At 39.3% G+C, this 108381-nt stretch overlaps 2 protein-coding genes, 1 long non-coding RNA gene and 1 pseudogene across 12 annotated transcripts; 3 read left to right on the top strand and 1 right to left on the bottom strand.

Annotated features, from left to right (window-relative positions):
* The first annotated feature begins 29722 nt into the window (after window positions 1-29722).
* Dnm1l (dynamin 1 like) lies at window positions 29723-90836 on the top strand. Of its 8 annotated transcripts, XM_052739962.1 has the most exons (21): window positions 29723-29960; window positions 54173-54320; window positions 58142-58180; window positions 59424-59470; window positions 59828-59899; window positions 62076-62162; window positions 64023-64185; window positions 67909-68029; window positions 69902-70033; window positions 72241-72447; window positions 78185-78305; window positions 78485-78640; window positions 78852-78941; window positions 80810-80902; window positions 83315-83371; window positions 84138-84215; window positions 84507-84539; window positions 86126-86302; window positions 86463-86572; window positions 88709-88868; window positions 89092-90836. In XM_052739962.1, the coding sequence occupies exons 1-21, from the start codon at window positions 29859-29861 to the stop codon at window positions 89146-89148; spliced, it is 2250 nt and encodes a 749-aa protein (XP_052595922.1). In that variant the 5' UTR covers window positions 29723-29858; the 3' UTR covers window positions 89149-90836. The 8 variants fall into 8 exon arrangements, with proteins under 8 accessions (XP_052595922.1, XP_052595924.1, XP_052595914.1 ...); XM_052739964.1 differs by lacking the exon at window positions 84507-84539; XM_052739954.1 differs by lacking the exon at window positions 58142-58180 and having other exon boundaries at window positions 29738-29960.
* Window positions 47173-99965, bottom strand: Yars2 (tyrosyl-tRNA synthetase 2). 3 transcript variants are annotated; one of them, XM_052739966.1, is made up of 6 exons: window positions 99105-99965; window positions 98259-98426; window positions 96374-96529; window positions 95685-95855; window positions 92779-92824; window positions 47173-47220 (listed from the first exon to the last, which is right to left on the bottom strand). In XM_052739966.1, the coding sequence occupies exons 1-6, from the start codon at window positions 99938-99940 to the stop codon at window positions 47188-47190; spliced, it is 1410 nt and encodes a 469-aa protein (XP_052595926.1). In that variant the 5' UTR covers window positions 99941-99965; the 3' UTR covers window positions 47173-47187. The 3 variants fall into 3 exon arrangements, with proteins under 3 accessions (XP_052595926.1, XP_052595925.1, XP_052595927.1); XM_052739965.1 differs by lacking the exon at window positions 47173-47220 and having other exon boundaries at window positions 92524-92824; window positions 99105-99964; XM_052739967.1 differs by lacking the exons at window positions 47173-47220; window positions 98259-98426 and having other exon boundaries at window positions 92524-92824.
* Window positions 92831-95678, top strand: LOC128111723 (uncharacterized protein C3orf14 homolog; annotated as a pseudogene).
* On the top strand, window positions 99857-105259 carry LOC128111724 (uncharacterized). The gene is made up of 3 exons (XR_008218681.1): window positions 99857-99969; window positions 100580-100703; window positions 104841-105259. It is a non-coding gene; the product is annotated as an uncharacterized LOC128111724 (long non-coding RNA).
* The last annotated feature ends 3122 nt before the right edge of the window (window positions 105260-108381 follow it).

Raw genomic sequence — 108381 nt, 5'->3', positions numbered from 1 at the left:
GGAGACTTAAGCCTGTCATCTCTGACCTTCTAGAAAAAGAACTATTTCATCCCACATCTTCTCCTTTTAACACCCCCATACTTGCAATTTAAAAGTCCAATGGGAACTACTGCCTGGTTCAAGGCTCATTAACGGTAGCCACCCTCTACCCTGTGGTGCCTCACCCTTACAAACTTCTCTCCACTATCCCCTCAGGAAACTCCCATTTCTCAGCTCTGGATCTTAAGAATGCTTTCTTCTCTATCCCTCAATCAGTCTCAAAATAGCTTTGCTTTCACCTGGACTGACCCTGACACCCACCTCTCTACACAGCTCACTTGGACCATCCTACCCCAGGGGCTCCAGGACAGCCCACACCTATTTGGTCAGGCCCTGGCTTCTGATCTACTTTCTTTGTCTCTCCCCAAATCTAAACTCATACTCTATGTAGATGACCTTCTGCTCTGCAGCCCATCCCTACAAATTAGTCAAACTAACACCTCTGCTCTTCTAAATTTCTTGTTCACCTTCCAAGGTCCAACTGTCCACTCCTCAGGTCACCTACTTGGGACTAACCATCTCCCCAACCCACAAAGCCATTACCTTGGATAGAAAACACCTAATCCAGTCTCTTGCAGTCCCCTCTACTAAAGAGAAGATTTTATCATTTCTAGGAATAGCTGGCTTCTTATGTTCCTGGATCCCCTTTTTTTCCCTCCTTACCAACTGCTTATATGAGGCATCCCTTGGCCCCCATATTGACCCCTCTTCACTCCCATTACTAAGCCCTTTCAGAAGCTCCAACGGGCTCTCCTCCAGGCACCAGTGCTTCATCTCCCAGACCTAACTCATCTCTTCTCCCTCTATATAACAGAAAAAGAGAGATATGCCCTTGGGGTCCTAGGCCACCAACTTGGGACCTTTCTTTGAACCCATAGCATATCTGTCAAAAAAACCTAGACCTTTCCACCTAGGGATGGGCACCCTACATACACACTTTAGCAGATGCTGAGCTCCTTATTCGTGAGTCAAAAAAACTAAACTTTGGGTCACCCACCACTGTCTTCTCCTCCCATAAACTGTCCTGTCTCTTAACTTATAAAGGCTTACAAACTTTACCTCCCTCCTGGGTTCTTTCTCTCCAGGTGGCACTAGTAGAAGATGCAACATTTACTTTCCAATCTTGCCCACCCCTCAATATCTCAAATCTTCCTCAACCAAACACTAACCACTCCCCATCTCATTCTTACACTGAAACCCTAGAGGAAACACTGCCCCATCCCTCACACACAGAGGAGGGCACATTGCCTCAGGCCCTCTATACCTGGTACACAGATGGCAGTTCCTTTTTACATGAAGGGACCCAAAACACAGGCTATGGGGTGGTTGAGGCACAGGCACTCCCTGCCCACAACACTAACCAAAAGGCTGAACTAACAGCTCTCACCTGTGCCTTCCAGTTGGCACAAGGACACCCCTAAATGTTTAAACAGACTCCAAATATGCTTTTCATATCCTCCTGTCCCACACTGCCATCTGGAGGGAGCGTGGGCTTCTTACAACAAAAGGAGGATCCATATCTAACTCAGGTCAAATTGTGGCCATGCTAAAAGGCTCCCATCTCCCCAAAGCTATAGGGATTATTCACTGCTGGTCTCATCAAACTAAAAACTCCATCAGATCTAAGGGAAATAACCTACCTGATGAGGCAGCTAGAGCTGCAGCCCTCCAAGGCCCAGACTCACCTCACCCACCTCAGGGAATCATTGTACTACAACCCACATCCCCACTGTTACCCCCTGACACTCTATCTACACCAGCTCTTTCATCCTAATAGCCAAACTCTGTTTCACCTTGTCAAGGCCCACCTGCAGCCCACCCCTGAGGACTTACATTTCTTAAGAACTATTCCTCTTGCAAAATCTGTCAAATGTCAGGCCCCAACTCCAAATACCACAGCCCTCCTTTTTCTACTCACCAGGCCAGAAGCTCCCTTCCAGGGACTGACTAGCAGTTTGACTTTATCCACATACCCACAGTCAGACAAGTTAAGTACCTCCTGGTCCTAGTGGACACATTCTCAGGCTGGGTAGAGGCATTCCCAACCACTAACAAAAGGGCTCAGACAGTCTCTGAACTCCTTCTGCAGGAGATTATTTCCCGATTTGGAATACCCACCTCCCTCCAGTCAGACAATGGTCCTGAATTCACTTCCCAGATTTCCCAAACCTTATTTAAAATAATCAGCATTTCTTGACATTTTCATATTCCATATCACCCCCAGTCCTCAGGAAAGAGAATGAACTAACCACTCCTTTAAAAACACTCTTGTTAAAATGTCACAGGAATTCCACCTCAACTGAGTAAAGCTCTTGCTTCTGGCTCTTTTCAGGCTCCAGGCAATCCCTAAGTGACCCCTTTCAATCTCACCATTTGAACTCATGTATGGGAGGCTAGTTTTAATCCCTGGCCTCCCATCCAAACCCTCACCTCTCCCTGATCATCTACTCACTCCTTTACTCTATTGTCTCTGCTCTCCTCTGTGGAACTTTACAGACCACTTCCTACTCCAACCATGTGACAACCCCTGTCCATCCCCAATCAACATCAGGGATCAGATTCTTCTCTCTCCTCCAAACCAACACCCATCACCCCTTTCCCTTAAATGGCAGGGTCCCTTCAAGGTAATTCTTGTAACCTCCACAACCACTAAGCTTGAGGGCCTCCCTCGTTGGATTCATTTATCCCACTACAAAACCTTTACTCCCCCACCTCAAGGTAATTTTTCTTCATACACATCAACTCCAAGGGGACCCTGCTTCCTTAAGTTTCACGGGACATTGAGATCAACTGCCTTGTCCCCAGTTCCTGAAGAATGAGGCTTCACCAAGCAGCCATGCTCAACTCTACTGGATTGGGAACCCAATATGGAAGTAGATGCTTTCCTCTCTGACCCCTGTCCTCATTCTCCTGTCTACTAATTGCACCCTGCTTCATCAATTTCTTCTCTATATATCTCCAATGACACATTCAAAAGTCCCCAATCAAACAACTAATTAGCTGCTGGTACAGGACTACCAACTGTTAGCCACAGAGCTAGAGGCATACAGACTATTAAAAATTCTTGGGCAGTAAGAAACAACAACAGAAATATCCACACACACCCCAGACTCAAAAGAGGACACCCACAGAACAGATTTCAATGTAACATTTTACTATTGCCCTCAGCAATCAACCACCTGTGTCTCCTGGGTGTCAAGGTGATGCTGTGGTGATGGGAAAGGGACAGGTGCTTTAAGGTTTGTTTATGTTAAGACAGGAAAGCCTAAATGGTGATTAGGAGAAATTGATTTGAGTTGTATAAAAGAATGAAACATGTCCTAGATTCCTCTCCCTCTCTAAGTTACTATTCATAACTTTAACATTAACTAGTGGAATTCTGATTAATCTAGCTTTGGCAGGGTACTAAACACTATACCATAGCCACAAGCTCAGGATTTTAAATTCCCTTTGGTTGCTTTTGAATGTGTCTAAAACTTATCTCTTTTTATAAACTTAAAAATTCTTGTAAGCTCTAGGGAGTTGACTTGGATTCACCCTGAACAAGTCAGATGCACTCCAGGTAAGTACTATCCCACTTTTCCCTGGCCTTGGGACTCCCCTGATCAACCACTAAGACCTAAAAGAAAAAAATCTTTTTTTCCCTAAACTTAACTTTATCTTCTGCCCTGCCAGCATCTTGCCAGGTCCAAATGGTGCTGGATAATTCCACAGAGCTGGAAAGAAGTGAAACAACTAGCTACCCCAGGACATGGTCAGCACTCTGGCTTTCTCAGGTCCCCCAAAGATGACCAATGCCCCTCAGGTCAGCAGGAAGCAGTCTCAAGAACTCAGCACCCTCATTCCACCTCACCCGCTACAACTAACTCCTCACATTTTTATAATAAACAAAAGGGAAGATTGTTAGCATTTAGGCACTATGCTGGCCTGCACAGGGTCCTCACCTGCAGCCACTAAAAGCACCCCCTGCACAAATCCATTCGCTAATATTCAGGCAGATATGCTGGCCAGCCCAGGATCCTATTACTGCTACATCACTACATAGTATCTATGCACATGTGTTATGTTGCTATGTGGTCTCTGTGCACATGCACTAAGCCCCCTTTAAAAGCAAGCTACAACTGTTCCTCTCTCTCTTCCACCACTTCTCCCCAGAGGAGAGAAGGTTCTTTGCACCTTTCTCCTTCCCTTTTCCCAATAAACCTCCCACATGAGTTTGTTGTTTGGTGTAATTTCTTGCCACCACAAAACTACAACAGTGGGACCCTAGATAGAATTTATTCTTAAAAATAGGAAGTAACATCAGTAGTCACTTGCTATCCTTGTGCACTAAAAGGAATGCATGTCAAGGTGCCATCTGTGGACTAGGAAGTGGCCTCTCCAGCAATCAAGACTTTTGGCAACTTGATCTTGGACTATATGTCTGTAGACCTGTGGAAAAATTAATATACGTTGTTAAAGACACCTAGTGTAGGCCATCTTGCAAGATGAACCAACTAACAGATGTATAGAAAGTTTTGTATTCTTAATCTTTGATATTTGTGGAACCAGGTATATTTTTGAGAATATTTTTATTAGTCATTGACAATTTCATACGTGTATATAATGTATCTTGATCATATCCAACTCAACTTTCCACTCCCAAATTCCCTTGACTGCCTTCCCCAAAAATTCTTCCTCCTACCTTAATTTCCTCTTCTTTTAAAATTATTATTATAATTAATTTATTATTAGTATTTATTTAATATTAAAATAATTTAATAATATTATTAGAAGTAATAATAATAAATAACTCACTTGGGCTGGAAAGACAGATCTGTGGTTAAAAGCACTGGCTGCACTTCCAGAGGACCTAGGTTAATTCTTAGCACTCAAATGGCAGCTCAACCATCTGTAACTACAAGTTCAAGGTGTTCAAAACCTTCATATGGCCTCTGCAGACATCAGGCATGCATGTACTACACAGACGTAAATGCAGACAAAACACCCATGCATGTAAATAAAAATTAATAAAATGAAATAATCCATGATGTTGTTAGTGCTGCCTACATATATATAGGTGTAAGACCTTCCACCAGAATGTATGAAACCAACTAGTGTTCAAACCCCTGAAGAAAAATGACTCTCCTTTCCCCAGTAGCCATTAATTGCTAATAGCTCCTCAACTAAGGGAGGAGCCTCATGAGTTCCTCCCAAGTCCATAGAAGGATGTTGATTGTCTTGATCATGAGCCCTTCTCAGATAGGTAACCAAAATTTAAGTTCATGAGCATAACAGACATGCCATGCCCAGGAGGCAGCATTTCACAGCATTCCACCCCATCTTCCAGCTCTGATATTCTTCGAACCCCTCCTTCTGGGATGTTCTCTGAGCCCTAAAGACAGAGATAAAAATGTCACATTTATCTGACAGAGCACACAACATCACTTCTCAGCACATTCGCAAGTTATGAGGATCTGCATTACCAGCTGGCCACTGCAATAAGACGTTTCCTTGGCCAAGGCTGAGAGCAACACATATCTATGGATATAAACAAGTATTTTGGAGACAATTTTAACAAGACTATTTAACAAAATTGTCATAGGTGTCCCTTCCCCCAGACCCTGTGACCAGTCAACCATGGAATTTTGACCAAATTTATAGTACCTTAAGTCATGAATTCCCACCTGTAGAGCAGGCTTCCATTGTATTTCTTGATTTCATTCCTTTATTACCCTATATATGATTTCAAGCATTACTTTGAATAAGAGTGGGAAAGTGGACATTTTTGTCTTGTTCCTGACTTTATTGGAAAATCATTGAGTTTTTCCCCATTTAATATAATGTTGAGGTATATGTTTGTCATATGTAGCCTTTATCATGTTTGGATATATACATTTTAGCCTGTGTTACTTTAGGACTTTTAGCATGAAGGGATTTCTTTTTGTCAAAATCCTTTTCTAAGTCTATGAAAATGACTATGTGTTTTCTGTCCTATAATCTCTATGATGTATTATATTTCTTCATTTACATGCACTGAACCATTCCTGCATCTTTGGAATAAAGCGAGCTTAATCATAGTGGGTGTTGTCATATGATCTTGATTTGATTTGCAAATATTTTGTTGAGATTTTTTATGGTCATCAGGGAGATTAACCCACACTTTTATTTTTTGTTGCATCTTTGCATGCTTTGATTATCAGAGGAAAAAGCTTAGAAATGTTCCTTCCCTTTGCTATTTTATATAATACCTTGGAAACATTGGTGTTAGTTATTTTTCTGAAAGTCTGGTAAAATCCATCATGAATCCATCTTAGTCTAGACTTTACATTTTAGTTGGAGATATTTTCTTACTGTCTCAATCTAATTTAATGAAATAAATGTTTTAAGGAAAGACTTCATTGGTATTTTATTGGTGTCCTTCACAATGACTTTCTTTTCTATTCTAATTTTGTTAATTTGAGTCCTCTCTGCTTTTTCTGAGATTGGTTAATGCTTTATCAATCTCAGTTTTGATAGGTATAGTAGTCTAGGCTGCATCTGTGATCTCTTAAGAGTCTGCAAGACATCTGTCCTTCTGGCTTTTAGAGTCTCCGTTGAGAATTTGGGTATAATTCTAATAAGTCTGCCTTTATACTTGATCTTTTTCCTTTACAGGTTTTAATTTCATTTCTTTATGCTGTTTGTTTAGTGTTTTGATTATTATACAGTATGGGAACTTTTTTTGTGGGAGGGGGTCCAGTCTATTTGGTGTTCTGTGCCTTTATAGACTTGTCCTTCTTTAGGTTGGAGAATTTTCTTCTGTGACTTTTGTTGAATATATTTTCTGTGCCTTTGAGCTGGAATTCTCCTCGTTCTTCTATTCCTATTATTCTTAGGTTTGGTCTTCTTTCCATGGTGTCCCAGATTTCCTGGATGTTTTGTGTTAAGATTCTTTTAGATTTAACATTTTCTTTGACCAATGAATCTATTTCCTTGATCACATCTTCAACACCTAAGATTCTGTCTTCCAGCTCTTGTATTCTATTGATAATACTTGCATTTGTAGTTTTGTTCTCTTACCCAGATTTTCCATCTCCAGGATTCCCTCAGTTTATGTTTTTGTTATTGCTTCTATTTAAATTTTAAGGTCTTAAAACATTTCCTTCATCTGTGTGTTTTTTCTTGGCTTTCTTGGGATTTTTAAAGAGTTTATTGATTTCTTTCAATTTTTTGTTTTTTTCCCAAATTTCTTTAATGGTGTTTTTCATTTCCTCTTTAAGAGCCTCTATCATATTCATAAAATTATGTTTAAGATTGTTTTCTTGTGCTTCCACTGATTGGAATGTTCAGTTCTTGCTGTAGTAGGATCACTAGGTTCTGGTGATGTACTTTTTATTACTGATGTATTATTACACTGGGATTCAGGCATCTGGATTTGGGATAATTATAGGTCTAGGTGCTGATTCTTGCATTTGTCTTTGTTGGAAGTCTGTTTTTTTTTTCCTTTGTTTCTGTTTCCTCTCTTGTCTTCTGGACTAACTGGTTAAGGGTTCTAATGCCTGGCAAGTGTTCAGGTCCAGTAGGGTGACTCCACTGATGTTTGTGGGGCCTTGGGTGCCTAGAATCAGCCTGGCCTCCTATAAAGCTAAAATATTCTGAAGTTGTAGACCAGAACATGGAGCCCAGTGGAGCAAGTGCTGTTCTGATTGGTGTGGTCTGTACCTCGGCCCATGGAGCCTCCTGGAATTGTAGGGAATGTCTGGCCATGGGGAGGAGGATCAAATGGGTGAGATTAGATGGCAGAGTGGGTCTTAGGGGAACAGAATCCAGTGGGTGGTGGCAATCCAGCTTGCAGATGGGTCACTCAACTGTTCACTGACTAGTGAGCACTCAGTACCTTTTTATATACAAAAGATTGGGGGACTTAGAAAGAAAACAAAGAAACAATACTGTGGTGATATTTTGTTTGTGCTTTAACAAATAAATCTTGCCTGAAGATCAGAGTGCAGAGCTGGCCACTAGAGGCCAGGCAGTGGTGGCACATGCCTTTAATCCCAGCACTTGGGAGGAGGAAACATGAAGTGATGTGGCTAGGTGAAGAAAGGAAGTGATACGGCAGGATGGAGACAGGAGCTTGGCCCTTTCAGACTGAGAATTCAGTACAGGTGAGAAGTCTCTTTAGTGGCTGGCTCTTTTACTGATCATTCAGTAAATATCTGGCTCTGAGTTTTTATTATTGAGACCAATTAGGATTTGTGCTACATCTGGCACCTAACTTTGGGGGCACAAATTCACACACACAAAAAAAAGCCACTTGCCTGTGAATTTGCAGCCACAAGCACAGGCCAGAACTACATGTGACCAGAGTCACTACCCCTCAAGTGGGTTGTGGGCTTTCCCTTTCCCCCCTTCTTGGACTACTGCCAAACTAGGTAGCTGCCTTGAACACCAGCTCGGGCTTCTACTGTTCTTCACAGAAACAGTAAGCCTCACATCTTCACCATCATCTGATTCATCATCATCCGCAGATTTGGTGAGACAATTGGGAGTTCTTAAAGGAAGGAATTAGTTAAAAAAGAGAATTTTCCCCCACATTAAAAAAGGGGAAACACTATTACAATAAAGAGAGTTAGGTCTCTGTATGATAATATGCTGGACAGTTTGAAAATAGAGCAACTAAATGAGAGGATAATTCAGATGGAATTTGCATAATGTCAATTACAAATATTATGTTTCATCATTTTTGTTTTGTCATTTAAAAAGTTGGTTAATATGAGTGCCAAGATAAAAGTTTTAGAAAAACTTATTAAAACAGATCATAGAGATATCAGACCTAGACAGAGGAATTTAAAGGAGAGCCAATCTCAGCAGAGGAACAGCCTAAGGTTTTCAAACAGCCAACCTCAATTTATCTGGTAACCTTACAGGAACTGCCAAATGATACATATACTCCAGACTGTGTAAGAGCTGAATGGACTTCTGTGCAAATGTTAGATTGGAGGAGATTCAAGGGAGCAATAGTTTCATATGGCATGCATTCACCTTTTGTGAAGCAAATGTTAAACTTGTGGTCAACTTGTAATAGAATTATCCCTCAAGACTGGAGAGATTTGATTACAGGAGTCTTGGAGGCTGGTCCTCAATTACAGTGGAGGACCTGGTGTAAAGATGAGGCTAAGATCACTGAACAACTAAGTAGGGCTAGAGGTATGGAAAACTCCCAAGACCAACATCTTGAAGAGGTAGATTATGCTAATGTACAAAGGCAATCTCCATATGATGACTACACCCTAGCTTTATGCCATGCAGCAGCTTTGAATCTTGGGACAGAATTGAAGAAGTAGGAAAGAAAATTGAGTCAATTGCTAAAGTTATGCAGGGCCCCAAAAAAACCTTCACTGATTTTTTTTTTTTTTACAAAGACTGACTTTAGCAGTAAATGATACCAAATTCAGAAGCTAGACAAATAATAATTGAATCTTTGGCTTTTGAAAATGCTAATACAAAATGAAAATGGTAATTAGGCTGTTAAAGGCAAGATCAGCACCATTAGAGGAATGGATCTGAGATACAATCAATATTAAATCTCATAACCATGATGATGCTTGGATAGAAAGCAACTACTAGTTTTAAATATTTTACATTGGATTGGATTTTTGTATATTGTATACAAATTTTGTATATTGATACTAATTTGAGATTATTTTTGCTAGAACATACTATACATACATTTCTAATCTTGTTCAAGGTATTGTACCTATACAGCTCATTTAACAATGTAATGCAAATTGCTAGTCCTTAAAAATTATTATTACCAACTAATTATAACATGAAAGAAATGAAAGTTAGTAGTTATTACAATTGAACTTATAGTCAGACTAGGTATGTTTTCAAGGTCAAACTTTTTTTTAGAAAAACAGGTCATTGTCAAACATTTCAGAGATCTATAGAATATGGCATTTAAGATGTTTCAATAACATAGATTTTCTTTTTTATGATGAGACATGTCTGTTCCTGGTAGCACCAGTATACTTCAGAGAAGATGATGGGCATCGAAGAAATTCCATATGAACTTTATTTTCTTTGTGACAAGTTAGCCACTAGGCAAGAAAAGGACCTTTCCTCAACTGCTGACAATATGTTGTCCAAAATGGACAAGCAGAACACAAAAGAAAGGACTGTTGAACCTTGCCAAGACAAGGTAGGAAGGTCCTTTAGAAAATCCTGCTTCATAGATGAGTCTGTCAGATATGCTAAGACTGTAGGCCGAAGATGGATGCCCCAACATTGCAGATATCTTGGGTGACTGTCTAGGCAGCCAGCTGTTTCTGTCATTTCTCACATTTTTTGGAAGTCACTTATTTGCACTTCCTGCTTACATAGGTAATATCACTTCCTTCTCAGGTCTCTGAGGGAGTTGAAGATTATATAGTTATAGTTATAGTTTTCCTTGTTAACAAATTCAGAAAAGAAACTCACTACAGAGGTATAAAGTGTATAAGTTTGAAAGGCCATCAAAAGATAGTTTTCAGTTGGTAATACAAGTTAGGAAGAAAGTGAATTAGGCACAACATTTTGGACTCACCAAAATAGGATAAATAATGGAGTTTTTTCCCTGAATCTGTCAAATGTTAATAGACTGGACATTGTCAATGTAATTCTTGACTATATATATATATATATATATATTGTATATATTTATTGTACTTATTGTATATAACTTTTCTTTTTAGTTATAGCCTTCTTTTATTATTTCAGACAAAAAAGGGGAAATGTGGTGATATATTGTGTACCCTAGTAAACTTGCCTGAGGATCAGAGGACAGAGCTAGGCACTAGATTAGACATAGAGGTCAGGCAATGCTGGCACACACCTTTAATCCTAGCACTTGAGATCTCATACCTTTGCTTGGGAAGCACACAAGCCTTTAATCCCAGGAAGTAAGATGTCAGGGCAGAGAAAGGTATATAAGGCTTGAGGAAACAGGAACTCACTCTCTCTTAAGGATTTTGTAGAGGTAAGAACTAGTGGCTAGCTGTTCTGCTTCTCTGATATTTCAGCTTTTACCCTGATATCTAGCTCTGGCTTTTTTATTAAAACACCATCTAACATTTGAACAACATGGTCCCTTTTTTCTTTCCTGGTTTCTGTAGTTACTACAAGAAATCTAGCAACATATGAAGATTTGAAGCTAGGAGCCTCTGTTGAAAAAGAATATGCAAAATTTGTCTTTCTGGATCTGGATTAACTCACTCCATATGATCTTCTCTAGTTTCATCAATTTACCAAAAAATTCATGATTTCATTTTTCTTTATAGCTGAATAGTATTCCATAGTGTACATGTTAGGGTCCTGGAGAAGTCACACAAAAGCCTGTCACCCACATATGTAATAAGCAAGAGTGTTTATTATTTCAGGAAAGCGTCCAGCATGCTGGGGCTGACCATCCCACACAAAGGCAAAATGGTGACGACCCTGAGAGGAACTTGCAGGCTCCTTTTAAGCACAGCCCAGGGAAGGTCCTAGAACAGTTAAGTCATTTTAGATATGATTGGCCCAAGCAAGTGGCAATCATATTAGTACATTCTAATTGGCCAGGACTAGGAGGGGTTGGCTGTGGCTACAGTTTTTCCATTTTGAGGCAGACCTGGACAAATCCCAGGCTTTGTCCTTATTTAGTTATCACCTTGAGCTTTCTGACTGTGGCTCAGGCCTGGCCTGGCCTGGCGCTCCATGTCCCAGGCCTCCTTGTCCTTCCTGTCAGGGTTGTTGGAGATTGATTGTCCTTTGTTCGTGGCTCTTTCAGAAACTGCTTGTTCAGCCTTGGGAAACTGAAATTGAGGCCTGAACTCTGGCAGAAGACTGAGCAGACTGTTATAGTATTTGCTGGCCCTCTCATATGTACCACATTTTCGTTATCTATTCATTGGTTGAAAGACATTTAGGTTGTTTCCATTTAGAAGTTATTGTGAATACAGGAGCAATGAACTTGGCTGACCAAGTATTTGTGAAGTATATACCACAGAGTTGTATAGCTGGATCATATGGTAGATTTATTTTTAGCTTTTAGAGAACTCTCCACTCTAATTTCAATAGTGGCTGTACAAGTTGGTAATTCCAACAGTAAAGGGTTCTCCTTTCCCCACGTCCCCTCCAAGATTTGCTGTTAGTTGTGTTAATCCTTGCTATTCTGACTGGGTAAGTTATTTTAATTAATAATTCCATAATTGTTTGAGCCAATGAACCTTTTTTAAAGCTATTTCTTAGCCATTTATTTTTTTTCTTTTGAGACTATTTTTAATGTCCCTGGCCCATTTTTCAAATGAGTCATTTTTTTTATTCTTTGTTTTTTGAGTTCTTTATATATTCTGAATATTAATCCTCTGTCAGATGTAGAGCTGGCAAAGATTGTTTCCATTCTGTGGCCTTTCTCTTCACCCACTTGACTATTTCTTTAGCTGTACAGAAGCTTTTTGGTTTAATGAAATCCCACTTGTCAGTTTTTGGCCTTAATTCTTGGGCAAATGGAGACCTATTCAGAAAGCCTTTTCTACATTTATAGCATATAAGGTACTGCCTATATTTTCCTTAAGCACTTTCAGTGTTTCAGGTTTTCTTTTATTTAACACATAATTTCTTTATTGATTCTTTGGGAATTTCACATCGTGCACCCTAATTTCATTCACTTCTCAGTCCCCCATCCTCTCCTCCCCCTGCAGCACCCCTAAAAAAATAAAAACAAAACAAGCAAGCAAACAAACAAACAAAAATCTCTTCTCTCCATCTTTCCTGCCTCTCTAACACCTCTTCACTCATCCTGGTGGCATTGGGAGCTGCACTGTGCCACATAGTATACTCTTTTGTTCAATCAGCTTAACTTGCAAATGGTCATTGCAATGAGTCATTGGTCTGGTTCAAGGCCTCTGGTTTCTGGGACACCATCATCACTGGATCGTCACTGAAAATTTTCTTGGATATTCCACAGTTGACTGTAGTAGGTAGCCATTCCAGCTTTGATCTGGAAGTTCCAACCCCCATTGAGACTTTGGCAACTGTCACACCTACAAGGCGGGGCCAAGGGAGGCGCCTGGAAACCTGAGATCTGGATGGGCTGTGCTCTCACTCTGTTCCGGGACCCTGGACGGTGGAGGTGGGCCAAGCAGAGCTCCAGAGAACACCGCTGGACTGCGATACACCTTCCCCAGACCCCGCGACCTACCTATCCCTTAATTTGTGAGTTACGCCATTAAATAAATCTCCTTTTAACTACGTGGAGTGGCCTTAATAATTTCACCAATAGTTGACCTGAGTCATGAAGATCCTTTGGATATCGTTCCACAGGACTGGTCCTTTCACAAGCTCCAGCAGGTCCTACATGGGCGTAAATATTAGGGTGAGTGAACCCAAGGTCCAGCTGTGGGCCTGGGTGGTGGCTGAGCTTGTCAGTCCAGTGTTGTTACCAGTTTTTTATTATCTACAGTGGCTGCCCCTTAAGCAACTGCTATGCTGCAAGGGTTGCAGCCTGACGGGATTTTGTTCACTCAGGCACTGACTCTTTCAAAGCTACTGAGGGAACTTATCAAAAAGAACTCAGGATTCAGTGGTTGAGGTGGAATTCTGCTCAGTCAGAGAGGCTGAATAGCAAGGAGCTCACCTTGTCCCTCTGCTGGTGTCTTCCCAAAAAACTCAGCGTCCTTCTCTCTGCCCCCACTTAACAAACCCTTGCTTCACGTGGTTCCTCCCTACCACTTCCTGTCAGCTACTTGTTGCCTCAGCCTCCTGCTCACAGGTTAATTTTGTTTAATCAAATACATCTTTGAATTGTTAAAAAAGCAGTAGGAAAAAATGCAATACACTTTAAAATAATATTCCCCAACAGTGCAGGCCACTGAGGCGGCCCACCTCAGGCAAGAAGTGGAGCTAGCACCACTATGCCCATGCCATCAGGGTCAGTTCTCCCTTGCCCATGGTGAAGGGTGGGGCCATCTCTCCAGAGTATTGAGGGGGGCTCTCCCATGAAGATGATGAAAGTCAGGGCCAGCTCTCTTGCTGTAGTGTCCAGTGAGGGGCAGGGTCAGCTTTCCCAGGACCAGCGAAGGGCAGGGCTGGCCAGCATGGACCTCTGACTTCATCACACATGCAAGTAAATTTGTTGCAACTCTGTGGGTTTGGTCCCAGGTTTCAGCACCAAAACATGAGTTTTGCAACTCTAGGAAAAGGTGTCCTGACCACTTGGGAGTCAGGCGATGGCTGGAGCTTCGATGAGACAGCAGCCCTGGAGGGCAAGGTAGCTGACAGCTGGAGGGCAAGGTATCCTGGATGCCACGAGACAGCTCTGAAAGCTGGAGGATGAGGTATCTCAGATTCAGAGAGCCACTGAGGACAGCTCTGGTGGTTGGAAGGTGAGGTATCCCAGATACCTCAAGCAGCTTAGGGCAGCTCTGCCCAGGAGGGGAAGTTTTTCTGACTGCTCGGGAGAGTCAGGCCTGGAACTGCTTCAGCAGGGAAGGGTATCCTGGCTGTTTGGGAGAGTCAGGCTATATCTGCTCCTCTCCTGGAGAGCCTCTACAGCTGAGCTTTGCTCAGCCCCCACTTAAGGGGGCTTCGTAGCAGAGCTCTGCTTCTCTGGCCTAAGATGTTGCTTCCTTTGCTTCACTCTGCAAAAGGGGAAAACCCCTGCAGAAATGTAGCAATCTCCTCTGGCTCCAGAACAAAGTGTTACTTTTTTAGTTCTCCCTTGCTCTGTCCACCCAGGGACAACTCAGCAAAGATCTTCTGTTCAGCTTCCCCTTGTACTGTCCACTATGGAACGTCACAGCAAGGATCTTCTGTTTGCCAGTGAATGAAGATCTTCATACCCGAAACTTTTGAGAAAGAGATTTATTTGGGAAGGAGGGGTCCAGGAGAGTAGCTGCCTCTACTAGGGTGGAGAAAAAAGCCCACAACTGAACAGGCAGGGTGGTTTATATAGGATCTCTTGGGGACAGAGTCAACCGGTGATTGGTTAGTTGTTTCTTTTTTTTCTGCCAAGGCATTGGTCAGTTTTGTGGGCTAGGGCCAGACATGGCCCTGATTTCAGAGCCAAACTGTTTCTTTCACTGGCCTTTCTTGGCTTTTTGACACTACCTCTAAGGCCAGGGCACATTTCTTTCACTGACTCTGATTCTAGGGACCAAGAGTGTTACTTTGGTAGTAGTTTCAGAGGCAGGGCATGTTTCCTGGGTTCTGGGTTTGGAGATAAAGTGTTCATTCCTCTGGCTCAGGTCCCAACCCCAGGCTGTGTTTCTTTCCCTGATTCTGGGCCCCAGGGCCAGGGTGCTACCTTCCTGCTCTGTGATTGGTTGGTTTCACAAGTCACCAGGGGCAGAGATGGCTCTGATCTCACTGAGCCCAGGGGCAGGGTGCTAGTCTGTGTTTGGTTGGTTTCACAAGTCAGTTGGCCAGGGCCAGAGAGGACTCTGATCTGAGCCTAACTGTGTTTCTTTCTGCCCTGATCTGAGCCATCTTCCCTAGTTCTGGGCTCCAGGGTCAGAGTGGGTTTCTTTAGCCTGTTCCTTTTCCCTACAACACATGCACCTCCCAGGTGACACAGGCCACAGACATCAGCACAGACCCCAGCTGAAGCAGGGCCATGGACCCAGACATGGCCCTCAGCAGCAGCTCAGGCCCTGTCAACATCTTGGCTCTGGGTGGCAACACAGGCGACTCAGATCAGGATATCTCTAGTGACAGCATGGTCCCTGGACACCATCAAGACCACAGGTTGTGGCCATGACCCCAGGCTTCCATGTGACCTTTAGTAACAACACAGGCCTCAGACTTCAACACAGACCCTGACTGTAGGAGGGCCACAGACCCAGACATAGTTCACGGCAGCAGCCAGGTCTGGATGTCACCATTGCCCCCGGTAGCAGTGCAGGCCACTCAGATCAGATGGCTCCAGTAGTACCATGGACCTCAGACACTAATGTAGCCCCAGATCTTGGGCATTCACGTGGCCTTAAATGATAACAAGAGTCTTGGACATTAACACAGACCATGGCTGCAGTAGCACCACAGACCCAGACATGACCCTCAGCTGCAACTTTGGCCCAGACATCACCATGGAATCAGATAGAGTGGAGGCCACTCAGATCTATCTGTATGGCCCCAGCTGCAGCATGACCCTCAGATACCAACATGGATTCATGTGGCTGACCTGACCCTGGAATCCCTGTGGCCCTTGATAGTAACAGGAGACATGAATATCAACCCAGACCCTAGCTGCTATAAGGCCATGGACCCAGACATGGCCCTCACCTGCAGCCCAGGCCTGGACAACACCATGACCTTGGGAGGCAGCACAGGCCACCAAGACCAGCATGGCTACAGCAGTGGTACAGCCCTCGGATACCAACAAGGCATAATTCAGGTAAAACACACACATAAAATAAAAAATATTTTTTAAAAAGACTCTGATTTGTAATAATCAAAGAAGAAAAGGCTAACAATTTAAGATTTGGGGAAACATTGGAGGAGTTGGAAGGAGGGGACTAGGTGTCAGTTAAAGGGAGGAAAGAGATGAGAGAAAATTGATATAATCATATTTTAAATCTTAAATGTACAAAAAAGAAATGTCCCTGGGTAGATGACAATTTACTTGAAAAAATATTAGTTTATGAATCAAACATTTTAGTTTAGTTTTCTTTTCATCATGTATACTATTGTAATGAACGAATTTTACTTAATTAAATTGAAAAATTAGTGTATCAAAAAAAGACTCTGATCTAATGTTAAAAAAGATGGATCTCATTTTTTAAAAGACAGACAGAAGGAAGGAAAGAAGGAGAGAAGGAAGGAAGGAAGGAGGGAAATGAGAGAAGGAAGGAAAGAAATCCAAAAACAAATAACAGTAAATGCTAACAAGGATTTTAAAAAGGGGACTGCTGGTAGGAGTGCCCACTGGTGTAGCCACTACAGAAATCAATCAACATTCCTCAAACAGCTAGAAATAAATATGATCCAGTTATACCTATCTTGGCCATGTACCCAAATGACTCTAACTACAGAGACACCTGTTAATCCACATTCATTGTTACTTTATAACCAGGAAATGGATACATCTTAGATGTCCACCAACTAAGGGATGGAAAAATGAAACATTTACATAATGGAATAGTATTGGGTGGTAGGATAGAAGAGGGAATATGAGGCAAAAAGGCAAGTTGAAAAAGCCATATGGAAACCTAGTACTGTAGAATCTTTCTAAAAGATATACACATATAAAGGTAGTTTAAATGGAGTGACCCTCTAAGTGGCGGACAATACCCCAACTAGACACTGTGTGCTATCACATAAAATCTCCAATACCAGGCAGGAATGAGTTAGCTTTTTGATCTATTGTCTCATAGGGTCTCAGAGACCCCAAAACATTACAGGCTATTGCCAATGCTTACCTTCCAGAACATGACAGTCCACATACTTGAGACATAAAACATTTGGAAGCTTGGTCCCTATTGGCCAGTGTTTCTAGTACTGGGAGATGCTATCCTTGCCATTGAAGGAGAAAAGTAATCATTACTGCCACCCAGCTGTGAACCTTGTGAGCTATAATAATGACCTACTTGGCAAGAAGTACTCATCAGTGCTATAGTGTCACAAACGTGGGAATAACCTACCACTCCAGGAGATGGAATCCCTACCTGATACTGTCAATTAGGCCAAGAACTTGTGGTTAGTTAGGTCTTGGACCCTTTCAGGAAAACCTACTGTTATTATCCGGCTAATAATATGACATTGCTATATCCTCAGGTTGGTCAACCTCCATCAATGTCCTTCTTGCAGTTGATGGCAATTAACATGAAACACCCAGTTTGTCAACATGCAGAGATTTGGGGTGCCCAGCTCTAAATGGGACATTTATATCACAGCCATCCCTGCAAGGAGGCTCAAGGATCTGTGTGGAAGAGGGGCAGAAAGATTATATGAGCCAGAGGTAGTAGATGACTTTAAGAAAACAGTGTTTTCCAGACACAGCTCATCAGATAAACACATGAACTAACAGAGATTGTGACAGTATGTCACCCCTAGCTGAGGAGCATATGGTTGCTGGGGGGAGAGGAAGAGTTAGGCAACTTCAATGATGTGATGCCTAATATATTGATGATACTCTGGGGAGGGGTGTTAATATTAGTAGTAGACTGAGGATTAGTTGGCAACACTTTTTTTCAGTTGCATACCTATTTAAAAGTATTTTTTATTTGCTTCCTATCCTCCATTATGATCTCTCCAGACTTACTCTTAGCTCTCAAGCAGCCTCCTTGCAGGAGTGGAGCCCCTGCTCCCACCATCTGGGGATTCTACCTCTTGGTGAGGACCCAGGATGCCCCTAGGCCTTTTATTCCTGTGTCTCCAGACTTATTCTTCACCCTCTTGCAGCCTGCCTGCAGGAGCCCTTCCTCCCACCCTATCTCCATTTCCTGGGATCTTCACCTCTGGGTACAGACCCATCTTAGCTCTTTCCAACAAACCCTCAGCCACCTCTTTTCAGCCATATCCATTCCTTTGTGTCAGCTGTCAAGTCACAGAAACACATTCTATCAGAGACCTCCAGTTGCCACACTGGACTAGAACTAAGTTAAGTAAATTTCACTACTCTTCTTGTCTTCTATTTTGATCTCTCCAAATTTACTTTCAGTTCTATAGCAGCCTGCTTGGAGGAGCCCCTCCTCGTACCTCATCTCCATTCCCTGAGGATTTTGCTTCTTAGTGTGGACACTCACCCCCCTAGCTCATTCCCAAGGCCCCTTCCTTCCCTAGTAGTCGGTCACCATTTCTTTCTATCAGTGGCCAGCCTCCAGAAGCACTTTCTACCAAGGACCCCAAAGCCACCTCACTTGTCCAGCATTCTAGGGAGGACAATGACAACCAAAGAACAGAAAACCCACACGACAAAGACAATATCAGATATACACCAAGAAAAATCTTAAACACCATGACTTCAGATGCCTACATTCTAGCACAAAAACACAAAAATCAACAACCAAGACAATATAGCTGAAACAGTAGACAAGGACTTCAAAATAGCAATTAGGAACATATTCAAGAACCTTAAAGAGGGCAAAAATAAATCCTTTAATGAAGCCCATGAGAACAAAACAGTTGAATGAAATAATAAAAAGAATTATGACAGGAAAGTAAAATTTGACAAAGAAATAGAATCACCCAAACTAAGTAGAAAACCCATACTGAATTAAGACTTGAAATGAAATATTTAGGATGTCAAGCAAAGAAAAAAACCTCAGCGGTAAGCATTACCAACTAGACATGAGAGCAAGAATCTCAGGTGTTGAAGGCAATGCAGAAAAAAAAAGGATATGTCAGTCAAAGAAAACGTTAAATCCTAAAAATAATCCAGTAAATCTGTGAAACTACAAAAAGCCCAATTCTATGAAGACTAGGGACAGAGGAAGGAGAAACCAAGGTCAAAACACAGAAAATATTTTAACAAAATCATAGAAGAAAATTTCCTTAACCTAAAGAAGGAAGTGGCTATTAAGGTACAAGAAGCATACAGCATACCAAATAGACAGGACCAGAAAAGAAATTACCCATGACACATAATAACCAAAACACTAAATGTACAGCAACAAAAGGAAAAAAAATGAGTGACATATAAAGAATACTTAGAAAAACATCTGACTTCTCACTGAAGACCCTGGAAGAATGTTCTACAAACACTGAGAGATGCCAGCCCAGACTACTATATCCAGCAAAACTATCAATTAAAATTGATGGGTAAAGAAAACAATTAAATGATAAAATCAAATTTAAGCAATTTCTAGCTACCAACCCAGCTTGACAGAAAGCAACAGAAGAAAAATGTCATTCTGAAGAGGTTAACCACACCCAAGAAAACACAAGAAATAAATTATCCAAGAGCAGTAAATCAAAGTGTGTGTGTGTGTGTGTGTGTGTGTGTGTGTGTGTGGCGGGGGAACCCACACTATAACAACAGAATACCAGGAATAAATAAACACTGTTCATCAATAACTCAATATTAATGGTCTCAATTACTCAACAGGAAGAAAGTACACACTATCAAGAATGGATTAGAAAAGAGGATCCATCTTCCTGCTGTATCCAAACCACCAAGGACAGAAGTATGGAAAAAGGTATTCAAAGCAAATGGACTCAAGAAGCAAGAAGGTGTAGCCATTTTACTATTTGACAAAATAGATTTCAAGCCAAAAGTGTTTAGAGGATATTGGGAGGGACACAGCATACTCATCAAAGGAAAAATTCTCTGTAGTTGGAATTTTCTTTGGGCCACCAACCAGCTCCCAAATAAAGACAAAGAGACTTATTATTAATTGTGAATGCTTGACTTTAGCTTAGGTTTGTCCCACTAGCTCTTTTAATTAAATGTAACCTGTTTCTATTCATCTATGTTTTGCCTCAGAGCTTTTTACCTTTCTTTCATTCTGTATGTCCTACTTTCCTGCTTCTTCCTTGGCTGGCTGTACCCCCACACCTCCACACACCCACCCCCAACTCATGTCTCCCTGGTGTCTTCTTCTCTATTTTCCTCAAGACTAAATTCCTCTTCCTACTTACTCTCCCTGCCTGGAGGTCCCACCCATACCTCCTCCCATGCTATTGGCCATTCAACTTTTTTATTAGACCAATCAGGTGCCTTAGGCAGGCAAGGTAAAACAGCAACACATCTTTACATACGTGATTGAATGAATGCAACACATCTTTACATAGTTAAACAAATGCAACACATCTTTGCTTAGTTAAACAAAATCATAGAAGAAAATTTCCTTAACCTAAAGAAGGAAGTGGCTATTAAACAATCTAAACAAACCCATAAGCCCCAGTGAAATAGAAACAATAAATAAAAGTTTCCTAACCAAAAAAGCCCGGGCCCAGATATATTCAGGACAGAATTCTACCAGACTTTCAAAAAATTAATGACAATACTTCTCAAATTATTCCACAAAATAGAAACTTAAGGAACATTGACTAATTCTTTATATAAGACATGATTACCATGATACCAAAACTACACAAAGACCCAACAAATAAAATTATAGATAAATGTTTCTTATGAACATAGATGCACAATTTATCAAAAAAAGCACTTGTAAACAGAATCCAAGAACATATGAAAAAGATTATTCACCATGATCAAGTTGGCATCATCCCAGAGATACAGAATGGTTCAACATATGTAAACAAATAGAGCTAATTTGCCGTGTAAACAGATCGAAAAAGAAAACACATGATCTCATTAGATGTAGAAATATCTAATGATTTTTAACAAAATCCCACATGATAAAATCTGTTCACAATAGAAGTTCTGGATAGGCTAAGGATTCAAGGGACATACCTCAACATAATAAAGGTGTTATACAGCAAGCCTACATCCAGACATCAACTGAAACAGAAAGAAACTCAAAACATTTCCACTAAAACCATGAAAAACACAATGTTTAAAATTGCAGAATTTAGGAAAATATCCTGGACTTTTTTTGGTTGAGAGACTTTTAATTATTGTTTCTATTCCACTAGGGCTTATGGATTTGTTTAAATTGTTTGTTTGATCTTGATTTAACTTTGGTAGGTTAGATATATCAAGAAATGCATCCATTTCTTTCAGGATGGTATCTTTCAGGATTTTCCAGTATGGTAGAGTCCAATCTCTATATACCTATCAATATAGTACTTAAAGTTTTATCTAGAGCAATAAGAAGACTAAAAGTGATCAAGGGGATGTGTAGCCTGATGGTTTCTCCAGTGCTGCCTGGCCCTGCAGCCCACAGCCGCTTATAAAATAATCATTCAGAGGCTTATATTAATTACCAATTGCATGGCCTAAGGCAGGCTTCTTGCTAGCTAGCTCTTATATCTTAAATTAACCCATTTCTATTAATCTGTAACTTGCCACATGGCCGTGGCTTACCTGTATTTTCACATCTTGCTTCTCCTCATAGAACTGGCATCTCCCACCACCCCTACCCCCACCCCCGCCGCCTTTCTTCTTCCTGTCTCTCTCTTCAATTTCCCACCTAGCTATAAGCTGACTTGCCATAGGTCAAATGGATTTATTTATCAACCAATCAGAGCAGCACATATTCACAGCATACAGAAAGACATCCCACAGCACTTCCCCTTTTCTGTCTAATCAAAAAGAAAGGTTTTAATTTTAACATAGCAAAATTACATATAATAGAACAGTTATCAAGCAAGAATTACAGTTACAATATCTAGTCTATTTTTATTTGGCAAAATTAAAGAAAATATTTTATCTATCTTATATTTGTGATCTAAAGTTTTATATCTCATTTATCTTTTATCATGACTAAGGAAAACGTATAGTTATAACTATCTAGTCTTCGACTACATCAAAGACCCAGAAGGATATAATATTACCTGAGTAAACAGGAAGTGCATTGTAAGCAACTTCCAAAATTCTGGAAATGTCAGAGACAACTGCCTGCCTGAACAGTCATCCAAAGTTCCTCTGTAACATTGGGGCATCCAAACTCGTACTGCCTGGAGTTTTTTACTTGTTTCTCCCTGTGTCCTATAGAATATTTGGTAATCTCCTCTGCAAAACAGGAACCTGAAGAACCATTTCACCCCATTTTGGCAAATTTAGTAGTCATTTTCCTATGAGTCTTCCATATCCAGTTTATACAACATATTATCAGCAGTTCAGGCAAGAGAAGTTTCTTGCCCAAATGGCTATTTTTGCCAAGAAGATAAACTCCATATGGAGTGTCTTTGATGCCCATCCTCCTCTCTGAAGTAAATTGGTGCTGCCAGGAGCAGACATGTCTCATTGTCCAGAAAATCTGTTTTTTAAGACATTTTAAATTCCATATGCTGTACGTCTTTGAAGTGTTTGAAGATTACCTACCTAATTGAATTATATCTATGTATACCCAGAAAACTTAACTAACATGACTGTAAGTTTGATTATCATGGAGACTATTAATCTGTATTTTTTTTTTTGTTTTTTCGAGACAGGGTTTCCCTATGTAGCTTTGTGCCTTTCCTGGAACTTGCTTGGTAGCCCAGGCTGGCCTCGAACTCACAGAGATCTGCCTGGCTCTGGCTCCCGAGTGCTGGGATTAAAGGCGTGCGCCACCACCGCCCCGGCTAATTTGTATTTCTTAATTATACATTACAATTTCAAATGAGCTGCACAAACATATCTTTAAAAAGAGTAGAAATATACATACAGTATAACAAAAAGTAACTTTAAATTTGTACCAATAAAATAAAATCCAAAGCATTGTAAAACATTTCAAACAAACTGTTAGTCTTTAAAAGTAGATTCAATAGTCTACCCTTTCATCCTATTATTATCTATAATACCATCCCTTTTCTTCTTTAGAAAGAGATTGTATTTATAATCAACCTGCTTTAAATAAAAATAAACATTCAGAAACAATATTTTGGGAATTTGGGCATAGCTTTTTATACTATTTCCTGCTGGTTGGGGGCACTGTAATCTTATGGGGATCCTGAGAAAATTAAGAATTATGGTCAAGTTCACATCTTGCTTCTCCTGGCAGTGCTGGTATCTCCACCCTCTGCCTTTCTTCTTCCTGTCTCTCTCTTCAATTTCCTGACCAGCTATAACCTGACTTGCCATAGGCCAAATGGCTTTATTTATCAACCAATCAGAGCAACACATATTCATAGCATATATGAATGTAGAAAGACATCCTACAGCAGGGATAAAAATAGAAAAGAAAGAAGTCAAAGTATCTTTATTTGCAGATGATATGATTTTATACACAAATGATCCTAAAAACTTGATCAGGGAACTTCTATAGCCAATAAACCAGTGGTTCTCAACCTTACTAATACTGTGACCTTTTAATACAATTCCTCGTGTTGTGGTGACGACCCTCAACCATAAAATTATTTTCATTGATATTTCATAACTATAATTTTGCTGCTGTTATGAACCATATTGTGAATGTCTGTGTTTTCTAATGATCTTAAGCAACTTCTTGAAGGATCATTCAACCCCAAAGAGGTCACAAGCCACAGGTTGAGAACCACTGTAATAAACAGAGTAGTAAGATACAAAATTAATACACAAAAATAAGTAGCCTTCTTACATACAAATGGCAAATTGACTGAGAAAGAAATCAGGGAAACATTACCTTTCACAATATCCTCCAAAATAATCTTGTGATAACTCTAACCAGCAAGTGAAAGGAATTGAAGAAGATACCAGAAGATGGAAAGATCTTCCATGTTCATGGATCAGCAGGATTAATGTTGTGAAAATGATCATCCCACCAAAAGCAATCAACAGATTCAATGCAATCCCCATCAAAATTCCAATACAATTCTTTACAGAAATTGAAAAAAAAATTTCAACTTCTCATGGAAACACAAAAACGCAGGATTGCTAAAACAATACTCAATAATAAATTAATTATTGGCGGTATCCTTATCCCTGATTTCAAGTTGTACTATAGAGCTATAATAATAAAAACAGCATGGTATTGGCATAAATACAGACACGTTTATCAGTAAAATCAATCAAATTGAAGACACAGACATAAGTCCACACACTTATGTACACCTCATTTTTGACAAAGAAACTAAAAGTAGGCACTGGAGAAATGGCAGCATCTTCAAAAAATGGTGTTGTTCAAACTGAATGGCTGCATGAAGAAAAATGCAGATAGATACACATTTATCATTCTGCACAAAACTCAACCCCAAATGGTTCAGAACTTCAACATAAGACCAGATACCCTCAATCTCACAGAAGAGAAAATGGGGAGTTGTCTTGAGCTAACTAACATAGGACAGGATTTTGTGAACAGTATACCAATAACACAGGCACTAAGAGCAATAAATAAATAGGACCTCATGAAGCTAAAAGGCTTATGTACTACAAAGGACATCACTATTTGTGGTCAAAGCAGCAAGTTACAGTGTGCAAAATGATCTTTATCAATTATGCATGTGATAAAGGGTCAGTATCTAAAAATATATAAAGAACTTAAAAAATGAGTATCAAGAGAATATTAATCCAATTTTAAAAATGGCATACCAAACTATGCAAAGAGTTCTCAAAAGATGAAACACAAATGACTGAGAAACACTGGACTGTTCAGCATTCTTTTTTTTTTTTTTTTTTTTTTTTTTTTTTTGGTTTTTCGAGACAGGGTTTCTCTGTGTAGCTTTGCGCCTCTCCTGGAACTCACTTGGTAGCCCAGGCTGGCCTCGAACTCACAGAGATCCGCCTGGCTCTGCCTCCCGAGTGCTGGGATTAAAGGCGTGCGCCACCACCGCCTGGCTTGTTCAGCATTCTTAGCCATCAAGGAAATGCAAATGAGAACTACTTTAAGATTTCATCTTACCCTAGTCACATTGACCAAGATCAATAAAACAAATGACAATATGTGCTGGTGGGGATGCAAGGAAACACTTATTCATTGCCTTTTGGGGTCTGGATTACCTCACTTAAGATTATTTTTCTAGCTCTGTCCATTCACCTGTGAATTTCATAATTTCATTTTTCTTAACAGTTGAATAATATTCCATTGTGTAAATGTACACATTTTCATTATTCATTCATCAGTTTATGGACATCTAGGATTTTCTTAAATTCTGGTTAGTAGGAATAGAGCAGCTTCCTGAAGAATGGCGACACCCTATCTCCTTCAAGATCCAGCTATGCCACTCTTGAGCATGAACATTTACTGCAGAGATACTTGCTCATCCATGTTTATTGCTGCTCTATTAATCAGAAATTCACAGGTGAATGGAAGGAGCTAGAATAATATCTTGAGCAAGGTAACCCAGACCCCAAAAGGCAAATATTGTATGTTTTATCTTACGTGCATGTTAGTTTTTAAGCCTTTGATGTGTGTGCTATAATCCAATTAACACAGAAGTTAAGAACCTAGTGAGGAACTAGGAGGGAAGGAAGGAATCTCCCAAGGAAGAGGAAATAGAACACATTGTTATGGAGAGACAAAGGAGAACTAGGAGGACTAAATGGGGAGTGGAGTGGAAGAGTAAATGAGGGGATACGGGGAGGGAGAACTAATGCTGAAGGCCATTTGAAAAACATATGGAATCCTACTACTATAGAGGCTTCCTGAAGTGTACACATATATGAAAGAACCCTAAATCAAGTCATCAAATAATAGGAGTTTCCAACTAGACTTATGCCATCAAGTAAAACCTCCAGTGCCAGGAGTGGGTTACATCTAATTGAGTCATTGGCCAAAGGCCCCCACGGAAACTCTCAAACATCACAGGCTATTGCCAAGACCACTGGTTCCTCTCCTCAACCTTTGTGAGCAATTAATTATCAATTGGAGCTAGCTTCTGGGTTGGAAATGGTGACTATCTATCTATCTGTGTGTGTGTGTGTGTGTGTGTGTGTGTGTGTGTGTGTGTGTGTGTGTGTGTGTGTTGTCTAATTAGAGCCTTCTATTTTAGGTCTCATCCCTTCCTGTTGCTTTCCTCTTGTATCCAATTAACTAAATGCTCAGGGCGATCCCAGTGGTAGTGTATTGATAGACTTTCCCAAACACTGTTCGTGGGATCATTCTACTTTCTCTTAACAAAAGTTACATGTTCATATATAAGTCTGTATATGTTCCTTTACCAGAGAAAACATAATTTAAACAGGAATATAATACACAATCCCATGTTGTTACCTTTGGTAATATGTATGCATACATGTTTTTCCAATTTAGCTCTTAGCACACAGGAAAAGACAAAAAGGAAAGTCAAGTGTAGATGAAGCAAAGTGCCCAGGATACTTTGATCTTTTCAAGAGTTAATTATGAACCTACTCTTTCCCTGTCTCTCTCTCTCTCTCTTTTTTTTTTTGGAAATATTAGGGCCTGTAGATGTAATTCTAAACGGTCTTATTAAAAAAGAAACACAGAACCAAATAAAGAGTTAAAAGCCCAGAGATTGAACAATAGCCAAGAGCTAAGACCACCTTATCTTACCACTTGCTGCTGTCCTTCCTCTGAGAAAGAGACCTACTTCCTGTGTGTCTGCATTTTTATTGCCTTTCTGCCTTCTCATTGGCTGTAAACCCAACCACATGACTTCCTCATCACTGCCTGTGTATACAGACCTCCAGGTCTCTATGGTTGGTCCTGAGATTAAAGGTTCGGGTCACCGCTTGGCTGTGTCCTTGAACACGCAGAGACTCTGCTCAACATGTGATTGGATTAAGGGTGTGTGCTACCACTACCAGACTTCTGCTTAATGGCTTGCTCTTAGCTCTGATCTTCAGGCAACTTTATTAACATACAAATAAAATCACATTTCAGCACAAATAAAATATCACCATAAGGGCCTGGTCTGATTTTTCTCTTTCTTATAGAAAACAAAAAACACTGTCTCAGATACCACAAGAACATGGCCCACAGAATCAACTGAAAGAGACTCCTGGGGCTTGCAGAGACCAGGAAGCCTGTAGTGGTCTGACCTAGGTATTCTGCATATATGTTAGGGCTAAGTAACTTGGTGTTCTTGTGGAATTCCTAACAGTGGGAGCAGGGGCTATCTCTGACTCTATTTCCTGCTTATAGGACCCTTTTCCTCCTAATGGTTTGCCTTTTCCAGCCTTGAGGTGATTGATGGTCTGTGCCTGGTCTTATTGTAGCTTGTTATGCTGAGTTTGGTTGATGTCCCTGGGAGGGTTTGCTCTTTTCTGAGTGGAGGTAGGGGGGATAGTAATGGATCTTGGGGAGAGGGGAGGTGGGGTGAAATACTGGGGGAGGAAAGGGAACTGCAGTCAGGATGTAATGTTTGAGACAATTTTTAAAAAAATACTGTCTCAACAGAGGGCTGTGAAGTCAAATGGATAGTGTTTTATTGATATGTAAATACTGTATTTGATAGAAAATAAAATAACTTGGAATAAAAAGATTTGCTTTTTTTTTTTCCTTTTGAGATAAAGTATACATAGCTCCGGCTGGCCTGGAGCTCAATATGGAGACAGAACTGATTCTTGTCTTTGCCTTCTCTCTCCTTTTTTTTTTGTTGTTGTTGTTGTTGTTTTTGTTTTTCAAGACAGGGTTTCTCTGTAGCTTTGGAGCCTGGCCTGGAACTTGCTCTGTAGACCATGCTGGCCTCAAACTCACAGAGATCCACCTGCCTCTGCCTCCTGAGTGCTGGAATTAAAGGTGTGCCTTCTCATTCTAAGGTTAAAGGTCTATGCTGTCACACTTAGCTTTGGATTCTGAAATCTTTGTTTTTAAAAGAAAAAGGATAGTCACAACATCTGCCAAGATGTCCGAAAACCACATTTAGATCTTCAGATTCTTTCATTTACTTGTTTTTCAAAAATTATTAAGCAGCCACCATTTGTCTGCTGAACAAGTCAAGCATGTCTCCTATGGCTATGGTGTATGTCAATGACAACCTGTCCAATTATGTAGTCCACCACTTCATGACCAAGAGTGGTCATTGTCATCATGGATTGAAATCTAGCAACTTCCAGCAAGTTTTCCTTGACTTTTCATTCCTCTCAGACCAGTGAATTTATGGCCCTGAGCCACCTTTTTCTATATGTTTGACAATCTCATACATAAATCCAGTATATGTGACTATATTGATACCCCGTTAACCCTCTGATATTCCCCCCTTTCTTTCTGGGGCCCCCTTTTCTTCCTATTACTTATTGGCCCCAGTAGATACACTATTAGAGAAAATAACCCCCTATCCCAGCAAACATGAACAGTCACTGCTCTTTAATAAAGGATGGGGCTTCATGGGCACCTCCTTTATCCATGATAGCTGTGCGGGTATCTATAGGGGCTATGTATTAATGGCTGCAATAGCAGCTTCAGAAATAGATGGCAGTCTTGCCATCCTTGGTCTCTTAAATTCTTTCTGCGATATATCTTGAGCCTTAGGTGATATATGTGGTACGGATGTATGGTGTGTGTGTGTGTGTGTGTGTGTGTGTGTGTGTGTGTGTGTGTGTGTGTGTTTTGATTTTTTGAGACACGGTTTCTCTGTGTAACAGTCCTGACTCGCTTTGTAGACTAGGCTGGCCTCGAACTCACTGAGATCTGCCTGCCTCTGCCTCCCCTGCCTCTGCCTCCCAAGCACTGGGAATTAAAGGCGTGCGCCACCACTGCCCAGCTGTTGTGTGTGGTTTAAGGCTGAAGACTCATCATTCACTCTCAGAACTTTGACGAGATACAAAACTCTGCAAAACCAGCATCCTCTGCAAAAAGGAACTTATCCGCCACAAGTTGAGAGCCATGCTATTCATCCAGTTGGGGTAGACTGGGGCAGTGGAAATGTCCAGAGACATTCTTTAAATTTTACTAAAGTGTCCTTGATTGCTCCTCATAAAGTGTTTTCATAAGGAAATGACATCCGTTATGAATAGACTCCATGTTTTTCTTTTAAAAACAGGATTTCACTACGTAATCCTCTTGCCTAGTCTCCCAGGGCTAGTTTACAGGTGTGTGCCCCGACTCCCGGAGGCATACTCATACCGAACACTTTAACAATCACTATGCATCTAGCTGTTCCCTAGTGTATTGACTAGAGAAGATTCAACATCATTGTCGCAGCCTCCTTATCCTCCAGGCTCCAGAAGGTCGAAATATTCTGGAATAGGCCTCCGCGTTCCACTCAGCCTGAACTACATCTCCCGGCAGTCTTTGCGTCCCCACCTCCGGCGTGGCGCATGGCCTGCCGGGAGCGGACTGGGAGGTGGCGGCCTGGCCCAATGGGTGCGGGCTCCCGAGGAGAGGGCGGAGGAGAAGAGGAAGCCAGCGGGCTGTGGGCCCCATCCCCATTCATTGCAGTGGCCTGCTGGGTCGGGGTCCCGTGTTTTCCGAGTCATGGAGGCGCTAATCCCGGTCATCAATAAACTGCAGGACGTCTTCAATACGGTGGGCGCCGACATCATCCAGCTGCCTCAGATCGTCGTGGTGGGAACGCAGGTGAGATGAGGCCGCGATGCCGAGGCCTGGCCCGGCCGAAGGCCTGCGGGTGTCCGCGGGAAGGAGGCCGGCCGCCCTTGGTGCTCCCCTCCGATCTCGGGGGCTCAGCGGGCCGAGTGGCCCTGCAGCCCGCGGCCGGGCGCGGCTTGGCCCAAGGGCACTCGGGGGACGCGCGGGAGGGCGTGTGAGCGGCGGTCGCTTCCTTCCGGCGGCTGAGGACGCGATAGGCTCTGGAATCGCCGGGGGGCCAAGGGGCAGCAAGCTAGTGAGTGGACAGCCCCCGGAGCATTACGGCGTAAAAAGATTAGAAGACATCCCGTGTGTAGTTGGAGTTCTGAGGTTAGGAAGGAGCGCCAAGTTTTTCGTGTACTACTCCATGACTTTGGTGTTTATAGTTTTGTGACTGTGACCCAAAGTTGTCATAAGGTTCTCCGGCCTTTTCATGTGGATGAGTCAGTTTTTTTGTTTGTTTTTACGTGGAAAGAATATTGAAGTAATAACTCTCTAGAATGATAGAGATGTGTGAGTTTCCTTCTTGCTTTCTTTTTAACGCTTGCTTCGGACTGAAAAGGAATAACAGAACGTTGGGGCTGGAAGAGTTGAGACAGGTCCTTCTCTGTATTTCAAGGTTGCTAAGAATTCACCAAGTATCCTGAATTGGCTGAAACCGCAGTCCAGCTGCCTCAGCTCCTTTGACCGACAAGCCACCACTCCCAGATTTTTTTTTTTTTTAATTTTATGTGTGTGGATGTTTTGCCTGGTGCTGGAACTGGAGTTATAGACGGTTGTAAAGCTGCCATGTGGGTGCTGGGATTGAACCCGAGTCCTCTGGAAGAGCAGCCTTTGCTCTTAACCTCTGAGCCATCTCTCCAGCCCCTTTATAATACAGATTTTTAAGTGCTTCCATGTAATAGTTAATAGTGTTCTCTTCTGAGATGATGATTTCTCCATATTCCATGGGTTGCATCACTACATCTTACTACAAAAAGTGTATCAATATTACAAGAAGAAATAGATCAGAAGATATCTATGTACTTCAAACCCTTCTGTAGTTTATTATTTTTTATTTGGGCTTTAAATAGTTAAAGCAGTAGAGATAATTTTCAGACCATTTGCTTGTTCTCTTAACAGGGTTAGTATAGATTCTGTTCTGTCAATCGTGTCTGCATATTCCAGCACTTGAGGTTGGCCTTGACTGGAGGTTGAGTCATCAAGTATACCATAAACAGTTTTTTTTTTTTTTTTAATTCACTGGGACTATTTAGGAGGTCTCCATAAAGATTTTCAATAATACATATTACTTATTGTAATGAGATATTTATTTATTTATTTATTTATTTAACATCCTGGCCACGGTTTCCCCTCCCTCTGAGATATTTCTTTCCTAAGTTATTTTTATGTTATGTGTATGAGTGTTTGCATGTATGTATCATCTCATACTTGCTAATTCCTGTGGAAGCTAGAAGGGGGGCAGTGGATCCCTTGGAACTGACAACACAGGTGGTTGTGAGCTGCCATGTGCATGCTAGGAACTGAACTTGGGTCGGGTCCTCTGCAAGAGCAACAAGTGCTCTTAACCTCTAAGGCATCTCCAAAGCCCCTGAGATAGTATTTTGAAACACTGGGACTTTTATAATAAAAACTAATTTTTGTAAATAAAATTGGAAAAGATGACATAGTTAAATATTTTTTCATAACAATTGAGAATTGTTTTGTAGCTTCAGAGCAGAAACTTTACATATACTTTAAAGAGATTTTCTAGTGCATTTTAACTCTGATTCAGTAAAAGAATCAAGGATATAATGAATCAGTGTAAAGACTTTAAAATCAAGATGTTTTTTCTTTCTTCAGTAGATGGGTAGTGAGGGAAGAAGCAAGGCCTTTGAAATTCATCCCAGTGGTGACACTTACATGACACTTCTCTGTGTTAATGTTAGAAATTTTCAAAGGATCAATTTTTGACTTGACAGTTTTTTTTCCTCTGTCCAATTCCTTAGTATCTAAAATTTAGTTCTTTTTTTTATTCAGCTACAAAAGAAGTAGAGTCTAGAACCTTTAGTTCCCCACGTCTAACACCAAATCTTTGCCATTTTATTCTGATGATATAGAACAAAAATACAGCACATAGTTCACATTCTTATTTAATGGAGTAGTGGACAATGAATGAATTCCAAACATGCACATACATATCAATACTCTACTTGTATTTTCTGTTTTTGTAAAACAGGAAGTTTCTCTGTCTTCCCTATTAAATTACTGTCAGGGGCTGGAGAGATGGCTCAGAGGTTAAGAGCACTGGCTTCTCTTCCAGAGATCTTGAGTTCAATTCCCAGCAATCACCTGGTGGCTCACAACCATCTATAATGAGATCTAGTGCCCTCTTCTGGTGTGTAGGCATACAGACAGGCAGGATTCTGTATACATAATAAATTTGTTTTGTTTTGTTTTTTGAGACAAGGTTTCTTTGTGTAGCTTTGGAGCCTGTCCTGAAACTTGCTCTGTAGACCAGGCTGGCCTGGAACTCAGAGAGATCTGCCTGCCTCTGCCTCCCAAGTGCTGGTATTAAAGGTGTGTGCTGCCGCCGCCACCACCCAGCAATATGTTTTAAAAAAAGAAAAAAATTGCTGTCGGTTCTTTTCTGTTGAGTGATTCGCAAATAGCAGTATATAAAAATCACTTTGAAAACAAATTTCCTGAATCCTCTCCCTACATGTTGGGGTTTTCTAAGCTTAAGAGCACACTGCCATTTAGTAATACTGATTTGAGTGACATTCATTTTATTTTCCTTCTTTTCTTTTTGTTTATTTTTTTGTCTTGAGATAATGTCTTACTATTTATCTGTGGCTGGCCGAGAACTCACCATGTAGACCAGGCTGGCCTTCTACTCACAGAGATCTGCCTGCCTCTGCTTCCTGAGTATTGGGATGAAAGGTCTGTGCCACCATGTGGCACCATTCTTGGCAGCCTTTGTCAACTCATAAGCACACTTCCCTGGGGTCAGGAGTTAAAAGAGTTGGGGAGAGGGAATTGTTTTTAGAAGTACCAGCCATTCATTCTTTATTGTTAGCTAATACTTTCTGATTTCTAAGATAGTCTGTATGGAAAGAAAAGCAAATGGGAAGAGAGAATATTGATACTTTTTGGACCATGTTCTATTTTGCAGGTGGAGAAGAAGGCTAAGATTAAAAACAACTTTTGTGCCTCAACTTGAGAAATTTAATCACTATTTTTTAAGCTGAGAATCAGAAAAGGCAGGCCTATAGGTGTATAATCCAAACCTCTACCGTTCAGTGCTGGCATCACAGTGCAGATGAAATCAAACTGAGGCTGTGGCTTAGTGTAGCTTGTGGTAAATTTTTCTTTGCCTTTTAGTTCAGTAATTTCAGCATTCCTTCAATGATCAGGACAAATCTAAAAGGATTTTCACAATCAGTTTGTAAACTAACTTAAAAAGTTTAACATTTAGAAAAATTGAGATATTTATACACCGTAAAGTCATAGTGAAGTACAAATTTGGTGACTTGTATAGACATGGAGTTGTGAAGTTATCAATAGTATTTGATTCCTAACTTTGCTGTGCTGGCTAGTTTTCTTGACATGAGCTAGGAAGAGGGGACCACAATTGAGAAAATGCTGCTATCAGATTGGGCTGTGAGTGAGTCTTTGGAGCATTTCTTGATTAAATGATGTGGGAAGTTCCAGCCCATTGTAGGTAGTACCACTCCTGGGCAGGTGGTCCTGTGTTCTATGAAAAAGCAAGCTGAGTGAGCTATGGTGAGCAAGCCAGGAAGCAGTTTTCTTCCATGGTTTCTGCTTCAGTTCCTGTCTCTGGGATCCTCTTTGAGTTCCTTCCCTGACTTCTCTTCATGATGGACCTATAAGATAAAATAAGCCCTTTCCTCCCCAAGTTGCTTTTGGTCATTATGCTTTTATCACAGCAGAATAAAACAAACTGGAACCTTTGTATTGCCCCATAAAGAAAGCCTTTACCCATTAAGGATCCACTCTTTCATTTTACCTTCCCCTAAATCCTAATAAGCACTAATCTACTTTTTGTCTATAGATGTTGCCTGGTGTAGACATTTCATATAAATAGAGTCCTGTTATATGGTCTTTTGTATTTAGTTTCATTTACCCAGAATGCCTATTGTGGTATGTACTAGTGTAAGTTGAATATCTTTACTGCAAAAGAGTCTCAGGTGCTCCAGTATCCAAAAATTGTAGTGCTGGCATGATGCCACAAGTATAAAATTCCATATTTAACCATATGACAAATAGACTGTGGTTAAAATATAGGCACAAGTTACAAGAGATGGCCAAGTGGTTAAGAGTGCTTGCTGTTCTTGCACAACAAGTATCTCACAGCTGCTTGTAACTCCAATTCTAGAGGATCCAGCACCCTCTTTCTGGCTTCATTGGATGAAGACATCACTCTTACACATATGCAATATACATATAAATAAATAAACATAGATCTTTAAAAGAAAACCACAGGCACATTAATGTATTGATAAACATGAAGCATAAATGAACTGTCTGGATTTATATCTCATCTCTTAAGATACCTCGTTATACACATGCAAATATTCTAAAATTCTAAGACTCCCAAATTTGAAATGCTTCATTTTTTTACCCAAGCTTTTCAGATTAAAGATATTCAATCTGTTTTCTCTCTGTCTCTCCCTCCCTCCCTCTCCCCCTCTCCCTCTCTCCCTCTTTCCCCCCCCTCCCTCCCTCCTCCCTTTTTGGTTGAATAATATTCTTCTATAGATTTACTATACCTTGTTTATCCACTCAGCATGCCTTTTAGGATTATACATTTTTGCAGTGTGTATTAGTATACGTTGAATATCCTTGATAGATACTGGTTGTTACTATGTTTTTTCTAGTATAAATAATTTTGCTTGCTGTAAATATTTATTTGCCAATTTTTGTGGGAACAGTGCTTTCAGTTCCTTTGATACTAGGAATAGTTTTGTTGGATCATTGTAGCTGGAGACTTCTCCAGTCCCACCGGGGCATGCAGCCACTCAGACCCAAGTAAACACACAGAGACTTATATTATTTCTAAACTGTATGGCCGTGGCAGGCTTCTTGCTATCTAGTTCTTGTATCTTGAATTAACCCATTTCTATCAATCTATAAGTTGCCATGTGGCTTGTGGCTTACTGGTACTTTACATCTTATTTCTCATGGTGGCAGCAGCTGGCAGTGTCTCCAGACTCAGCCTTCCACTTCCCAGCATTCTCCTCTCTGCTTATCCCGCCTGTACTATACTGCCTGCCTGGCTACTGGCCAATCAGCATTTTATTTATCAATCAATCAGAGCAACACATTCACAGCATACAGAAAGACATCCCCAGCAGATCATATAGTAAAAATTATGTTTAAGTTGTCTTCTTCATTTTGTTTTGTGTTTCTGAGACAAGGTCTTGCTGTTTAGTTCAGGCTGGCCTGGAACTTTATGGTAGTGCATCTGCCTCTGACTCCTGAGTTTGGGATTACTGGAGTGTTTCACCTTACTGTGTTCAAATTAATCATTTTGAAGAGACAATTCAGTGGCAGTTAGCACATTCTTAATGTAAATATGCCACTTCTGTCTCCAAAACATTGTATTGCAAAAGAAAACTCTAGTCCTTAAGTAGTTGCTCCCCATTTCTCTTTATGCAAATGTTGTTCTACTTTATTCTCTAGATTTACTTATTCTGGCTGGATATTGTATGGAAATAGAATACAGAATATGATCATTTATGTCTGGCTTCTTTCACTTAGCTTGGTTTTTTTCATGTTGTAGTATGTGTCAGTATTTCATTCCGTTTAAAGGTTAAATAATATTTCAATACATGGATAAATGACAGTTTGTTATTTATTCAGCCCGGTGGCCACTTGGGGTGTTTCTGCTGCTCTAAATAGTGTTGCTCTAACCGTTTATGTACAGGCCAGTTCTCAGTTCTTCGTATATAGCTAGGATTGAAATTATAGTGCATAAAACTTCACAGTGGCTGCACCGTTTAAAAATTGCCACTAGCAGTAGGAAGGCTACAGTTTTTCTGTCCTCAGTATTTATCTGTCTTTGAGCCATCCTAATAATGTGTGTGCACTGTGCCATTGTTGATTTACTTTACCTTTCCTTAGTAACTAATCTTAAACATGTTTATGTGCTTGTTGGAGTTGTCCTTTTATTGTTGAATTGTTAGAGTTCTTTATAAATTGAATACTAGGACCTTAACAATATGCTTATAAATACTCTCTTCTTCCCAGGAGATTGCCATTTCACACTGATTAATGTTCCTCAGTGCACAGAAGTTTTTGATCTTGGTAAAATTGATCTTTTTCTTTGTTGGTTAGACTTCTAACATGTTGCTAAATTCCAGGACATAGAGGTTTATTATGTTTTCTTTTAATGTTTTAGCTTGCATATTTGGGTTTTTAATCTATTTTCAGAAAATTTTTGTCTGCGATGGGGGCCCACCTTTATCTTTTTCATATGCCTATTTACTTGACTGAGTTCCATTTGCTTAAAGAGTTAATCTTCTGTTCATTGCATAGCATTGGCATTTTTCAAAATCAGTTAACCATAGATGTATTGGTCTATTTCATATTTCTACTCTTAGGCCCTTACCACACTTCTGATTACTTTGCTCTTATTTCTAGATTGTTTGGTTATGTGGGGTCCATTGACAATCCATATGAATGTTAGTATTAGCTTTCCCATTTCTGTAACTTAAATTGTTTGGATTTGACACAGTTTGCAGTTTGCTTTGGGGAATATTGCATACACACTCTCTCTTTTGAGTCAAATCTAATTCTGTAGCTCAGTTTGGCTTTGAATTGTCAATACTGAATCAGCTGCATGAGTAGGGATGATAGGTAGCACCACCTCTGGTTGATAGTTTTTCTTTTAGCACCTTGAACCATCCTATTGATTGTCTTTTGATGGAAAGTCTGTTATATCCATTATTAATCCTACTGAGGAAACTTGTAGGTGATGAGTGAGTCATTTCTCTGATTTGTTGTTGTTGTTGTTGTTTGTCTGCTTTTTGACAATTTGATTCTAATTTGTCACAATGGGTTTTTTGTTTCCTACTTGTGTGAAGTTCATTAGACAGCTTGTTTGTATACTCATGGCTGTATTATGCTTTTCTGGAAAAGTGGGGTGGGGCTGTATTCTTATAGTGAGACCTTGAGGTTTGAACTCAGGACTTTAAACATGCCAAATGCACAGTCTAAATGTGAGTTTTGCCTCTAGCTCTGTGGAGGGGGGCGGGTTTGTAGATATAAATTTGGCCTTATCAGATATCTGAATTTCTTATGATCCAGAATTCCATAGTCAATAAAAATTCTTTAATAACTGTTAGGAGTATAACATCATAGAAAGCCTGGACTATGGGAGTTGACGTGTTTAATATTTTGAGCTATGTGTGCATTAGTTATTCAGTGTAAAAAGAGTATGTTAATGCCACAGGTTGTATTTTGTTCTTAGGTAGAGTGGTATAGCTGTAAGGAAAAAAGCATGTCAGTTTAACTGGCAAATTGATAAGAATATTTCTAAGAAGTCTATGAGAAATATTTAAGCAAAATAGATATTAAGGAAAGTACTTCTAAAGTACTTCTAAATAAAATGAAAAATTAAAGAAATGGATTGTTATCAGTTACATTAATAGCAGGAGTTTAAGAGTCTGTTGTATGTAATGAAAAATATAAACTTACGGATTAAAAAGTTGAATGAATTGGCATGGTGGCACATGCCTTTGATCCCAGCACTCGGGAGGCAGCAGCTAGCTGAGTTCAGGGCTAGCCAGGACTACATAGTGAGACCTCATCTCCATTAAAAAGTGACTGACTCAGCCTTGGTTAATGTGTCATGGATGAACTGGTGTTAGTTATTGGTGAAAAGAACTGAAACTGTTATCACATTTTCAGTGAAAGAGCATATCTAAGAATTGAATTGAAGGCACAGTAAATTTCATTACAGTATAATTTTAAAGAAGCTACAGAATGGCTGTGAGATCTGGCACACAGGTCATAACCTAAATGCTAAATCAGCTTTGGAGGTGGAAATAAAGAGTTGCAGTAAGTTCTATTTTCAGAGCATAACAGCTGTAACTTTGTTGTTTTAGAACTTTTCTATGATAGCTATCCTACAGACTTTCTGGAAAAGGTATGAGCATAGTTTTAAGTCACTAGCAGAAAACAAGCTCTTAATGTGGCCAGTTGTTGAAGAAGCTGATTTTATTTACAATTTCAAGTCTAGAGAAGAAAAGAAGGAACAGAAACTCGTAGACATGTTTTGTTTGATCTGCATGTGTTGACATATACATTAACAAGAAATGAGTTAATTGTGTTTAAAAATTGGTGGGTAGTTGACTGGACTCTTTTAAAAGAAACAATAAAACAAAAGAAAAGGGAAAAGAAAACCAAAAACTCCATGGATGTAAAATAATACCTGCCTTAATGGGCCTAGAGTACTTAGCCACTGCTCCCTTTGTTACTAGTTGTAATGCACAGCATTCATAACCATTTATGTGTTTCCTCTTTTTTATAGTGTAATTAGGGCAATGAAATATTTTGTTTCTACATCTGTATAAAAAAGCAGAAAAATGCAAATCAAAACAACTCTGAGATACCACCTTACGCCTGTCAGAATGGCTAAGATCAAAAACACTGAAAACACCTTATGCTGGAGAGGATGTGGAGCTAGGGGAACTCTCCTCCACTGCTGGTGGGAATGCAAGCTTGTACAACCACTTTGGAAATCAATATGGCGCTTTCTTAGAAAATTGGGAATCAATCTCCCCCAAGATCCAGCTATACCACTCTTGGGCATATACCCAAGAAATGCTCAACCACACCATAAGAGCACTTGTTCAGCTATGTTCATATCAGCATTGTTTGTAATAGCCAGAACATGGAAACAACCCAGATGCCCTTCAACTGAAGAATGGATAAACAAAATGTGGTACATATACACAATGGAATACTACTCAGCAGAAAAAAACAATGGCATCATGAGGTTTGCAGACAAATGGATGGATCTAGAAAAAATCATCCTGAGTGAGGTAACCCAGACTCAGAAAGACAAACATGGTATGTACTCACTCATAGCAGGATACTAGACATGAAACAAGGATGAATTGTCTGCTACTCACATCACCAGGGAGGCTACCCGGAAAACAGGACCCCAAGAAAGACACAGGGATCGCCCAATGACAGAGAAATGGAATGAGATCTACATGAACAGCCTGGACATGAGTGGGGGTAATGAAAGGCGAGGGTCGAGGGAAAGAGAGCTTGGGGGAGCGGGAGATCCCAGCTGGATCAACAACAGAGAGGGAGAACAAGGAATAGGAGACCATGGTAAATGAAGACCACATGAGAACAGGAAGAAGCAAAGTGCTAGAGAGGCCCACAGAAATCCACAAAGATACCCACACAACAGACTGCTGGCAATGGTCGAGAGACAGCCCGAACTGACCTACTCTGGTGATGGGATGGCCAAACACCCTAATTGTTGTGCTAGAAACCTCATCCAACTACTGAGGGATCTGGATGCAGAGATCCATGACTAGGCCCTGGGTGGATCTCTGGGAGTCCAATTAACGAGAATGAGGAGGGTTTATATGAGCGAGAATTGTTGAGACCAAGGTTGGATAAAGCACAGGGACAAATAGCCAAATGAATGGAAACACATGAACTATGAACCAATGGCTGAGGGGTCCACACTGGATCAGGCCCTCCGAATGGGTGAGACAGTTGATTGGCTTGATCTGTTTGGGAGGCATCCAGGCAGTGGGACCAGATCTTGTGCTCATTGCATGAGTTGGCTGTTTGAAACCTGGGGCCTATGCAGGATTGTTTGGCTCGGCCTGGGAGGAGGGGACTAGACCTACCTGGACTGAGTCTACCAGGTTGACCTCAGTCTGTGGGGAAGGCTTTGCCCTGGAGGAGATGGGAATGGGGGGGGGGGCGTTGGGGGGAAGGTGAGGGGGACGGGAGGGGGGGAGAACAAGGGAATCCGTGACCGATATGTAGAACTGAATTGTATTGCAAAATAAATTAAAATAAATTAAAAAAAAAAAAAAAAAGAAAAAAAAAGCAGAAAAGATGAACACTTTGGTTATGGTTCATTTGTGTTTTGTTATCTAAATATGTTCATAATTTTTATTTAATTTGGGGGGAATTAGGAGTGCTAATCTCATTTTGGGACCTATACTAGCTTAGAACTTGCAATCCTTTTGCCTTGGCCGCCTAAGTACTGAGATCACAAGTGTGTACCCTTTGTTTGGCTGCCGTTTTAAAAATTCAGTTGACAAAATGAGACCATAAAGGTACTCAAATGATGTTAGTCATGTAAAATGGTAATTGTTATGTGCTATGTTCAATAAATGTTATCAGTTACTACTGATTAAAATGACTATACATTTTGAGGGAAATGAGGACATTTTGGGGGGACTTATAAAACACAGGCATTTTTGCGTTGTAGGTAAGTACCCCTGAGATACACTGTTTCTTTTGTTTTGTTTTGTTTAGAGACAAGGTTTCTCTGTGTAGCCCTGACTGTCGGCTGTCTTGGAACTCACTCTGTAGACCAGGCTGGCCTCAAACTCAAAGAGCTCCACCTGCCTCTGCCTTCCAAGTGCTGAAATTAAAGGCATGAACCACCACCACCTGGCTTTGAGATACACTTTACTTTTATTTTTTTGAAGTTAAAATATAATTGTCATTTTCTCCCTTTCCTTTACCCCCTCCAACCTCTCCCATTTCTCCCACCTTTCAAATTTATGGCCTCTTTTTTAATTGTTATTGTTAATACACACACACAAATGTAAATACAATGTGCTTAGTCCATCTAGTTTTGCTTGTATGTATATAATTTCAGAAGATAACCAGTTAGGGGCTCAGTCCTGAGGAAGACTGTCCCACTCTCAGCAATCCTTGGTTGCTTGTGTAGTTCTTTATCTAGGGGTGGGACCCTGTGAGATTTCCCCCATCCATTGTGGAGGTCCCTGAACCTATGTCCCTGTTAAGGGCACCATTTGTGGGAGGCCAGCTCCCACCATTTAAAGGGTTCCTATGAGGAGGAGAGAGGAATAAGAAACTTTTAGATAGAAAGATAGCAGAGGGGAGACAGACAGAAACACAGGATAGCTTCGGGAGGACCTGGATCAAAATCCACTGGCCCCTTCTGTTTCTTCAAAGGGGCTTTTTATAACAGTGCCAAGGGGTGGGGCAAAAGACCTTCCCCTTGCTAGATCAAAGCATGCCACACAGCCAAGTATAGACTCTTCCAAACACCTGGCAACCACACCCGTGGTCCAGTCATTCCCCTATACAGCCCTGCTGGGTAAAGAAAGCTCAGATCTCACTAGGAAACCTCTGTGGGTCTCTACCTTCCATGTTAGCATGTCTGTTGGTGTTGTACTTGTTCAGGTCTTATTTAGGCATTCATAATGTAGACCTATCATGGGTTTAGCTCTCCTGTCATTTCTTAGGGACAGAATCTCATAGCAGATGTTCTGGTTATCTGCCTTTTACAGTCTTTCTGCCCCCTCTTCTGTGGTTCTTCCTGAGGCTTAGGTGTAGGAGTTGTGTTGTAGATGTGTCCCTTAGGGGTGGGCACCCCACAATCAATTGTTCTGCATTTTGTGGTTTTCTGTAATGTCTTGGTATGTTGCAAAGAGAAGTTTCTTTGATGAGGGATGAAGATTTACACTTATCTGTGGGCACAAGGATCAGTATTTTTTTAATGAAGTTAGGAATTATGCTAGTTGAGTAAAGTAGTGGTAATAGGTTCTCCTATAAGATCCATGACCTTGGTAGCCCCAAGTAATTGGGCAGGTCTCCAGTACCAGGCATGATTTCCTTCTTGTTGAGTGGTTCTTCAGTAAAATTAGCTTTTGGTTACTGCCAAGGTATGTGTGCCACTACCTCACCCTTAGGGATATCTTGCCTTTCATCATTGTGGTTCATAGCATCATGTCTGGGTAGGACTTTTGGATGCTTCCTTCCCTGGGAAACTTGCATAGCACTTTCCTGTTCTACGCAAGTTAGTCCTCTGGGAGTCCACCAAGGGCAACAAAAATAGTTTATGTTGTTTTAGAAGTCTCTTGGATTCCCCTGACTGGCAACTCAAAAGGGGGTTTCTCATGAATGGTACTGGGCTGTTTATTAGGTAGTCTGTGGCTCTTGGGGTGGCATTGTCAACCCAAGTAGCATAATTTTATGTATATATTACACTTATATGTATTTTATGTAAATAAATAATAATATGATTCTTTATGGCTTTTCCAAACATCCTTAATGTTGTTTGTCCCTCCTCCTTCCTCTGTATTGACCTCCTACCTTTCTCTCCAATTAACACCTCCCACGTTTTTCTCATTCCCCCTTCATATCACTTGTACCCTGCTATTCCCCTCTGTACCCTCCCCCACCTCAAACCATGTTACCTTTTTTACTTTCTTGGTTTCTATGGTTACTTCAGATTACATACTCAAGTCTGAAGAGCTGGAGCTAGGAACCATTGATGAGAGAGAACATAGTGTGTTTTTCTTTTTGGGTATGGTTTACTCAGTATAGTATATTCTAGATCTACCCATTTACCTTCAAACAGTAAATCAAAGTGACTAAGAAATATTTCAAAAAATGTTCATCATCCTTAAGATTAGGAAAATGTGAATTAAGTTAATTTTGAGGTTTCATCTGACCCCAGTCAGAATACCTAAGATCAACAAAACAACAAAGGCTGGAGAGGATGTGGGGAAATGGGAATCCTCATTCACTCTTGGTGGGATTGCAGACTGGTGAAACTCAGTTTGGAGAACTTACAAAGAGCTAAAAACAAATCTTCTGTATGTCCCACCCAGCTGTAACACTCCTTGGCATGTGCCCAAAGGACTCGACATCCTACACACAGATACCTGGTCAGCAATGTTCATTGCCAATTTCTCACAATAGCTAGAAAATAGAAACAAACTAAATGCCCTTCAAGTGATAATGAAAGTGTGGTACGTATACAGTCTTAAGGATAATGAACATTTTTTGAAATATTTCTTAGCCACTTTGATTTACTCTTTGGAGAACTGCATATTCGATCTCTTGTCCTTGTTTTGGGGGGTTTTATTCGTTTTTTGCTTTATTTGAGACAGGGTTTCTCTATGTGCCTTGGCTGTCTTGGAACTAACTCACTTTGTAGACCAGACTGGCCACGAACTCACAGAGATCCACCTGCCTCTGCCTCCTGAGTGCTGGGACTAAAGGCATGTGCCACCAACTGCCCGGCTTTGTTGTCCAATTTTTAATGAGTCTTTTTTTTTGACACTTTATTTATTTAGTTCTTTATATATTGTGGATATTAAGCCTCCTTCAGATGTATAGCTACCAAGATTCTCTCCCATTCTGTGGGTTTTCTCTTCACACGATTGTTTCTTTTGCTGTACAGAAGCTTTTCAGTTTTATGAGGTCTCATTTGTCAATTTCTGGTCTTAATTCTTGGGCAAATGGAGTCTTATTCAGAAACTTTTTTTTAATGCCTAGATCTTGTAGGGCACTGCTCATATTTTCTTCTAGCAGTTTCAGCGTTTCAGATTTCACATTTAGGTCTTCGATCCATTTCGAGTTAGTTTTTGTGCAAGGTGATGCTAGATTTGAACCTCATTTCATTTTTCTACATGTGGACACCAATTTTCTCAGCACCATTTCTTGAAGATGCTGTCTTTTCTGCAGTGTATGTTTTTGGCATCTTTGTCAAATATCAGAAGATGGCTATAGTTACATGTCCTCATGTCTGTTTTCTTTGTTGGTCTACATGTAGCTTGAATTTTCCTGCCTGGCCCACAGTCAGGACAAAACTCTCTCACCTGCCTGTACCACAGCTGCTCAGACCAGACCAAGTAAACACAGAGACTTATATTAGTTACAAACTGTATGGCCGTGGCAGGCTTCTTGCTAACTGTTCTTACAGCTTAAATTAATCCATTTCCATAAATCTATACCTTGCCACGTGGCTTGTGGCTTACTGGCTGGCATCTTCACATGCTGTTTGTCATCTTGGCGGCTGGCAGTGTCTCTCTGACTCAGCCTTCCACTTCCCAGCTTTATTCTCCTCCTTGTCCCGCCTATACTTCCTGCCTGGCCACTGGCCAATCAGTGTTTTATTTATTGACCAATCAGCAACACATTTGCCATACAGACCATCCCACAGCATCTACATGTCTGTTTTGTGCCATTACTATACTGTTTGTATTACTCTGGCTCTATAATATATCTTATAATCTAGAATGATCATCCCTCTAGAAATTTTGCTCAGGATTGCTTTGGCTATCTGGGGTATTGTGTTGTTCCATATATATTTTACAATTTTTTTCTTTCTGTTTCTGTGAAAATTAAGATGGGGATTTTGATTGGGATTGCATTGAATCTCTATTTTTGCATAATGGTCTTTTTTACAATATTAATTCTATGTGAATTATATAGCATGAGCATGGGAAGTTTTCTATTTTCTAGTGTCTTCAGTTTCTTTAGAGGTTTAAAGTTTTCATTGTATAGGTCTTTTTTACTTGGTTATTGCTTAGATATTTTTTCTTTGAGGCTATTGTGAATGGGGATATGTCTGTGTTTTCATAGGGTATTTGTTGTTGGTGTGTAGACAAGTGATTGATTTTTGTAAGTTGATTCTGTATCCTGTTACTTTCTAAAATTTCTGGAGGAATTTTTGTCTCTCGTGTATAGTATATCATCTGCAGATAGGGATAATTTTTAATTTCTTTCCCTTGCCTTATTGCACCAGTTGGTGTTTTAAGGAGTGTATTGAAAAGGAATGAGAATAGTGGATAACACTGTCTTGTTACTGATTTCAGTATGATTGCTTTGATTTTTTTCCCCCCATTTAGGATAAATGTTGGCCGTGGGTTTGTCATCTATAGCCTTTATTATGTATGACCAGTCTTTCTCTAGGACTTTGATCATAAGGGCATATTAGATTTTGTCAAAGCCCTTTCTGCATCTATTGAGATGATCATGTGATTTTTGTCTTTAGGTTCATTTAATTTATTAAATTATTGACTTGGATGTGTTGAACTGTCCTTGCATCTCCTGGATAAAAGCCATCTTGGTCATGTTGGATGGTTTTTTGATGTATGCTTGTATTTGACTTGCCAGTATTTTATTCAAGATTTCTGAATTGATGTTCATCAGGAATATTGACCTGTAGTTTTTTTTTCTTTGTTGTGTCTTTACCAGGTTTTGGTATTAGAGTGATACTGGCTTCATTATGGAGTTAGAAGTACTCCTCTGTCTTTTTTTCTTTAATAATTTTTAATATTTTAATAAATATTTAATATTTTTAAAATTTAACATTTTTAATAATATTTTTTTCAAGACAGAGTTTCTCTATGTAGCCTCAGCTGTCCTGGAACTTGCTCTGTAGACCAGGCTGGCCTCGAGCACACAGAGATCCACCTGCCTCTGCCTCCCAAATGCTGGGATTAAAGGTGTGCACCGCCACCACTACCACCGGGCTATAAATCTTCTTTAAAAGTCTGGTAGAATTCATCTAGGCGTAGATGTTTGTTTTTTGTTGTTTGGTTTTTTTTTTTTTTTTTTTACCATTTTGTCTCCTTTGTTATGGGTCTGTTTAGGTTGTTGATCTCTGTTTTACTTTGGTGGTTTGGACCAATCAAGAAATCCCTCCATTTCTTTTAGGCTATCTCGGTCAGAGACCATACTGGATTCTCGGCCTTTAAGCTATAGAACCTGTCTTCATGATCACATGTACTTTGCAAAGGAGTTTCTTTGAAATCATGCCTTACATTTTATTGTGCACCTGCAATTGGAATGATTGTTGCCTAGAAACTTTTTTCCAACATGTACTGCATTTAAATATGCTGACAATAAAACCATCTGGCATCAGACTTTTCAAGTTTGATCCAGACCAACTAAATAGGGCTGAACCAAGTTTTTATTCTCACTCTTTGCTAATTGTTTTTCTGCCTGCCATATGCTTGTTGGGTAGTCTGCAATGCCATGATACCTGTGATTAACTCACATAGGACAGCTAGAGGAAAATGTGTATACAGTGCAAATGTCAAAATGTAATGAATGCTGAACCTGTGTTAAAGTATGTGAAGAATATTTGTAGAGCTTTTTCGTAGCATTGTAAATTTCAAAGTAAAAATTTGGAGCCTAGTCAAACCAAAAAAGTGAAACATTGATATGAATAAAGAGTTTTATTATAAACCAATAAGCATAAAACATTCACATTTGAAAATTTCAGAAAGCCCTTAAGCCAGAAGGCATGCAAATTTAAGCCAACTTATTCGTGTCCCTGTATTGAAGTAGCAAAGTTCATAGCAAACTGTAAGTTTGCTCCATCTTATTTACGCAGCCAAATAGTACTCAAAATCTGTATACTCTATAAATGTAACATTTTAAGTGAAGTAGGTCTAGTAAGCTAATAAGTTATTGAAGTTTGTGTACACCCATACAAATTGCATCAATTTAAATAATAATGTGCTGGGGTCTTGGTTTTTTTTTTTTTTTTTTTTTTTTTTTTTTTTTTTTTTTTTTTTTTTTTGTCAACACAAACCTAGGGGAAGAGGGATTGAGAAAATACCTCCCTTAGATTGGCCTCTGGAAAAGTCTTGTAGGACATTTTCTTAATTAATGTTTGATGTAGGAGGGCCCAACTCACTGGCACTGGTGACATCCCTGGGCAGGTGATCCTGGGTGGTATAAGAAAGCTGGCTGAGTAAACCATGGGAGGCAAGCCAGTAAGCAGTGTTTCTACATGGCCTCAGCTTCAGTTCCTGCCTGAACTTCCCTTCATGCTGTACTGCAACTATAAGCTAAAATAAAACAAAAGAGACTTTAAACTAGAACTAATCCGAAGAGATAAAGAGGGACACCTCATTCTAACCAAGGGAACAGTTAACCAAGAAGACATTATTATTTTAAAGATATATGCATCAAACTCAGGGATGCCCAATTTTATTAGAAATCTACTATTGGACCAGGTGGTGGTGGCACACACCTTTAATCCCAGCTTTCGGGAGGCAGAGGCAGGTGGATCTCCATGAGTTAGAGGCTAGACTGGTCTACTTAAGCAAATTCCAGGACAGCCACTTAGAAGCACGGAGAAACACTTTCTTGAGAAACTAAAAAAATTAAAATAAAAATCTACTACTGGACTTAAAGACATAGATTAACATCAATCCATTTATAGTAGATGACTTCAGGACCCCACTTTCTCCAGTAGACAGATCATCTGGATAAAAAATAGGCAGAAATTAATTGACATCATACATCAAATGGACTTTACAGACATCTACATAATATTCTATCCAAACACCAAAGAATATACGTTCTACTCAGAAGCACATAGAAACTTTTGTAAAATAGACCACTCTATTTTAGACCAAAACAAATAAATATAAATTTTAAAAGTCTGAAAGCACTCTTTGTGTCCTATCTCAACACAGTGCAGTAAAACTTAAAGTTGCCAGGTGGTGGTGACTCACGCCTTTAACCCCAGTACTCAGGAGGCAGAGCCAGGAGGATTTCTGTGAGTTCGAGGCCAGCCTGGTCTACAGAGTGAGATCCAGGACAGACACCAAAACTACATAGAGAAACCCTGTCTCGAAAAACAACAACAACAACAAAAACAAACAAACAAAAAAACCTTAAAGTTTACAGGAAAAAAAAACCTCTAGTAAATATTCAGATTCATAGAGATTAAGGAACTGATACCTAAATGATGATTGAGTCAAAGATAAAAATCAAGAAAGAAATAAAATTCTTCCTAGAACTAAGTGAAAATGAACAACACAACATTAACCCTGTGACAAACTGAAAGCAGCCCTATTCGGAAAGTATATAGCTCTAAGTGCCTCATTAAAAAGATCAGAAGGAGCACTTTTTTTTTAAGCTCTTTTGGCTCTTTGCTCTTTGTTTCTTAGGGAGCCCACTACCCAGCTCGCAAATAAATACACACAAGGAAGTTTATTCTTTTTCATGAATGCCTGGCCTTAGCTTGGCTTATTTCTAGCCAGCTTTTCTTAACTTAAATTATCTTGTCTATCTTTTGCCTCTGGGTTTTTAACTTTCTCTATTTCTGTATACCTTTCTTTATTTCTTAGTCCGTGTCTTGCTGTGTAGCTGGGTAGCTGGCCCCTGATTTCCTCCTCCTGTTTTGCTCCTCAATCTTTTCTTGTCATATTTCTCCTCCTTTTCATTCTGTCTGCCAACCCCGCCTATCCTTTCTCTTGCCTGGCTATTGGCCATTCAGCTTTTTATTAGACCAATCAGATGTCTTAGACAAAGTAACTTAGCTTTACAGAGTTAAACAGATGCAACATAAAAGAATGCAACACATCTTTGCGTCATTAAAACAGATGTTCCACAGCATAAACAAATGTAGCACATCTTAAGTTAATATTCCACAACAGGAGCACAAATAAATGGCTTAATGATACAACTCAATAAATTAGAAAAACAAGAACAAATTAAACCCATTCAAAAGCAAGAAATAATAAAAAATCAGAGCTGAAATCAATGAAATTGAAACAAATAAAACAGTTCAAAGACTCAGTGAAACTAAGATCTGGTTCTTTGTGAAGATGTACAAAATGGACTAACCCTTAGCCCAATTAATCAAAAGAAAGAAAGAAATGACTCATATTTGTTGAGTCAGAAATGAACAGGAAAATATTATAACAGATACCAAAGAAACTCAGAGTTTTCTATGGAAATATTTTAAAAACCTGTACTCCATTAAGCTGGGAAATCTAAATGAAAGGGTTGATTTTTTTTCTAGATTCATTGAATCCACCAAAATTAAACTAAGAAGTCAACAGCCCATAACAAATGAAGAGATTGAAATAGTAATGAAAAGCTTCCCAGCTTTTTTTTCAGGGCCAGATGGATTCATAGCAGAATTCTACTAGACTTTCAAAAATGATCTACAGCCAACAGTTTATTTCTTAAACTATTCAAAACAAAGAAACAGAAGGAGAACTCACAAATTCCTTCGACAAAGCTGGTATCACTAATACCCAAACCACATAAAGATTCAACAATAAAAGAAAACTGCAGGCAAATATTCCTGAGGAACATATACTAGAAATACATAATAAAATAATTTGAAGCCGGGCAGTGGTGGCGCATGCCTTTAATCCCAGCACTCGGGAGGCAGAGGCCGGCGGATCTCTGCGAGTTCGAGGCCAGCCTGGGCTACCAAGTGAGTTCCAGGAAAGGCGCAAAGCTACACAGAGAAACCCTGTCTCGAAAAACCAAAAAAAAAAATAATAATAATAATAATTTGAAATGGGATACAGATAAAAAAGACTGTGCACCTGACCAAATTAGCTTTATCCCTGATGCAGGGGTAGTGAACATTTACAAGTCAAGAAAGGTAATAAATCATATACATGGACTAATAGACAAAAATCATATGATCACCTTCAAAAGATGCAGAAATAGCCTTTGAGAAAAATCAACATGCCTTCATAATAAAAGCCCTAGAGAATGTAAGGCCAGAGGGAGCACAATAGAAGCTACACATTAAAAACCTACAGCCAACATCTTCCTAAATGGAGAATAGTTTGAAGCAATCCCACAAAGTCAGGAACAAAACAAGGATATCTACTATGTCCACTCCTTTTCAATACTGTGCCCCAAATACTAGCTGAACAATAAAGCAAGAGAAAGAAATTAAAGGGATACAGGTAGGGAAAGGAAAAAGTCAAAGTATCCCTGTTTGCAGATGACTTGATACTATAGATTAGAGATCTCAAAAATTCTGCCAGAAAACTAGAAACCATAAACAAATTCAGCAACATGGCAGGATACAAAATCAACATTAATAGCTTTTCTGTATACCAACAACAAACATACCAAGAAGGAGATCATGAACACAATAGCCTCAAAGAATAAATCCAACCAAGGAAGTAAAGGGCCTCTATAATGAAAACATTAAACCACTGAAGAAATAAAGACACTAGAAAATGGAAAGATATCCTATACTCAATGGGTTAGTAGAATTAACATTGTAAAAATGACCATTCTACCAAAAGCTATTTACAGATTCAGTGTAATCCCCGTCAAAATACTCATCACATTCTTAGCAGAAATAGATAAAACTATCTTAAAATTCATATGGAACCACCAAAGACCCAAGATAGCTAAAACAATCCTGAGCAAACAAAACAAAAAACCAACCAAACAACAACAAAACACCACAATGTTGGAGGAATTCCAGATCTTAACATATATTACAGAGCCATAGTAGTAAAAACAATGTGATATTGGCACAAAACTAGACATGCACACCAGTGGAACAAAATTTAAAGACCCACACATGAGCCTACATAACTTCAGCCACTTAATATTTGACAGAGACGCCAACTACATATGCTGGAAAGATGAAAACATCTTCAAAATATGGTGCTGGGAAAACTGTATTCCACATGCAGAAAAATGAAATTAGACCCATATCTAATTAGCAAAAATTAACTCCAAATGGACCAAAGACCTAAACTTGGAACCTAAAACACTGAAACTGCTAGAAGAAAATATAGGCAGCACCCTACATAATATAGGTACAGGAAAGAACTTCCTGAATGGGACTCCATTTGCCCAGGAATTAAGGCCAACAATTGACAAGCGGGAACTCATGAAACTAAAAAGCTTCTGCACAGCTAAAGAAACAGTCAAGTGGATGAAGAGAAAACCCACTGGATCAAGAGAATTTTTTGCCAGCTATATATCTGACAGGATTAATATCCAGAATATATAAAGAACTCAAAAAAAAGTAAAAAAAAAAAAAAAAAAAAAAAAACCCAAGAAATGAAACAAATAAACAAAAGACAAATTACCCATTCAAAAACTTGAGTCTGGGACCTGAATAGAGAGTTCTCAAAAGAAGAAAAAAGAATGGCTAAGAAATATTTCAAAAAAATGTTCATTGTCCCTAGTTATTAGAGAAATGAAAATCAAAACAACTTTTAGATGTCATCTTACCCTAATCAGAATGGCTAAGATCAATGGAACAACCAAGAACAGCTACTGAAGTGGGTACAAGGATTGAGGGGACCCTCATTCACTGTTGGTGGGATTGCAAACTAGTATTGCCACTGTGGAAAAGTGGAGAATTCTCAAAATCTAAAACCTACCATATGATCCAGCTATACCACTCCTTGGTTTGTGCCCAGTAGACTTGACATTATACTCCACAGATACTTGTTCAGCCATGTTTATTGCCTCTTTATTCACAGTAGCTAGGAAATGAAAACATTTATCTAAATATTGTACAACTGAGGGATGGATAATGAAAATGTGGTACATATACACTATGGAAAGAAAAGTGAAATCATGAACTTGGCAGGTAAATGGAACAAGTGTGTGTGTGTGTGTGTGTGTGTGTGTGTGTGTGTGTGTGTGTGTGTGTACACATACTTTTTTTTTTTTTTATTGAGGTAACCCCAGACCAAGAAATACAAATGCTACATGTTCTCTCTCTTCAGAGGCTAGCATGAAATCTTCAGATTTGAGTAACATAGCTTGTAGTTACTACAGAAACTAGGAAAGTAAAACAGTACCATTGCTGCAATAGTGGGGTTGGAGAACAATAGAGAGGGGACTATCAGGGTACAAGTATTCTGATCATGGAAATGGGAAAAGGGGGAGGTAGGAGGAGGGAGGTAAATACAGAAGATGGTAGGAAGAGGGTAAAATAACAATAAGGATATCTCATAAAGCTGTAAGCATACAAGTGATCTGATAGGTATATGGGAAAGAGAGGGAGAGGTATATAAATGTAGAAGAAAGTGGGAGGAGGGTAAAGGGAATAATGGTTTGTAAGTGATCTGATGGTGGAGATGGGAAAATAGGGAATGGAAGGGAAGTTAATACAGGAGGAGGGAGGTAAAATAACAATATGGATATCTGAAAAAGCCACAAGGAATCATGCTATTCACTACCTAAGAATAAAAATTTAAAACCCTATAACAAATCAGTGTATAACTACATATCCTTTTTTAATGAACTTCTCATCTGTGCTGATGGCACTCCCTCCAAGACCCAGAGACCACCTAACAACCCTCCCCCCCCCCCACACACACACACACAATAACTCCAATACCAGATATGAGAAACCCTCTTTTCAGTTGTTGGCTAGGGCTTTCTGAGTCTCCAAAAACATACAGCCTATTGCTGTTGCCTTCGGTTACCCACCCATAGAGGTGGAAGGTAAATCTCTATTGCTGAAGATTCCATGTACTTCAGTAACAGGGCCCCAGAACTGCTGACCTGAACCTGATTTGAATACTGTCTCCCTAAGGCATAGTTTTCATGGTACCAGAAGGCTCCAATACAATTTTTCAGAGGAGAGGGGCAACTAACAGTTCTACCCAGTTGTGATGCCTATGAACCATATCAATGACCAGCATAACAAGATAACTCTATAGGTTCAGTAGCGACACACATATCTTGGTGGTAACTAATGGCTCTGTAATTGAACTTAAGACCCACTCAACAAGTGGGGATACTGTAGAGAAAAGGGGCTGGCCAAAGAAACCCACCCTGACCCTGGAGCCCAGAACTAGGGAAAGATGGCTTAGATCAGGGCAGAAAGAAACAGTTTGGCTCAGTCAGATCAGAGCCCTCTCTGCCCCTGGCCAACTGACTTGTGAAACCAAACCAATCACAGAGTAGGACAGCAGAACCCTGGGCCCCAAGTCAACCCCTGGTTGACTCCACTCCCAAGACATCCTATGTAAACCGCCCTGCCTGGTCAGTTTAAAAAAAAAAAAAGCCTGTTCTCTCCACCCTGGTAGAGGCAGCTACTCCCCTAGACTCCTCCTTCCCAAATAAATCTCTTTCTCAAAAGAGTTTTGGGTATGAAGATCTTCATTCACTGGCATAGAGAATATCCTTGCTGAGACATCCCTCAGTGGACAAGACAAGGGAGAGCTGAAAGAGCAGAGCAAGGAGGAGATGAACAGAAGATCTTTGCTGAGATGTCCCTCAGTGGACAGTCCCTCAGTGGACAGAGCAAGAGAGAGCTGAAAAAGTAACACTTTTCTCCAGAGCTGGAGAAGATTGCTACATTTCTGCAAGGGTTTCCCCTTTTGCAGAGTTAAGCAAAAGAAGCAACATCTTAGGCCAGAGAAGCAGAGCTCTGCTAGGAAGCCCCCTTAAAGTGGAGGCTGAGCAAAGCTCAGCTTTAGCAGCTCTCCAGGAGAGGAGCAGGATTGCTATATCCTACAGAGAGACCATCCCCCATCACACCAAGTATACCCTGACTTTCCCGAAGAGTCAGGATACCCTTCCCTGCTGAAGCAGTTCCAGGTCTGACTTTCCCAAGAAGTCAGAAAAATTTCTCTTCCAGAGTTGGGCTGCTTCTTTTCAGTTCCAACCATCAGAGCTGTGCTGAACAGCTTGAGGTGTCCGGGATACCTCGCCCTCCAGGGCTGAACTGTCTCCTTGCAGTTCCAGTCATCAGATCTGTCCTAAGCAGCTCAAGGTGTTGCCTGACTCCCTAGGTAGTCAGGACACCTTTCCCCAGAGTTGTTGCAACCAATTTACTTACATTGTTGGTGCCGAAACCTGGGACCACCTGCCTATAGGTGACAGTGTTCCCAGGGAGATATACCCTCCCCATCAATAATTAATCAAGAAAATGCCCTACAGACTCACCTATAGCCAATCAGATTTTGAAGTATTTTCTCCTTTAAGGTTCCTCTTCCCAGACAACTCTGGCTTATGGTAAATTGACAAAAACTAACCAGAGAATTTAATTCCTGTTCACTACATTAAAAATATAGTTAGAAATGCCCCATTTAAAGTGAAATAACTATTATTGGTACCTATAGCATATAGGCTTTAAGATTTGGTCCAGCAGTGGTGGTGCACGCCTTTAATCCCAGCACTCAGGAGGCAGAGCCAGGCAAATCTCTGAGAGTTCGAGGCCAGCCTGGTCTACAGAGCGAGATCCAGGACAGGCAAAAAAAAAAAAAAAAAAAAAAAAAAAAAGATTTAGTTAAGAAGGTGTCAAAAAGTAGAATAATTTGGAGCAAGGGACTATTTTTATGTATTTTAATTTTAAGTGTGGGCTTTTATTTTCTGTGACTTTGAATTATTTAACTTGTGTGTGTGTTGCATTGTTAGTGGAGTCTGTTTAGAGCGGTCATTTATTTTACTCTCGTATGTTCTGTTCTCAGAGCAGTGGAAAGAGCTCGGTGCTGGAAAGCCTTGTGGGGAGGGACCTTCTTCCCAGAGGAACTGGTGTGGTCACCCGGAGACCTCTCATTCTGCAGCTGGTCCATGTGTCACCAGAGGATAAACGAAAAACAACAGGAGAAGAAAATGGTAAATTTCTTAACTGGAGTAAGAATTACTTTAAAATGTCATTCTTTTTTGTATATTTTTAAAATATGAGTTTCAAAGTAAAAAGTTGATTAGTGAATTGGGAAATAGTGGCTATAGCAAAATCAGAAATCCTATGGAGTAGTATTAATCTTTAACATAAAACCATTTTTATTGATTTGAAATGCTGAATAAAGTTGTTGGGAATAGTCCCTTTTGAAAATTCAGCTTCGTAAACTGTCATTAAATAGAAATCAGTTACTTAAAGTTAAAAAAAAAAGTTCCTCTTTTACTTGCCCTTTTCTGGGCTTATGTGCTCACTAATTTTGATTATACTTTCTTTAGTCTAAGAGAAAGGCTATTACTTATAGAAAGATTTTTTGGTTTTGTGAGACAGGGTAGTCCAAATTGATTTCAGAATCACCATATATCTAAGAATGACCTCAAACTTGTGATCCTCTTGCATCTACCTCTTAAATTCCTAGATTACAAATATGTGCTGCCATGTCCAGCTGTAGGAAGAGATTACTAATTTTTATTCTTCTTATAGTAAGGTTCACTTCTATAATATATACTATTTGTACTTCTAAAGGCCCTCCCCTTTGCCATGTTCTGTTTATATTACATAAACTGAGGGATTTGTTGGGTTTTATGTTTGCTTTGTTTTGTTTTTGAGACAGGGTTTCTCTGTGTAGCCCTGGCTGCCCTGGAATTCCCTCTGTAGACTAGGCTAGCCTCAAACTCAGATTCACATGTCTCTGCCTCCCAAGTTCTGGCATGAAAGGCATGTGCCACCACCGCCTGGCTCTGACTTTTTTTTTTTAATAGTGTATATGAATAGTAAGACCAGAATATGATTATATTCATGGTTGTATATAGCTGGATCTTAAAAAATTAAGGTTATTTTAAGAAATGTTCTCTATTAAGAGATTTTTAAGTTGTCATACATACATACATCCTATATTAATCATATTAGTGAGATTTGAAATGTTTGACAGTAGTGATCCTATTCAGTTCAGGGTCTGACTTAGACTTGTGTTCTAGCATTTTGTAGACTTGCTCTTCCTTTCAGATAGTGTTTGTACAGAGCGCTATTTGGAGAGATTTGTTCTCATTGTAGTTTCATTGTTTATCTTCTGCCCTGAGGTGGGGTGGTAGTTACATCTGATTTTCTCCCCTTCATTTATCATAGAAGATATTGGTGATGATGACTCTAATTTTATTTTAAAGTAGGGGGAAAAACCTGTCATGAACATCTACTATGACTTTAAAACAGGGACTCCAAAATAACTGAAGAAAGTTAATGAGCTTGTAGATATTAGTAAGTATATTTTACAATTGACTGTCAGCTAAATAGGAAACTTTTAATTGCTAGGTATCTTCTTGATATACTAGTAATTGTTTTATATTTTAATGTTTATTATTGAAGTTCTTTTTGTTTTATTTTGAGACAAAGTCTTACTACATAACCCTTATTGGCTTGTAATTTACTGTGTGAACCAGACTGGCTTATCATTTGTAGTGATCTTCTTACCTCTACCTCCCAGTTTCTTGGATGACAGACCATGCATGACTATGCCCAGATTATTTAAAGTTTGAACCTTGAATTTAATCATTCTTGACAAACCTATGTTTTAGCTTCACGTATCTAGAATAAAATTTTTGGAATTTCATCCTCACCAATTCCATCAAGCACATTACCTAATACCTTGAACCAAGACTCAGAAATTATATGGCTTTAGGTTGTCTTTTTTTTTTTTTCCTCAGCTATTTTGAAAGGGCAGTTTCTCTGTCAGAGACTATTTGCAAATGTGATATTTCCTTAAATAAGTTTTGCTTGTTAAGAAAGGAATTAGACATGGCAGTTCCTTGGTATCACCTTGCTCATATACCTAGCATGTTTTGTTGATGTGAGGGCAGGCCAATAAAACTGCATGTTTTTATCTGCACATATATTACTCCAGAGCTTAGTCCCTGTTGCATATATGCGTTTCCTTACATGTAAAGAAAAATATATACTATGTTCCCACTTCCTTGAAGTGATATCTCAGCTACTTCTGAATACAAAAGAAATACAAATTTGAGTATTCAATTTGTTCTTATTCTACCATAATTCTTTGGTTTCCTTTTTTAAAAGTTCTTAACCATTTATTTCTATTTATGTGTGAATATGTGTGTGGATGTGGTATGTGTGTGATATTGCAAGTGTGCCCCAGTCAGAGGACAACTTGGGGAATTGCTTATCTCCTTCTACTATGTGGGTCCTGGGGATCGAACTCGGGAAATTAGGCTTGGCAGCAGGGGCCTTTACCTCCTGAGCCACCTTGCTAGCTATCCTTACCTTCTTATCAAAACTACTTTCTTCTTTGGATAAGCCATTTAGGCTTACCAAATCATTCTGACCTTGTAGAAATTAAGAGCTAATGAAGCAGATTAACATACAGTTTGGATTTAAAAAAACATGAACAGTGAGAAAAATTAGTTTTGAAGAAAGCATCACAAAAAAGCCACCAAAAAGTTAAAAACAAACCCAAAATCTTTTTGTATATGGTTCTTTTCATTTTATTTATTTATTTATTGTTTTTTTCAAGACAGGGTTTCTCAGTATAGCTTTGGTACCTGTCCTGGATCTTGCTCTGTAGACCAGGCTGGCCTCGAACTCACAGAGATCCTCCTGGCACTGCCTCCCAAGTGCTGGGATTAAAGGCGTGCACCACCACTGACCGGCTAATTTTATTTTATCTTACAAATCCACTTTTATTTATTTACTTTTTATTAGTTTAAATCCATGAAGGGTACAGTGCCACTGTTCCCACGGGCCCAAGTTACACGCTTACTGTTTTTCTGTTCAGGTCGCCTCCAGGAGTCAGTGTTATTTTTTCCTTTTAGACACAGAAACAAATTTCTTGCATTTAAAAAAAAAAAGTCAGGCCGGGCGGTGGTGGCGCACGCCTTTAATCCCAGCACTCGGGAGGCAGAGCCAGGCGGATCTCTGTGAGTTCGAGGCCAGCCTGGACTACCAAGTGAGTTCCAGGAAAGGCGCAAAGCTACACAGAGAAACCCTGTCTCGAAAAACCCAAAAAAAAAAAAAAAAAAAAAAAAAAAGTCAGTTTCATATTGGGCATAAAAGCTATAAAAGCTCCTTGAGGTTTTACACATAAAAGAGTCCCAGTTATTGATGTGTTAAGAGCATTGCATTGTAAAATGAAGCAGAGTAATTTTAACCTGAGGTCTGTGAAGACTGGCTAAAATACTTTGTGTGTAATGAATGTAATTAACAGAAGTGAAAGAATTGTGACAGTAGATTCCTGTTGGATTGAGTTCATGAATTTGAAGACTTAATGTTTGTGGTATTTTGCTAAATACAAAGAAAATACTCATAAACGGTCATTTTTAGCAAATAGACTAATTGCATTTACTTACTAATTCTGAAGGTTTCAAAGGATGTGCTTATCATATTTCCTGGGCTCTTTTAAACCAGATACTTTATCTTTTCCAACAGTAGACTTTCAAATAGCTCAGGCAAACTTTTTGAGAGTAAAATAATTTTAATACATTTAGAATTAGCAACAGTAGTAAAAGAATTATAATGAAAATTTGTTTACTAAAATCCTTAAAAAGTCAAGGCATTACACACAATATGCTTTGCTTATAGTACATAGAAATATATTTGTTCCTACAATTCTAATAAGTTTTAAATAATTAAATGCTTATGTGCATTTGAATTATAATCATGTTTCTACACATTTAAGTTTTTTTTTAAAAGTTTAAAGTTTTAGGAATAAGCATTAAAATTACTTTGTGCTATTTCTCTTTAACTACAGACCCTGCTACATGGAAAAACTCAAGACACCTTTCTAAAGGTTTCCTATATCCATTTGTTTTTAGCCCTTCTTTTCTAGAATGCCTGCATGTGTGCTTATGTACCCTTACAGGCTGTGTGCATCTGTTTTCCTTCCATTTTTATTTGCCTGTCCACATTGACTGCAGGTGTTAGAGGTTCTTGTTAGTGTTTTGGCATTGCATTACCATGCAAGCCTTTTTGATGGAGAATTTACTTTAATTTTTACAAAAACATAATTGTAAAAATAATGAAACTTTTATATGGCCAATTAAATTAAAAATACCCCTGTGGTATGTGGTACTGCCTCTGTGAGTTGTGTCACCTCGATTAATCTGGTCCTTCAGAAATGCTGCTTGGAAGAAGGTCCCAAGCTTCAAGTAGGATCTGGTTTTATGTACCTTTATTCCAACAAAGAACGATAGACTTTTTACTAAATAAATGTTTATGAGAATATCTTATTTTTATTTCAGGTGACTCTTATGCATTAAAAAGTTTAAATTATTAAGATATTTTAAGCTTCTGAATTTGATGAAAACAGAATAGCTGTGCTTGGGTAAGATGTCAAGAGGAGCAGACTATAACTAGAAACTAGCAGATGTCAGGTCCTTACAGTACATACATTATTTCTATTTTTATTCATTTCATTCATTTCTGTTCTACAGTTCCGTGAGAAAACATCAACTTGGCCTTGGGAGAAATCACTTTGTCAGTGTGCACTGCAAGCAGCCAGTACCCTGTCACTGAGAGCTTAATGTGTAGCCAACAGAAAACCAATTAAAAGACAATGAGTTTTTTCAAATGGGAAAATTAGCTATTTCATTCACATATTGCATGCATGTTTTAAACTTTAATGTTATGTACACATTTGTTATATATAATTTGTTTTTGCATTATTCAATGGAATTCTTAATTTTTCTTCCTATGGTTCTTTAAAAGTTTTTGTTGGTTAAACTGCTTTCATATATAAGATATTTAAAGAAATTATCAGTTATCATAATCACAAACAAATAGGGAATGAACAATTTATTTGTCATAACTAGATTTCAAACACTGGTAGGACTTGAAGGCAGCTCTACTTGAAGTTAGTTCTGCCTTTGTAGTCTATGCCGTACTTTAAAAACGTGAATGTGTATTTAGCAGTCTTAAAGTTGAGACACTTGTTAATTTTAGTCAGTAAAAAGCAGTTCACTGTGTTATTGTTTTAATTCCTAACTATAAAGCTCAATTTTTAGTCTCTAAGAAATGAGTTTTTCTTTCTCTAGGAGTTGAAGCAGAAGAATGGGGTAAATTTCTTCACACCAAAAACAAGGTAATCATTCAAGAATATAAAGAAATAACATATAGAAAATAACATTATGTAAGGATAGTAGGGAATATAGTTTCTTACTGGCATTGTTTTTCTTGTTTGCTGTAAAATAAAACTTGTCTCAGTAACAGTTCTAACCTCAGTGATTTAACATGACTTGATCCATTCTGATTTGGAGATTTTTAAGTGTTGTGAGATCAGGCAACTTTGAAACAAATCTTAGAAAAATGTATGTATATATGGGAAATTGTGAACTAATCTTCTGTAGTAAATCCATATATATTCTTTAAATATGGCCTCCACTCCTTAAGAATTCGATCTTACTTAGAATATGGTTCTTTTTGTTTCAACAATTTTTAGCTCTACACAGATTTTGATGAAATTCGACAAGAAATTGAAAATGAAACTGAAAGAATTTCAGGAAATAATAAGGTAGGCACTGTTTAAAACCTAGAAGACTTAAACAAAAGTAAATATATTGCTGAACATTTTCTGTATATAATAATATACGAGCACATTGCAAAGTCATAATCTTCCCTCTCTCCAGTACTGATGGTCATGCTAGGTAAGCGCTCTACCACTGAGCTATTATCTTAAAGACAGTGTCTGACTAAATTACCCAGGCTAGTCTTAGCTTGGAATCCACCTCTTTCACTTCCTGAGTAGCTGGGAATTACAATCCTGTATCTTGCCGGGCTTGGTTTATAAATTCATAATCTTAATCTTTTTTTTAAAACGTAGTATTCCACAAATATAAAAACTTAGCTGAATAATTGTCTTTTGGTGTAAGTTGTAGTTTATTTCTGAATTCCCAGGATTGGGGAGGTAGAGGCAGAAGGATGTGAGTTCAGGGAAATAGTTTTATAAACACCATGAGCTAGGGACATAGCTCAGTGATAGACGGTTTGTTTGATGGGAGGCCTAGGTTAGATCTCCAGCAGCACACACTGTTGTAGTTTCTCTTCTATTGCTGTGATGAATACCCCAACAAAGGCAACTGAAGGGACAGAGTTTATTTAGCTCAGTTCCCAGTTACAGTCCATCGTAACAGGGAAGTCACACAGCAAACGCTTGCTTTTTGAAGCAGCTGGTCACATGATGTTCAGAGTCAGAAGAGATCATTGAGTGCATGAATACATACTAATTTTTAATTGTCTTTTTCCACTTATATAGCTGAGGTACCACTCACAATTCAGATGAGTCTTTCCAATTCAAGAGTGATAAAGACAATCTCCTACAGGCATGCCCTTTTCCCAGGTGATTCTAGTTTCTGCCAAGTTGACAGTTAACACAGATTATCAAACACAAACCTACGTGTGCAAGTGTGTGCATACACATACACACCTGAAAACTTTTATACATATAAAATATTTCACTTATATTTTGTGGTCTTAATTACATAGTACTTGATTCCAGTAAAATATTTACTCTCTAAGAATGTGAGAATTTAAATCAAGTAGTCTAAGATACTTTTAATGTCAAAATCAAAATCAGTCTCATTTAAATCCTTTTTGTGCCCTTTTTTTAAATTACTTTTGTTTATATTGCTATTCTATAAAGTTATCTGGGGGAACTTTAAACCTCACAAGTGATCCTGAGCCAGCAGTAATATTCAGTATATATTTGTTGCCAGGTCCTGTGATACAGAAATGATTTCCTGACAGAAAGGCATTTTTGCAGCTGTTATTTGTTTTTTGTTTTTGTTGTTGTTACTGTTTGTTTTTGTTGTTGTTGTTGGGGTTGTTTTTGATTTTTTTGGGTTTTTTTTGTTTTGTTTTGTTTTGTTTTGTTTTCAAGACAAAGTTTCTCTGTGTAGTTTTGGTGCATGTCTTAGCTCTCACTCTGTAGACCAGACTGGCCTGGAACTCAGAGAGATCTGCCTGGCTCTACCTCCCGAGTCCTGGGATTAAAGGCGTGTGCTGTCACCACCCGGATTTTGCAGCTGTTTTATGTGCCTGTTGAAAATATTTGCCTCTTTAAGTAACAGTTTTGCTCACTGTCAAACTCTAAGCTGGTACCTTGGAGTTAGTACTGTTACCACATTTCTTAAATTCCCTACACCATGTTGAACCTGGATTACGACAGGAATAAAACTAGAGAGGACTAGATTATGTCAGGGGTAGCTTTTTGTCTCAGAGGTCTAAAAATTAAGGTACATTGCCTGAGCAAACTCTCACTCTGTGTGTACACTTTTGCCACTTGCTATTCAAATATCTGGGACCAAATTCTTACCTGTTACTCTCTCAGCTCAGGAACATCATCATTTTGGATAAATGAAAAATGCATTGTTCTTTTATTAAGTACGTATTTGTTAAGCTCTTTTTTAAAATGGCATATGCATATGGAAAAGAAAGTGAAATCATAAAGGGAGAAGAAATTTTATATATTAATGATATGTGGTTGAATAGAGTTATAATCCTTGTTTACATGATTGGCTGCCTTCTCATTTATGTGTTTCATTAAGCTTCTATTACTGAAAAATTTTAGGAACCATAATTTAATAAGTATTTTAAAGCATCTCAAGTCTATGTAATTGAATGTAGTTTACTCTAGCATTTCATTCTTGAAATTCAATGTTGATTGTAATATATTTGGAATTTGTTTTTAGGGAGTAAGCCCTGAACCAATCCATCTTAAAGTTTTCTCACCCAATGTTGTCAATCTGACACTTGTGGATTTACCAGGAATGACCAAGGTAAGGAATATCTATTGCTCACATTTTCATTTAAAGAGATGTATTTTGTTTTCTTTTTAACATTAATTTAATATGAAAATAATGAGTTGATTTTGCAGTTACTGTTATTATTACAACATTTTATATAGTTGAACCCTCCTTTCTTCTTAAAATGCTTTATTTACCTTGGCTCCCAGGGTATCATAGTCTAGAATTTCATCTATAATCTCACTGGCCATTTCTTCTTCTTCTTTTTTTTTTTTTCTTTTTTGGATCTCTTGGCCTCTTTAGGTACACAAAATGCAGTCTGATTAGATTGATAGTATTATCAGATCTTACAGGTTTAAGTGCATGAGTTTGAATATGTTGACATTCAAGTTATTTCGAGATACCTGTCCAGCTATCCACTTAGCGTATAAATTTAAATGTTTTAATTAACATTACAGCTTTGCTATGTCTAATACCAAATTCCTGATCTGTCCTTTAACTATAGTTGATCCTTCTATTATCTTCCCTATCTTAATAATTAACAATTACACTGTACTAATTGATCAGCCAAAACCATACAGTAATCTTTTTGACATTACTTTCTATCTCCCCTCCTTTCAGTGATCTCTGGGCTTTCCTTATTTTTATAATATATCCAGAATTCTATCACCTCTTTGCATATCCATGGCAAAGGTAGCAATTGTTATCTCACTTGGATTAGTATAAATTACAGGATATATAATAGGTCTCACTTGTTTATTTTATGTGCACTGGTGTTTTGACTGTATATCTGTGTGACTGTGTCAGATCCCCTGGAGCTGGAGTTACAGATAGTTTTGAGCTGCCATGTGGGTGCTGGGTATTGCACCTGGTTCCTCTGGAAAAGCAGACAGACTCTTAACTACTGAGCCATCTGTCCAGCCCCCTGTTTTTTACTTTTAAGTAACCACAGTGTTCTATTAAAGTGAAAACTAGATTGTATCATTTCTTGGCTTGAAATCTCTTCAGTGACTTCCTAGTTCTCTCTACTGAGAGTAGTGATAGTTACAAGCCTAAGTTCTTGGAAATATCTATTCCTGTATTATTCTTTCACTTTGTTAATCTGTTTTTTTTTTTTATTTCTCCATCTCAAGGTGGCCTTTAACTGTCTATGTAACTGAGGATGACCTTGAACTCCTTATCCTCCTAGTCTCCCAGATCCTGGGATTACAGGCCACTGTATTTGGTTTATGTATTATTCTTCTCTAGTTTCTTTTGTTCTGGGCTTCTGCCCTTATTGCTCACTCAGTATGGAATGTTCTTTCCCCATGTACCTATATGAACTTCTTTTTGCCTTTAATTTCTGCTTGGTCACCTAAATTTCATTATCTAATTGAGCTAGACCCTGTTTATTCTGTTTTAAAACATCATGAAAAGCAAGAATTTAAAAGAATCATCGCCCAGCCTGTTCTGCTCTGTGTTCTTGATAGCCCTGCCTGCCACTTGGATGACACACTTGTGTCTGTTTATTGTTTGCCTCTTGTTACTAAGACAGATGCTCTAGGATGGCAGGAGCTTGAATCTCTTGATTTTGTTCCTAGACTTAACCCACCATGTAGAAGAGTGCCAGATGCTCTCACCAAACATTGAATGAATGAATGAATGAATTCATCTGCCAAATAATGTAGTTGATATTCAGCAGTCCTTGACATGATTTATGCAATAGTGAATTTTTGATATTTGGTAGAGTTATATTTTGAGGCTTTGCACATTACCAGATTCACAAATACCTTTGTAGCACATTATTAATTTACTTTAGCTATTTGAAAATACAGAAACACTTGTATTCTATAAACTAAATCTGTAGTGAAAGCTGAGTTGGTTTTGATTATTGGTCATCTTTGTTTGGTTTAGGTACCTGTAGGAGATCAGCCAAAGGATATTGAGCTTCAAATCAGAGAACTCATCCTTCGGTTCATCAGTAATCCCAACTCTATTATCCTCGCAGTCACTGCTGCCAATACAGATATGGCAACATCAGAGGCACTCAAGATTTCCAGAGAGGTGGATCCAGATGGTAAGGACCGATGTTCTTTTTAATAAAGGTTTGACTTACCATGGTAAATCTGTCCTCAAAAAAAGAATATTATTAAAAGGAATATCTCCAGTTAATACAGATCTTGAAATGCTTTCCTACTTTTCTCATAATTTTAAACAGCAATTAGGATGGAAAACAGTTACTTGATTGCTGTAAAGGGTAGGCAAAAATACTTTCCATAAGGTCTATATTTGCAGTAGCTACCCAATAATTTTAACATCAAATTACTTTGTAAAATGTTTCCTATTTGTGTAAATGAAATTTCAGTGTTTGAATAATCAACATTTAAGAATAAATAACTCATAATCGTTATTATGAAACAGGAAATAATTACAGAATCTACTTTCTGCAGATAAAAAGCACATAGACACTCAGTCTGTCTTTGAAGGTATCTCTTTTATAAGGCATTCTTTACCCAGATTGTGACTCTGTGATACTTAGGCTATCAGAGGCTTCTCTCAGTCTGTATCCAATGCTAGCTTTGTAATGAGTAGAGATAACTGACCAATTAGGAAACAGTTTTTTCACCTATATATTTGAAGACCGACATCTGTGTTGCAGCTTTTTTTTTCCTGCTTTGAAAAATAATTTCAATAAAAATTTAACAAGTGTTAATCAAAATTTCCATAATTAGTGGGAGGTAAGGGCAGGATAGGGTCATTTTCACCCACAGTGAGTTTGGGGCTGGCTTGATCTACATGAGACCCTGTCCCTAAATAAATTAATAAATACATAAATAAAATAAGCAATAATAAGATGGGCATATATTTGATCTAGTAATTTTTTTTTTTTTGAGACAATGTCTCACTATGTAGTCCTGACTGACCTGGAATTTGATGTGTAGATGATCTAAACTGACAATACATTACAAGGAAATAATTAATTCAATACTAAAATATATATTAGTATCAAAAATTAGTATATATTACTATCAAATACATTTATTAGTATCAAAATATATATAGTATAAAATTTTAGAAGTGGGGCTGGAAAAATGGCTCAGTTGGAAAAGTGTTTGCAGTGTAAGAACAAAGACACAAGTTCAAATCCCTAGAAGTCAGCACAACAAAACACCTTAGTTACCTCAGTGCTGGGGCAAAGGGAGGAGGGAAGACCCCCCGGAGTTCCAGTTTCAGTGAGAGACCCTGTCTCAAATAATAGGATGGAAAGCAATTGAGGAAGATGTCTCATGTATGGACTCCACATAATGCACATGCACATACACAAGCAATTAGGTGTAATTTAGAAGCAACTTCTTTTTTTTTTAAGTATATATATATATTTTTTTTTAAGATTTATTTATGTATTATGTATACAATGTTCTGTCTGCATGTATCCCTGCCCAGCAGAGGAGGGTCTCAGATCCCGTTATAGATGGTCGTGAGCCAGCATGTGGTTACTGGGAATTGAACTCAGGACCTCTGGAAGAGCAGTCAGTGCTCTTAACCTCTGAGCCATCTCTCCAGCCCTAGAAGCAACTTCTTAATGGGGATAACACAATGTAAGAAGACTGTAAGTGGTGATTTTGTAGGTTTGGAACAAAAGAAAAAATGTTTATAGCTGAAAAATGCCTATTTAAAGTTGTACCTGCAGAGCAGCTGGAATTGTTACATATATTGGTGTAGAGTGCTGCATTTACTGTGGGAAAGGAGAACAACTTTATTTTTCTTTCTTTTGCCTTTGTTTTTTTCAAGACAGGTTTCTTTGTGTAGCTTGGCTGTCCTGGAACTCATTATATAGACCAGGCTGACCTCTGCCTCCCAAGTGCTGGGATTAAAGGCATGTGCCACCACTGCCTGACTATGAGGAACAACTTTTAATCAGCAGTCCCATATTAAATTTTCATATGAAAACCTCTGGAGCCTGGCATGCTAGCTCACTGTAACACCAGCATCCAGGAGGCTATGGTTAGCCCGGATTGGTGTCCACTCAAGAGAGACCCTGCTTCAGAAATCTGGGGCTTAGCAGGTGATGGTTTAGCAGGCGATGGTTAGCAGGTGATAGTTAGCAGGTGATGGTTAGCAGGTGATAGTTAGCAGGCGATGGTTAGCAGGTGATGGTTAGCAGGTGATGGTTTAGCAGGTGATAGTTAGCAGGTGATGGTTAGCAGGTGATGGTTAGCAGGTGATGGTTAGCAGGCGATGGTTAGCAGGCGATGGTTAGCAGGTGATGGTTAGCAGGTGATGGTTTAGCAGGCGATAGTTAGCAGGCGATGGTTAGCAGGCGATGGTTAGCAGGCGATGGTTTAGCAGGCGATGGTTAGCAGGCGATGGTTAGCAGGCGATGGTTAGCAGGCGATGGTTAGCAGGCGATGGTTAGCAGGCGATGGTTAGCAGGCGATGGTTAGCAGGTGATGGTTTAGCAGGTGATGGTTAGCAGGCGATGGTTAGCAGGCGATGGTTTAGCAGGCGATGGTTTAGCAGGCGATGGTTAGCAGGCGATGGTTAGCAGGCGATGGTTTAGCAGGCGATGGTTAGCAGGCGATGGTTAACAGGCGATGGTTAGCAGGCGATGGTTAGCAGGCGATGGTTAGCAGGTGTTGGTTTAGCAGGTGATGGTTAGCAGGCGATGGTTAGCAGGCGATGGTTAGCAGGTGATGGTTTAGCAGGCGATGGTTAGCAGGTGATGGTTTAGCATGCGATGGTTTAGCCCGTGAAGGCTCTTGCTACCAGGTCTAATGATCTGAGTTGGAGGCCTCCACTCCCACATGGTGAAAAAAGAAACAAACTCATGAAAGTTGTCCTCTGACCTCTGTACTTGCTGTTGTATTCACATGCCTCTTCCACTCCTTCCACCCCCCATGAGTAAATGAATTAAAAAACCCTTTGTATACAAACATCTATGTCAAGTTTATTCATGGTTCTCCCAAACTAGAAACAACTCAAGTATTTCTCAAATCAAGAATGAACAGCCAGATTAGTACACCATATACTGTTGAACAGTGACCTGCTGATGTCCACTACAGTGTGGACAGCACTCAGATGCGTCATGGTGAATCAAAGAATACAGAAGTAGGACTGAAGGACAGGTTTGGTTGTTTAGCAAAAGAGTAATGTGGGGTGGTGGAGCTGTTATGCATTGCTGTGTACTTGTCAGAAGAATAGAATTAGAATCTGGGAGTATGTCTCACTAATACAGTGATTGCTTAGCATATCCAAAGCCCTAGGTTTCTTCCCCAGCACTGCCAGAGGTTGGGCGGGGGCAAGATTGTACACCAAAAATAGTAAATATTAAACAAAATGAAAAATGCTTAGAGATGTTGCCCTAAGAACTAATAAGAAATTACTTACGGAGCTGGAGAGCTGACTCAGTGCAGTGGTTAAGAGTACTTGCTAATCTTGCAGAGGACCAGAGTTTGGTTCCCAGTACCCACATCAGTCAGCTCACAACTGCCTATTACTCTAGCTCCAGAGGATCCAACACTCTTACAGCCCCCATTGCATGCACATACATAGAAACCCACATACACATAATTTTAAAAAGTTATTTTTAAAAATTACTCGTGAAAACAAATTTTAAAATTGTATGCCATATTTAAATTTATTTCATATAAAATAACTAGAAGCAAATATTAGAAAAATATTTCCAAAATGATGAAAGAGGCAATGTGTTAGGTAGAATTATAGGTGAAGAGTTTCCTTTATTGAATGTAATGCTTTTTTTAAATGAATCTCTCTTCCCCCTCCTTTTTATATTTACCAGGGCGCAGAACTCTAGCTGTAATCACCAAACTTGATCTCATGGATGCGGGTACTGATGCCATGGATGTATTGATGGGAAGGGTTATTCCAGTCAAGCTTGGAATAATTGGAGTAGTTAACAGGTTAGCAATTAAAATGGAGTAAGGATGCTAAAGAGTTGGTTCAGTGGTTAAGAACACTTGTTAGTTATTCTTACAGAGGACCCAAGTTCAATGCCCAACACCCACATTGAGTGACTCAACCACTTGTAATTAGAGCTCCAAGGGATCCAACACCCTCTTCTGTCCTCTGAGGATACCACCAGCATACATGTGCATATGTAAACATGTATGCACTCATTTTCACATAAATAAACAGAAATGGTTTTTTTTTTATTTTTTGGTTTTTTGAGACAGGGTTTCTCTGTGTAGTTTTGCGCCTTTCCTGGATCTCGCTCTGTAGACCAGGCTGGCCTCAAACTCACAGAGATCTGCCTGCCTCTGCCTCCCGAGTGCTGGGATCAAAGGCGTGCGCCACCACCACCCGGCTTAATAAAAAGAAATCTTTTAAAGAATGGGATAAGAGTCACAGCATTCTCATTTCAAAGCAAGTCTGAATTTTTGAAAATGAGTCTGAAATGTGTTGCTGCCCTTTGTTCCCTCTTGTTCTGATGCTGGTATTGCTGCAGGGTCACTACATTGTAAAGAGACAAAAGCCTCTGAGTATTTTGGAGTTTTGGTGGTGGTGGTTTTGTTTTTTAAGTATTTATTAGCATGTATGTAGAGGTCAGAGGACAGCTTGGCAGGAACCAGCTCTCCCCTTCCCGGAACCATTTGGGTTTTGTTGTTGAAACTTGGGTGTCAGGTTTAGCAGCAGATGCTCTTACTCAGAGTCGCATCAGTGGCCCTTTGAAAAAAATGTCCTTCCTCTTTCATTTTTCTCATGGAAAATGTTTCTAAGATAATCAGTGCCACAAAATGGAAGATGATTTAATAATTACAAATTCTTCCCTACTACTTATGTATGAGAGTGGTATTGGTATAGAGAAAAAGTACTATCTAATTTGTACTCACTCAAGAAAATTTAAAGGTGGTTGGATTTTAATGATTGTTTTAATACCATATCATTAGTAATGCTGTGTTATTGCCAGGATGTGACTTGGAAACTTTAAAGATATATCCAAAAAGTTACTGATACTAAAAATTATAGAAAAGAAACCAACTACTGTTGAGTGCCCATGTTTTATACATTCTACAGTGAGTGGTTTGCAATGGCATCCTTGGAATTCTCACAGAGTAGTGCTGCTAGTGGGAGGCAGTGCTGTGCTCAGGGGACATCTCTCTCAGGTCTCAGCTTCTGTACAGTGAGGAAACCAGTTATCAGGAGACCGAGTGCTAACTCTAGTTTCTACATAGTCTGGATATAATAAGGTTTAAGTCACTTGTAATAAGCCTCAGGTCATTTAAAAATGAAAATAGTTTATAAAGTGATATCTAAGGTCCATTCCAATTGTTTCTGTATACATTTCTTTCTCACCTAAGGACAATGTCCAGCTAGTCTCTTTTCAGGCAAGCATGTGCTGTATATACTACGGAATCCTGTATTTGTAGATGATTACACTTCAAGTTAACTTCTTTATTCTTGGTAGAATTTAGTCACCTGCCGATCAGTAAAATATAGCTGATTAAGGTATGCTTACATTTCTATATCAGTCTACAACTTACTTAAGGATCCTGCTTTTGTGTATAGGTTAATAGGAACCACGAAGCTGATACTGTTCAGCTTAAGGCAAACAGTTCCATTCTTGGCTGTCTGCCTTCCTTGATGAGTTCATTGACTGAGACATCAGTGCCCTGATGTGTAATGATGATGTCTGTTGTAGAGAATCACTCGAGGTCTAAGTAAACAGCCCGTGTTAGAAGTCAGGAAACACTATCTGGTGCTAACACTCATCCAGAGCAGAGAGAGGACAGTAGTGGCTTCAGTTGAACAAGTTTGTTATTTTTCCACCATAGGAGCCAGCTAGATATTAACAATAAGAAGAGTGTAACTGATTCAATCCGTGATGAATATGCTTTTCTTCAAAAGAAATACCCGTCTCTGGCCAACAGAAATGGAACGAAGTATCTTGCTAGGACCCTGAATAGGTAACATTTTCACCTTTTGAAGATGAAATGTTTTCATTTTGCCAACAGGTGTCTTAGAATGTTCCTGTTTAATTTCATATATATTTTCATACTATTCCTTATAGCTTCACCTCTGAGTTCTTGTAAAGCAAATGTCTCTATTTTTATTGGGATGTCTGGTATTAAATCATGTTGTCTGGAATGAGTATTCAAATAATTTTCTTAATTAGGAAGTGTTCTGTTTTGTTTTGTTTTTAATTTTCAGTTCAAACTCATTTCCCAAATTACTATTACGGTTAAATACTCAAAATTTACTCAGACATTTTCAATAGTGTTTACAATCAAGTAGCAATAGCAACAAATCTTTGGGAAGTCCATCAAAGGGAGTTTACACTTTGTTGAGGCCCGGATCCTCTGGAGTGAAGATTCCCAGTTCATTTAAAGTTGATCTGGATGGGGTCTTCCTTTATCCTTAACCTCCAGGATGCAAACAGCACTCTCAAAATCATTTAACTGTCCACATGCTCACAAAGCAGCATCAGTGATTTGGGCCTTGGAATCGGATCATAGCCAAGGAGAGTGCTCATCCCTTTATGCAATTTATAGTCATCTATGCCTGGCTTTTTGAAGTGTCACCCAATGAATATCAAAATACTGATCTGTTTTATGTGGCCCAAGAGAACAGCAGCAAGCTGTCTGGACAGAGGCAGTGGCCATTATGGAGTACAGGAAGCTTTGGGGACTGATGCCAAGAGGGCAGTAGCAACCACAGTACCCTGACTGAACATTTGGGAAAATTTTGGCAGTGAATTGGGTTTTGAACTTTACTAAGATATCAGGTGACTTCCTGACACTTTAGATTTCATGAATTTAATTAAATTTTTCAGTTATCACATGATATGCTTTTTAATTCAGAATTTCTTTTACTATTCATGATAGAAATAACACGTGTTCCATACCTCCTATTCTAAACACCTACTGGTTTATAGGAACTAAAAAGGCCTTCCTTTTATAAAAGTGACTGGAGAGAAAACCATGTTCTCTTATCCTATACATTGAAGGCAGATGAACTTGGATTTTAGGAAGACAGATTTAGGGCTGGAGAGATGGCTCAGACGTTAAGAGCACTGGCTGCTCTTCTGGAGGTCCTGGGATCAATTCTCAGCAACCACGTGGTGGCTCACAACCATCTGTAATGAGATCTGGTACTCTCTACTGGCATGCAGGCATACATGCAAGCAGAACACTATATACATAATAAATAAATAAATCTTTAAGAAAAGGATTTACTTACTTAAAAAAAAAGAAGACAGATCTATTATACTATGTTGGTTACCTGTTGTAAAAGATAGGTTATTAAACTAAAATTATAGGTAGAATGGACTGAGTGGCTTACTTTAGATTACAGTGACATGAAAATAATGTGCATTGTTTTAGTTTTATTTGTGGCCTAACAACCACTACAGTTGGTGGACTAAAGGCATATGTCAAAAATATTGACCAAAAGAGCTACTTTTGTGATTTTTTTGTCTCTGTCTCTTTTTTAGTCTAAGATTGCTTCATTTCCTGTTCCTGTGATGGGGGGCTTGTTAAAAATTTGTTTTTTTAAATGAACAGAGAGTGCTTCTGGCAGCAGCAGAGTTCTAGAGGGTTTTCCCCATATACCGTGTGTGTAGTTCTTTAGTAGATTGTAACTAGCTGTCCTATAACTCACTTCTGACACTATTTATGTAGAGACAGCATCACATCTTCTAGGTTAAGGTCTCAGATTTTTATAGGATTTCCCTTCTACTTCAGATGTCAATTGCCAGAAAAGATTATGGCTTGTGCTTCTTAATAGCTGTAATCCCTGGAATAGGCAATAGGCCTTAATGAACATTTTATTTATGTTTACTTATGTATAATAGAAGATTACTATAAAGGATACAGGTGAAGTAGTTAGAAGATAGATAAGGTGAGGTATTGGATATTGAGCATGCCATGCTCGTTTGAGTTTTCATGGCCACTTCATTATATGGATATGACTGATTACCTCACTGGCCATTAGTGATCAGTTCAGTTGGAATATTCACTAGTCTTTCTGGAAGCAGACACCAGTCCTCAGACACTTTGAAGAGGCTTTAAGACCTAAGTACTAGGAACCCCTTTATACACATTTTTTCATTGACTTGTTTGAAGTATCAGATTCCTTAATTTTATGCTAAACCCCCGATTTTCTGATCTTTTAGGTTACTTATGCATCATATCAGAGATTGTTTACCAGAGCTGAAAACAAGGATAAATGTCTTAGCTGCCCAGTATCAGTCTCTTCTGAATAGCTATGGTGAACCCGTGGATGATAAGAGTGCTACTTTACTGCAGCTTATCACCAAATTCGCCACCGAGTACTGTAACACTATTGAAGGAACCGCAAAGTACATTGAAACTTCGGAGCTGTGAGTAAGACATTTTTGTGAAGATTTGGTTACTTGGGTTGAGAGGTCACTTTACCTATGAAGTGACTTAAATCATCTGACTATGGTTTATTATTAGTAAAACAGGAATATAAATTTGTAGAAATGATAGGATGAGGATTATTGTAACAGATATTTGTAAACTGTATAAACATGGTAAAAGTTACAAGTTTTTTTAAAAAGCAACTTTTTCTTTTCTTTTTTTTTTTTTGGAAGAGATACCACACTGTGTTGCCAGGCTGGCCTCAAACTCATGATCCTCCTGCCTCAGCCTCCAACATAGCTAGAGCTGTAAGACCATTCCATGATATCAGGCTTTGAACTTTTTTTTCAATTTTTAAAATTAAATGTGTGTGTTCTCTCGCTCTCTCGCTTGCTCTCGCTCTCTTTCACTCACGCACAAGAGACAGAGAGACAGAGACAGCAGACATGTGAAGGTCAAAAGACAAACCATCAAAACTTGGTTCTCTCCTGCCACCTGTGGGATTGAGGGTTGAGCTTGGGTTGTCAGGCTGGTATTCAAGCATCACTACTCACTGTTGTGTTAGCTTTGCCTAGGGAGGCACAAATGAGCTTCTAATCACCCCAGATGCACATCAGTGACTGACTTCACCACAGTTCAACTTGATGAGACCAATGAGTATATCAGGCTTGTTTACAGAGCACATGGAAAGAGTTAGTTAGAGAAGTGTGGGTAACCTAAAAATAGCTGCATCCATAGCATGTTCTACCCTATGCTGGTTGGCAACCTCATGGATTCTGCATCATATGTCCCCCTTTTCGCTTCCCTTTTCCAGTCGCACATCTCCCAAGATGACTTGCAGCTAGGGGAAGGAATAATTGCTGGAATCCCTGGTGAGACTCTCCTGAGTCTATAGCAGTGGTTCTCAACCTGAGGGTTGAGACCCCTTTGTGGGTTGAACAACCCTTTCACAGGGGTCACCTAAGACCATCAGAAAACACAGATATTTATATTATGATTCATAACAGTAGTAAAATTATAGTTATGAAGTATCAATGAAAATAGTTTTATGGTTGGGGGTCACTACACGAGTCATTAGGAAGGTTGAGAACCACTGCTCTATAGGGAGTATCAATAGCTTCACTGATGCTGCCATAGACCTGGCTACCACTGTTATTGTTCTGCTCTAGTTTCCAAGTCTATCAGGGCACAGTCCAAGATAGATCTTGTTACCATACCTGCTGAGCCATCTCACCAGCCTTTAACTTTTAAGACTGTCTTTTGAAGTGGCCCTGGAGAGACGGATCAGCAGTTAAGAAGCACTAGCTGCACTTCCAAAGGACCCAAGTTCAATTCCCAGCACCCACATGGCAGCTCACAACTGTCTGTAAGTAACTACAGTTCCAAGGGATCTGACACCCTCACACGAACATGAATGCAGACAAAACACCAATGCATGTAAAATAAAATAAAATTAAAAACTTTTAAAACTGTATTAGTGACTTTTCTATTGCTGTGATAAAACATGCTGACCAAGGCAACTTATATTAGGAAGTCCTTTTATTTGGCCTTATGGTTCCAGAATTAAGAGTTCCAGAATTAAGAATTATGGTTCCGTGATTAAGACTCTGTCACTGTCACAGTGGGGAAGTTTGGCAACAAGCAGGTATTGTGACTAGAGCAGCAAGCTGAGAGTGAACTAGGAATGGAGTATAGCTTTGAAATCTCAAAGCCTGTCCCAGTGCCATACTTCATCCTGCAAGGTCAAACCTAAACTTACCCAAACAGTGCCACCAACTGGAGACCAAGGAACCAGACATCTGACCTATGCAGAACTGGAACATTCTTATCCAAACCACCAGAAGAATATTTATGCTTAAAATAAATTGAGGTAAGGGTTGTTTAGGCAGGTGCTCTTTCACTGAGCTACATACCCAGCCCAGTTGTTTCTTTAATACACATTTAAAAGTTTTGAGTTTAGGGCTAAGGAGGACACTGAGACAGATTATCCTTTTTTATGAGGTTTATTAGAAGAGATTTTAACATCATAGATAGGGCAGACCATTGCATGGGAAGTGGGCTCTGAGGGGAGATCATATGGTAGGTAGAGTGGGGTCCATTTGTACAGGTTTTAGAGGAAGGAGGGTGGGAAGGAGATTGAATTTCTTCTTTTGTCCCACAGTTGACCACTGTTAGGTGTAACCAGTGAGGGCACAGTTTGATAAGCATCTCTCTTGACTGGCCATAACTGGGAATTGATAAGGCAGGCATGTTGGTTAGTTTTGTATCTACCTGACACGAGCTAGAGTCATTTGGGTAAAGGAACTCTTCAATTGAGAAGATGCATCCATGGGATTGGCCTATAGGCAAGTTTGTCAGGCATTTTCTTGATTGATTGATTGATTGATTGATTGATTGATGTGGGAAGGCCTAGCCCATTGTGAATTGTGGTCCTTAATTATATGAGAACACAGCTAAGCAAATCAGAAAGCAGCATTCCTCTATGCCCTTTGCCTCCAGGTTCCTGCTTTTAGTTCCTGCCCTGACTTCCCTTCATAAAGACTTTAAGATATAAGGCAAAATAAACCCTTCCCCCCCCCCCCAAGTTGCTTTTGGTCGTGGTGTTTTATTACAGCAGTAGACACCTAAGACAGAAGGGAAAGCAAACTTTAGAAAAAGAAATCACTTTAGTTCTAGAGACCAAGTTGGTTTCTACATTTATCATTGTTGGACCAAAATGGAAGAGCTTTACATGATGGTCTGGGCATGGCCAGTACACATAGGATAATTGGTAGTAAAACATAAAAACAAAATTACCTTAATTTCACTACCCAGAGACCATTCCTGTTGATTTACTCTGACCCACACATTTCTCTACATATCTCTGTCTGTAAGACAGATAAATGCCTGTATTTTATCAGGTGCTATCCATGGTACCTTAGCATCATTTCTTCAAATCAATATGTCACAAACAGCTGCTAGCAGAATGCAAAAATACCTGACTCTAAACATTCTTCCTCCTTCCCTCCCTCTCCTGCCCCATTCATATACTCGTTAAAAAAGAAAAAAACACTTGATTTAAGGATAATTCTAGGCACACAGGAGATTGCCAACAAATGTACAAAGAAGCCCCATGCATCCTTCTCTCTCTCTCTCTCCCAGTGTACACAACAGAATGAGAAAATGCATCATCCGTGGTATTGTTTTTATAGGTATGAGAGATGCAAGGGTGAGGACGATCACAGGGCCTTATGCTAATGTACTAGAAGGACTCTAAGGCCAAATTGTGATGGGATTGGTTCTCTGCAAGGAGGCCCTGAGTAGTTCGTAAGCGAGGCTGTGAAGGTAAAGCCCAAGTTGCAGTGGAGCCTCTGAATGTTTGAGATGTTTGAATGTTTGAGACCATTTGGCCATCTGACAAGCTGCAGGCCCAAGAAAGTCTTTGTATACTGTGGGGTCACTCAAGCCCTTTGGAATCCAGATGATTCCATCATGAGCCCAGATGCTGGATATGGAGCCACAGGATTTGATATTTACTCTGCTAGGTTTCAGTCCTGCTTTGATCTCATCTTTCCCTGCTGTTTTATCCTTCCCTGTATAAGTAGGCAGACTAAGAATGATGTTTACATATCTAAATATAAAATTTTTAAATGAAAAATTCAGTGTTTAATGACATTTGGAAATTATATAAAATTTAAATGTCAGGCTATGTTTTATTGCAACATAGCTATACTCTAGTAAATTTTTACAGATTGTCTGTTTTTGTACTTACAGATTTGGGTAGTTGCAATAAATACTGAAAGGCATGCATATTTATTATCTAGCCTTTTAAGGGAAAAAATTGTCTCACTTCTAGATTTTGTGAGTCAGCAGAAACAAATACGGTATTATTTCTTAGAAGCTGATAAGATAGCTGAAGAAAAGTAGGGTAGGGATAAGCTATTAATTTTTTGTTGCCTGAAGCCTTATATCAAATAGTTAATATATAGTAAGTAATATGAAAACGTAAATTTTAATAATAGAGAAACTGCCTCAAGAGATTTAGTGTTGAAGACAAGACAAAGACATTTAAAAAAGGGATAAGAAAGGAAGAAGTCAAACTCTCTATTTGTAGATGACAAGATTCTTTTATTTAAAAGACCCCATTAAGTCTACTAAAAAACTAATAACCTATTAAACACAATATGCACAACATAAAATCAATATTTAAAAAAAATCTTTCATATATCTTAACAATGTACTCTCAGAGAAAGAAATTAGGAAAAATACTCCACTCAGATAACTCAAAAAAAAATTAAGTATTTAAGAAAATATGTAGCCAAAGAGAAAGACCTCTACAAGGAGAACTTAAAGACTCTGAAAGGGGAAACCACAGAAGATACTAAGTGATGGAAAGAACTTACATGCTCCTGAATTGACAAAATTATTTTGAAAATGGCCATGAAACCAAAATTAATTTACAGACTTAATGAAATACATATAAAGTTCCAATGTCATATTTCATGGGTTTAGAAAATACTATATAAGCATTTGTATGAACCACAAAAGCCCACATGCCAACCTCAAATTATACTGTAGAGCTATGGTGATAAAAGACAGTCTGGTACTGGTATAAAAAACAGATGCACCGATGGAATAGAATAGAGGACCCAGAATTAAAATGAGAAAGCCATGCCTGTTTAATTTTTGACAATGGCAAAAACATTCATTTGATAAAAGATAGCCTGTTCAACAAGTAGTACTAGTAGAGCTGGATGTCCACATGCAGAATTAATTTGTATTCTTTCACCTTATAAAAAGTAAATTCAAAGTGGACCAAAGACCACTGGAGCTTCTAGGGAAAACAAGGAGTACACTTCAAGACTTTGCGGTAGGCAAGAACTTTGTAAACAGAGCAAAACACAGAAACTAGTCTCGAGTATCAACGTATGGGGACAACATGAGAATAAACATTTCTGCACAGCAAAAGAAACTGTTAGCAGAGCAAACAGCCCATAGAATGGGGAAAAAGGTCTTTACTAGCTACACTTCAGACAAGAGACTAATACCTAGAATTTAAAACCAATTGCAGAAATTAAACACCAAGGAAATAAAAATCCTAATCAACAAGTGGGTAAATAAATGGGATAGTTTTAACAAAATCATATAGATGGGCAATAATTGTTTTAAAAAGTGTTCAGTATTTTGCAGTGTGATCTCACCCTAGTCAGTGGCCTTCACCAACAAATTCAACAAAATGTTAGAGAGAGAGCAATCCTTATTCACTGCTGGTAGGGGTGTGAGTTAATATGTCTCTTGTGAAAATGAGTTTGGATATTTTTCAAAAAATTAAAAATAGTACTACCATATAACCCAGCTATTTCACTCCAGGGCATATACCCAGAGAACTCCATGACCTGCATAACGATAACTGCACCTTATGTTTGTTGTTGCTATATTCACTATAGCAAAGAGTTGGAATCAACCTACTTACCCATCAACAAATGAATGTATAATGAAAACTTGGTGCATATGTAAATGGAATACTATTCAGCTCTAAAGAAAAAAATCACAAAATTTGAAAGAAAATTAACAGACAGAATGGACTTAAGAGAGAAGCCCTTATTCACTGTTGGTGGGGTATAAATTAATACAGCTATTGGATTTATGATAAAGTTTTCTCAGAAAATGAAACAACTTTAAAGCTTAAAGAAAGATATAACTTGTAATTTCTTTTCTTTATAGCAATGCGTAATCATATAATTCATTGCTTTTCAGATGCGGTGGTGCTAGGATTTGTTATATTTTCCATGAGACTTTTGGGCGAACCTTAGAATCTGTTGACCCACTAGGTGGCCTTAACACTATTGACATTTTGACTGCCATTAGAAATGCTACTGTGAGTATGCTTAACCAAAAAGAAAGGGGTAAAGCTTGATTTGTATGCATATTTTAATTTGATGTACGGTTTTGTTTTGCTCTTCAGAAAAAAAGGAACAAAAATGGGATTATTTTTTATTCTTTGAAAGACCTTACTATGCATAGCTACAGTAAGAGAGTTAAGTTCTGTCTTTTCAGGGTCCCCGTCCTGCTTTATTTGTGCCTGAGGTTTCATTTGAGTTACTGGTCAAACGGCAAATCAAGCGTCTAGAAGAGCCCAGTCTCCGCTGTGTGGAACTGGTCCATGAGGAAATGCAGAGGATCATTCAGCATTGTAGTAATTACAGTACACAGGTACCTGTGAGGTGGAATAGAGCCCATCAGATCAGTCCTGTTTTTCAGAGTGGGAGGAAATGGGCTAAAAGTAAACTCATTAGTTCCCTTACCTAGGAGTGATTTTTAAATGGTGTTCGTAAATGTAACTTACAAATCTAATTCAGTACTTCAGTGACTATTTAATTTTCAATTAAACAAACTAACATTTTTGTTTCTCTATTATATATAGGAATTGTTACGGTTCCCTAAACTTCATGATGCCATAGTTGAAGTAGTGACTTGTCTTCTTCGTAAAAGGTTGCCTGTTACAAATGAAATGGTGAGCTACTGCCTTGTTTGAATCACCATTAGCAAAAGTTTAAAGTTTCATTTGTTTTTTTTCCAGTATAACAACATTATGATTACTTCAAGCATGTTTCCTAGTGTACTGTAAGAAAGTATTTAAGTATTTAAGTCTTATTTTCAAAGAAAGTTTTTAGTAATTCTAGTGCGCAGCATTTTTTGATATTTTAATCATTACTAGCCTGAAATTCCAAGTTTCATGAGGACAGAATGTTGTTGAAGGTCTCGGGTAGCTGCTTCTGTTCTGTGCTGCCATTGGTCATTGTGGGAAGTTAGTCTGTCTCTGGACTCAGTAAGCCTGACCTTTACAGGAAGCTCACAGAAGCACATGAAACAAGCAGCCCACATTCGGCAAGCCAGTCCTTTACAGCAAGCTCACTTTTGTTCTGAAGCACAAGGAACAACCCACATTCTGCTTGTTCTATGACCTGATGGTAGGAGTTAGTAGTTACTATAGTGAGATGTACCTGTCCACCCCATCCCCATAAAAAAGCTAAAATTGCTAGAAATGTAAGCTTCAGCATTTGAAATTACTCTTATGCCCTTAATTGACTAGCAGTTTTTTGTTTTCCTTCTGGCCACTAAAAATGCAATCGAATCTTAGCTCAGATTACTGAGCCTCACTTGAAGCTTATAAATAGTATTCTTGGAACTATTGGTGAGTGACTGCTGAGTGGTTGCTTACTTAGCAGGGATTACTGTCAGTCAGGTGCCTAAACTTGATGTCATACTCTGCCCACCAGCGTCCTAGAACTACTGGAACTTCATGTCACCAGCTCTGCACCATTGAGTGATATTCTGGAACTTGAAACAGTACAGGGCAGTCATAAGAGCCTCGGTTCCTTTTGTACTAGCTGCAAAAGAAATCTTCTGGTTTTTTTCTCAGCATATTTTAATCTGTATCTTGTGATACATTAACTAGAAGCATTATAACCTTGGCCAGCAAACAACTACTGGGTTAACAAGTAGCTTACCTTGTGCAGTAGTTCATTTGGTACTTGATAAGTAATGTTTTAATAATTTTTATTTTGTTCATAATTGGCAGTAGGGGAGTCAGTTTCAGAGAAAAGCTGCAACCAGAAACATTTAGACTAGAAGATAAAAGGTGGCCACTGGCCATGGTCCTGTATACAATCCCTTACCTTCACCAGTATTTCTGTAAGCAACCCTGCTGAAACTCAGTACATCATTAAAGACAAGTGAAAGAAAAGGGACTGCGAAGTGGGAAGAAAGAGATAAGCAGGAGGCGGAGGGGACAAGAAGAGTAACGGTGAATGTGATTAAAATACATTATAAACATGTATGAAAACATCACAAGTAAAACCAGTTATGGATAACTAATACGTATTAATTTTTTAAAGATTAAAAAATGATGTAAGCTTATTCTCCGTAAGCTTTAGGAATTCAGTAGAAGAATGAAAACATTAATTTTCACTTTTCCTTTTGATTGCTGTCTCATTAGACTTGTAGTCCTTTTGATTTTAACTGTGTGCTTCATGGTTCAGGCTGTGTTATTACTAACTACCTCAGGCTTACATATATTCATTATTGGAGTAAAATTACATCAGGTAAATAACTTTTCCCAGTAATAGGAAATGACTTTGAGGCTCTCTTAATGTCATTTTTCCTTTCTAGAAGTGCAATTTTAAATCTGAAGGTAAATAATTTAGAGTTAATTATCATTGGGCATAGAGTATTATTTGGAGTATAGTCATCAAGTATTTGAAAATGTTTCTTATACTTTTTCAGTATTGTCTGTATAATAAGTTTCTTTATATTTAGACTTCTCAAAGTTAGTTTAGACTGGCATATTTTTGTACATTAGCCTTATTTTGTTTTTTGTAGGTACATAACTTAGTGGCAATTGAGCTAGCTTATATCAACACAAAACATCCCGACTTTGCTGATGCCTGTGGGCTAATGAACAATAATATAGAGGTGAGTATAGTGATCATTTTTCAGACGTTGGAAATCAGCTGCAAGTAATTTCATACAAGAGATGTGACATATTACTGCTGGTTGTATGCCCAGGAAATATGTAAAGTCATTACATTGCTTTCTTAATTCTAGCTCTCAAAATCACCAGGGACATGATTTTTCTTTCTAGTTAGGAAACAAAAAGGGTTTATTGATTAGTGTTGAAAGATGGTCTTGCTCCTTTTCAGTAACTATAAGTGTGTAAACCCAAGTGAATGTTTATAATTGAGGGGCTTTTGGCTCTGCAAACTATGAAAGAAACATTCTAAGAATTAACTAACTTTATAATTTGGAAAAGTAGTAGATTGTGCACAGTAAAGCCCCCTACCCCCTTTTTTTAAACACTCAGAAAGTGTTTTTTAACACCCAGAAAATGTAGGCACATATGGGCTGCACTAGAGAGATAGCTCAGTGGTTGACAGTACTAGCTGTTCTTCCAGGGACCTGAGTTTAATTTCCAGCACTCAAATGGCAGCTCACAACCATCTGTAACTCCAGTTCCAGGGGATCTGACACCTTCTGGCCTCCATAGGCACCAGCATGTATGTGGTACAGACATACATGCAGGCAAAACACCCATACACCTAAAATAAAAAATATTTTTAAAAGTAGGCACACTATAGAACTTAAAGAATGATTATAAATATTATACATAGATACATATGTGTGTGTGTGTGTGTGTGTGTGTGTATGTGTTTATATATGTATAGTATATATATAAAGGGGACTTATCAGAAGGACTTACAAGCTGTGGTCCAGCTAATCCAACAACGGCTGCCTATGAACAGAAAGTCCAAGAATCCAGTAGTTGTTTAGTCCATGAGGCCGCATGTTTCAGCTGGTCTTCAGTATATGCAGGAATTACAAAGAAGTAGGCTCTAATGCCAGTAAAGGAATGGACCTGACAGCAAGATGAGAGCAAGCAGGCAAAAAGAGCAAAAGCTCCCTTCTTCCATGTTCTTATGTAGGCTTCCAGTAGAAGTTGTAGCCCAGATTAGAGGTGGGTCTTCTCACCTCAAAAGATCTGGATTAAAGATGTGGCTTCCCAGGTTAGAAGTGGATCTTCCCACTTCAAATGAAGCAAAAATCCCTGACTGGTATGCCCCTCCATTTGGGGGGTTTTAATTAATTCCAGATATAGTCAAGTTGATAACCACCATAACAGGATTTCAGATCAACACTGGAAATATAATCTCTGCTTCTTATGACTGTGCCAAAGAATTCTGTGTATGTTACCATTTAATCTTTAACCCTCTGAAATTAGATATCATTAACAGAGGAAATGGTGGCTTAGGAAGAATCAAGCCACATCTGCTGGAATCTAGCTGGTGGTTGTCTTGGTAGGATTAGAATTGTCATTCTCCAGATTGCTCTGTGTCATTCTCAAAATGAATGTTTTCTAGTGTGCTTTTTTTCTTCTGAAGATTAAAATCCACATAGTTCTATCATTTTATCTATTTATTATTTATCTATTTATCATTTTATCACTTGGTAACCCATGAAAAATGGAAATGGTTTACATTTTTGCTATAAAAAGTTTTATACTTAAGAAATCATTTTGAAACTTTGTAAACTTACAGGTCTTTGCAAGCTTGGGGGTGTTGATAAAATGTTTTCATTTGAGGGGCAATTTTGACATGATTTTAACTTATATCAATTTTCCAAATGCCTGTAAGAGACTTATTATCCTTGTCTTTGTCTATATCTACTTGTCTTGGTGCTTGGATATTCCAAGTGCTCAGTACATGACAACTTGAATCTAACATTGTGTCTACAGTTTTGTAACAGTTTGATAATATAACAATGAGTAATTGATCAGTCTGATGAAAAGTAGATAGGTGGCAGTATTTCCAGGAGTTGGTATTTTTTAAAAGGATAACACTTTTTTTAAAAACAGACATTTAAGTTAAGGGTTTTTTGTTTTGTTTTGTTGTTTTTTTTTTGTAGTCTGAATGACCTTTAGGGTTTTACATTTTCTATGCTGTATATACTTCAAATTCTTCATAGTATGCTGAAAGATTATATCCCACATTCATGTTGGGACAGTTTCAGTCAATGTTTCTTAACTTCCTGAAGGATATTTATCTGCTACCCTTCATTTGGGAGTCCCTGGTAAAGGGAGCCGCTGTAGGTGATGCTGTGTTGGATCCCTCAGCAGATGTGTTTGGACAGAAAACAAAACAAGGGAAGCATTAGGGTTGGGGATTTGTTGTTTTGGTTTTTTTTTTTTTTTAATATAATCAATTATGGCATAAGTCCCAAAAGGAATATGATAAATCTGTTTCTCCACACTTTTCAACTAAGATGAACATGTTGTAATAGGTCTATCTCTCAATATTCTGATAATCACAAAAACTTGGTTGCATTTTATAGGAACAAAGAAGAAACAGGCTAGCAAGAGAACTGCCTTCAGCTGTATCACGAGACAAGGTAAATAAAGAAAATTGTTTTTATGGTATATTCCCCACACCCAGAGGTCAGCCTCAGCCAGGTGTATTTCTGTGTGAGAATGTTTTCTTCCTCTGTCTCTAATACTTTAAGGGTGTTAGAGTAAGAGTGTAAAAGTTTTAAAAAGCTTTGAATAATTTAAAAAGAAAGATGGCTTTGAAGTGTCAAGGGTTCTTTATTGGATTCAGATTTGCGGCGGTGGTGGCGCACGCCTTTAATCCCAGCACTCGGGAGGCAGAGTCAGGCGGATCTCTGTGAGTTCGAGGCCAGCCTGGGCTACCAAGTGAGTTCCAGGAAAGGCTCCAAAGCTACACAGAGAAACCCTGTCTCGAAAAAAACCAAAAAAAAAAAAAAAAAAGATTCAGATTTGCTCAACAGTGATTTTGTTGTAAGGGAGACAACTTTGTATGCAGTAGGTGTTACTTCTTGGCAGTAACTTTGAGCAGTTGTTGTACCTCTTATCCTGGGATCCTTGTCAGAAAGGCTCTCAGTAAGTGATCGCCCACCCACAACCACCAAAAGGAGCAGCAGCTTTAGATTTAGGTTTTCTTACTTGTTCATCTGCAGGAAAACTTTAACAAGTGGCAGTGCTGTAGGAAATAAAGCAGAGTACAGACTCTTATCTCCGTGGGTACTTTTGTTTTTATACTTTACTATTTTGTTATAGGGGGGAAATTTTGACTATAAAATGTTTCCAAATGCATTTTTGGCATCCTTGATTTTCCCCCCCCTGCATTTTTGCCTTTAGTCTTCTAAAGTTCCAAGTGCTTTGGCACCTGCCTCCCAGGAGCCCTCCCCTGCCGCTTCTGCTGAGGCTGATGGCAAGGTCTGTTCTCATTCCTAATCTAAGCTTGCATGCCGAGTTTGGAGACAGTATGCTGAATAAAATAATATTAATATGGGGTATTGTGTTAGACTATCTTAAATCTGAATTTTTTAATTGTGTAGCAAAGTATATATCCAAGTATTGTTGACTTGCTTTCCTTTGCTTGCTATATAGAAGCTATACATAGAAAAATAATTCTAAAAGGAAATTATCTTCTACTTTTAAATTTTCAAGCTATTGCTATTTAAATCTTGCTTGTTAAATTGCATGTTTTAACATATCTTTTAACAGTTAATTCAGGACAGCAGAAGAGAAACTAAAAATGTGAGTCTCTTGCTCTAGAATGGAAATGTTGGTGCCTTTGGTTCTCACTAAAACACCCTTCAAATTCATCAAAAACTTGTTTGTACAGTAACCTCCATGTCTTGTTGTCTGTGTTATGGTCTTAATGTTCCTTTTATCTAACCCGTGTAAGGTGCCATTAGTCTAGCTTTAACACTGATTTCTACTAAAAATAGCCTTTCCTACCTCTCCTACCTTCAAGATTAGCTTCCAGTGTCTTCTTTTGGAAGAGATTAGGATTTTGGAGCTGGAAATGGACTCTGGGACATTTCCTCTGTAAAGGTCTGAGCTCTAGCCGCCTCAGTGCTTTCCTGTTTCCCATCAAGTTCTATGTTAACTCTAAATACAGAATTTCATGTGGGCTTTCAAAGCTTAAGCAAATTCAAAACATGGAAACTGGGAGAGTTTAAGTCTTATTGATTCTTGATAATATTTTTCATAGAAAACACGGGTAGAATATCCAGGAATATTCCTTTCCCTCTTTTTTCCATTACTTACTTTCTAGGTTTAAGTTTCTCACTCTCTGAGCCTTACAGACATCATCTCTCAGCCATGGTCTTCAGAGAACCATGCAAATCACCACATAAGTTTCATTTCATTCATGGTTCACTTTCCTTATGATTTCATTTAATTTATCGTAATTCATGTATGTTTAATAAACACTAAAAATGTAATTTACTCAGTAACACCTACATATAAACATCACTTTTATATTTTTGACACCATGACAGATTTTTCAAATTTGAATGATTCCCCAAACTGCTGTTTTTCTTACAAGTACCATAACAGTCTCCCACTACATTTATCTGACTCAGTTCTCCTATGTTTAGATGATCTTAAAGATCTAAAAACATCTCTTAAACGTTGATATATTTTGTTTTTCCCACTGTAGCAAATAGTCACTTTTTTTCTTTTAGAAGCCAAGAGTCAGAACCCCGAAAATAGGGTTGCAGAAACAATTGTGGTGAAGAGGAGCAATGGATTCTCTCACTGGATCCTTTCTCAGGAGTACGGACTATGAGGGAGCTTTTATGTTGCTTATGTTACATTTCACATTCTAGGTAGCTTGTTAATGTGATAGTTGGGTCTAAGGATGTAGTCTTCTTTTATTAAAGAGGTCTACTTTTTATTTTGACTTCAGGGATATAAACTAGTTTTAGAAATATGTAGAGACATGAGCTCACAGCTCTGTAAGCTTAGTTCAGTGGTTAGTATTGAAGATTACTTTGACGAGATGGAACCAAGTAGCAGTTCTGTTTTCTTGTTTGTGATTTTAGTCTAGTGTTTGAGGAGTAGAGAAAGATGCAACATTTTGAAAAGTCAATAAATGATAAATAAAAAGTAAAAATTAGTTAAATGGGACCTGAATTGCCTATTGGCTTGCAGACAGCTTTAAACAGAACCTCTCAAGTTTCTAGTGATATGTGCCACCATCATCTGTGACTTCATTATCTATTTGAATAAATTCCAGATAGGTACTACCTGTATGTTCTTGATTACCATCCAAGAAAATGAACTTCATCTGTTGTCAAATATACAGGGTATAGGTTTGGAACGTGTGTTTTCAGGTTGCATCTGCAGGTGGTGGGATTGGAGATGGTGGTCAAGAACCAGCAACAGGCAACTGGCGAGGAATGCTGAAAACTTCAAAAGCTGAAGAATTACTTGCTGAAGAAAAATCAAAACCAATTCCAATTATGCCAGCAAGTCCACAGAAAGGCCATGCTGTCAATTTGCTGGATGTGGTAAGCCATAACAGTTTGATTTAAATCTACCGACAAACCAAGTTAGTAGTAGACAGTCTCTAAACAGAAGAAATTAAAGTCTCAAAAAATTTTCTTTTAAATATTAAATGTTGCCATTTCAAAATAGCACAGAAGTAATATTTTTCCCTTATCCTTTTAGCCAGTTCCAGTTGCACGAAAACTGTCTGCCCGTGAACAGCGAGATTGTGAGGTTATTGAAAGACTCATCAAATCATACTTTCTAATTGTCAGAAAAAATATTCAAGACAGGTCAGTATTAATTTATAAATACTGCTGGATGAGTTCATGATCTGTTTTTAAAAATCATACATTAAAAATTTTAGATTAGCTTTGATTCTAAATCTTAACTGTGGTAGCAAGATTTATTAGTCTATTGACATGGAATGATTAGGATGTTATATATCAGCTGGAAAAAAATAAGAGGATCTAGGAATAGTGATGTATGTCTGCAATCACAGATATTGAATATATATTCAGCCTCAAGGAAAATGATCACAAATATAAGGCCAGCCTGAAATGCTCCCCACCCCCACCCCAAGTCTCAAAACAAAGTAATTAGAAAAGGGTAGCAGTGTGGTTTCCATGCTATAGTATAGAATTAGTTTAGTATAGTATTTATGAAGCCCTGGATTCAATCCCCCTCAGTGTTCTGAAAAAAATTGAGAAATATTCTTGTGAAAAAATTCTGGAAAAATTGAAATAAAATATGGTTGACGTAGTTAAAATTTATTCAATATAAAGCACACCCTTTGTCAATAATAACTTCCTATCTGCCTCACTTCTAATACACCATATTTATGAATTAGCCTATTAGATGTTTCATGTTAAATGGGAACACAATAGTTATTATGTGTTCTTTTGTCTGGCTCCTTCACTTGTGGGTGTCCCTCCCTTTTTTAAAAATATTGAAGAATTTCTTGTGTTTTGATCATTTCCACTCTCCGTCCCCCAACTCTTCCCAGATCTATCTCCCTCAACCCTTTCTCACCCAGATGTTTGTTTTTCCCTTTCCCAATCAAGGCCAGTTTGTGCTGCCTAATGTTCTTGGATGTATGGCCTTGTACTGGAGTTTGGTTGACTTAACAGAGGCTACACTCTAACCCTCTCCCAGCAGCTGAGAATTTCCAGTAGCTCCTCTGCTGGGGATGGAGCTCTGTACCTTACACCCTAATCATGCTGAATTTTGGTCTGGTTTAGGCTAGCACTAGTCTTGTACATGCTGTCACAACTGCTGAGTTCGTATTTGCAGCTGCCCTGCTGTGTCCAGAAAAGTTTCCTTGTCATCCACCACGCCTTCCACAGTGATCCTTGACCCTTGGGAAGAGATATAGGTGCGCTATTTAGGGCTGAATATTGTGTAATGTCTTATTCTCTGCATCTTGGCCACTTGTGGGTCTCTATGTTAACCACCATCTACAGCAAACAAGATGAGTATCATGATAGGTCATTATGAACTGGTTTAATACTATATCCATTTAGTATAATAGTGGTAGGTTCTCTTCTAAGGTCTTTGACCTGTCTAGCAGCCAGAGGTTCTTGGCCCAGTAATGGTGCCAGGTATGGGATTTGTCTTGTAGAGTGGGCCTTAAATCTAATCTACTTGACAGTGTGTTTTAAAGCTTGTTCATACTATAGTATGGATCAGCACTTGCTTTTTACAGTTGACTATAATACTGGATTATATGCTATACCAGATTTTGTATGTCTACTCATCATCACATTATGGATATTTGACTTTCAGTTTTGGCTGTTAAGAATAATAGTCAATGTTGTGTTTATAGATGGGATAAAGATTAAGTGAAATGAATGAAGCTAAAATATCAAGGACTGTGGCTTTGCTTAATGTTACTTGAAGGTATCTCTTTTACTAAGTATATTAAATATTCATTTATTCATATTTACTATTTTACGAAGCCATACTCTTTAAAGTCTAAAGCAGTGGTTGTTAACCTTCCTAATGCTGTGACCCTTTAATACAGTTCCTCATGTTGTGGTGACCTCCAACCATAATTTTCCCTGCTACTTCATAACTGTAATTTTGCTACTGTTATGAATCAGAATGTAAATATCGGATATGTGACCCCTGTGAAAGAGTCGTTTGACAACCCCCACCCAGGGGTGGTGACCCACATGTTGAGAACCACTGGTCTTAATTTTTTTCAATAGAATTATTACCAAAATGTCACAATTTGGGCCGGGCGGTGGTGGCGCACACCTTTAATCCCAGCACTCGGGAGGCAGAGCCAGGTGGATCTCTGTGAGTTCGAGGCCAGCCTGGTCTACAGAGCGAGTCCCCAGGACAGGCACCAAAACAACACAGAGAAACCCTGTCTCGAAAAACCAAAAAAAAAAAAAAAAGTGTCACAATTTTACTTTGCTTTGCAGTGTCCCAAAGGCAGTGATGCATTTTTTGGTTAATCATGTGAAAGATACTCTTCAGAGTGAATTAGTAGGACAGCTGTATAAATCTTCCTTATTAGATGACCTTCTGACTGAATCTGAGGACATGGCACAGCGTAGAAAAGAAGCAGCTGATATGTTAAAGGTAACTATTAAGTTGTTTTCAATTTGTCTCCCTGGAATATACACATACAAAATTTTAAAATTGCATTCTGATCTTGTCCCCCACTCCCACTCATTGGTGCCTGATTAAATTCAAATTTCAAAGAAGATACTGCCTTTCTTTTTTTAAGCATTGAAATGGAGAAATTTCTTTACAAAATTCAGATTAACACCGTAACTGAATTTTTTAATTTCTTTTAATGTAGGCATTACAAGGAGCCAGTCAAATTATTGCTGAAATCCGAGAGACTCATCTCTGGTGAACAGAACTGTTTAACACCCAGACTTTGTTGACTTGAACCTGCTAGCTACTGCCTACCTGAGTAGAAGTTTATTTATGAACACTTATGTATTGCAGTGTATGAATTTGCTCGTGTGAAGACTGGCTATATACAAGCTGAAAAGTATACTCTGCATTACAAATCACATTTAATTCACATTTTTAAAGTTTCCTGTGATACATGTATATCAAGTCTATGTCTGTTTCAGTCAAACTTACAAGAACAATTGATATTCTAGTTGTACAAAGCAGTTTGCGTGTGGATATGATGACCCATGTAACTTTTTATTAGTCTTAAAGCTGTAACCGTAGTCCAGAAAGGAAGCTCCAGGACATTTCATGACTATAATGCATGCACTATTATATAGACCAATTGGGCTCTAAAAGATGGAGCTTGGCAAGTTCCTCACATAATCAATGTATCCACTTATCCTTCATTTTCATAATCTTAAAAAACAAAATGCTATAACCTTTGCTGTTTTAAATGTGTAAGAGCTGAAAGACTCAAAGATGTAGGAACAGGCTGTGTAGTTAATGGTTTATCCACTTCTGAGTCTACACTGCCCTCGTGTATTAAAAATTAAAATATACTTCGATTCATAATTAAGCCTGAAGACATAAATTGACTTCCTGCATTAAAAACAACTATTGGGAATTTACTTGGTAACAATGGATGGTCATTTTGTTTTTAAAAGATCCAATGATGACCTAAATTTCCCTTAGTTTCCAAGTAAGAGTAACAGCAATTCAGATACACCCTTAAAGCATTGGGCTCCAAGACTCCAAGACTAATAAGTGAGGTAGGACCTAAAATTCTACTCTGTACACATTAGTAATGGCCACTTTAGTTCCATACCAAGAGAAAACATTCAAATAATGGTATGAAACCACTAGTGGAACTTGGTGACTTAAAGAGAAACACTTGGACATACACATACACCTAAAAGCTTATAGACTATTAAACTGTATTCAGAGGTTGAGGGTCATGTTTACAAACTGAAAATTGCCTGGGCAATTCATGGTATAAACAGCATTAAAAATTTTTCAGTCCTAAGTGAAAATCTTTGGTGTATCTAGTTCTGTCTCTAACCAAATAATACATTAGTGTCAAAAATATTAAAATTTCTTTTCAGGTTATACCAGGGCATTTTATGAAGTATTATTAGCAAGGAAAACAAGAACATGTTATCTTTAGTTTAAGATACCCACTTAATAATCTCAAACACAAAAAGGTCAACTTCAGTCTGATGATAATGTGTTAATAGTACCAGCTTGACATTGAGTGCACACTGCCTAAGTATGTTAGCACTTAAAAAAGTACCCTGCCATCCAACTATTAGGTATCTATGATTTATTTCTTAAGAGAGATGACTACCACTGTAGCCTTCTGAATTTGTAAGGGGGGAAATGCACCTTTACCCAACATTTCAAATAGATTTTAAATGGAAGATACTAGCTTTAAAAATGTGCTACCATAGTGTACTTGTTAGCACTACACACTTTGTACAAAGAAAACAGAAGCTGCTTTTGTGTGCTTTTACACCGAGCTGTGTTCTGAAACAGGAGATAATCTCTGGCATATTTATAAGACCACTGTATGTTCTTTCTGTGTAAATAAAGCTGCTGGTATGAAATGACATTAAAGTTTGCCAATAAATGACTTTTTCCAGACTTGCCTCAGGAAAAGGTTTAAATAACTGTATCTTTTAAACAGCTGGATCTACTTCCTAACCTAACAAGTCAACTTGTATTGCACCAGAAGTTTTATGGCATGTAGCATGAATCTTAAAGGTACTTATTAATAAAATCAAACCTGGGCCAGGTATTGGGGTGAATGCTGGATGATCAGAGAAGCAGAACAAGCCACAGCTACCTCACCTCGCCAGTTCCTCAGCTGATCCTGTTTCCTCAGACTGGATACCTCTGAGTCCTCATCCAGAATGAATCTCAGCTGAACTGCTGCTCGAAAACCTGAAAGCTTAACCAGCCAAATGCCTCTAGTTTCTGGTCCTCACGCCTTATATATCTTTCCTTTCTACCATCACTCCCTGGGATTAAAGGCTCGCTTTCTGGGATTAAAGGCGTGAGTCACCATGCTTGGCTGTATCCTTGAACTGTAGCTGGAGTTTTCTCTCAGGGGCCTGTTAAGCCCCGGCAGTCCGACAGCCCACTTATAAAATAAACACACAGACACTTATATTATTTACAAATTGTATGGCCATGGCAGGCTTCTTGCTAACTGTTCTTACAGCTTAAATTAACCCATTTCTATAAATCTATACCTTGCCACGTGGCTCGTGGCTTACCAGCATCTTCACATGCTGCTTGTCATGGTGGCGGCTGGCAGTGTCTCACCCACTCAGCCTTCCACTTCCCAGAATTCTCCTCTCTCCTTGTCCCACCTATACTTCCTGCCTGGCCACTGGCCAATCAGTGTTTTATTTATACAGAACGATACCACAGCATTGAACAGATGGATTTCTGCCTCTGAAATGCTAGGATTAAAGGCGTGTGCTACCACTGCCTATCCTCTATGTTTAATATTGTGGCTGTTCTGTCTCTGACCCCGGGTAAGTTTATTAGGGTACACATATTTTGGGGAACACAATACCACCACAATGGCATTTTCCTGTTACATTGTCACCACCAAGGCCTTGTTAATCTCCATGTCTACAGATTGAAGAGAGAAACTTGCTCAGAACGTGAACACTACACTTTGCTGCAGACTTCCAGAAGCTGTTCAACACTTTCTGCTTCACTTGCTCCCTATGTACAACCCCGTGACACTATCTTGACTTTTACAGACAGTCTGGAGAATTAACTTGCCTGGTGTATACAAACCTAAACTAGTCTGACCTCAAGATTTCCTTCATCTTTGTTCTCCTGACTACATACTTGGTGAGACACTTTTGTTCTTTGGTTCCTGAAAATGCCTGCTAAGGAACTCACTGACAAAAATAGGCCATTAGGAGTAAATAGAATGATACTGAAACACAGGCACAGAAGTGGAAAACTAAACTACAAATGAAATCTAGTACTGATTTGTGTTTTGAGAAAAAATTATTACAGTTTCTATTAAGAACCATTGCCACATCTAACTTCTTTTTAAGAATTGTTTTTTTTTGGGGGGGGGGGCTTTTGAGACAGGGTTTCTCTGTTCTGTTTACTTCTTAGCATCAGTCAAAAAATTTGTTTCCAACAGATTTCTCACTTTGAAACAAATTAGAACCTTGCCTAGTTTATAGAACTATATTAACACTACTGCAATCAGTAATGTATAATTCCATAGACTTCATTTCCATTGTACTTCTTCATCAGTCCAAGAAGCAAGATGGATAGATCTTTCATAAGAATAAACCATAGTTAGATAACACTTTATTTATTTAAAAATGCACAAAGGTGTTTACATTGTAAAGCCTTGTGTATATTTCATTCTTGATTTTTAAGACCCTCCATGTTTTGAAAATGAATGATGGACAAAATCTTTGGAGAAAATCTTTCACAACTGAAGCCATTTTATAACGTAGAAATTCCTTTTACCTATTTTAAGTAAGGAAAGTCCATTCTTGAGAATATGTTGTCCAATTACTAAAACACTCTCAGGATTTGTTACCTGTCTGTGATTTATACTGACTCCACCTTCTGTTATCATCCGATACCTGAAAATAGAAAGGTTTAATAACTAGAAGCATCCAATCACCTGAAATGACCTGACTTCTACTTTTTGAGGTAAGCTGTCAGTAGGTCACCTGGCTGACCTACACTCAAACTTCAGCTCAGGTGGGTCTTACACCTGTGATCCTCCTGCCTTAACCTCCCAAGCATCTGGGATTACAGGCTGGCACCACAGGCTCAGATGGACCAGCTTTATGACACATTCACCCCATAATGGCTTTTAATGGAGATTTACTTTTCAGAATTTCTATTCTTGTGAGGGAAAAAACTGCCAGACAAGAAACTCCTGAAAATAAAAAAGCAATTTTGCTTTTAAAGTATGCTACCCATAAAATACAGGTAACAAGGGCTGGAGAGATGGCTCAGTGGTTAAGAGCACCGACTGCTCTTCCAGAGGTCCTGAGTTCAATTCCCAGCAACCACATGGTGGCTCACAACCACTTGTAATGAGATCTGGTGCCCTCTTCTGGCCTGCAGGGACACATGCAGGCAGAACACTGTATACAAAATAAATAAATAAATCTTTAAAAAAAAAAAAAAGATACAGGTAACAAATACCACTACTTGAATCTTTAAGAAAAGTTAATAGGAAACTGGAAAATATTAAGGCTATGAATAGTACTGTTTGAATAAAAACAAAATTCTTAATCAGCTGATTTCATAAATGGAAAAATCAATAGCTGGTTTAATAAATGTATCAAAATTCTTAATCAGCTTTCATAAATGGAAAAATCAATAGCTGGTTTAATAAATGTATGATACCAGAAGTACGTTTTACTGACTTTCACATCCAATTTATTCAATGAAGTACTTACTATGTGCTAAACATAAATAGCATCAAAGAGCTAAAGACAATGTTAACACCACTATCCAGCACTGTGCTGTGCTGTGAAGGCCTGGATGTTTCTCTAGGGGCACACTGGATAGGTGAGGGCTGGGAACTTTTGTCAGATAAGATGTTAAGACACTGGATGACAGTAATTTTGACAAGCAAGGAGAAGCAGCAAAAGGGAGGGAGCCTTTAAAGTCTGTGAATAAAGTAAGTGGCTTTCTTTTATTGGCATGTGTGACTAAATAAAGTTAAGCAACTTGTTGAAAACAGCTTTATAAAATCCAGCCAACAACAAAAATGTTCCCGTTTCCTTTCTTCCAGGAAGACTGCTTACATTGCTGAATATGCAGGCCAACTCTATTTACGGTATGAAAAATACAGTACCACTGCTGACTGGCTAATCAGCAAATACACCAGAGCGAAACAAGAAAATGCATAAACCCAGATTTGCTGTAGACTCCAACCTTAAATTTAGTGCATTTTTTAAACTTTTACTTAATTAATTTTAAGTAAAACATTGGGGAATAAATAGATAAGGTAGAATGGCAGGCCATGAACAAGGAGACATGGCTCTCGGTCTGCACCCAGAAATTTAGAGTTCAATGGAGAGGCAGACATTTCAAAACAATTCAAAGCAACTGTAACAAATGTCATTCATGTAACCATGGGCAAACAACAGGGACTTTATGTGCAAAGTCCCACAGGTGAGGCACCAAAGGGTTTCTGATTATTGCTTTTCCTTGTACATGTTCCATTTATAACATGTACAGTTATAAATTGACACTCGACATGCCAAATCATTTTTGTAGGGCAAAAGTAGTATTCCCTGATAATATGGTAGAGCTGAGGAATTGTAATATGCAGAAAAATGTAATGCCCAAGGAGAATATTCTACAGTTTATAAGCTTTATGAAGTTCTGTTTCTTTGCTCATTTCTTTTCAATTAAATTTTAAAATAAATCCTGTCCTCAAATGAGGCTACAGGCTGAGTAAGAGGAGGTCCTGAGAATCTTCTCACTTCTCTGTGACCAAATTCCTGAGCTGACTAATCACAGTGAAGGACTGAATGAAGGAGCACTGTCCTCTACAGAGAGGTCAAGACATCTCCAACTCTATGAACCTAACTTCTACAAGAAATGAGGTACGTGACAGCAGTATCCGGAAAACATCCTGGAGACATGCTGTCAAGTTCAGCACCTCACAGAAAGTCAAGAATCAAAGTGAAGGCGTTCCCGGAAGGGCTCAGAGGTGGGTGCAGTGTGGCCACGACCCACCTCCCCCCAGGCCAGTGGGCCAATGTGGAGGAAGCTATTAAGTGGAGAGCCAGAAAGCTTTGATTAAAGATGACTTCCTTGTTCACTCAAGAAATTCACCTTTCTAAAAGACAGGAAGAAACAGTATCACAAAGATTAATGTTACTTCAGAAAATGAATAGTTTCGGAGATCACAACACAAAAAGGGCATGTCTCCTCCAAGCCACTGAGACTGCTTCAAAAAGGAACATCAGTCTCTTGTAGGACATAGAAGCTGCAGAGAAATCTTTACAGGTCAGGCTTAAGCCACGTCCACAGCCTGCAGTGCATTCTCTTGAGATCTGTTACTGGACTGATATCAGCAGAAGAGCATGTCCCCAAATGGGAACAGTTTCTTTTAGGCAGAGCCCCATATCCAATCAGTGGCGAAAATCAAAATGAGGCAGGAAACATCGTTCAAAACGGAGTGAGGTGATAACTTCTTCATACGTTACTCAAAAAACAAAAATAAAAAACAACTGTTTGATAAAAGTCTGTAAGTCACGGCAGGAACTTACAGTGTGCTTGGTGTTGTTTCCTTGTAATGTCAGTCTGGAGCCCCGACAAGGCCAGGTTAGACTACTGCAGGGCTGTAGACTTGCCGATGAAAGGGTTAAAAAGTAATGCTAAGACAATGTTTATTAAAGACGGTATAGGAGTGCTGTGTGTGTTAAACATTCACTCTCATTTAAAAAAGAAAGAAAGAAAGCTAAATCTTACCCTCGGGGACCATCTGGAATGGCATTTGCTTTCCGGCAAGTATCTATGACACTTGTTCCAGGGTCGAGAACTAATTCAGAAAATGAAGCTTCTTTAAACAATTCTTTTAACTCTTGGTCAGACATGACCTCCAGTGCCTCTATGCTGCTATGGTAAAGGGCTTGTGTACACCTGAAAAACATGAAACCACATCAGGGACTGCTTACCCCTTCCCCGACCAATTACGGAGTGCCCACTGTGTTCCACAGTATAGTTTTTCATTCAATAGCAGCATCTATTTTGTGTGACTCACTAACTTAAAGATTTATCCAATAAAGACAATTTAAAAATAAGTTAAATACAGTCCAGGTTAGTCATGAGAAACTCCTACAATCATCTTGAATTTTTTCTTGTCTATCCACTAAATTTCACTGAGTATTCACTTCTCCTCTCAGCATTCCTTAGTCGCCTGTAGTTCTTTGTTGAGGGGCGGGGACTCATGAGATTCCCCCTCCATGTTAGCACACCTATCTGTATTACACGTGTTGAGGCAGCCTTACTGTTGTAATGTGGGTGAAGTTTCCCTGTCATTTCTAGGAGACACAATCTCACAGCCAGTTTCCAGTCCTCCCTTTCTTCCAAGATGTTCTCGGAACCTTCAGTGTAGAGTTGTGTTGTGGACTGGGAGCATTAACTATTCTAAAGCCAACCTTTTAGCAGAGTCCAGACCTTCTTGTCCATGAACAAGCTTTGTTACTTCTGCAGCAAGTCGTTTCTGAGCACCCCGCTTTTCTGGTTCTCTAACATGCAGCTGCATAATGTGTTCAATCTCTGGAAGGGGGAGAAAAGTGAAGAGCTTCAGGTACCTGCAGGGCAAAAGATGACACATTAGGTGGATAGCATCTACCAGCTCCCTTATCTTAGGGGGGAGAAAAACCTTTTACATTCACTTTGGAATTTATGAATGAAAAATTGTACTTAATGTGCTTAAGCTGTACACTTAAGACATACAGAACCCCAATAGACAATATTTTCCAATACTTGCTTTCTACTTTCCTTAAGTAACAAAATGGTACAGAAATAAACGAAGGCTCCAACCCCATCTCCTTCCATTTTTAATGCCAAGAGATAATTTGTGTGCTCCCTTCTTAAGCATACTTTGACATTTGTTTTATGTGTATCCTTAAAAAGCACCATGTAACTTAAAATTTGACATGAATAGTATTCTATATGTTAACTTTTGCAAAATATGTAGAAAAAGTTTAATGAACCATTGTAAAGCAAACACCTATGACATCATCCTCTTAAGAAATACAAGATTATGAATAAAATCATGCAGAATACATTTTTCTGTCTAACTACTTTGACACACCACCATGTGCAAGAGATTTACGATGTCACAAGCACAGCTTTCCGAGCTATTAATACTCTACTGTGGGCATTGTGTGTCTAATTTTGAAAATATGCTAATCATGCCATGAATACCTTCATATTTTTCTTGGTACACACATGCATGAATTTCTGTTAGGCATGTACCCAGTAGAGATTATGTCAGATCATAGCTTAGTTACAACTAAGTTTTCCTCTCCCTTTGACATTTGCACTCAGGTAAAGCTGGATCCTTGATTATACCACAGAAGACTTAAGGAGACCAACCAAGGTGAAACAAAATTAGTGAGTTTATTAAGATTAAGGTACAGTGCACAACTGAGATTCATGACTAGTTATCTACACAACAACTATCTACAGGATTTTGTGGCTAAGTTACATGGCTCAAAAGATGTGATTTACTACAATGTTTAAAAATTAAACAAAACTTAAGTTAAAAACAAAGGAGCTGGCTTTCTAAAGAATATCTTTGCAAATGAAACTATATGTGGTACACTGTTTAGATTTAGTGAGGAGAGGAGGGTCTTGAAATGTTGCCCAAGCCAGCCTGGAACCTTTAGACTCCCAGGTGGAATCACAGGCACATTCCACGGCTCCAGTTGAGAAAAACCTAAAGGAAAGAGACTTCAGAGTCCTATCTGTGAGATGAGACAAAGGGAGAGGATGTTTAAATTTAAGATAAAAGGAGTGAATAACCTAGAATATGCAAGTGATACAATCCTATGTACTTGCTAGACATAGGCAAAAACAATTTGGGTTTTAAATGTCACTGTAGTTTCTATTTTAACAAGCAAACAGTTCCTAGGACTGAGATGTAGTTTCATGTACAAGGAAGGGCGTGGGAAAACCTTCACTGATGCCAGGCACACTGGTGCAGTCTGTAATCCCAGCTTCTGACCACCGGGCTGAGGCAGAAGACTGAAGTCAGATACTGTCCTGGCCAACTCACAACATCTGAAATTTTTTTTGTCCAGGCCTGGGATGTCTACAGTTCACACCTGCCTAATAGCCATTCAGCCCTGGGTTCAACTCTAGTGTTTAAAAATAAACAAATAAAATTATGACAGTTAAACAGCAATATCCTGTGACACAATGATTTACACCTTCAGAATCAACATTAAAAACCTACAAAGAATAACGCTTCAGTAGCTAAAACTGAAGCATAACTATGTATTAGTTATTCTCAGGTGTCTATTAAAAGCTCACCTTTCTACACAATCATCTTGCTGTCTGACAAAGAACTGATAAAGTTCAAATGGTGATGTTTTCTCTCTGTTTAGCCAAACGGCGTTGCCAGCAGACTTTCCCAACTTTGCTCCAGTTGTACTTGTAATGAGAGGAACAGTGATTCCGAATACATCTTCTCCAGTCAACCTACACATACATTCATGGTATTCTGTAAGCACAGTTAGTTCCACCAAGCACAATTCAGATTTGAGTCTGGTTACTTACTATGTTTAAAGAAAAAAAAAAAAAAAAAAAAAACCTTCTCAATCTGGACACTAGTCCTTAAGAACTATAACAGTATTCACTTCATATTTATTTACATTTGTCATGCTGAACTGCAATTGCGAGAATACTTCTGAGCAAGACAACAGGAAGTGATTTCGAAAGATCAGGCGGGAAAAAAGACAAAACTGGCTGAAGGGACACTAGGAAGATACATTTTGGAGGTGCTTTTTAAAGAATTGTTTGTTTTTATGATTTTGTCGTGTAGCACACAAGCCAGCCCTATACTCCATCTTCCTCAAGAAAATGTTGTTAAAATCTTTATGGAGGCGAAGGGCTAAATTAATTGGACTACTAAACAGAAGTCCAATTATTTTCAGGTATAAATAACAAAAGCGATTTCTCAAGTTAGAAACTGAGGGCGACTCAGACACAATCCAAATCATTAAGTGGTCTGCTTCCAACAGTTCTACAATACGCCCATAATTCAGACATTCTAACTCGCAAGGGCAATATATCTTACCATCTTCATAACGAATAACGGACTACTAAGGTGCAGTATCCGTCCCTGGATTTCTGTAGGATCTAATAAGCCAAGCTTACTTGTGGATGAACTCGTATCCAGACATGATGTTGCCCAGCTGATCTGCTCCGCCCAGCTGGACCCGGCATCCATAGCGCTGGAAGAGGTAGTAGAAGTCATAGGCCTGGAGCACCTGGTAGAAGAACTCCGCCAGGCTCATGCCCTCGGGGCTCTTGAGGCGACTCTGCACACTCAGCCGGCTGAGCAGCGTGCCCATGCGGAAGTGGCCGCCCACTGTGGCCAGGAAGTCCACCAGGTGCTGCTCCTGGAACCAGGCGGCGTTGTCGAGCACGGTGAAAGTGCCCCAGGGCCGCCCGTCCGCGAAGAGCCGCGCGTGGTTGGCAGCCAGGGTCTCGAGCCCCAGGCGCAGGGCGCGCGCGTTGGCCTGCACGCACTGCGCGCTCTGCGCCTCGCGCCCCTTGGTCCGGCCGCTAGGGTCCCCCAGGCGGGCTGTGGAGCCCCCCACGAGCGCGATCACGTTGTGGCCGGCTCGCTGAAAGTGGAACAGACCCAACAAAGTTAGCAGGTGCCCCACGTGGAGCGAATCGCCCGTGGGGTCGAAACCGCAGAACACTGTCTGGGGCGACGAGCCCGCCCTGCGGCGGTCGAAGAGTTCGGGGAGCTCGGTCTTCGTGCCGCTCTCGGGGAAGAACTCCTTGAACAGGCCCCGGGCCCTTGGCGCCGCCAGCATTCCCCGCGCGCCCAGGCGCACCACGCGCAGCCCGCGCGGCCAGACCCCCGACTGGGGCCTGCAGCACAGGCGTCTCAGCACGGGCGCCGCCATCTTGCAGCACGCGCAGGGCATGCTGGGCCTCGGCCGCCCTGCGACTACAAGCGCCTCACTGTCTCTGCGCATGCTCGGGCGGAGCGGGAGCGGGTGTCCCGGTAAGTTTAGTGCTGTGGTCAGTCCTGGAATGTGGACCACACGCATCCCATCCGTGGGCCCTGTGTTCTCTGTGTCCGTTTTCTCAGAGTGGATGCCATGATAGTACTTCCTATTCACAGCTGTTTATTGTCATTTAAATGATCATGCTAAAAGCCTGTGATGTCCCACAAGTCTGTAGGAAGAAATTGGGAATAGGTTCAAACTCCAAGTGGGGTGGAGACGAGATTTCGTTGTACCAATTTCCCAAGTTAATGAGAAACTCAGCACACACACACACACACACACACACACACACACACACACACACCACACAATCTTTAGTGTGTGTCCTAGAGGTGGCAGTCTCCTCCAAGCTACAGTGAGAAGAAAGTCAACACAGGAAAGAAAGACTTCCTATAGTTTGTTTATTTACTTAACTAAAACCATTCAAATTCCTAACATGTCAGGTGCTTTGAGGACTCACCTACCAGATGAGAATTCTCATTGATAGCTGTGTAGCAGGTGAGCCAGCCTACCGGTCCCATTGTAAAATATGACTTGTTTTCTTTAAACATTTTAATTAGCATACACGAATTGTACAAAATAATGAATTTATTCTGACATTTTCAGGCATGAAGAGACTTTGACCGTATTTTCAATACCAAGCCTTGTGTTGGACTTCCTGAACTGCCAGTCGGAGATTTGTGTGCAGGAGGATTAAGATGTGCCATTTGTGGACAACACCTGAAATAGAGTGAGAGAAGTGGGGATATGAAGGGAGAGAGGGAACAATTGAACTGTGCTGGCTAGTTTTACGTGAGCTTGACAAAGCTAGAGTTGCTGAGGGAAAATGCCCTCCGTCATAGTGGCCTATCAGCAAGCCAATGGTATATTTTCTTGATTGGTGATTGATGTGGAAGGGACCAGCTCACTGAGGGTGGTGCCACCCTTGGGCTGGTGGTTCTCAGTGCTGTAAGAAAGCATGCTAAACAAGCCATGTGGAGCAGCACCCTTCCATGACTTCTGCTGGAGTTTCCTTCCACAGTCATCTGAATTGAAGCAAGGAAATTAGCTGTTTTCGTTTATTATTAACTAATCTTTAAATATGGGATGCTCTTGGAGAGGGATCCAAGCTTTGGGCAAGTCTTTTGGCTGACAGCCATATGCAGAAGGCAGACAACACTCCTAGTAGTTTACGGACTGAGTACCATGGTCCTGAAGCAGGATCATTCCATTTCCTAACAGTAACTTATTTAAAGAAGACATTATTTACTTTAATTAGTGATTTATTAATTATTTTGATTAATCAATTTATTTGCTTGTCTAATTATCAATGAGTTTAATTTCTCATTGTCAATAATAGGAATCTCTAATACTGGAGAAAATATCAGGAGTGTTCTTTCATGTTGTTACTCAAAATGTCCTAAAAATTCTAATCAGAGTCCATTGGTCTACACTTTGATCGAGAGCAGACTATAAGATGCATTGTGGCTTAATAGAAGGAGCCATTATGGGTAAGGGAGAAACCTGGTACTAGGGAAATTCCCAGGAACCCACAAAGATGACCCCAGCTAAGACTCCTAGCAACAGTGGAGAGGGTGCCTGAACTGGCCTTCCCCTGTAATCAGATTAGTGACTACCCTAATTGTCATCACAGAGCCTATAACCAGTAACTGATGGAAGAAGATACAGAGATCCACAGCCAAACACTGGGCTGGACTCCTGGAGATCAGTTGAAGAGAGGGAGGAGGGATCAAGATAATGGTTGGGGGGCGCAGGACCACAGAGACAGCTGACCCCAGCTAGTGGGAGCTCACAGACTCTGGACTGACAGCTGGGGAACTGTGTGGGACCGCACTAGGCCCTCTGGATGTGGGTAACAGATATGTGGCTTGTTCTCTGTGTGGGGCCCTGGCAGTGGGGCCAGGACTTTGCTTGGGTGCATGAACTGGCTTTTTGGAGCCCATTCCCTATGGAGGAATACCTTGCTCAGTCCTGATGCAGTGGGGAGGGGCTCGGCCCTGCCTCAACTTGGTGTGCCGGACTTTGTTGACTACCCAAGGGAGGCCTTACCCCCTCTGAGGAATGGATGGGGGTTGGAATGGGGGAAGGGGAGGGAGGGGGAACTAAGGTTGGTAAGTAAAATGAAAAAGACCTTTTCTTTTGAAATAAAAAGATTAAAAAAGAAAAAAAATTTTAAAAAAAGATGCATAGTGGGGCAGTCTCAGCACCCAGCAGATGCTGTACCCAGTCTGGGAAAAAATCTTTCTCACTGCAGTACTGCTCCTCTTTATAAGTATACGCACTCATGTCAGCATGACATGATGACCACAAACTTAGTGGAGAAATTTTCACACAATGAGGAATTAAAAACTATTTTTTAGTATTAAAGTTTATTTTTAAATATTTTAAGAATAGATTTGACTCTGATCATGATGATTTATACCTGTAATGCTAGCATTTGGGAGGCTGAGGCAGGATTGATATAAATTTGAAGCCAGACTGCCTATGTAGCAAATCGTCCCCACCCCGCCATTTTGTCTCTTACACATTGTATTTCATAAAGAGACAACAAAGCAGGCGCTCCATGAGGCTTGGCAGCGACAACACCAATCTTGGCAAGTGCATCCACATACCTGTCTTCCTTTTATAGCCTGGGTGCTGAAGCTTTGTCCAAACACGGTCGAGAGCAGTCAAGGGTTGAGCTTTCAAACTCTGGGGTTACATTCCTGCTTCAATTCAGATGACTGTGGAAGGAAACCCCAGCAGAAGTCATGGAGGGGTGCCGCTCCACATGCTTGCTTAGCCTGCTTTCTTACAGCACTGAGGACCACCAGCCCAAGGGTGGCACCACCCACAGTGAGCTGGTCCCTCCCACATCAACCACCAATCAAGACCCCAGCTAAGAAAAGTGTTAGATATGCTAAGTACCTTAATTTAGTTATTATACATTGTGTGACATCTATCAAAATGTCACATGGTACCAAATAAATATGCATAACTACTATGTGTCAGTTGAAAATAAAAAAAATGAAGACTCAAAAATGTATTGTAAAAAAGGAAGATGAAGAAATGGTGAACTGGACTGGACAAATGATTCAGCAGGCAAAGACAAGTTTCTGCCAAACCTGATGACCTGAGCTGAACCCCCAGACCTCACATGGTGGAAAGGTCAAATAAACTCCATAAATTGTAAAACACACACACACACACACACACACACACACACACACACACACACACGCGATAAATAAATAAATGCAGGAAAAAAAGGTGACCAAGTTGATTTTTGAGATTTTTACTTACTTTAAAATTTGTGTGTGTGTGCATGCATCTGTCTGTCTGTCTGTTTACATGTATGTGTGTATGTATACATGTGTATGAGCAGGTGTGTGTAGGCCAGAGGTCAACCTCAGGTATCATTCCTCAGGAGTTCTCTATTTTGACTTTTGAGACAGGGTCTCTGATTAGAAGGGACCAGTGAACCCCATATTTCTGCCATTCTCTGACTCCCTAGGTGAGTCTACAAGTGTCTTCTACTACACCTGAAATTTTTTTTTTTTTTTTTTTTTTTTTTTTTTTGGTTTTTCGAGACAGGGTTTCTCTGTGTAGTTTTGGTGCCTCTCCTGGAACTCACTTGGTAGCCCAGGCTGGCCTCGAACTCACAGAGATCCGCCTGGCTCTGTCTCCCGAGTGCTGGGATTAAAGGCGTGCGCCACCACCGCCCAGCTAACACCTGAAATTTTTATATGGACTTTGGGGATCAAACTCAGTTCCTTGTGCCTGCAAAACAAGCAAGCACATACATAGTTTACCTCAATACAGTGACTTAAACTTGAGTTATAGGGCACATCTACTCTGCTATTGAAGGGACCAGGACCAGTTTGCTAAGATATCTGCCCCATATTACCCATTTACTCATGTCTGGCTTCAACCAGACCCTCAGAAAGCATGTCCAGTCTAGAAGCCAGGTCCTACCTGGCCACAAGCAGGAACTGTTCTTGCTATTTTCAGTCAAACAGACCGCTGATACCACAACCACAGTTGCTGACCAGATGTCATAAACCAATCAAAAAATGATTACTGTACCAGTAAGGGTCTATACCCAATCACTTCAAAGTACACTTAACCACAACTGGAATTCCTCTAAGTAGACTTAAAAGGGACTGCCTTACCCTCCCCAGAGGTCAACGCCGTTTTTGGGGGGGCCCCGGCATGCTGGTTTTTCTGTCTTAGGAATAAAGCTGCTTTCTGCAATTGCATGTCCAGTGTCTTCTGGTCATGTGGAGCCATCTAAGGACCTTACACTATTACTCTTTTCTAAAACAAGTTATCATATAAATATTCTGTGTTAAAGGATCCCTACTGTATGTGACTTGGTTTTCCAACTGTAAACAACTATAAATATAAAACCAATAAAAAGATATATGTAAGTGTTATCATTCCTGACACCCTCCTATCCACTTCCAGAGTCCCATGACTGCACATACTGCTTCAGCATTCAGGCAAAATGCTTTGTCACTCCAGGGCTTTATGTCCTATGTAATCTGCACACATCATGGCTACTGTAAACCCCTATATGCATACACGAGGTCATCCTTAAAAGCAGATTCCACCCATTCCCTCCGCCTTCCGTATACTTCTCTCTGACAGCCCTGCAGCACTAGCCCCTTTCCTATCCCCTTAATAAAGCTCTTAAAGTGGGTTTTGTTGTTATCTCCTGGTCCATTCTCACACCCAGTAAATAACAATAGGTAAGGCCTCTATGTTATTTATTCCACTGCCTACAAACACATAATAGTTTGAAATACCTTACATGCCAGTGTTGAGACAATGTCTTACTTTGTTTTCTATTCTGTGATGTAACACTGTCGTTTAACATTTTCCTCAGAAACTGAAACACTCCATCTTGCTGGGAAGTCCCTGAACCTGACCAAATGCTATGGGCCATCTCCCTCTCCCTGCCAGAATAAACAATAAAAGCTGAGAGTCCCTCTCAGACTCAAAAAAGCCAAACTTCAAAGAAGACTCTCAGACTAGCCAAGCTGCAAAGAAGACAATGAGAAGCTGAACTGCCTGCCTAGTTTGGACCAGCATCATTTGGAAAGGACACTCTCCCACCTGTCAAGCTGCCTGCAGGCTGTGTAGTGCCCTCCAGGCTTCCCAGCTTTTGTGAGCTGTCACCCATGCTGAGGTGGGCCTTGGTAATGCAGCTGTCTTTGAGTCATTTCTTCTCCTGTAAGTAGTCCTTCATCCACACTCCACAATAAAACTCACTGGTTCACCAGTTGGACTTTGATGGTATCAGTACTTTGGTCTGTTGTGGGCTCCTTATTCGTGTGAGCAAACATGTGTGCTGCATCTCCCTGGGAAACGTTTTGTCACACAACAAACATCATGGCCAAAAGCAACTCAGAGAAACATATACATACCAATCACAGTTCATCACTGAGTGAAGTCAGAGCAGGAACTCCGAGGCAGGAACTAAAGCAGAGGCCATAAAGGAGTGCTGCTGACTGGCTTACTCTCCATAGCTTACTCAGCACTCTTTCAACTTGGAACTACTTGCCTAAGGTTGTACTGCTCCCAATCATAAATCAAAACAAACAAAAAACCAGTCTACAGATTTATTTGCCTCCAGATAACTCTAGCTTGTGTCAAGTTAAAATAACTAACCAGAACAGGAAGTTTAAAGCCAGCCTACAGTACATAGTTCCAGGCAAGCCTGATTGTAGAGGAAGAGATCCTGTCTCAAAACACCAAAAAAAGAAAAAGAAACCTCAAATAAATGAAAAAGAAGCATCATGGTCAGTGAGATGTTTAGTAGGGAAAGGCTCTTGCCACGAGCCCAATGACCTTAATTCACTTTCCTGAGACCTACAGGGAGGAGAACCAACTTATGCAAGTTGTCTTCTGAATTCCACAAGCTTTCTGTGACATGCGTGCAACCACCCACACACAGGCACACACAATGCAAATAGTGAGTGTAATAAAAATTTTAGTAAGCAGCTTAAAAGGCAGAGCACTTCTTTAAGTGCCTCTGAAAACTAATGCAGAATTGTACACAGTCACTTTTAGAAATCTGTTAACTATCCTCTTGTCATGGGTAGAGTCTTATTAGAGTTTCCATTGCTGTGAAAGGACATCATGATCATGGCAACTCTTAATTTAAAAAAACAAAAAAACATTTAATTGGGCTGGCATATAGTTTCAGAGGTCTGGTCCATTATTGTCATGGTGGGTGGCATGGTGGCATTCGGACAGACATGGTGCTGGAGAAGGAGCCAAGAGTTCTACATCAGGATCTTCACACAGCAGGAAGTGACAGTGACACTGGGCCTGGCTTGAGTATCTGAAACCTCAAAACCCACCTTCACTTCCTCCAACAAGGGCATGCCTTCTAATAGTGCCACTCCCTATGTATGGGCCTATGGGGATCAATTACATTCAAACTACCAGAGGTAGTGAATGGAAAAATAAAGACATGATGGCTCCTCGGTATGGTTGAGGAGAAAGTTAATTGTAGATATGAGGGAGAAAACATCCAGAGGCATCTGGAAGGATCCAGACTGAACCAGGCTACGAAGGGGAAGAGTGAAAGAGAAGAGGTTGGGAAAAAAGGAGCCAAGGACCAGAGAGCTAACATTCTAGCCTTTTGTTGATAATAAAGGACGGCATAATCTCTTCCGTAATTATTTCCTATTGAAATTGGGATGTTGTCTGGGGAGAGGGGCCAAGAACACTAGAATGATGGTCGAAGAAGGGGAAGGAAGAGAGGGGTGCAGACTGGGAGACATCTGTTTCACCAGCTGTTTGGGTTCTGCCGAACTATCTGGGGCTAGGGAACTGCAGGCTGCTTTGGAACCTGCTGGGATGCAGGTTCCAAGGAATACCTGGGACTGGCACATTATAGGCACCGCTCAGCCACCGAACCAGATCACCAGAATCGTAAGTATACACTTCACCGACTGAGAACAGGTAAGCTCCCATCCCCAGACCAACAGATCAGGTCTCTAACCCCTAGGCCCTACCCATCCATCGGAGTCCCAGCGACCAGACAGCTACCTTTCCCTGCTCCCCCACCAAACCCCCCCCCAAAAAAAACAAAAAACAAACAAAAAAACTAACCCCTATGAACCTAACAACCACTGAAACCATAAGCTCACCCTACACCAACTGGGAACAACTGCTCCCAGAGACAGAACCCACTAACACTGATTTGACTACGCTGCTCCCGAAGAAACAGAGCCCAACAGCAACAATTTAACCAAGAACTCCTAGTGAACCAATACTAAAAATTAGAACAAGAGAGGCACCTTCAGACAAAGACACTGCCTGCACCGAGCAGAGGAAGAGATGAGTAGATGCCAGTGCAAAATACAGGCAACAACATAAAGACCTATATGACAACATCAGGACCTAGTGATTCTACACCTGCAAGACCTGAACATACCAAGGCAGAAGAAACAGAAGAAACCAATCCTAAAAATGACTTTAAGAAGATGATAGAGGCCCTTAAAGAAGAAATAAAAAAATTCTCTTAAAGAGGAAATGAAAATCTCCATTAAAGAGGAAATAAAAAATTCCCTTAAAGAGGAAATGAAAAACTCCCTTAAAGAGGAAATAAAAAATTCCCTTAAAGAAATGGAAGAAAAAACAAACAAAAAATTGGAAGAAATCAAAGAAAGCCAAGAAAAAGTAATTAAACAGATGAAAGAAACATTCCAAGATCTGAAAAGTGAAATTGAGACAATAAAGAAAACACAAGCTGAGGGAATGCTGGAAATAGAAAACCTAACTAAACGAACAGGAACTACAGAAACAAGCATAACCAACCGAATACAAGAGATGGAACAGAGAATCTTTGACACTGAAGACACAATAGAGAAAATAGATTCGTCAGTCAAAGAAAACACTAAAGACGAAAAAGTTGTAACACAAAACATCCAAGAAATTTGGGACACCATGAAAAGACCAAACCTAGGAATAATAGGGATAGAAAAAGGAGAAGAGGGCTGGAGAGATGGCTCAGAGGTTAAGAGCACTGACTGCTCTTCCAGAGGTCCTGAGTTCAATTCCCAGCACCCACATGGTGGCTCACAACCATCTGTAATGAGATCTGGCGCCCTCTTCTGTGTACATAATAAATAAATAAATCTAAAAAAAAAGGAGAAGAATACCAACTCAAAGGCACAGAAAATATATTTAACAAAATCAGAGAAGAAAACTTTCCTAACCTAAAGAAAGAAATACCTATGAAGATACAAGAAGCTTACAGAACACCAAATAGGCTGGATCCAAAAAAAAAGTCCCCTCGCCACATAATAATCAAAACACTAAACACACAGAACAAAGAAAAAATATTAAGAGCTGCAAAGGAAAAAGACCAAGTAACATATGAAGGCAAACCCATCAGAATAACACCAGACTTC

Source organism: Peromyscus californicus, unplaced genomic scaffold (genome assembly GCF_007827085.1).
Source record: "Peromyscus californicus insignis strain IS unplaced genomic scaffold, ASM782708v3 Scaffold_16__1_contigs__length_79575227, whole genome shotgun sequence".
NCBI lineage: Eukaryota > Metazoa > Chordata > Mammalia > Rodentia > Cricetidae > Peromyscus > Peromyscus californicus.
This window is presented reverse-complemented; position numbering and strand designations above follow the sequence as displayed.

Coding starts and splice junctions, on each gene's coding strand:
- Dnm1l (XM_052739962.1), top strand. CDS start 29,859: ATGGAGGCGCTAATCCCGGTCATCAATAAACTGCAGGACGTCTTCAAT. Junction 59,471..59,827: donor TTCTTCACACCAAAAACAAG/GTAATCATTCAA, acceptor AACAATTTTTAG/CTCTACACAGATTTTGATGA. Junction 80,903..83,314: donor TAATGAACAATAATATAGAG/GTGAGTATAGTG, acceptor TGCATTTTATAG/GAACAAAGAAGAAACAGGCT.
- Yars2 (XM_052739965.1), bottom strand. CDS start 99,940: ATGCGCAGAGACAGTGAGGCGCTTGTAGTCGCAGGGCGGCCGAGGCCC. Junction 98,427..99,104: donor GGATACGAGTTCATCCACAA/GTAAGCTTGGCT, acceptor ATGTATGTGTAG/GTTGACTGGAGAAGATGTAT. Junction 92,825..95,684: donor ATTCCAGATGGTCCCCGAGG/GTAAGATTTAGC, acceptor TTCTATTTTCAG/GTATCGGATGATAACAGAAG.